The following is a 144,179-nucleotide window of genomic DNA, read 5'->3' as shown; positions in this document are numbered from 1 at the left end:
AATTCCAAAAGGATAAAATACATAAGAATAAACTTTACTAAAGAGGCAAAAGACATGTACTCTGAAAACTATAGGATGCTGATGAAGGAAATCGAAGATGACACAAACAGATGGAAAGATATACCATGTTCTTGGATTGGAACAATCAATATTGTCAAAATGATTGTACTACCCAAAGCAATTTACAGATTCAATGCAATTCTTATCATTTTACCAATGGCATTTTTCACAGAACTAGAATTAAAAATTTTTACAATTTGTATGGAAACACAAAAGACTCTGAATAGCCAAAGCAATCTTGAGAAAGAAAAATGGAGCTGGAGGAATCAGGCTCCCTGATTTCAGACAATACTCCAAAGCTACAGTAATCAAGACAGTATGGTAATGGCACAAAAACAGACATATAGATCAATGGAACCAGATAGAAAGCCCAGAAATATATCAGTGCATCTATAATCAATTAATCTATGACAAAGGAAGCAAGAATATACAATGGAGAAAAGACAGTGTCTTCAGTAAGTGGTGTTGGGAAAACTGGACAGTTACATGTAAAAGAATGAAATTAGAACATTCTCTAACACTACTCACAAAAATAAACAAACTGGATTAAAGACCTAAATATAATGCCAGATATTATAAAACTGCTAGAGGAAAATATGGGCTTTTTAACTTAGGTCACAGCAATATCCAATTTGGATTCATCTCCTAAAGTAATGGGAACAAATGTAAACAATTGGGACCTAATTTAACTTAAAAGCTTTTGCACAGCAAAAGAAACCATAAACAAAACAAAAAGACAAGCTACAGAATGGGAGAAAACAACAATGCTACTGACAAGGAATTAATCTCCAAAATATACAAACAGCTCATACAGCTCAATATCAAAAAAATAAACAACCCAATCAAAGAATTGGCAGAGATCAAAATAAACATTTCTTCAAAGAAAACACAGATGGCCAAAAGGCACATGAAAATGTGCTCAACATCAATAATGATTAGAGTAATGCAAATCAAAACTACAATGAGGTATCACCTCACACCAGTCAGAGTGGCCATCACAAAAAAGTCTACAAGTAACAAAGGCTGGAGAGGGTGTGGAGAAAAAGATCCCTCCCACACTGTTGATGGGAATGTAAAGTGGTACATCCTCTATGGAGAACAGTATGGGGATTCCTTAAAAAATTAAAAATAGAGCATCCATATGATTCTGCAATTCCACTCCTGGGCACATATCCAGAGAAAGCCATAATTCAAAAGAAACAGACTATCAATTTTGTTTATCCTCTTAAAAACAAGCTTTTAATTTGATTGATCTTTGGTATTGTTTCCTTCATTCCTTGTTCATCTGATGTTTATGATTTCTTTCCATCTGCTAAATTTGGTTTTTCTTTGTTTTCCTTTCTCCAATTGCTTTAGGTGTAAGGTTTGGTTGTTTATTTGAGATGTTTCTGGTTTCTTGAGGTAGGATTTTATTGCTATAAACTTCCCTCTTAGAACTGCTTTTGCTGCATCCCGTAGGTTTTGGGTCATTGTGTTTTCATTGTCATTTGTTTCTAGGGTATTTTTAAATTTTTATTTATTTATTATTATTATTTTTTGCAGTACATGGGCCTCTCACTGCTGTGGCCTCTCCCATTGTGGAGCACAGGCTCCAGACATGCAGGTTCAGCGGCCATGGCTCACAGGCCCAGCCTCTCTGTGGCATGTAGTATCCTCCCGAACTGGGGCACGAACCCGTGTCCCCTGCCTTGGCAGGCGGATTCTCAACCACTGCACCACCAGGGAAGCCCTCTAGATATTTTTTGATTTCCTCTCTGAGTTCTTCAGTGATCTCTTGGTTATTAAGTAGTCTATTGTTTAGCCTCCATGTGTTTGTATTTTTTACAGATTTTCTCCTGTAATTGACATGGTGACATGGACTTATATATACTATTAAATGTAAAATAGATAGCTAGTGGGAAGTAGCTGCATAGCACAGGGAGATCAGCTCGGTGCTTTGTGACCACCTAGAGGAGTGGGATAGAGAGGGTGGGAGGGAGACGCAAGAGGGAGGAGATATGGGGACATATGTATATGTATAGCTGATTCACGTTGTTATAAAGCAGAAACGAACACACCATTGTAAAGCAATTATACTCCAATAAAGATGTTAAAAAAACAAACAAAATGCACCTCAATGTTCATTGCTGCACTATTTGCAATAGCCAGGACATGGAAACAACACAATGTCCTTTGACAGATGAATGGATTAAGAAGATGCGGTATATTTATACAATGAAATATTAGCCATAAAAAGAATGAAGTAATGCCATTTGAGGTAACATGGATGGACTTAGAGATTACCGTACTATGTGAACTAAGCCAGACAGAGACAAATATCATATGATATCACTTATATACGAAGCTAAAAAAGTGATGTAAATGTAAAAACAGACATAGACCCACAGACATAGAAAACAAACTTATCGTTACCAAAGGTGAAAACCAGGGAGAGATAAATTAGGAGTTCGGGATTACCATATACACACTACAATATATAAAATGGATAACCAACCAGGACCTACTGCACAGCACAGGAAACTATACTCCATATTTTGTAATGACCCATAAAGGAAAAGAATCTGAACAAATAAAAGATATAGGTACGTATAACTCAATCACTTTTCTATACCCCGAAACTGACACAATATTGTAAATCAACTGTAATTCAATTTAATAAGAGAAATATATGTTATAATATTTTTTTCTCCCAATCTGGCCCTGTCTCTCTTTCTATTTAGCTAAACATATGCAAAATAATACTCAATACCTGAGTGGACAAACCAATGGAATTTTTGCAGGAAAATAGTAATATGTAACTGCCATTTGGAGCAGTTGAGCATTCTCCCTGTGTGAGAAGCATACACCTAATCCAAATAGGTAATCTCTGTTCCACAGCAAGTAATCAATATTGTTCAGGGCTATTGAACACCAGGTAATTATCATAGGACATTAAAGTTATTAAACACTCATTATCTTTTTACTGACTTTTTTACAGGGAGAAATTAACATTATTAGATCTCTGAATCTTCTGCCTGTGATGTAAATGACTTGTTCATTTTAAGGACAATGTCAAAGCTATGTTCTTGCTACTCTGGAAGATTCATCCTCCCTATCTCATGCACATGTATCTCTCTGTTGAAAAAGGTTTTAACGTTAACCATCCCATACTAGTTCACATTTTTCATTCCTTTTTCACTTTAACAAGAAAAAGAAGAATTTCTGGATTTAAATCCTAGCTCTGTCATTTAACAGTTCTGGCCTTGGGCAAATTACTTAATATTTTCACTTCTCTGTTTCCTTTTATTAAAATGAAGCTAAAAATAGTGTCTCTCTCATAGGGTTTTTATGTATACTGAAAGGGTTATTACTTCTAAAGTCTTTAAAACAAGGCTATTGGCACAGCTTAATTAAGCCTATTAGTTAGCATAACCTTATTTTGATCCCCTCTGAGCATCTCCCTAAGACCATGGTGGCTTACAGGAACTCAAACTTGGCAAGCATGAGATGATCCCTCAATGAGAGACCTGAGCCAATGGCTCGGTTTTCCCCAACAAACCTATCCTGTGATGAAGTTCGTGTAACAGTTGCCAACCATAATTTGAGGAGAGTCACAGAACCATGAAGTTTTTAGTAGCAAAAAGATTAAGTTGCATATTTTATTGAGGCCTTCTGCACTGCCTTTACATGTTCTTTCCCCCGATGAATTTTCCATTTTTGAATGTAGCTGTTCTGGACATTCATGGCTTTGCTCAAAACTTTCATTGCTGGATCACTCAATAAGAAAGCTGAGCACATGTTTAGCACACCAGCAGAGCTGCAGGACCAATAAAGAAAAGAGAAAATCAGAAAATCTGCAGAAAGGCCTACTTTAGTCTCATCAAACATTATAAGCTTTATATCATTTCAAGACAAATTTGTTTTATAAAATTGATTTCCACCCCCTCACACAATTAAATAGAGTGGGTAAGAGAGGTAAACCATAATTTTTTCAACACTAGTGCCTTTAAAGGCTTCATTCCTTTCCCTCTCAGCATATGACTCTACTCCATTTTACTGCAGAGAAGCAAAGAAGAATGTCAGGCACAAACTCACTATTTCCCAAAACCCTAATCCTCAAACAAATCTGTACTCAGATACCCACTTGTGTTCTTTATGCTAGTTTCAGAATTTCTGCCCAGAATTCAGACTTTCTGCCCTGCCCTGGGTTTTATCTAATGTTACCTCTACAACTATCCTCATTCTCTTTTATTCCTCCCTACCAGTGGATTCTCAGCTTATAATATAGACTCAGGTCTCTTCTATCTTTGAAAATAAGCCACATCCCCCCAACCAAGGTTTCACCCTGTCTCCTTCCTCCAATTTGCAGCAATTTGAAGCAATTGTTTATTAATATGTTGTACTTCTCTTGCTTACACTCCTTCCTTTGTTCATCAACTATGAGAAGCTGGCTGTGCTTTCAGCATTCCACTGAAACTGCTCTCTGAAAGTCAGCAGCAGCTACCTAGTCTGTAACTTGGAGCTTCTGCAGTTCTCACTGACCTCTCTGAGGCATCTGACACCCTCCACCACTGCTTTGTCTCTTGACATTCCATTGCTCCCTTGGCTTTTATAACAACACTCATGGTATTTATATTTTTTTATACCTAAACCTACTTGTATTTATCCTCTTCTTTGCACACTCTCCTCCTTGCTGCCTCTGATGTTTTCCAACATACGTTCTTGAGTCTTCTATTCTTCTCACCCTTACTTTCCCTGGGTATTATTGTCCACTCTTGTGTCCACTCTGCACCAATAATAAGGTGATCGTTTCTGAGTTTTATGCCCAGGCTGGATCTCTTCTCTGAGTTCAAGACCTAGATCCCTAATGCCTGCTGAAGGCTTCCTGAAAGGCTCTAAACAACTTTACCCTTTAAAGTCACTATGTCTGGAAGATACCTCATCTTCTGCAAATCTCATCTCTCTTTTACATTCCCTTTTTCTGGTAATGACAGATCTTGTTCCCCTTTTGTGTTCAATTTTACCCTTCTCTTTCAGCAATACCTCTAGTAGCTAATCTGTGCCATTGACATTTGGCCCTGGAATTAAAACAAAAAATAAAGTTAAGGATGTATTATTAAAAAATTTTTCCAAACTAACATAGTATAGAAGAGATATAAAACTGTCAAAAGATGTTTGTAAGTTTGTAGCGTTTATTAAAGCATAAATCCCCATTAAAACTTTTGGGATATATAATTATTTCTGCTCTCCATTCTGACATACAGCAGCTTCAACAAAGTATTACCTGGAGAATTATAATGACCTTCTATTTCAGTATGTGACTGTCAACCATTAACAGTAAAATTTCCTGAAAATGCTTATTCAAGGCCCTATCCTAGTTCTGTAAAATCAGAAATATTTGGGGATAGGGTTAGACAATTTATATTTTTACACAAGTTCTTCAAATAATTCTTATAGTCTGTAAAGTTTGACAACTACTTTTTCTACTGGTCATGTTGTCAGGCTTTCCTCCTCCTATACATTCTCAATATTGATGCCAGAATGATAGCTAATAAACCAGATCATAACCTTATGCTATTAAAATCCTTAGTCATTGTCCATCACTTAATAGAGTTCAAATCCTTTAACATCACATAAAAGGCCTATCAAAAACTAGTACTTGGGCTTCCTTGGTGGTGCAGTGATTGAGAGTCTGCCTGCCAATGCAGGGGACACTGGTCATGCCCCAGTCCGGGAAGATCCCACATGCTGCGGAGCGGCTGGGCCCGTGAGCCATGGCCGCTGAGCCTGCGTATCCAGAGCCTGTGCTCTGCAACGGGAGAGGTCACAACAGTGAGAGGCCCGTGTACCACAAAAAAAAAAAAAAAATCCTCTTTGTTACCTGTAGAAATAAATTTGTCATTCAGAGGACAGGCATGGAAGAAGGCAAGCAGAATGGTGCTGATGGCAACAGCCCAAGTAGTGCTGAGGGATTTGGGTGGGAGGAACCTCGGTCATGGACCATATCACGGTGCCCAAGCTGTGTGGCTGACAGGATCTTCATGCTAAGGTCAGGGGTCAGGCCAGTGCCTCTGAGGTGGGAGAGATAAGTTCAGGACATCATTGGTCCACCAGAGACCTCCTGACTGTATGTAATAACAAATAGCAAAAGCTCTCCAAGAGATCTCCAACTCAATGGGAAGACCCAGCTTAAATCAATGACTGATGAGCTACAGTGCTGGACACCCTATGCCAAACAACTAGCAAGACAGGAACACAACACAACCCATAAGGAGGGAGGCTGCCTAAAATCATAATGAGGTCACAGACGGCCCAAAACACACCACCAGAGGCAGTCCTACCCAACAGAAAGACAAGATCCAACTTGTCCATCAGAACATAGGCACCAGTCCCCTCCAACAGGAGACTTACACACCCCACAGAACCAACCTTACCCACTGGGGGCAGACACTAAAAAAAATGGGAACTACGAGCCTGCAACCTGAGAAAAGGAGACCCCAAACACAGCAAGTTAAGCAAAGTGAGAGGACAGATAAACAAACAGCAGATGAAAGAGCAAGGTAAAAACCCACCAGACCAAACAAATGAAGAGGAAATAGGCAGTCTACCTAAAAGGGAATTCAGAGTTAGTAAAGATGATCTAAAATCCTGGAAATAGAATGGAGAAAATAAAGAAACGTTTAACAAAGACCTAGACGAACTAAAGAGCAAACAAACAATAATGAACAACACAATAAATGAAATTAAAAATTCTCAAGAGAGAATTAATAGAATACCTGAGGCAGAACGGATAAGTGACCTGGAAGATAAAATAGTGGAAATAACCACTGCAGAGCAGAATAAAGAAAAAGAATGAAAAGAATGAAGACAGCCTCAGAGACCTCTGGGACAATATTAAACCCACCAACATTCAAATTATACGGGCACAGAGGAAGAAGAGAAAAAGAAAGAGACTGAGAATATATTTGAAGAGGTTATAGTTGAAAACTTCCCTAATATGGGAAAGGAAAGAGTCATCAAGTCCAGGAAGTGCAGAGAGTCCCAAACATGATAAATCCGAGGAGAAACAGGCCAAGACACATGCTAATCAAACTGCCAAAAATTAAATACAAAGAAAAATTATTAAAAGCAACAAGGGAAGAACAACAAATAATATAAAAGGGGATCCTCATAAGGTTAAGAACTGATCTTTCAGCAGAAACTCTGTAAGCCAGAAGGGAGTGAAGGACATATTTAAAGTGATGAAAAGGAAAAAAACTGCAACCAAAATTACTCTACTCAGCAAGGATCTCATTCAGATTAGACAGAGAAATTAAAAACTTTACAGATAAGCAAAAGAGAATACAGCAACACCAAACCAGCTTTACAACCACTGCTAAAAGAACTTCTCTAGACAGGAAACACAAGAGAAAGAAAAGAACTACATTAAGAAACCCAAAACAATTAAGAAAATGGTAATATGAACATACATATCAATAACTACCTTAAATGTAAATGGATTAAATTCTCCAACCAAAAGACATGGACACTGAAAAACAAGACCTGTATATATGCTGTCTACAAGAGACCCACTTCATACCTAGGGACACATACAGACTGAAAGTGAGGAGATGGAAAATGATATTCCATGCAAATGGAACTCAAAAGGAAGCTGGAGTAGTAATTCTCATATCAGAGAAAATAGACTTGAAAATAAAGATTATTATTAGAGAAAAAGAAGGACACTCCATAATGATCAAGGGATCAATCTCAGAAGAAGATATAACAATGGTAAGTATTTATGCACCCAACATAGGAGCAACTCAATACATAAGGCAAATGTTAACAGCCGTAAAAGGGGAAATCAACAGTAACACAGAGAAGGCGACTTTAAAACCTCACTTTCACCAAACGGCAGATCATCCAGAATGAAAATAAATAAGGAAACATACTTTAAATGACATAAAACAAGATGGGCTGAATAGATATTTATAGGACGTTCCATTCAAAAACAACAGAATACACTTCTCAAGTGCTCATGGAACATTTTCCAGGATAGATCATATCTTGGGTCACAAATCAAGCCTTGGTAAATTTAGAAAATTGAAATCATATCAAATATTTTTCCGACCACAACACTATGAGATGAGATATCAATTACAGGAAAAAATTTGTAAAAAATACAAACACATGGAGGCTCAACAAAACACTACTAAACAACAAAGAGATCACTGCAGAAATCAGAGGGTAAATAAAAAAATACCTAGAAACAAATGACAATGAAAACACGATGAACCAAACCTATGGGATGCAGCAAAAGCAGTTCTAGGTGGCAAGATTATAGCAATATAATGCTACTTCAAGAAATAAGAAACACACCTCAAATTAAAAACCTAAACTTACACCTAAAGCAATTAGAGAAAGAAGAACAAAAATACCCCAAAGTTAGCAGAAGGAAAGAAATCATAAAGATCAGATCAGAAATAAGTGAAAAAGAAATGAAGAAAACAATAGAAAGGTCAATAACACTAAAAGCTGGTTCTTTGAGAAGATAAAACAAAAACTGATAAAAGATTAGCCAGACTCATGAAGAAAAAAAGGGAGGATTTATTTTTTTATTTATTTATTTTTTTAACATCTTTATTGGGGTATAATTGCTTTACAATGGTGTGTTAGTTTCTGCTTTATAACAAAGTGAATCAGTTATACATATACATATGTTCCCATATCTCTTCCCTCTTGCGTCTCCCTCCCTCCCACCCTCCCTATCCCACCCCTCCAGGCTGTCACAAAGCACCGAGCCAATATCCCTGTGCCATGTGGCTGCTTCCCACTAGCTATCTACCTTACTACGTTTGTTAGTGTGTATATGTCCATGACTCTCCCTCGCCCCGTCACAGCTCACCCTTCCCCCTAAAAGGGAGGATTTAAATCAATAAAATTAGAACTGAAAAAGAAGTAACAACTGATACTGAAGAAATACAAATGATCATGGGAGATCATACATACAAGCAACTGTATGCCAATAAAATGGACAACCTGGAAGAAATGGACCAATTCTTAGAAAAGCACAACCTTCTGAGACTGAACCAGGGAGAAATAGAAAATATAAACAGCCCAATCACAAGCACGACAATTGAGAATGAGATTAAAAATATTCCAACAAACAAAAGCCCAGGACCAGAAGTCTTCACAGGTGAATTCTTTCAAACATTTAGGGATGAGATAACACCTACCATTCTCAAATTCTTCCAAAATATAGCAGAGGGAGGAACACTCCCAAACTCATTCTATGAGATCACCATTACCCTGATACCAAAAACAGACAAAGATGTCACAAAGAAAGAAAACTACAGGCCAATATCACTTATGAACATAGATGCAAAAATCCTCAACAAAATACTAGCAAACAGAATCCAACAGCATATTAAATAGACCATACACCATGATCAAGTGGGGTTTGTCCCAGGAATGCAAGGATTCTTCAATATACACAAATTAATCAATGTGATAAACCATATTAACAAATTGAAGGGGGAAAACCATATGATCATCTCAGTAGATGCAGAAAAATCTTTTGACAAAATTCAACACCAGTTATGATAAAAACACTCCACAAAGTAGGCATAGAGGGACTTACCTCAACATGATAAAGGCCATGTGACAAACCCACAGCCAACATCATTCTCCATAGTGAAGTACTGAAAGCATTTCTTCTAAGATCAAGAACAAGTCAACGTTGTCCACTCTCAGCAGTATTATTAAGCATAGTTTTGGAAGTTTTAGCCACAGCAATCAGAGAAGAAAAAGAAATAAAAGGAATCCAAATCAGAAAAGAAGAAGTAAAGCTGTCATTGCAGATGACATGATACTATAAATAAAGAATCCTAAAGATGGTACCAGAAATCTTCTAGAGTGGTGCTGGGAAAACTGGACAGTAACATGTAAAAGAATGAAATTAGAAAACTCCCTAACACCATACACAAAAATGAACTCCAAATGGATTAAAGACCCAAATGTAAGGCCAGACCTTATAAAACTCTTAGAGGAAAACATAGGCAGAACACTCTATGACATTAATCACAGCAAGATCCTTTTTGATCCACCTCCAAGAGAAATGGAAATAAAAACAAAAAAAAATGGGTCCTAATGAAACTTAAAAGCTTTTTCACAGTAAAGGAAACCATATCAAGATAAAAATACAACCGTCAGAATGAGAGAAAATATCTTCAAATGAAGCAACTGACAAAGGATTAATCTCTGAAATTTACAAGCAGCTAATGCAGCTCAATATCAAAAAAACAAACAACCCAATCCAAAAATGGGCAGAAGAACTAAATGGACATTTCTCCAAAGAATGTATACAGATTTCCAACGAACATATTAAAGGATGCTCAGCATCAATAATCATTAAAGAAATGCAAATCAAAACTACAATGAGGTTCACCTCACACAGGTCCGTATAGCCATTATCAAAAAATCTGCAAACAATAAAAGCTGAAGATTGTGTGGAGAAAAAGGAACCCTCTTGCACTTTTGGTCGGAATGTAAATTGATACAGCCACTATGGAGAACAGTGTGGAGGTTCCTTACAAAAACTAAAAATAGAATTACCATGTGACCCAGCAATACCCTGTGACCCAGGCATATACCCTGAGAAAACCATAATTCAAAAACTATCACGTACCACAGTGTTCATTGCAGCACTATTTACAATATCCAGGACATGGAAACAACCTAAGTGTCCTTCAACAGATGAATGGATAAAGAAGATGTGGCACATATATACAATGGGATATTATAAAAAGAAACAAAACTGAGTTATTTTTAGTGAGGTGCGTGGACCTAGAATCTGTCATACAGGGTGAAGTAAGTCAGAAAGTGAAAAACAAATACAATATGCTAACACATATATATGGAATCTAAAAAAAAAATAGGTTCTGAAGAAACTTGGGTCAGGACAGGAATAAAAGCACAGACATAGAGGATGGACTTGAGGACATGGGGAGGGGGAAGGTTAAGCTGGGATGAAGTGAGAGAGTGGCATGGGCATATGTACACTACCAAAAGTAAAATAGATAGCTAGTAGGGAGCAGCCGCATAGCACAGGGAGATTAGCTCAGTGCTTTGTGACCAACTATAAGGGTAGGATAAGGAGGATGGGAGGGAGATGCAAGAGGGAGGAAATATAGGGATATATGTATATGTATAGCTGATTCACTTTGTTATATAGTAGAAACTAACACACCATTTTAAAGCAATTATACTTCCAAAACGTTGTTAAAAAAAAAGAAAACAGGTCTGTAGGGAACAGTTATTTAAGTCTTGGAACTACTTGGCATATGGTTAGTGATGTTCATTTCAGTTAAAAAAGACATTGTACAAGGTTCCGAGTAGAGATCTCAAGATTAAGAAAATCTCTTACTAAAAAAGAACATGTAACCCAGAACAGGAGAAAATACAAGTGTATGAATATGACTGACTGTATATGATATATTGTCAATAAGTAAGTAAATAAATGCCAAATGCGCTTCAAAAGAGGTGTGACCACATTTGATTAGCAAATAGAAAAATATCGAAAGAACTTGAGCTGTATTTGAATCTCAGCTTTGCCACTATCTGTCTTCTCAAGTGTTGTAGTTGTCTTAATAAATGCAGTGTATCAGTGGTAAATTTGGATATATAAACTTTTCTGAATCTTAATTTCTTTTCTGCAGAACAATACCTAGTATATAGTGTGACCACGTGTCCAGGTTTGCTGGGACCTCGGGCTTTCCTGAGATGCTGTTGGTCACCCTATGAGCATATAACAGGCTTTCAAAAATACGTCATGGAAATGTTATTTTGTCTCTCCGAAACTTGTCAGAAAATTGTATGTCAGAAATGTGGGTCTTCTGTGGTTCTATAAAAGTTTTAGAATTATTTGTTCTAGTTCTGTGAACAAAGTCATGGATATTTTGATAGAGATTGCATTAAATCTGTAGATTGCTTTGGGTAGTATGGACATTTTAACAACATTGATCTTTCCAATCCAAGAAGGATCTTGGATCCTTCTGGGTATCTTTCCATTTCTTTGTATCATTTTCAAATTGACCAGTATGTTTTTTGGTTTCAACCATTTTTTTCTGACTGTGCCACGTGGCTTTTGAGATCTTAGCTCCCCAACCAGGGATCAGACCTGGGCCCTCTGCAGTGGAAATATGGAGTCCTAGCCACCGAATCACCAGAGACTCTCCCCAAAATTTTGAAGTTATATATCTTGCAGGATTATGGTAAGAATTAAGTACAATTTTTCATTGAAGCTTCACAGTAAATAAATTGTTATCATTAATAATATTAAATATTTTTTTATCTGTTGACTTGTCTGTTTAGTCACAGAATTGAAATGATGGAAGACAAAACCTTGTAAGTCCAGAATTTGCACAGTGTTTAACACATAACACTAGCACTCCAACTTATTTATTGAATTAACTATTATATTAGCTATAACTAAGGTTATGAAAGTGTGGTAGAATTTAAGAATGGAAAGTTCATTACAAGTTATAATGTAAATTTTATGCTAATGAGTTTGAAGTCTTCCTACAGTATAATGGTAAACTATTGAAAGTTTAAGAGTAAGGGATTGTATTGTGGCCAAGATCCTGATTACTAAATCTTTGGCTAGTCATGTATCTGATTTCACTTAGGTAACTGCCCTGCAGAATTTTAAGGGTATTAAAAACATATGATCATAATATGTATGCTGTAAACTATAAAATATGTATGCTGTAAACTATAAAAAGAAAAATTTTAAAAGAACCTAAATGAAGAGATATACTTTGTTCATGCATTGAAAGATTCAGTACAGTCAAGATGCCAGTTCTCACTAATTTGTATTGTATTGACTATAGGTAAAATTCTCAAGAAGGATTTGTAGATATAGAGAAGTTGACACTAAAATTTATGCAGCAAGGCAAAGAAGTATAATGAGCAAAAAATTCTGAAGAACAAAATTGGAGAAGTTACCCCAATTCTAAGATTTATTTTAAAGCTACTTTAATCAGTGTGATACTAATATATAGAAATATATATAAATGGTGTAAAACAGACAACCCAGAAATAGACCCACATAAAAATAGTCAACTGATTTTTGACAAAGGCACAAGACAACACAATGGAGAAAGAACAATCATTTCAACAAATGGTGTTGGAATAATTGGACATCCTCATACAAAGATAAATAAATAAGTCTTGACACATATTTCACATCTCATACAAAGAATTAACTCAAAATAAATTATAGACTTAAATGTAAAACCTAAATTTAAACATTTGTGGGAAAAAACAAAAGAAAATCTCTGTGGCCTTAAATTTGGCAGTTAAGTTGTTAGATATGTCACAAAAAGCAAGAATGATTCACAGAAGTAAAAAATCATTAATTGGGCCTCTTTACAATCAATTTTTAAATTTTTTTTTTTTACAAAATACACTGTTAAGAAAATGAAAAGACAAGCCACAGATTGGGAAAAACCTTTTGCAAATCAAATATCTAAATAAGGATTTGTATGCAGAATATATTAAGAACACTTATAGCTCAACAATAAGACAACAAAAATACAATTAAAATGCGGGCAAAAGACATAAACACATACTTCACTAAAGATCTTATGGAATTGAAAATACACCTATGAAGGAACGCTCATGATCAGTTATCATTAGGGAAATGCAAATTAAAATCAACATGAGACACTGCTATATACCTATTAAATTTGTTAAGTAATTTAAAAAACTGACAATACCAAATGCTGTCAAGGATGTGAAGCCAAAAAAAAAAGGCTTAGTAATTGCTGATGGGAATGCAAAATGGTACAAACACTTTGGAAGACACGTTAGAAGATTTTATAAAGTTAAATGTACACTTACTATATGACCCAGCAAACATGCAACTAGGCATTTATCCAAATGAATTGAAAACTCATGTTCACAGAAAATAAAATAACATAAATAACCTTACATTTAATGTTCATGGCGGTTTTTTTTCATAATCACACCAAACTGGAAACAATCTAGATATTCTTCTATAGGTGAATGGATAGACAAACCATAATGAATCATGGGATGGAGTATTACTCAGCAGTAAAAAGGAAAAAGCTATTGATTCACCCAGATGTTACTGAACTCAGGTTCAGCTGATCACAGCTCAAAAGCCAATACTGGAGAGACAAGTGTTAGTTGGAAAGGAAAAGTTGTTTTATTCAGGAGGCCAGCTACCTGGGAAGAAGATGGATTCATGTGCAAGAACCAACTCTGAAGATTCTGCTTGACCATGAGAATTTTTAAAGAGAGAAAGGGGAAACTAGTTGCAGCTAATCATTTGGGGAGGAAGTCAGAGTCTTTGTCATCTTTCACTGTGTGCTGACTCCTTGTAATCTTCCTTTAGGTGTTATCTTTTTCACTCAGTTGGAAGCTAAGGGATAGATCTAATCATCTGTTAACTACTTATTCTTCATTCCTACTTTTTTTTTTTTTTTTTTTTGTGGTACGCGGGCCTCTCACTGTTGTGGCCTCTCCCATTGCGGAGCACAGGCTCCAGACGCGCAGACTCAGTGGCCATGGCTCACGGGCCCAGCCTCTCCACAGCATGTGGGATTTTCCCGGACCGGGGCACGAACCCGTGTCCCCTGCATCAGCAGGCGGACTCTCAACCACTGCGCCACCAGGGAAGCCCCCATTCCTACTTCTTTAATCTCAGAAACTCATCAACATTTTAGGCAAGGCATTGTGTAATCAAAAGATTTGAAAGGTATTATTCTAGGGCTAGAGGTTAGTGAAGCATGGGTGCACCAGGCATAAATGTTAAGTTAAAATATAGCTCATTGAAGTCTATTATCTGTTAGCTTTATGGGCTGCTTACAAATCTCCACTGTCAGACATCATTCCATTTCTATAGAATCAGGGGCAAATGTCCATATTCTGTAACAGTTTCAGTTTGAGAAATACTGGTGAGGTCTTTGAGAGAAAAATGTCAACATGCATCTGTAGCATCCTTTGCTGACAACATCTGTTACTCCCTTACATATATAGGCAGAATAAACCACAACTATTTTGATGCCCACAAAGATACAGATTATTATGAGCAATAGTGTTAATCCCATTCTCTTGAGACCAGTTCTTGGAATTGTGCTAGCCATAGAGTCAGTACTGCTCAGGATGGAGCAGCTTATGTCATGGCTACAGTCTGTCACTATGCAGTTAGTTTTTTCACTCTGGTGACAGTTATAGTATCTGTAAAATAAGTCAGGAAAGTGCATTAGACTCTGTTATCTGTGTCCTTTAGGGAGGAATTAAAGATTCCATGACTCTATTGTCCTAATCATTAACTACTTGAGCCTGTTCTTTTGTGACTCAGGGAAGGCTTAGGAGACTTCAGCTTTTCTGCAAGCAAGAGGCAGGGTACATGGAGGAGCCTTTATACTTGGGAGGACCCCACAGGGTTCTGCTCAGTTTCAGATGGAAAAATCTTAATTGCACTTTGAAAAGAGAAAGATGCTAGACCCAAAGGCTATATTTTATATGATTCCATTTATACATTTTTGAAAGGCCAGCTATAGGAATGGAAAATTAATTAGTGGTTGTCAGGGGTTGGAAGAGAGAAGGTGTGATGGCCTACTATAGGGGAAATTTTACAGTGATGCAACAGCTCTGTATGGTACTGAGTCGATGGATATATAACTTCATGAATTTATTAAAACCCATAGATTTATGCATTAAAAAGAGTGAACATTTTAAATCTCATAGCATTGTGGTTGGAAAAAATGCTTGATATGATTTTAAAAGCTAAAAATAGAGCTACAAGTCTCCGAGCTTCCAATGCAGGGCGCACAGGTTCATTCTGGTCGGGGAAATAAGATCTTGCATGCCGTGTGGTATGGCCTAAAAATAAAAATAGAGCTACAATATGACATAGTAATCCCACCACTAGGCATATATCTAGAGTAAACGATAACTCGAAGAGATAGAGACACCCTGATGTTCATTGCAACACTATTTACAATAGCTAGTATGTGGAAGCAATCCAAATGTCCATCAACAGAGGAATGGATAAAGAAGATGTGGTACATATATACAGTGGAATATTAGCCATAAAAAGGAACAAAATAATGCCATTTGCAGAGATGTGGATGGACCTAAAGATGGTCATATAGAGTGAAGTAAGTCAGAAAGAGAAAAACAAATATCATATTACTTATATGTGGAATCTAGAAAAGTGGTACAGATGAACTTATTGGCAAAGTAGAAATAGAGTCACAGTTGTAGAGAACAAACTTATGGTTACCAAAGGGGAAAGGGAGACGAAATGGGAGATTGTGATTGACATATATACACTACTATAAATAGATAACTAATAGAACCTACTGTTTGGCACAGGCAACTCTACTCAATGATCTGAGGTGACCTAAATGGGAAGAAAATCTAAAAAAGAGTAGATATATATTGTATATGAATAACTGATTCACTTTACTGTGCAGCAGAAACTAACACAACATTGTAGATCAACTATACTCCAAAACAAATGAAAAAAAAAACACTAATGCATCACTCTTGTATAGGATAATGAAAGTGGGGGAGGCTGAGTATGTGGGGGGGGGTGGTATATGGGTACGCTATACTTTCTGTTCAATTTTGATGTGAACCTAAAATGGCTCTAAAATATAAAATCTATTTTTTAAAAAGTGAACATTGTTGTATGCAACTTTAAAAATAGCTGCAAAGTCAGGGTATCCCAGGGTAGGATGCAAACAGTAAGAAATGAATTTAACTCTATTACAAAAGCACGCATGATACAATCTCATGGAAAATGTTGAGGAAGAAATATCTGACCTAAGAAACTTTGGAAATGATATTTTGACTAGGAACTGTATGGCTAAAGACCAAAGAAGTGTACACTACTTTATCTAATAAATTTGTTTCCCATAGAGGTCTGGATTAGCAATTCTAAAACTACTTTATATGTATACTAGGACTAAAGAAATAAGTAAATAAATTGTAGATAATGGGAACCAGATTTATCACTGTCCAAGAAAGAAGTTACAAATAAGCAAAGAGAGAAGTCTAAAACAAGGCATGAAGTGCTGGATTAGAGTTGAAGAAATAAATATGAACGAATGCTTATTTTAATATGTGTACAGATAGCCAGCTTCAGAAATACTTATAGATGAGTGTGTATACATGGGGTACTATACATACATATATATACCAGATTTGCCCACTGAGGGCTTAGAAACAGTGATAGCCCATTAGCTATAAGCACACCCACTTTCCAGATCTTGGTTTCTAAATACTATTCTCCAATAAAGAAAATGAAGACGCCTTGGAGAAGTGGCTGATTCTAAGGCTGGAATAGGGAAAAAACAAGACACACACGTAGTACATCTTGTCATGGCAAAAGGAAAGGAATTACTTTTACAAAAAGAATTGGGATATGTGCAAAGAACACAGGAGCTAACCTAAGAAAGCCAAAGCTGGAGCAATTTAAGCAGCAAAATAAATCATGTAGTAGATAATAATCCTGAGAGATAAACCTGAGAGAATAAAATGTATATGTTACATTACATGGTAAATGGAATATATTATTTCAGACAGGTTTAAGGTTGCTAATCAGCTAACTTTGAGATGAGAAAGTTATTGTGGATTTTGTGGGTAGGACCAATGCAATCACAAAGGTCCTTATTAGTGGAAAAAGGAAGGAGTCTCAGTGTCTGAGTACTGCAGTATAAAACGGCTCACTGGATTTTGCTGCCTTAAAGATAGAAGGGGACTAGGAGCAAAGACATGCGGATGGCCTCTAGAAGCTACAAAAGGCAAGAAAATGGATTCTCTGCTAGAATTTCCAGAAAGAATTAGCCCTGCCAAGACTTTGATTTGAGCCCAATGAGACCAGTCTCAGATTTCTGACCTCCATAACTACAAGATAATCACTTTGTGCTCTTTTAAGCTACTGTTTGTGGTAACTTTTTACAGCACCAAACGGAAATAATATAAACGTAAAGAATAAAATAAATATAATGAGTGCATACTGCGATAAATTATTAAATAAATAAGTGAATGGGTGAAAAAGGGCAAATATTCCTTGTTGGTGAATTCTAAGTAATATGTGTACATAATCCCCCCGTCAAGGAGATGAAGCTTAATTCTTCTACCCTTGAGTTAGACTTAGTGACTTGATTTCAAACAATGAAGTATGGAAAAAGGAAAATAGTAACTTTTCAGTGGGAAATCTGGCAGGCACCAAGTGATTAAGATTAACAACTCCAATGATATGTTGATATAGTATGATTCCTGATGTGATACTGTAAGAAGAGCACTTTGCCTGTCTGGCATTTTCCACACAACTCAGAACCATAGTCTGATCATGAGAAAACATCAGGCAATGTCCCCTATTTGAGAGACCATACGTTAATTACCTGGCCAGTACTATTCAACACTGTCAAAATTATGAAAGGAAAGAAGACTGATAAATTGTCATAGATTGAAGGAGACTAGGAAGACATGATTACTAAATGCAATGTGGTACCCTGGATTGGATCCTAGAAAAGGAAAAGGATGTCAGTGGAAAACTGATGAAATTTGAATAAAGTCTATTGTCTAGTTAATAGTACTATACAATGTTACTTTCTTTGTTTTAATGAAGTACCATGTTTATGTAAATTGTTAGCCTTAGGGAAAGATGGGGTAAGTCTGCATAGGAACACTTGTACTAGCAAATCTTTTCTGCAAGCCTAAAACTATTCCAAAATGTTTAAAATTATTTTTAAAATATGTTTACATAGAGACTGTACATAATAGATTTAGCCATATTAGCCAAAACCTGGTAAAAATCCAAAGGTACATGAATGAACAAACAAAGTGTGGAATATTCAAAACAACTGAATACCATTCAGCAATTAAAATAAACCACTAATATATGCAACAGTGTGAATAAATCTCAAAAACCCATGTTGAGCAAAGGAAGCCAGCCACAAACGAATGCATACTATTTGTAGATTTGTATGAAATGTAAGCAAATATTTATAAAATACTAAGCAAATTTATGATGAGAGTAGAGCAGTGGTTTCCTGGGGCTGGGAGTGGGAGGAGATTGACTGCAGAGGGCCAAACTGGAACTTAAGTTTAGTCATACTCATAATATACTTTCCCGAATATTCATTTAGAGTCTTGTGATAAATATCTTTTGGAAACCCAACCACTAGAGTGGGCAGATTGTCTACACACAGCTCATTATAGAGAGACCTGGTAATGCCTATCCCAGTTTGGTAATTAAATAACATTTGATATAACCAACCTGCTTCCAGCAGTGTCCCTTCAAGTAAAGGGCTTGAAATGCTCGATTTGACGTCTATCTGACACTACTACCTTCAAAAATGCAGGTGTGAGGTAATCTGACCTAATACTCCAAATGACAGGGCATGAACTCCAAATGATGACATTCATTTGTATGAACATTTTCTGAGGCTGGTGGCTTCTCCATTCTTATGATTTTGTAATAATGAACCAATAGAATAATTTGGAATCTACCTTTGCTTCTGTGAAAAATAACAATCTGTAGTAAACTGTACTCAGACTGATTATCTGTATTGAAATGTATTTTTCCTCCAAAAAGGATATGGGATGTGAGAGTAGAGGTTGTGCCTCCACTCAGAAGGTCTAGTTTTACTCAGGGCTCAACAACTTGTTTGTACTTACATAACCAGGCAACCTTTACCCAGCGCCTCAGAGGAACTCCCTACATCTTCCTTTTCCCAGTAAAATACTTCCCTGATTTATAATCCCTAGGCCCAAGAAATAGAAGTGGTAGAGGGGCTAGTTCAAGAGCTAGCAGATCAAAATGCAACCAGGTCATTTTCCTTATGAAGCAGATTCTGAGACAGGGGTGAGTACTCAGTTGAGAAAAGCCCTAGAGGGACTTGGCTGTGAGATGTTAGCTCCCAACTCTCCCAACAACAGGAGGATTGAGTGTCAGTGGGCAAAGCATCACTACTCGTTAAATAATTGCCAGCCCAGCCCAGCTCCAGGCATGGGCTGGGGAATTTTTTTGGTTTTTGGTTTTTGGTTTTTATCATAGTGGCAGTGGGTACTATTCTGCCCAGGGCAATGCGGGAAAGGAAAAAGGTAAGAACAAAAAAACTTTCCCCAGACTATTGACATTCATGGGGCTCTGATTTCTTCCTATCTGGACTGGTGTTTTGACTCTTCTTAGAATCCTCACCATTTTCTTTTTACGGATTTATCAGAATTTTTACATTAAGTTCTGTGATCCATCAACTTCTCTCTTACTTCTATAGCCTTCCCTGAGCTGGCTGCAACAAGAAGTCAAGTGTTAAATTGCTACTTTTTCAGGAATCATAAGATTCTAACAAAACAAGAATAAAAATTTTCAAACCAAATGTGAATATAGGAAGGGAACCACCTTCTAGGGTTCGGGGGAGGAGCAAAGAGAATCTCAAGATAAACAGAGTGAAGGGTGGTGCTTGGCTTTTTGAAATAATTTCATGAAAATCCTGTGACCTTCAGAATTTGAAAAAAATAGAACAAAAAGAAAATACATACGGTAAGAAAATATTGAATAGAAGATTCAAAATCAGTAAAATGAATATATTATGACCCATATGAGATTATATATGTAAAATTATAAAATAACATTAAAATAAAAAACATTAAAATATAATATATCAGAAATTTCAATGAAATTTATTAAACTCATGTGGTATATTAATTTTTAAAATTTATTTAATTTTTAAAATTTATTTTTGGCTGTTGGGTCTTCGTTGCTACACGTGGGCTTTCTCTAGTTGCTGTGAGCAGGGTTACTCTTCATTGTAGTGTGCAGGCTTCTCATTGCAGTGGCTTCTCTTGTGGAGCACAGGCTCTAGGCACATAGGCTTCAGTAGTTGTGGCTCATGGGCTCAGTAGTTGTGGCTTGTGGGCTCCAGAGAGCAGGCTCAATAGTTGTGGTGCACGGACTTAGTTGCTCTGCGGCATGTGGGATCTTCCCAGACCAGGGCTCGAACCCATGTCCTCTACATTGGAAGGCAGATTCTTAACCACTGCACCACCAGGGAAGCACTTGAATATTGGTTTTAAGATAAATAAGTGTTGATTGTTTCATCTCTAAAGGAAAAAGTAATTTCTATAATCCAAAGGTTAAGCATGACTAATTTTTGGCAAGGAAGGATGGGCATATAACATAGACCAGGTAGGGTGGACTTCTTCACAGTGGTAGGATTGAAATAGCATTTCAGTGAATTTTTACCAAATTATTTTTAGTAATTTTTTCTATCTTGAAGCATTTATGATTCACATACTGCTGCGGAATGGAAATGTAGTTTATGCATCACAATTAACATAAAGGATTATATAATTTTGGTGGGGCATTGGGTTTGCTTTTAAACTTTCCCCAGTTAATTCCAGTGTGCAACCAGAGTTGAAAATCACTATGCACTAAATGCTTTATATATGTGTTTTATTTAAACTTTAGAAAAACCCACTGAGGCTAGCATTGTTTTCCTGACTTTATGATGAGGATACTGACTCAGAGAGGTTAAGTAACTTGACTAAGGCGCCAAGTTGGGAATTTGAACTGCATCTTAATGACTTGACAGCCTGTTGCCATAACCAGTGCACCATTCTATTCAGGAGTGATACCATTTGTGGAATTCAATTAAGGGCCCGCCCTGAATGGGACTATATTGCTAGTGTCCCACTGACACTCACCTACTGATAAACGCCTTACTGCAGCCTTTCCTCTCCAGTGGACTTGTTTAAAAACTTATACCGGTACAGATGATTTGGGCTTTACTGGCTCAAAAGTGAAACTAGGCCATCTTTCCATAGAGCAGCCAAGCTCCCGTCTTGAGCAAAGCAAAACTAGCCGCAGGGGAAGGCTGCGTTATATCTATTTAAGTATATCTTCTTGATGTGAATAGTGTTCCTCATGCTCAGAGTAAATTAGTTTAGTCAGGTCCAAGTCAGAGACTCAAGAAGAGACATTTGGATTCAGATAGCTGGCCAGAATGCAGATGCCCCAAAGTATTTCCATAAACCATCACACTGACAATAAAACCCAGAGGATTTTTTTGGAGCTCAACCTTTGGTTTTACAATTTCACTCTGAAGTAATTTACGCAGTGAAAAAAGAGCACTTTACGTTTAACTCTCCTTGGGTTACTGTGGACTTAACTCAAGACGCCTCTTCTCTGGGAGCTAGAGAGATGAGAAGACCCTCAGTCTTTGGACCTGGCTTTACACTCTTTACATTTGATTCATACTCACAAAAGTCATTTCGTACACATGGCCTCATGAGTTCATAGGTTACTATAAGAAGCTAAATTTCTATGCTATATATTTTAAATGAAACTTATAAGCCTCCCAAAAAAGAAAGAAAGGAAGGGAGGGAAATACTTTATCCACTAACCCTCAATGACAGTATAAAATAAACATAATAAAAAACTGGTTCCATTTCTTTCCATTCTTTTTTTTGTGTGTGTGTAGTACGCAGGCCTCTCACTGTTGTGGCCTCTCCCGTTGTGGAGCACTGGCTCCGGATGCACAGGCTCAGCAGCCATGGTTCACGGGCCCAGCCGCTCCACAGCATGTGGGATCTTCCCAGACCGGGGCACGAACCCATGTCTCGTGCATCGGCAGGCGGACTCTCAACCACTGCGCCACCAGGGAGGCCCTCTTTCCATTCTTGTTTCTTTAATTCTTCTCTTTTGATGTTTCTCTTTGTGTTCTCTACTGGTGGTCTTCTCTAGAGGGAGCACTATGCCTGCTATGCACTCCTCCTTTCAGAGCAGCTCCACAAGATGGAGCTTTGTGTGAATTTTATTATTTATTTATTTATTTTTTTTGCGGTACGCGGGCCTCTCACTGTTGTGGCCTCTCCCATTGCAGAGCACAGGCTCTGATGCGCAGGCTCAGCGGCCATGGCTCACGGGCCCAGCCGCTCCGCGGCATGTGGGATCTTCCCGGACCGGGACACAAACCCATGTCCCCTGCATCGGCAGGTGGACTCTCAACCACTGCGCCACCAGGGAAGCCCTATTAGTCTTTTCTTGCTGCAAGAAAATGCTCTCACCCTCTGCTTCATTGACTACTGAGTTTCTGCCTTAAGTAATCTTGTTGTTGTCACAGAATCTGTACTATTATTTTCTCAGATTTCAAATTCGTGGAGATCTTTCAGAGATCTTCAACAAATGAAGTTGGTTTGTTTTTTCCCTTTGCCTTTTCCTTCCCATTGCTCTCCTTGTCATTTTTCCTCTATAGACTCCTGGAAAGTTCCTCTGCTCTTCATACTGTCCTCAGGAGGAGTATTCAATGTCCTACACTTTTTGACATAAACATTTTTCTCATGTGACATGGTTTTCATTTCCTTCATTCTCTCCCCATGCCCTGAAATCTTCCTAGTCTGCCCCCACCTCGATTCCATTTTATTCTTCTTTTCTGAATTACTCATGTATACAGCAAATATTTATTGAGCAGTGACATGCTAGGCACTGAAGGAAAAGACAGAATTATAAATCTCTCCCTTCATGCAGCTCCAGTTTGGCTTTTCCAAATGAGCTCAAACAGTTGTTGCTATTTCCAAACCTTCATTTTTCTTCCTGAAACTTCTCAGTGGACTGTTTTTCTTACCTCCAGGCTATCCTGTTGACATCAATCAGTGCTTGAACCATGGCAGTTACAATAAAAAGAGGTACCTGAACCTCTTAACTGGTACTTTGGAGGAAGCCTCAGTACCGTCCCTGGAAGCAATAATAAGAGCAGCAGATGAATCTTCTTGCAAAAGGATAATACAACAAATGATTTCAAAGTTGAATTTAAGATTCAAAGATGTGGTATTAGACCAGGCCCCAGAATTCCCCTTTGTCAATGCCTGGGAAGACCCTGGGCAAGCCTAGCCACTTCCCACTCATTTGGTTGACACAAGTTGTTGTCCTTTCTCAGAAGACGCTAACCACTCCACTGAAGGAATCTGTGCCTCCATTCAGCTTTGTGTGGTCTCCGATCTCCCTTCAGAGGGAAATAAATACCAAACCCTATAGTCCACTTGACTCTGTAACTAACCCTAGAGTTACTCTTTTCCTCCTTCTTTCCTTAGAGTTAAATTTTGTCGAAAGTTGGCAGGCAATTCTTCCTCTCTTCCCTCTTTTGGTCAAAAGAGGATGCTACAGAAATATGACAAAAGAACATTTTAGGAGTACCATGTGCCAGAGCATTCTAAGTACATATTTCATTTAAACTTCTTAACAATCATATGTGGTACTATCATTACACCCATTTTGCAGACGAGGAAATTGAGGCACAGAGAGGCTACATAAATTATAGAAGTATGTTGTGGAACCAGAATTTGACACTCCCAGTAGCACTCTGGTACCCAAAGTTTAGCCACACACTCTATGTCCTCCCATAGTGACTCTAGTTCCTTCCAGCATCCTGGATTATGGTAGGGAACACCCGAAGCTTTTGTCTCCCAAATCCACAGTGGCTGCATCCTTAAAGGATCTCTCAGTGCCCTTCAAAATACTAGCACTCCAGTAGTTGGAGACATTGTGTCTACCTTCCCTTCAAAAGTATACTGTCACTAAATATTTATAACAATTTTTACTTATTAAAGTTAAGAATAAAATTCCTCTCATAGACATGACAAAATTTTATAAGGTGTTTAAACTTGTTGAAAAGAAAATAAATGCAGAGATGATTAGTTCACCATCATTTTTCTACCTCACCTTTGATTTCTAGACCCTGCTATGCCCCTTTGGACACGAAATTAGTGTGGGGAGAAGGATGGAGAGAGACTAGGGAAGGGAAAATAAAGGAAGGGGGGAAGGTAAGGACAAGAAACTTGTCTAAAGAAAATGCCATCTTACAGGGGAAGGTATTTTTCAGTGATTCCCAGTGTGTACTTAGATTTCATCTACAATCATGAAATTCTCAGAGTTTTTGTTTTGTTTTGATTTTTTTTTAAATCCATATCACTCTTCCCCAGAGGGCTGCTAACCAATAACAACTGGTTCTGGCTCTGCACTTAAGACCTTCCTGGGCCTTTTGCTCCTGAGAGCAGGCACTGCTTATTGAGTATGGTTTATACTCTGTGAGTGTTATAGGCCTTGGTTTATGCACATGTGACTCTGTCTTGCTCAGTGCAAGGTTTCAGAAAGGCTAGGAACCCATGTCTCTGCCCATTGAGACATTAACATGCAAGTCAAAGAGAATGCAAGTTTTTATAAAAAGAAAAAAAGATGTAGTGGATTCCTATGGTAAAACCATCAAAACACATTTATTTTACACCCTCCTTCCCACAGCCCCACTCTTCTTCTAAACGTTTATATGAATGATTATCCTTCCCCTGTATTTTAGATGGAAACGTGGGCTGTCCAAACACTTCTCCACACTTGAACTTAGCCAAAAGGCCAAGAGATTGTCCTATGATTTTCTGATCACTCATGTCAGTTAAGTGACTATCAACACTGTATCAGAGAATTCACTTTTAATTTAGAAATTAAGACTTGAATCTGACACAATCCACATTTCAACCTTCATTCAAAGGTAAGACCTCTAGGCCTCCCCACCATAACTTCTGGGAGGAACCTTCTGGGAGGAACAAGATAGCTTCATCTCTAGTTTCATTTCTGGCTCTGACTGTCACATGGACGCATCCCCAAATTCTTAGATTCTGGGCCCTCCTCTGATGTAGCAGGTGCTTCTCAGCTGGTCACTCCTCCACCCACTCAGCATTAAAAATGCCCCCTAGTTTCTGAAAACACCTAAACCCAGCAGCCACACTCATAAAATATGACCATTTAAGCAGAAGTCAGTCTGTTTTTTTTTTTAACATCTTTATTGGAGTATAATGGTTTTACAATGCTGTGTTAGTTTCTGATTTTAACAAACTGAATCAGCTATACATATACATATATCGCCATATCTCCTCCCTTTTGCGTCTCCCTTCCCATCCTCCCTATCCCACGCATCTAGGTGGTCACAAAGCACGGAGCTAATCTCCCTGTGCTATGTGGCTGCTTCCCACTAGCTATCGGTTTTACATTTGGTACTGTATATATGTCCATGCAACTCTCCCACTTCTTCCCAGCTTACCATTCCCCCGCCCTGTGTCCTCAAGTTCATTCTCTACTTCTGCATCATTATTCCTGTCCTGCCCCTAGGTTCTTCAGAACCCCCCCTTCTTTTTTTAGATTCCATATATATGTGTTAGCATAAGGTATTTCTTTTTCTCTTACTGACTTACTTTACTCTGTATGACAGGTTCTAGTCCATCCACCTCACTAAAAATAACTCAATTTCATATTTTTTCACGGCTGAGTAATATTCCATTGTATATATGTGCCACATGTTCTTTACCATTCATCTGTCGATGGACACTTAGGTTGCTTCCATGTCCTGGCTATTGTAAACACTGCTGCAATGAACACTGTGGTACATGACTCTTTTTGAATTATGGTTTTCTCAGGGTATATGCCCAGTAGTGGGATTGCTGGGTCATACGGTAGTTCTATTTTTAGTTTTCTAAGGAACCATCATACTATTCTCCATAGTAGCTGTATCCATTTATATACCCACCAACAGTACAAGAGGATTCCCTTTTATCCACACCCTCTCCAGCATTTTTGTTTGTAGAATTTTTGATGATGCTTTTTCTGACCGGTGTGAGGTGATAGCTGATTGTAGTTTCGAATTGCATTTACCTAATGATTAGTGATATTGAGCATTCTTTCATGTGTTTGCTGGCAATCTGTATAACTTCTTTGCAGAAAGGTCTATTTAGGTCTTCTGCTCATTTTAGGATTGGGTTGTCTGGTTTTTTTTATATTGAGCTGCATTAGCTGCTTGTAAATTTGGCGATTAATCCTTGTCAGTTGCTTCATCGGCAAATGTTTTCTCCGTTTCTGAGGGTTGCCTTTTGGTCTTGTTTATGGTTTCCTTGCCGTGCAAAGCTTTTAAGTTTCTTTAGGTCCCATTTGTTTATTTTTGTTTTTATTTCCATTCTCTAGGAAGTGGGTCAAAAAGGATCTTGCTGTGATTTATGTCATACAGTGTTCTGCCTATGTTTTCCTCTAAGAGTTTTATAGTGTCTGGCCTTATATTTAGGTCTTAAATCCATTCTGACTTTATTTTTGTGTATGGTGTTAGGGAATGTTCTAATTTCATTCGTTTACGTCTAGTTGTCCAGTTTTCCCAGAACCGCTTATTGAAAAGTCTGTCTTTTCTCCATTGTATGCTCTCTCCTCCTTTGTCAAAAATAAAGGACCCTATGTGCGTGGGCTTATCTTTCGGCTTTCTATCGTGTTCTATTGATCTATATTTCTGATTTTGTTCCACTACCATACTGTCTTGATTACTGTAGCTTTATAGTATACTCTGAAGTGCGGGAGCCTGATTCCTCCAGCTCCGTTTTTCTTATCAAGATTGCTTTGGCTATTCGGGGTCTTTTGTGTCTCTTGCAAATTTTGAAATTTTTGGTTCTATTTCTGTGAAAAATGCCATTAGTAGTTTGATACAGATTGCATTCAATCTGTAGATTGCATTGGGTAGTACAGTCATTTTCACAATGTTGATTCTTCCAATCAATTCTTCCAAGAACATGGTATATCTCTCCGTTTGTATCATCTTAAATTTCTTTCATCAGTGTCTTATAGTTTTCTCCTTACAGGTCTTAGCTCTTCTCTAAATGTCTGATAGAATTCGCCTGTGAAACAATCAGGTCCTGGGCTTTTGTTTGTTGGAATATTTTTAATCATAGTCTCAATTTCAGTGCTTGTGATTGGTGTGTTTATATTTTCTGTTTCTTCCTGGTTCAACCTTGGAAGGTTGTGCTTTTCTAAGAATTTGTCCACTTCATCCAGGCTGTCCACTTTACTGGCTTATAGTTGCTTGTAGTAATCTCTCATGATACTTTGTAGTTCTGCAGTGTCAGTTGTTACCTCTCCGTTTTCATTTCTAATTCTATTGATTTGAGTCTTCTCCCTTTTTTTCTTGATGAGTCTGGTTAATGGTTTATCAATTTTATCTTCTCAAAGAACCAGCTTTTAGTTTTATTGATCTTTGTTATTGTTTCCTTCATTTCTTTTTCATTTATTTCTGATTTGATCTTTATGATTTCTTTCCATCTGCTAACTTTAGGGTTTTTTGTTCTTCTTTGTCTAATTGCTTTAGGTGTAAGGTTATTAGGTTGTTTATTTGAGATGTTTCTTGTTTCTTGACATAGGATTGTATTGCTATCAACTTCACTCTTAAAACTGCCTTTGCTGAATCTCATAGGTTTGGGGTCGTTGTTTTTTCATTGTCATTTGTTTCTAGGTATTTTTTTTTTAATTCCCTCTTTGACTTCTTCAGTGATCTCTTGGCTATTGAGTAGTGTATTGTTTAGCCTCCAAGTGTTTATATTTTTTACATATTTTTTTCCTGTAATTGATATCTAGCCTCATAGCACTGTGGTCAGAAAAGGTACTGGATATGATTTCAATTTTCTTGAATTTACCAAGGCTTGATTTGTGACCTAAGGTATGATATACCCTGAAGAATGTTCCATGAGCACTTGAGAAGAAAGCGTATCCTGTTGTTTTTGAATGGAACGTCCTATAAATATCAATTACGTCCATCTTGTTTAACGTATCATTTAAAGCTTGTGTTTCCTTATTTATTTTCATTTTGGATGATCTGTCGTTTGGTGAAAGTGGAGTGTTAAAGTCCCTTACGATGAGTTTGTTATTGTTGATTTCCCCTTTTATGGCAGCTAGCATTTGCCTTATGTATTGAGGTGTTCCTATGTAGGGTGCATAAATATTTACAATTGTTATATCTTCTTCTTGGACTGATCCCTTGATCACTATGGATTGTTCTTCTTTGTCCCTTTTAATAGTCTTTATTTTACAGTCTATTTTGTCTGATATGAGAATTGCTACTCCAGCTTTCTTTGGATTTCCATTTGCATGGAATATCTTTTTCCATCCCCACTTTCAGTCTGTATGTGCCGCCAGGTCTGAAGTGGATCTCTGTAGAGAGCATATATATGGGTCTTGTTTCCATACCCATTGAGCCAGTCTATGTCTCTTGGTTGGAGCATTTAATACACTTAACATTTAATTATCGATATGTATGTTCCTATTACCATTTTCTTATTTGCTTTGGGTTTGTTATTGTAGGTCTTTTCCTTCTCTTGTGTTTCTTGCCTAGAGAAGTTCCTTTAACATTTGTTGTAAAGCTGGTATAGTGGTGCTGTAATTTCTTAGCTTTTGCTTGTCTGTAAAGTTTTTAATTTCTCCACCAAATCTGAATGAGATGCTTGCTGGGTAGAGTAATCTTGGTTGTAGGTTTTTCCCTTTCATCACATTAAATATGTCCTGCCACTCCCTTCTGGCTTGCAGAGTTTCTGCTAAAAGATCAGCTGTTATCCTTATGTGGATTCCCTTGTATATTATTTGTTGTTTTTCCCTTGTTGCCGTTAATATATTTTCTTTGTATACAATTTTTGATAGTTTGATTAATATGTGCCTTGTATGTCCTTGGATTTATCCTGTATGAGACTCTCTGTGCTTCCTGGAACTTGATTAGCTATTTCCTTTCCCTTATTAGGGATGTTTTCAATTATAATCTTTTCAAATATTTTCTCAGTCCCTTTCTTTTTCTCTTCTTCTTCTGGGCCCCCTATAATTTGAATGTTGGTGTGTTTAATTTCTCTCAGAGGTCTCTAAGACTGTCCTCAATTCTTTTCATTCCTTTTTCTTTACTCTGCTCTGCATAGTTATTTCTTCTATTTTATCTTCCAGCTCACTTATCCTTTCTTCTGTCTCAGTTGTTCTACTATTGATTCCTTCTGGAGAATTTTTATTTCATATATTTATTTTTATTTCATATATTTATTTCATATTTTTATTTCATCATTGTTTGTTTGCTTTTTAGTTCTTCAGGTCCTTGCTAATCTTTTCTTGTAGTTTCTCCATTCTATGTCCAAGATTTTGGATCATCTTTACTATAATTAGTCTAAATTCTGTTTCAAATAGACTGCTATTTCCTCTTCATTTGTTTGGTCTGGTGGGTTTTTACCTTGCTCCTTCATCTGCTGTGAGTTTCTCTGTCCTCTCATTTTGCTTAACTTGCTGTGTTTGGGGGGGGTCTCCTTTTTGCAGGCTGCAGGTTTGTACTTCCTGTTGTTTTTGGTGTCTGCTCACTGTGGCTAACATTTGTTTAGTGGATTGTGTAGGCTTCCTGGTGGAGGGGACTGGTGCCTGTGTTCTGGTGGATGAGGCTGGATCTTGTCTTTCTGGTGGGCAGGACCTCGTATGTTGGTGTGTTTTGGGTTGTCAGTGACCTTGTTATGATTTTAGGCAGCCTCTCTGCTAATGAGTGGGGTTGTGTTCCTGTCTTGCTAGTTGTTTGGCACAGAGTGTCCAGCACTGTAGCTTGCTGGTCCTTAAGTGGAGCTGGATTTTAGCATTGAGATGGAGCTTTCTGGGAGAGTTTTTGCTGTTTGATATTACAAGGAGCTGGGAGGTCTCTGGTCAACCAATGTCCTGAACTTGGCTCTTCCACCTCAGGGCACAGGCCTGACACCCGGGCTGAGCAGCAAGACCCTGTTAGCCACAGGGCTCAGAAGAAAAGGGAGAAAAACAGAAAGAAAGAAGAAAGAAAGAAAGAAAGAAGAAAGAAAGAAAGAAAAAGAAAGAAGAAAGAAAGAGTAAAATAAAGGTTTTAATGTAAAGAATAAAAAATAATTATTAAAAATAAAAAAATTTTAAAGTAATTAAAAAGAAAAAAAAGAGAACCAATCAAAAAACAAACCAACCAATGTTAACAAGCACTAAAAACTATACTAAGTACATAAATAAATAAATAAATATTGGACAGACTTAACCTTAAGACAAATAGTAAAATCAAAGATATACAGAGATCACACAAAGAAAAATACACATGCACAATCAGAAATAAAGGAAAATAATATATATCTATATTTTTTAAAAAAGAAGAGAGCAACAAAATCAATAAACAAATCTGCCAATTATAAGAAAATCTAAATACTAAACTAAGATACACATATAACTAGAAACAAATAAGATGCAGAAAGTAATGCCCAAGTCTACAGTTGCTCCCAAAATCCACTGTCCCAATTTTGGGATGATTCCTTGTCTATTCAGTTATTCCACAGATTCAGGTACATCAGTTGATTGTGGAGATTTAATCCACTGGTCCTGAGGCTTTGGGGAGAAATTTCCCTTTCTCTTCTTTGTTGGCACAACTCCTGGGGTTCAGCTTTGGATCTGGCCCTTCCTCCGCATGTAGGTCACCTGACCATGTCTATTTTTCACACAGACAGGACAGGGTTAAAGTAGCAACTGATTACGTGGCTCTGGCTCACTCAGGCTGGGGGAGAAAGGGGTATGGAATGCAGGGTGAGCCTGCAGCAGCAGAGGTCAACATGATGTTGCAGCAGCCTCTGGTGTGCCATGTGTTCTCCTGGGGAAGTTGTCCCTGGATCACAGGACCCTGGCAGTGGCAAGCTGCACAGGCTCCCAGGCAGGGAGGTGTGGTATCAGCCTGTGCTTGCACAGAGGTTTCAGGTTGGCTGCAACAGCAGCCTTAGCGTTTCATGCCTGTCTCTGGTGTCCGTGTTGGTAGCCGTGGCTCGCGCCCATCTCTGAAGCTCATTTAAGCAGTGCTACAAATCCCCTCTTCTCATACACCCCAAAACAATGGTCTCTTGCCTCTTAGCAGGTCCAGACATTTCACAGGACTCCCTTCTGGCTAGCTGTGGAGCACTAGCCCCCTTCAGGCTGTGTTCACCGAGGCAACCCCAGTCCTCTCACGGGGATCTGACCTCCGCAGCTGGAGCCTCAACTCCCAGCCCCCACTCGCCCCAGCAGGTAAGCAGACAAGCCTCTCAGGCTGGTGAGTGCTAGTCGGCTCCAATCCTCTGTGCAGGAATATCTCCTCTTTGCCCTCTGCACCCTTGTTGCTGCACTCTCCTCCATGGCTCTGAAGCTTTTCCCCTTCCCACTCCTAGTCTCCACCACTGAAGGGTCTTCCTAGTGTGTAGAAACTTTTCCTCCTTCACAGCTCTCTCCCAGAGAGGCAGATCCCATCCCTATTCTTTTATCTCTGTTTTTTCTTTTTCTTTTGCCCTACACAGGTACGTGTGCAGTTTCTTGCCTCTTGGGAAGTCTGAGGTCTTCTTCCAGTGTTCAGTAGGTGTTCTGTAGGAGTTGTTCCACATGTAGATGTATTTCTGATGTATTTGTGGGGAGGAAGGTGATGTCCACGTCTTACTCCTCTACCATTTTGAAGGTCTTCTCCCCAGACTTCAGTCTTAATCTTCCCATTGCTATCTCCATATCTGCTCTCTGGAACATACATGCTTTTGACCCACAGTCACAGGAGAATTCAGAACTTTGCAGTAAGACCTTCTCTAGCACATCCTTTCCTCAGCCACTGTAGGCAGGCATTAGACAAGCACCAATACCCTGCATTTTCCAACTGCAGGGAATACTTTTCAAGTGTTTCAATGAGCATTTTCAAATGACATGCTTATCACATCACCAGGCTTGAACTAAGTGGACTTGGTCCTTCTACTCTCCACAGGCTACCTCACCTAATAAATCACCTTCCAAGATACTCTTCTTTTTCATTTTTTTTTAAATTGAGGTATAATCAATTTGCAATATCATATGTTTCAGGTGTACAATATAGTGATTAACAATTTTTAAAGATTATACTCATTTTATACTCTTAACCCCATTAACCGTTTTTTGCCCCTCCCCTTCCCTCTCCCCAGTGATAAGCACAAGTTTGTTCTCTATATCTGTGAGTCTGTTTCTTTTTTTAATATTCACTAGTTTGTTGTTTTTTTAGATTCTACATATGTGATACCATATAGTATTTGTCTTTCTCTGTCTAACTTATTTCACTAAGCGTAATACCCTCCAAGTCCTTTCATGTTGTTGCATATGGCAAGATTTCATTCCTTTTTATGACTGAGTAGAATTCTGTAGTATATACATTACCACATCTGTTTTATCCATTGATCTGTTGATGGGCACTTAAGTTGTTTCCATATATTGGCAGTTGTAAATAATGCTGCTATGAACATTGGAGTGCATGTATCTTTTTGAACTAGTATTTTTATTTTCTTTGGATATATACCCAGGAGTGGAATTGCTGGATCATATGGTAGTTCGATTTTTAGTTTTTTTGAAGAACTGCCACACTGACACTACCCAAGGCAATCTACAGATACAATGCAATCCTTATCAAGATACAAATGGCATTTTTCACTAAACTAGAACAAATAATTTAAATATTTATATGAAAACACAAAAGACCCCAAATACCCAAAACAATCTTGAGAAAGAAAAACAGAACTAGAGGTATAACCCTCCCTGAGTTCAATGTGTACTACAAAGCTATAGTAATCAAAAACTGTATGGTACTGGCTCAAAAGCAGAGACATAGATCAATGGAACAGAATAGATAGGACAGAATAAACCAACACAATTATGGTCAATTATTCTATGACAAAGGAAGCAAGAATATGTGATGGAGAAAAGACAGTCTCTTCAATAATTGGTGCTGGGAAAACTGAACACAATATAAAAGGATGAAATTAGAAAAATTTCTGACATCATATACAAAAATAAGCTCAAGTGATTTAAAGACCTAAATATAAGATTTGAAACCATAAAATTCCTAGAAGAAAACATAGGCAGACCATTCTTTGACATAAACTGTAGCAATATTTATTGGATCTTGCTCCTAAGGCAAAGGAAACAAAGGCAAAAAAAAAAAAAAGGACCTAATTAAACCTAAAAGCTTTTGCACAGCAAAGGAAACCATCAACAAATGAAAAGACAACCTACTGAATGTGAGAAAATATGTGTAAAGGATAAAAGGGGTTAATATCCAAAATATACAAACAGCTCATATAACACAATATCAAAAAAAACCCTAACAACCCAGTCAAAAAATGGACAGGATACCTAAATAGATATTTTTCCAAAGAAGGTATACAGCTAGCCAATAGGCACATGAAAAGATGTTCAACGTCACTAACCATCAGAAAACACAAATCAAAACCATAATGAGATATCACCTGACATGTGTCAAAATGGCTATTATCAGAAAGACCAGAAAATGTTGGTGAGGATGTGGAGAAAAGAGAGCCCTCGTACACTATTGATGGGAATGTAAATTGGTGTAGCCAAGATGCTCTTTTTTTTTTTTTTTTTTTGCGGTTCGCAGGCCTCTCACTGTTGTGGCCTCTCCCGTTGCGGCGCACAGGCTCCGGACGCGCAGGCTCAGCGGCCATGGCTCACGGGCCCAGCCGCTCCGCGGCATGTAGGATCTTCCCGGACCGGGGCACGCACCCGTGTCCCCTGCATTGGCAGGCGAACTCTCAACCAACCACTGTGCCACCAAGGAAGCCCCAAGATGCTCTTTTAATCTCCACTTTCTACACCTTTTATCTGTCCCTTGTGAATGAGAAATTTCTACAGTTGTAAAACAAATTCTCATATATTTCTTTGAAAATCTGCATCCTGGTCTGGCACCACATGTTGGAATTTCATATCCTTATACCTGGATGCTTCAGTTGAAACTTCCTGTTTACTATTCTGTTACAGAATGAAGAATGAATGTGCCTCTCTCTCAAATCATGGAACTAGTCACACACACAGGAAATGATTGTCTTTATTCTAACCAGGTGCCAGGGATTCACCAGCAGGAATCTGAGGAATCCTTATCAGTGGCTGCCCAGGTAAGTCAAAGAGATCAGTTTCACAGCCAGGCAGGATGTATTTGCAATGTGCATATGTCTTCCTCTACAAAACAATAGTATCTTATTCACTCCACCTCTGGTACAGAGCAACTCAAAAGCAGCCTGCAATAAATACAGCAATAAATACTGCAGAGCCTCAGGAGCGAATTTGGAGCAACACACATGCTTGCAGCTTTTCATAGGCAAGAAGCAGACTCTATTTTAGAGGAAAGATACTCATTTAAGAGAATTAAAATGGCCAGGGCTTCCCTGTGGCGCAGTGGTTGGGAGTCTGCCTGCCGATGCACGGGACACGGGTTTGTGCCCCAGTCTGGGAAGATCCCACATGTCGCAGAGAGGCTGGGCCCGTGAGTCATGGCCGCTGAGCCTGCGCGTCCGGAGCCTGTGCTCCGCAACTGGAGAGACCACAACAGTGAGAAGCCCGCATTAAAAAAAAAAAAAAAAAAGGCAAGAAAATCCTATAAGTCTAGAACACACATGCAATAAGGACATCTCAGAAGGAGAGCATGGGAAGGCTGAAATGACAATGGGGGTAACAACAGTAGCTTTGAATTTTTTACCTTATAATGTGTGTCAAAACCTGAAATCTCTTTCAGGATATTTTACCATACTTCATGCAACACTCTTTAGAGAAAAAATCAATCAATTTTAAGGTGTGAAAATACATCTTGTTTATCTAATTTTAGCAAGTACAACTGTAAGGTGGAAAAAGTTGACTACGTGGCAGAGCCTTCAAAGCCTTCTGAACAAATATGGAAATACTTTTGGAAGCAGAATATTAAAAGTATATTGTAAAAGTTCTTCTAATATAGATATTGTAATAGACAATTTTATTGTGAAAATTGCTTGAAAATATGAGGTTAACATAGAAACATGACAACTATTAGTAAAACCTGATTAACTTTTAACCTTACGAGATTTTTTTTTCCTTTTCTAATTTTTGTTCATTTAAGCCTTTCATTCTTTTACATTTTTTTAAGACATTTACATTTACAGTTTTTTAAGACAACAGTGTTAGGTCCTCATTAAAAACATTAATAGTAATAATGTCTTTAATAATAATAAAAACACTGGCTAGAAAGTAAACTGCTGCATAGAAAACTGGAACCCTTGCATGCTGTCACTAAGGGCTTATATGTTCATGTGATCTTTTTCTCTGTGGACATGACTTTGTCTTGATCTTTTACTCTTTGTTCTCCCACTGTCCCTGTATATGAATCATGTAACAACACTGTAACTCCAGTGACTAGGTCACACCAGAATCTTGGCTTTCCTACCTTTGGCCACACATTTCACAGCCACAAAAAGTAAACACTCAGTACTTCATTACCCAGAGAGAATTGAGTTTATGTATATACTTCTTTTCAGCAGACCACATGTTTCCTGGAACACAGAAACATTTGTTGAGTTAAAAAAAAAAGTAAATGCTGTGAGTCAAGCTTATTCAGTGTTTTACTGAGGACTATAGCCTGGGAGACAGCCTTTGAGACAGCTCTGAGAAACTGTTCCAAAGACATAATGGGGGAGATCAGTATACAAGTGATTTTGGTAAAGGTGGTACCGGCAACTAAACACAAATCTTGTAGAAGGTTGCTACTAGTCATGAGAAACAGATATCTTAGTTAATTGTTTTAGTGCTTTCCTAAGTTTGGGAAGATGCAAGAATCTAGTTCATTAAAAAATTTCTCCTAAAAATATCTAACTATCTGAAAACCTGTTCTGCCAGTTTTCTGAGAGCAGAGAGAGCCTCATTCCTGTTCCCTGCCTTGAGCTCCTTACAGGGTTTGTTAAAGGTCAGTGACTGCAGTGCTTAATGATTCAATGCTTGTACAGTGGGATGGTGAGTGACATTTTTACTTGGCACAGTGAAAACTTGAATAATAATTGCAAAACCTAACACTCTCTAGCCCTAAATCTTTTTTTCTTTTTCTTTTTTTTGCAGTACACAGGCCTCTCATCATTGTGGCCTCTCCCGTGGCAGAGCAACAGGCTCCAGACACGCAGGCTCAGAGGCCATGGCTCACGGGCCCAGCTGCTCCGCGGCATGCAGGATCCTCCCGGACCGGGGCACGAACCCCTGTCCCCTGCATCGGCAGGCGGAATCTCAACCACTGCGCCACCAGGGAAGCCCCTAAAGTCTTTTTTTTAATGGTCTACAATGGTAAAGAGATTTCAAAGCATAAGAACTACAAAAGAATAATAAGCATAGGAAAAATAGTTCAACTTTAGTCATTGTATTTGTTGAAAGGAAATTGAAAAAAATGTAAAGGAGCCCTTTTTTTGTTTCTGCTTGTGTTTTTCAACACTGAAAATTTTTTTAAAGATAAAATCCTCCCTGGGTGTTTTGGGAGAAATATAGGCAGGCTCATAGAAAACAGATGTGTAAATTAGTATCAACTTTTTTAAAAGCAGTTTACTACCATTCAACAAGAGCTTTACATCCTTATAGAAAACACACTATTGGTTCAAAAATACAAGAATATTTCCTGTGTAAATGACTAGAAATTCAGAGAATTACTTGGAACCAAAGATTATCATTACAAAGAAAAATTTCAATTATTTTTACTCTAAGCATTTTAAATGTTTCTTTTCTACAATAAAGTAGTATAAGCAATAAAAAAAGAGAAAGGTAAAAATTAATGAATAAAAAAGCCTAAATCTAAATGGAGAACATCAAGGAACCAAAGTTGATATGTTGAAAACACTCAAATCTCAGGCAAGATTGATGAAAAGAAATGATAAAGGAAGAGAGAAATAACACATATAAAGGATGCTATTAATACGATGTAAAATATTTAAAAAATAAGTTTATACATACAAGATTTCATGACATAAATCAGAAGATAGACAAAATGGACACATTCTAAGAAAAATATAAACTTCTAAAATTGACTTAATATTAATAGCATAACTTAAATTTTTATATGCTATTAAAGAAAATCAGCCATTCAAAAACTGTCCACTAAGTTACACTAAATTTTCAAAATAAATGCAAGTTACACAAACACTTTCTAAGACAAGAAAAAGAAAATATTCTACCACACATTTATAAGATTGGTTTAACTTGATACCAAAATTCGTTATAAACAGTATGAGAAAGGAAAATTACAGAGCATTCTCACTCATGTACATAAATGCAACAGTCTAACTTTGAAACTGTATAAAAATATACAATACAAATCATGATTACTTAACTATAAGATTAACTTAACTATATTAAGTTTAAGATTAAGATAAGATTAACTTACCTATATTAACAGATTAAAGAGGTTAGTCATACATAATTAGACGGAGTGTCTCCTAAGTGGAAACTGCAATTTCTTTACCACTTTTTAAAATAAAATTGATTGCTCTGGACTTGCTCACTCTTCTGGTTTCCTGAATTGGAACGTAGGCATAAAGTTGACCCAGAGGAAGAGGAATCCACACAATGGAAGAAACCTGGATTTTAAAACAGTCGCCTAAAGCCAACCTGTGGACCAGCCTCTTGTAATGCTCAACCATAATTGTAATGTTTTATTTTGGTCTCTTTGGGCAACTTAATATCTGCACTAATTAACAACGAGAAACAAGGGAAAATTTAGAAAAATAGGTAAAGTCTGACTGACACACTCTGTTTCTCCATTGCATACGATGGTACAGAGGAAGAGTACTGGAAGGAAATAAGCTTTGGAGGCAGGGACACCCTGGTTTAGATCCAAGGTCTACCACAAACTGTCTGATTTTGGGCATGTTTACCTCTGTGATCCTCAGTCTCTCCAGCAATAATGTAGTAAATGTCTCTACCCCAAAATGTGTAGGTCCTTTTTAGAAGATGCATAAAAAAGAGGAAATTGATGCTGCTCTTGGGGGTAAAATTAAAATTTGTGAAAACAATTTTTTGCGGAAGGATTGCCAGATAATACAGGACATCCAGGTAATTTGAATTTCAGATGAACAATGAATAATTTTTTTAAATAAAAGTATGCTTCAAATATTGCATGGTACAAACTTATACTAAAAAGTATGTATTGTTTGTCTGAAACAATGGTCTAAATAGACCATCATAATTTTGTTGTTTATTTGTTTTTGCTAAATATGGCAACTTTATCTAAAGAAGAAAATAAAGACGATTCCTTTGGATTGTCTAGAGCCACAACTGAGGAGACAACTGGCACTTGCAGCAGTGAAAGAAGTCAGTCTAACCAAACTGAAAAGAATGGACTCAAAACAGTGTTGGGAACAAAAATTTTGGTATAAGTGATGCACAGATTTGCAACTAGAAAGCTAGCACAAAAGTTTATGGAAGAATGAAAAACAAAGAAACAAACAAATGTTTGTTCCAGAATTCCTCTACCTGCTTCTGAACCCCCTTCCCATTTGACAGTTGAACAGGATGTGTACGGAGGAACGAATGGATGTTTTATTATTTTTTATTTCTTTCAGTCAAGCATCTCACCTATGTATTTCCAGTTTAGCCTGGAGGGAGGAGGTGGGGAGAGAATATACGTGACAACAAATGGAGATGACACTTTTTTCTCAAGGTTCTGAAAATTAAGATAAGGTGAAATGTGTAGTCTTAATGTCAGACATACAGTAAGGATTCAGTAACTAATACTGGTTCTATTCATCTCCTTCTCTGTTCCCTGATCTCCTTCCCCTTCCACCGTGAGACTGAAATGTCCTCAAGTTTTCCTGGATACTGGACTTCAATATCCCCACAGTCCTATTGAAATCAGACTCACCAGGAAGTGTCTAAGATTCTCTACCCTCCACACCTAATAGTATTGCCTCATTCTTTCATTCAGCAGACATTTGTTTAAATCTCATTATATATCATACACTTTGCAGTATATTGTAACCATGTAGTGAACAAAACAACTAGGCCATACTATTAAAAAGTGTGTCCCTCCAGCTGCCTTTTTAAGAATAACCTGAAGACTGTAAAACTTCAGATTTCTGAGGCACACACTGCAAAATTGACCCTAAAGAATAAAGGATGAGAAATATCAATTTAACAAATGATCCACAGTATTCTTACATACTCTAAAATTTGGGAACCTAATAATGTCTTATTATGTGTGTGCAGATCATGGTATTATATTACTTAACCCAAATGGAATTACAAATGGCAGTAAATCCAGTATCAGTGATAGGCTGATAGGGAGATATTTCAAGAGGATCCTACCTCAAGCCAAAACTCTTGTGTGTTTCATAGAGGGTAATATGTAAAGAACGGGCACACAGGGATTATATTCCTTAAACAATGTGTACGGCGTTGATTGAAGGGTTCATTCGAACGCTATGCCAAACTCGGTGTTCTGAAAAGGAATAGGAGTCCGAGTCTGGAAGTCTGCAAGAAAAGACGACTTCACCGAGAAGAGAATGTGCTGATCCTTCCCAACAAGATGCGGAGCTATGTAGATTTTCCAGTTTTTCACTGAATGCACTTTATAGACTGTAGATGAACAGTGGGCTAGGGGCAGAAAAACCTGCAACGATAACTTTCTAAACTTTCAATCGGAATTGACTAGATCTTTGTGCTTAAAGGCATAGTAGAAAAGCTAACCTCTTCAAACCCAGAGAGAGGCAGGACTCCTCTGCGGTGATACATGATATGCTGTCTCACGAGTTCAAAGAAATGAAATCTTTGACAACTGTTGCTTCTGACCAAAGACCATAACCCAAGCAGATGATTAATGTTGTGCCTTAAGTCCCAGTAATGTAACTTTAGGGTTCTATTCGGAGACCTGGTGTATCACTGTCTAGAAGTGCCACACTGACAACCAAAGACGCTATAAGCATTTTCACTCCACGTACAGCTCAGAGTCTTCCACAGACTCCAGATTCCCTTTAATATATCCTAGCACACAGCAGAGATGTTCTGGGGATGTGACAGTGTGCTGTCTCTTGGAAAGTTACTTTTTGGAGGGGGTCAGAGGCATTTCATCCTAAATCTGTCAGTGTAGCACTAGAGTTTTTTGGCTAACGTCCCACAGAAAGTGGTTCCATGCACTTCTAAAGGCAGTCACTGTGACACAACCATCACGTGGCAATCTACGAGGTGTCAAGCGCATTGGAAGGAATAAAATTTCAGGAGGACTCATCCATACGAATCTCAAGAAGAAAAGTTGACTCGTGTCTTACCACCAGAAAGGAGTTCTATGCACCATATTTGTTCTTGGAGCGTAAGATACATTCGAAGTGTGGATGCAGTTAACTATACAGGGGCAGTCATATGTTCGTTACTCCTATAGGAAACTTCAAGCCTGCCCAGAGGGCATTGTGTTCCAAAACAGTAGGGATTAAGGCCGTCCACACCACAGCAATGGCCTCTTTAGCCTGACGGAACATGGAAGCATTTGCAACAACTATAAACACTCGGTTTTCTGCAGGATTTTCAGCCAGGCTGTGGATATTTTTCACGCAATTTGGACAGGCGCTGAAAAGTAGGCGAGACCTGCAAACCTGCTTTTACTACCTGGCCATGTAAGCAGCTGTTAGGACTGTGTCCCAGGGCAAAATAGCTGAGCTGTGGAGGATATCAGATTCTATGAAGAGGCACGCTGTTCGAGAAGTAAATGTACGTGTTTCGCAGGAGCATGTTCTGTATCTCTTCTCTTTTAGCAGTGTTTGGGGCCCGCCGGTATGATCTACAACCTTCGAAGCAAGAGTCTTTCACGGAGGCTTTGGCAACGGGATAGCCATAGTAGGAGAAGGAAGCCATTGTTTCCTCCCTTCAAGCTGCAGCTCCTTTGTGTTTCATAGGAAGTAAGACGGAATGAACGGGGACACACGGAGTGTATTCTTTAACACATGTGTATAGCATTGAAGGAAGGGGTCATTTGAACGCTATGCCAAAGTCGGTGTTCTGAAAAGGGGTAGGAGTCCGAGCCAGGCAGGCTGCAAGAAAAGATTTCTTTACGAAGAGGAAACGTGCTGTTCCTAAACAACATGGTGCGGCAGGCTGTAGATTTTATGGTACTTCACTGAATGCACCTGAGAGACGGCGGCAGAGCAGGGGGCTAATGGCAGAGAGATCTTCAATAATACGATTCTAAATGATCATTGGGAGCTTACTGGATCTTGGTGTTCAAAGGCTTAGCAGAAAAGCTAACCTCTGAAAGCACGGGGAAAAGCTGGTCTCCTTCTCTGCACTTCTGCATGATATATGCTGTGTCACGAGCTCCTGGAAAGGAACTCTTCGGCAGCTGTTACCTCTGGACAAAGACATTGACCTAAGCGGCTGAGGAAGCTTGTGCCTCAAGTCCCCGAAAGGTAACACTCTCTCATGTCGCACTGAACGTGGTTCCATGTACTTTACATGCTCTCATTGTGTCGCTAACATAACGTGGCAATCAATCTGCCTGGTTTCAACGAGGTTCGACGGTCCAAATCCTCATGCGGCCTCATCCCGCACGAGCCTCCTAGGAGAAACGTTGCGTCTTGTTTCTTACCGTCAAAAGGAGTTCTGTGCACCGTGTTGGTGCCTGGAGCGTAAGATGCACTCGAAGTGTGGATGCAGTTAAGTATACCAGGGCAGACGTCTGTTCAAATGCCTCTCCTATAGGAACTATCATGACTGCCCAGAGAACCTGGTACTCCAAAAGAGTGGCAGTGAAGGCCGTTCACACCACAGCAATGGCCTCTTTCCCCTCGGAGAACTTGGAAGCGTGTGCTACACTCCCGTAAAACTCGGCGTTTGGCAGGACGTTCGGGAAGGTTGTGGCTATTGTCCACTCAAGTCGAACAGGCGCTGAAAGGCAGGCGAGACTTGCAAACAAGGAAGGACTCCTTTCCTACTCCTTGAAGGCAGCGGTTAGCACTGGGTTCCAAGGCAAAAAAATCTCAGCTGGGGAGGCCTTCGGTCTCCACGAAGTGGCATGCTTTTCGTTCAGTATACGTACGGGTTTTGCAGGAGCAAGTTCTGTGTCTCTTATTTCTCCTCCTTTAGCTGTGTTCGGCAGCCCTTGGTATGCCCTAGACCACTGAAAACAAGAGATTTTCACGGGGCTTTTGGGACGCGATATTTATAGGAGGATCACTACGGCCATTGTGTCCTACCATCAAGCCACAGCTCTTTTGTGCTTCATAGGGGGCGAGATATAACGAATGGGTACACAGGGATGATGTTCTTTAAGAGTTGTGTACGGCGTTGAGGGAAGGGTTCATTTGAACGCTCTGCCAAACTCAGTTTTCTGAAAAGGAATAGGAATTCCTTAGATCCCACATGCAGGGGAGCGGCTAGGCCCATGAGCCATGGACGCTGAGCCTTCGCTCCGCAAAGGGAGAGGCCACAGCAGTGAGAGGCCCACATACCGCAAAAAAAAAATAAAGTTTTAAAAAAGGAAAGGAAGGAAAGTAGGAAAAATTAAGGAAAAATAGAAAAAAATTTGAAAGAAGGAAAGAAAAGTAGAAAGGATTGGTAAAGCTAGTAAGGCCTAGAACATAAGATATTGAAAATATAACTATTCATCAAGGTAGGCTACTCAGAAAAAGAAGGGAAGTGTAAGTGATTATATCTGTAATCCAGAACGAGCCAGTTGTGTAAAAGCTATCTAAAAAGTCAGACCCCTTTATCTTTTATTAAATATAACAGTATTGTTTATCTCCTAGCTGAAGAATGAGTTAGGTTTTTTCCCCCCTCTGTATTTGAGTTGAGGGCAATACTACTTGCTCTATTCCTATGTCATAATTGTGAAGCTTTTCGTTTCATTACAACTAAGAATGCTAGGAAATGCTAGCTACAGTAGTACAGAAAACATGATGAGTGCTGATAGAAGCTTTGATCCTACTATGGCATGAATATACCGGTCTGTTCACTATCACTTGGTCACAAACCATACATAAAGTTTACTGTTTTCACAGTAAAAAGATTATGCTTTATAAAATGAGTCTGAGAAATTCAATGTAACATATAATATGAGTTTTAAATTTTGAAAATTCTCATGTAAATGAGGAAGTTGTGGGTCTAATAAAACTAAAATGCTTTTTTAAATTTTGCAGTTATATTAAAATCTAAGTGATTGGACCTCTTCAATTATCCAGAATTCCTCCTTCCTAATACCTGGACACCAAGGCCCATTAGAGTACATACTGTAGAATTCTGGTTAACTACATTTCACCTGAGGCACACACTCAGAATATGGTTTGTGTCATTTTTCTATAAATAACGGCTCTTTTGATTTAATCTAAATTTTTAGAAGGGGATCTTCCAGGTGTCACTAGAACTTTGATCCTTTTGAATGGCCAAAAGAGAGTGTCAGATTTTCAGACTCTGGAGGGTTACTTGTCTGTTTCAGCAAACCTGACATTTGATTCTTCCTTTGCTGAGTTTCATCCGTTAAAATATCTGTGGTTTGGGTAATTGGGAGCTGCTGTGTGAGCAATGATAAACATACCACTTCTTTAATCTTCTTCTGGCTGTTTCACCAGTGAAGTCTTGGCCTTCATTTAATGATCTGCCAGGTTTTCCTTGGGTATTTCCTCAAGTGCGCCTTATGCGGTGGTTCAATATATCTTTTGGGGGGAGAGATGGCAGATGTCACACGTAGTACCTTATAATGCGCACATTTTTCTTAAAACATTTTGGATTATTAAAAAGCAATATAAGTCCACCGTATGTAATTTGGGAAATGTGGAAAAATATAAAGAGGAGAATAAAAAGTTCTCATAAAAAGCAGTCAGATAACCACTAAACTTCTGGCACATTTTTTTAGTCTTCTCTGAAGGCCTGAGCTTTTTTATTGGAATTTGTCTCAGAGTCTTTCCCTCCCCACATCTGGGAGTTTTCCTGGGCTACTCAGGAACCAGTATCTCATGTCCCTTTGCCCTCATCTGTTTGTGATGCCCATATCCTTGCCACAGCTTCAGTTGCCCTTGTAAGTTTTCTGTGTCCCAGCACAATGAACCCCCCGCCACCATCGCTTGACCCCAGCTACGGGCACCATTCCTTCCTGGAAGCTATGAAGCCTGCACTTCTTCCCAGACTTCTCCCTTCATCTCCCAGATTCTGACTCTAAACAAGATTTGTTTGAGCTTTATGGAGAGTAGAAGGAAAATACATCAGGAAGCGTAACTATTACCCCTTCGCAGTCCAGATCTGTCTTTGAGTCCTTTAGAAGCGGATTCCCTCCTGCCCTCCTCATGTCTAGTGACAGTGGCCAACATCCCCAACACTGACAATCTTCCAGGCATATTCAGGCCCAGCATTTGGGCTAAATTAACTCCTAGCCAATGAGAAAAGATGAAATTTGCCTTCATCCTACTCTTAGCCACAGTTTCTAAATTCTCATAGCTGACCCTAGGATTGGACTTTTCCGAGGACCTCTGAGGATTGACCTTTTCTAAGGATATGTTTTTGGATTGTCCTCTTCCAAGGGCTTGTTGACATAACACCACCCCTGTCGACAGGCCTGGATTGTCCTTCCGTTGTCACATGATGGTGTGATTTCAGGAAATTTTCCAAAGTCTGAGGGAGATATTCACTAGACTCTGAACTTTGTATGTGGAAGGACTTTGTTTTGTTCTTTGCTCCGTATCCAGCATCTTTACTATGTCTGGCATACCTATTGGGCATTTAAATATTGTTTAACTGAATATTTTTAACAAAGAAAATATTAACATAAAAATAGAATTTATCTTTCATATTTCACTTAACGTTATATTGAGGGCATTTTCATATTTATGGCTCAAGCTCTAGATACAGGTTTATCTCGAAGCGAAAACCCTAGGTTCCCTTTACCCTACATCACACAGAAAGGGTTTAGTTATCGAACAGAAAATGAAACATCCTAGGGTTATCAATCCAGAGGTTTCATATAATCTATTTTTCTCTAAGTAAAGGCAAGGATAAATGTTATCCAACTGCAGGAAAATTTTCTGAACCAGCCTACGGAAGTTGTTTTTATTGCATGGAAAATGAGTTTTATGAGCAAATAGTAGCTCCTGTTAGAAATAAAACATGATTTACGTGTTGAAATATTGCAGCACTCTGAAAACCCAAGCAAAGGCATAGCAATGACATAATGAGAGTCTCATAAAAAGACAACGTAGTTTGGAAGTTTATCTTTAGGCCTCAAATAATATCATATTAAGTGAAATAGCTGCTTTAGGTTATACTTTATTTTTCTGAGAATTTTTCAAAAAATATAAAGCGATTAGAAAGTATCCTGAAACCCAGTAAGAATTCTTTTTTAAACATAATTCAAGGTTTCTCCACTTGCTTCCAGCTTAGAAAAGTAGCAGTTGTAGACATTTCTTTTCATACAGTTTAGGAGAGTAAGTAGAGCAACGTTTCTGGAATGACACATTTATACCAACAAGTATCAGGAGATAAGATGATATTGTGGGTTGGATCACACGACTACTGAACTACTTACTCTTCTGGGACCTTTCTACTCGATCTGATGTGTAGTGAACAGCTATTAAGGAAGGAGAGCGTCTTGTTCCTGTACAATAAGCAAATTCCCATCACCTCACTTTTTTACAAACATGCACCCTTAGTTTTATTAATGCCTTCTAGCTCCCAACTGGCCTCCTAAATTTAATAAATATACCTAAATTACTAACAGAGGTTTAGATTATTCGGTATTTATTCTTTTTGGTGTTCTCTGAGCTTCCTGGGTTTAGATTTGGTGTCTGACATTAATTTTGCGAAGTTCCTCACCATTATTATTCTGCTGAATTATTTTCTCCTGGTATTCTATATACACATACTAAACACATATACACATACTAACATACATATACACATACTAAACATTTTTATATTGTCTCACAATTCTTGTATACGCTGTTTTGTTCTTTTTTGTTATTTTTTTTCTCTGAATTTCAGTTTAGTAGATTTCTATCTCCGAGCTCACTGATTCTTTTCTCAGTCTTATGAAGTTTACTAATGAGTCCGGTAAGACATTTTTCATTTCTGTTACAATGTTTTTGATTTCTAGCATTTCCTTTTTGACTCTTAGACTCTCTCTGCTTACATCTATTTTTGCATGTTTTCCACTTTTTCCATTAGAGCCCTTACCAGAATAATCACAGTTATTTTTCATTTCTCTGACAATTTCAACTTCTATGTCATATCTGATTTGGTTCTGATGATTGTTTTGTTTCTTTACACTGTATTTGTCTTGCATTTTGTACGCCTTGTAATTTCATTGAAAGCTGGGCATTGTCTTCCTTATAATAGGCACTAAGGCCTTTAATGTACTGATTTTTAGTAATCTGGCAAGTAGTTGGGCTGTTTTTAATGTTTGCTCTAGTGATCAATGACAGAGGCTTCAAATTCCTCTAATGCTTTCATTTTTGTTCCGGCGCTTGACTTAGGGCTTCTCTAAGCACTCCACCTCAGAGAACATCTGTTTATTACAGCTTTGAGGTGTAATGTTCTGATATTATACTGGATCCTTCAGGTGTTATGGATAGGTATTGAGGAGTGGGGGAATTCTATAATCTCCAACTAAATCCCAGTGTGTAAATATGCCTGTGTCTTGGAGCTGTGACCGTCACAAATATTCTCCAGTTGTATAGATCTTCCATCTCTTTACAACTACCTTTATTCCCTGGCTGTAGCTTTCCTAAACTATTTTCTTGAAATACTTTCCTATCAGCTGCTTTCTTTCCTCTTGGCTAGGTGAGATAGGAAGTCTAGGGAGGGCTGGCATGGAAGATATGCCCTTTCTTCAGTGGAAATAGGTCTGGAACAGTCTTTTCCCCTGCCGTATAGTCCTGTGCTGTGGAGAAAGCTCTGAGCACATTTCACAATGACTGTTCTTTCTCCCCTCCTTTGAGAGCCATGAGGGGTCTTTCTTGGGTCTTCATTATAGGGATCTAGTGGGATCCTAGAATTATAGCCCATGAAAGTGTGGTGCCTCCCCAGGACAAGCCCCGGGTGTTTCTCACTCTTCTGCTAGTCCACACTTAGCCCCAAGGTCTGTGTCAAAATTATTATTTTAGTGTTTTACAAGCTAATGGATCTAAAAACTCTCCTCAAAGTAAGTAAATCTTGGCTGTGTCCCTGGATGAGTCTGTCTCTGCAGACATTGAGGTGGAGGTTTGTCCTTCAACTTCAGTTCTTTGGTCCAAAAAGGTTAGTTGATTTTCAGCTTGTCCAGCTTTTCCTTGTAAAGATGAGAGTAACAACTTCTAAGCACTTCACTTGTCTCAGCTGAAACCAGAAGTCATTGTTTGAATTTTTAAGCACAGCATATTCCACTGCATTGTGAGTCTCTTGAGGATAGACCTCGAGATAACATCATATTCACTTTTGTATCCATGGGATGAAACTAAGCATTACAGTGAATAATTGTATGGGTAACAGGATGGATATATGGACGTATAGATGGGTGAAGAAGTGAAGACTCATAAATTGCTAAAACCTGGTATGAATCAATGATGGAGAAAAAGTTTAAAGGAAATAAGAAGGAGATATAATTTTATTAATTAATTATATAAGATAAACCTAGGAAACAAATCCAGAATGAAGTGACAAGAATTAGAAGGGAGAGCACATTTAGGCAAATTGGAGATAAATTAAAGGACCTTTCTCTTCACCATGAGTCTAATATCCTTCCATGCCTAGTCTACACCAGGCTTTCTCAAAGCTTTCAGTGGAAACTGGTGGATGTCTTTTTCTTTTCACTCATGCTCTATGTAATAAGACTATTCATTTTATCTAAAATTCAATATAATGCAGCACAACTCAAATTAATGCAAATTAAAGCAAGACACCATTTATTCCATCAAATGAAGAATGAGGAAATAAATAGTAATGCCAAGTGGTTCACAAGTTTGCAGGGACACCAACACATTTACAACCTCCTGGTGAGAATTTAAATTGTATGCATTTCTGGAAATTAATTTTGTAGTATACAGAAACACTTTTAAAATGTGTGTAACTGAAAAAAAAAAGGATAAAAGGGTTTCTCTGATGGTGCAGTGGTTGAGAGTCCGCCTGCCGATGCAGGGGACACAGGTTCGTGCCCTGGTCCAGGAGGATCTCACATGCCACGGAGCGGCTAGGCCCTTGAGCCATGGCCGCTGAGCCTGCGCTCCACAACGGGAGAAGCCACAACAGTGAGAGGCCTGCGTACCGCAAAGCAAAAAATGTGTGTGACTTTTGACTTCATTACTTATTTCTAAGAATTTGTTCTATGAAATAATGTAGGATTCATTTATCTGTTTTTGCTAGTATACCTTTTAGTTGTTTGTAATACTCTGGAAAGTTAAGGCACTAATAAGAGAGCAGGCCAAAAAAATAAACAAACCAAAAAAAAAAATGTTCCAACTCACATAGAACTTAAATGTTTATTGGAAAAGATTAATACTAAATAAGTAAACATGTAAAATTATAAGTGGCAATGAGTGATACGCGTATAATGAAAGCAAAGTAAAATGGTATGTAGTGAGTAAATCCTGTTATTCTGTGTAGTCATGTTATAGTACCCTGATGTGGTAGATTTCACCAGACATCAACTGGGGGAGGAAAGGAGGATGTTCAGCTCTCTGGAGGAAGAGTGCTGAGTGTCTTAGGCAGAGAGAGCAGAAATTGCAAAGCTTCAAGGCATGAATATGTGTGATAAGTTTGAGGAAGAGTGTGGAGCTCTGTGTGCTAAGCAGGATAGGTGAAGGGGAGGAAGACAGAAGTAACTAGTGTCTAGATCATGTAGGATTTTTTTTTAAGGTCAAAGCAAGCACTTTGAACTCTATCTTGAGAAATAAAAAATTATTGGAGGATTTTAGTAAGAGTGACATGACCTGATTTACATTTTTAAATAATCACTGTGGAAAAGAGTAGGGCATGAATGGAAACTCATTGAAATGTTGTTGCAGTGATTCAGCCAAAAGATGATACCAGATTGGACTGACATGGTGATGGCAGAAGTGGGTATTAAATAGGTAGATTCTGAGCTCATCAGGCAGAATCATCAGAATGTTCTCCCAGACTGGATGTGATGAATGGGAGAAAGACAGGTATCAAATACTGAAAATTACAGGCCAATATCATCGATGAACACAGATGGAAAAATCTCCCTCACCTATTTCCTTCTCTGCCCACCTCCCCTCTGGCAATCACCTGTTTGTACTCTGTATCTGTAACTCTGTTTCTGTTTTGTTAAGTTTGTTCTCTTAGTCCATTGTGATGTCTTTGTCTGGTTTTGGTATCAGGATGATGCTTGCCTTGTAGGATGAGTTTTGAAGCATTTCTGCCTCTGAAATGTTTGGAAATAGTTTTAAAAGGATAAGGGTTAACTCTTCTCTACATGTTTGGTAGAATTCACCTTAAAGCTGTCTGGTCCGGAACTTTTGTTTTGGGGGAATTTTCGTTTGTTCATTTTGTTTTGTTTTGTTTTCCTGATTTAATTTCATTACTGGTAATTTGTTCATATGTTCTGTTTCTTCCTGATAAATCTTGGGAAATTTTACATTTTGAGGATGTTTTGTATTTTTGTGGTGTTGAGTGTAACTTCTTTTTCACCATTTCTGATTTTATCGATTCGGGCCCTCTTTTTTTCTTGAGTCTGCTAAAGGTTTATCAATTTTGTTTATCTTTTCAAAGAATCATTTATCTTTTCTATTGTTGTGCTCTATTTCATTTATTTCTTCTCTGATCTTTATGATTTTCTTCTACTAATGTAGGGGCTTTTTCTTTGTTTTTTTCTAGTTCTTTAGGTGTAAGGTTAGATTGTTTGAGATTTTTCTTGTTTCATGATGTAGGGTTGTATTACTATACACTTCCCTCTTATAACTGCTTTTGCTGTGTTCCATAGATATTGGATCATTTATTTCATTTATCTCCAGGTATTTTTATTTCTTCTTTGATTTCTTCAGTGATCCATTGGTTGTTAAATAGCATATTTTTTAGCATCCATGTTTGTGTTTTTTGCAGTTTTTCTCTTATAGCTGACGTCTACTCTCATAGTGTTATGGTCGCAAAAGATGCTTGATATGATTTCAATTTTCTTAAATTTACTGAGACTTGTTTGATGGCCTAGCATGTTATCTACCTTGGAGAATGTTCACTTCAATGTGCACTTGAAAAGAGTGTGTGTTCTGCTGCTTTTGGATGGAATGTTCTATATAGATCCATTAAGTCCTTTTATTCTAATGTGTCATTTTAGGCCTTATTGATTTTCTGTCTGGATTATCTGTCCATTGATGTGCGTGGGGTGTTAAAGTCCCCTAATTTTATTGTGTTCCTGTTAATTTCTCCTTTTCTGTCTGTTATTTGTTTTATGTATTTAGGGTCTCCTATGTTGGGTACATATATATTTCCAATTGTTACATCTTCGTGGATCACTTCCTTGATCATTATGTAACATACTTCTTTGTCTCTTGTTACAGTCTTTGTTTTAAAGACTATTTTGTCTGAAATAACTATTGCTACCCTAGCTTTCTTTTGGTACACATTTGCATTGGGTAACTTTTTCCATCCCTTCACTTTCTGTGTGTGTCTGAAGTGAGTTTAGATCTGAAGTGAGTTTGCTTGTAGGTAGCATATATATGCACACGTATTCATTCAGCCACTTTATGTCTTTTGATTGCAGCATTTAGTCCACTTACATTTAAAGTAATTATTGATATGTATGTTTTTATTGCCATTATGTTCATTGTTTTGATGTTGGGGGTGCCATTCCCTTCTGGCCTGCAGAATTTCTGCTAAAAATTCAGCTGATAGCCTTGCAGGAGTTCCCCTTGTGGGAGTTCCCTTGTATGTAACTTGTTGCTTTTCCCTTGCTACTTTTAATTATTCTCTCTTTATCTTTAATCTTTGCTATTTTAATTACAATGTGCTTAATGTGGTCCTCTTTGGCTTGATCCTGTTTGGGAGTCTCTGTGCTTCTGGACATGGATGTCTGTTTCCTTTTACAGGTTAGGGAAGTTTTCAGCTATTATGACTTTAAATCTGTTCTCTGCTCCTTTCTCTCTCTCTTCTCTGCCTTGAGACCCCTATAATGAGAATGTCAATATGCTAGATGTTGTCTCAGAGGTCTTTTAAACTGACCTCATTTCTATTTTTTTCTTTGTTCAGCTTGAATATTTGTCTTCCAGCTTGCTGATCTGTTCCTCCTTATTATCTATCTACTGTTGATTCCTTCTAGCGTATTTTGCATTGCAGTTATTGTATTCTTCATCTCTGGTTCTTCTTCATATTTTCTAACTCTGTTAAAAAGTTTTGATTTCTCACTCTATTCATTTAATCTTTTCTCAAGTTCTTTGAAAGTCTTTACAATCACTACCTTGAACTTTTTATGTGGTAGATTGTCTATTTCCACTTCACTTAGTTCTTCTGTGGTTTTACCTTGTTCCTTCATTTGGAACATATTCCTCTGTCACCTCATTTTGCCTAATTTATTATTTTTGTGTATTTGGTAGGTTGGTTACATTTCCCAACCTCAGAGAAGTCACGTTTTGTAGGACACATCCTGTGCATCCCAGCAATACACTCCTCTCTTATCACCAGCTCTATATGCTCTAGGGGGTGCCCCCCATTTGGCCTGCATGGGTCCTTCTGTTGTAATGGGCTGACTACTGTGGATTGTCTGGTGAGCATGGCTGGCACTGGTCTGGTTGGTTGCCAGGGCCTGCCTTGGGCACAGGCTGCCAGCCACTGGTTGGAGGGGAGAAGTCACAAGGCTGCTGGCTCTGGGGTCTCAGTTGTGTACCAGGGTTAGTGTTGGCCAACTGGTAGATGGAACCAGGTTCTAGAGTTGACAGTTGCATGGCTGGGTGTCCTGGATCTAGTGCTGATCTGCTTGAGGGTGGGGCCAGTTCCTGATACAGTTGGCTGTGGTGTTCAGGGTGTCCCAAAGCTGGTGTTTGCCCATTGGTGAGAGGGTCTGGATCCCAATACGGCTGGGGTTCCAAGATGTCTTGGAACTGGTCTTGGCCTGCTATTGACCACAGCCAGGACCCAAGGAATCTCAAGGCTGATGCCCTCCCACTGGTAGGTGAAATCAGATCCTTGGGATAGTGCCAGCCCACTAGTGGGTGAAGCTGGGTCCTGGGGTCTTGGACTGTAGGATGCTGGGGTCCTGGAGTTTTTTGGCCCACTTGTTGGTGGGGCTGGGCCCCATGGGGTCCTGGGTCTGGTGCCTACCCACTGTGAGTGATGGTGGTCCTAGGAATAGTGTCGGCTCACTGGTGGACAGAGCCAGTTCCCAAGGTCCCTGGCTTCAGGGCCTTGGGGGTCCCAGGGCTAGTGCTAGTGCATTGGTGTGAGGGGCCTGGTCCTGGGACCTCTGGTCAACATTGCTGGGTCACAGGGCAGTTGTGGAATTAGGAGGTCTTTTAAGGAAGCAAACCAGCTTGTTTGGTGGGGCTGTGTCTCTGCCTAGCTAGTTGCTTCGACTGAGTTGTCCCAGTTCTGGTGCAGACAGGCTGATGGGAGGGGTTGGGGCTGGTACTGATTAGCTAGAGGGAAGATTCTAAAATGGGGCTTACCAGCACCAGTGTCCATGTGTTAGAACAAGTTCCCCACAAAAAATGCCACCATTGTCTGTGTCCCCAGCGTGAGCTCTAGTGGCCTCCTGCCTCTCTCGAAGGCTCTCCAAGATCAGTAGGTGGGTCTGTCCCAGGCTCCTGTGAAATTACTGCTTCTGCCCTGGGCCTAGAGCATGTGAGATTTTGTGTGCACCCTTTAAGAATGATTCCCTATTTCCCACAGTCCTCTGGCTCTCCCAAAAGTAAGCCCCACTAGCCTTCAAAGCCAAATGCTCTGCGGGCTTGTCCTCCCGGTGCAGAACCCCTGCACTGGGGAGCCCAGTGTGGGGCTCAGACCACTAGCTCCTTGGGGAGAACCTCTGCAACTGTAATTATCATGCCATTTGTGAGTAGCCCACCCAGGGGTGTGGGTCTTGACTATACTGGGTCTCTGCCCCTCCTACCCATCTGTTGTTGTTCCTTCTTTATAGCTTTAGTTGTAGAAGATGTTTTCTGCTAGCCTTCCAGTTTTTTCTCATCGTTTCTCTGTAAATAATTGTGATTTGGGTGTGCGTATAGGAGGACATGAGCTCAGGGTCCTCCTACTCCTACCATCTTGCTCACTCCTCTAGAATTTCTTGATTTGAATTCTGGCAATAGAATCTTCTACTCTATATATTTTATTAGAAGAATGTTATGAAACCGTATGCTTTTTAGAGGCTAATTGATTTTAATCCTTTAAAAATATCTGGTGTTTATATATTCTGGCTTATTGTGCAAAAATAGAAAATAATTTTGTGGAAGTGTGTTAATCCTTTTATTAGCTCATCCATATTTTTTCTTCATGTTTCTGAACTTGCCTTATTGTTAGTATTATGCAATAATCATAGTTTCAATATTGAAAATGAAAATTGTTGATGGAAATTTGTGCTGATTTCAAAACAGCACAAAGAAAAATTATTTTAATATATCTCATTTTAATAAACTTACTTCCTCTAGTCTCCAAACTTTTTCTTTGCAAAAGAGTATCTTTGTTGATTAGATCCATGGGATATATTGTGTATTAGAATTCTAGACGTCACTTGTTTGCAGGTTAACTTGTTTGCAGGTTAACTTGTTTCCAGCACACACATAAACCAGTATATAAACACAGAGAGAAGAAAAGAAAACTGATAAGTACATGTACTTACGCAAACTGGAATTTTTTTGCTTTGAATGTTGTAACGATTATTTAAACAGTTGCTGACATCAGTCCTGATATCCCACACTATACATCCAGTTGAAGCAATGATTTCTGCAAAATAGAGATGAAAGGAAATTTTATCCTGTTTTGCTTAGAAATTTCATAATAACTGACTATTTCCATGATTCAAGGGTATAGCTCTGAAATTAGCTTTATACTTCATTATGGTTTAAATATCATTAAGGAATAGTGATTTTAAAAAAGTAGTACCATAAGCAGGTAATATCAGAAAACTATGTGGCTTATTCTTTGTGTGTGTGTGTGCATGTGTTAGTTTCTGCTTGATAACAAAGTGAATTGGCTATACATATACCTATATTCCCATATGTCCTCCCTCTTGCATCTCCCTCCCACTCTCTCTATCCCACCCCTTTAGGTGGACACAAAGCACCAAGCTGATCTCCCTGTGCTATGCAGCTGCTTCCCACTAGCTATCTATTTTACATTTGGTAGTATATGTATGTTCATTCCACTCTCTCACTTTGTCCCATCTTACCCTTCTCCCTCCCCGTGTCCTCAAGTCCATTCTCTACGTCTGCGTCTTTATTCCTGTCCTGCCCTTAGGTTCTTCAGACCTTTTTTTCTTTTAAGATTCCATATAGATATGTTAGCATACAGTATTTGTTTTTCTCTTTCTGACTTAACTCGTATGACAGACTCTAGGTCCATCCACCGCACTACAAATAACTCAATTTCATTTCTTTTTATGTCTGAGTAATATCCCATTGTATATATGTGCCACATCTTCTTTATCCATTCATCCGTTTTTGGACACTTAGGTTGCTTCCATGTCCTGGCTATTGTAAATAGAGCTGCAATGAACATTGTGGTACATGACTCTTTTTGAAGTATGGTTTTCTCAGGGTTGGTGGGAATGTAAACTGATACAGCCACTATGGAGAACAGTATGGAAGTGCCTTAAAAAACTAAAAATAGAACTACCATACGACCCAGCAATCCCACTATGTGGCTTATACTTTAGGAGTGACATTTGATTTTCAAACCAAATGATTCAGGGCATTCTGTCACATGGCATGACAACTAGCTTTTGAAAATATATAGAAAGAACCTACATCAATCCAGTTTTTATCTATTTGGAATAAGTATTACATTTGCTCTGTGCACACATCACTCTTAATTTACCGTAGGATTGAGTTTTAAGCAACTGAAATTCAAATCTGCTAATGTATTTCATATTGTACATTTAAATTTATTGTTTGTGTTATTGGGGCAGGCACAATGGCAAGACTATCTGAGGAAGAAAGAAAAAAATATCTATTTCCATTTGATACAAAAAGGCAAACTAGCTGAGACATGACCTAAAATTAGTGGTGATGTCTTGAATTAGTATAATTTACAAGCTTTAACTCTGCTCTTTCATTCCCAGACTGAAGTTAGTAGACAGACAAGGTTTTATTGTCATGCTCATGGGTCAAAGATGAGCAAAGCTGGGAATGGATCACCCTGCATTCTGCAGAAAAGGAGAGACTGTTTTTAAAGAACTTTACAACAAAGCAAGGGAATGAGTGCAAATGATAAACTAATTACATCACTACTAGGTATAGGCAGAAGATTATCAAGTTCAATATGCCTAAATAGATGATAGATGATAGATAATCTTTTAAATTACATGAATTAATATTAAATGTTAAATATTTTAATGACACATCCACATTCAAAATAGGATAGAAACATGGCATAATTGTAAATCTTAGAACCATACAATCTAAAAACCAAGGTTTTTAAAAACAAACAAAAGAAACACCAGAAAAGTCAGGGATAATTTAATTCCTGCTACAGTGTCTACCAAGGCATTAATTAGTTTATATTTGAACACCTCTAATAACAGAAAATACATTATTGTTCAAAGTGTTTACTTCCATTTCTGTGTTGGTTCCAAGCAGCAGTAAGTTCTTTATTACGTTGAATTGAAATTCAACTCCATGGAAGGATTTTAAAAATCATGGGTTAAAATAGGAAACTTGCAATATTGTGTTTAGAATTGCTCCAGTGAATGATTGAGATTCTAACCATCATTAGGAATATGAAGAAGCTTTGGGGCATGAGTTTGAGGCAAACAGAACTCTTACTTTAATTTCACTGGTATGCCGCAGTAAATGTGTCTCAATTTTTCAATCGTGATTTTTGTATTTACTGTAAACTTGCAGTTGTCTAATTTATCCTCCTTTGCTAACTGAAATTGAGTTCTGACATGATGATCCAGGTCACTTTCATGACTTTCATCCCATTAGGATAGGTGCCAAAGATTACTGAGCAACGGTTAGACAGTTTTGGATCTGTTTTATCACGACTAAGGAGCAAACTCTGAAAAACGGAGAAACTCGTACATTAAAATGTCCTAAAGCCTAGTTTGACTGTGAAAGTAAATTTTAAAATTCCAACAAACTACGAGTTTATTTAAATTTTCTTTTACTATAAATCAAAATATTTTTCCTAGAAAAAAAATCTTGCAATATTAGTGAAGAGTGTTGGTTTTGAGCCTTTTCCACATAATATCACAGGATATAAAATAGCTTCATTCATTTATTTTTACAGTCAGGAAATTTTCACTTAAAGTAAATGATAGAAAAATAAAGAAAAATTATAAGAATGTTATTGAAAACACTCCTTGTGGTTTTGAGAAAAAAAGTATGTGTCTGACCAGTCTGACTAGAGTATATATTTTTGGAGTTAAATAGACATGCATACGCATGTGTGCACGTACACACACACACACACACACACACACACACACACACACACACCTCCCAAAATAAGAAACAACCCAAAGGGAATAATGCATTCTATGAGAAGTATCTCAAAAACTAGCAGCCCACATGAAAGGAAGATTTTTAACTACTTTGTTTCTCTATGGTTCTCCTAGAGTAGTGACCCAGTTTTACTCTCAGACTAGGTTAAGTGGATTCATTTGCCAAGGAGTGGGTGCTGTATAAAGCCTTGATAGCCCCCTTTACCTACTGCTTCAACTTTTTTACCCTCTAAATGTATTCTGTCACTTTGTTCATAGATATACAAAATTAGTATTAGTAGCCTTCTTGATGATACTGGAGCAATTCCCAAGAAAGCATAGAGGGTAAATCAAATCCCTGGGAGTTCTAAACAGTTTGGAAGGACTGTCTCCCAGAGATTCAAACAGTTCTCCCAATTACCCTTTTCCTCACTTGAGTGTCCCTCTTCTAGAAGACAGAATTATCAAACAGTTAATCAGAGATTACCCTAAATATGCTTGTTACACACAGATTGTTAATATAATTGACAAATATAATTAAGCGCACAAGGCTGACGTCTGTAGTCACTGTTCCATTGAATCCCAGAGCCATCATAATCCAAGGAAACATTTTGATAGAGTAGACTGGTGGTAATGGAGTATCCTTGGGGTCTGGAGCCAAGCATGTCCAGCCATCAGGGCTAGAAAGGCCCTATCAGAAAATATGCTGATGATAATTGGGTTTTTTCGATCATTTTCTTTGTAGTTTCATCAATTAGTTTCCAGATTTTCACAGAATCATGTATCTGTCTCTTAAGCAATCAACTAAGATATTAGTTTAAAAAAAATCATCTCTGACTTGTGCAGTTTAATAATTTAGAGTAATAAGTGTCTTAATCCAGAAATATTTTTTAAAGCGAGGGGGAAAAGTTGTTTTAATCTAGCTGTATAACGTTGAGAGCTGCATTATATAATTAATAGAAACAAGCAAATGATTGCCAGATCTTAAGGAAAGATTCTGACGGTTATTTTGGATCTACTGAGGGCAATGATGAAATACATAAATCATAAAAAACAATTTGCTAAATTTAAACATAGCTCATCATGAGTCTTCCTGCATATAATACTTTGCTTTCAGTCTTTGTATTAACACTTTTTATTTGAATAATGCAATCAGTCCTTTTACCTTTTTGTCAGATGACATACAATTGTAACAAATGTACACTGTCTTAAATATCTGCTGGTGCTGCACCTATTTGGAAGCTGAACAATTGCTTAGCAAAGTCAATGTAAAAGAAAAACCTTACAATGCCTCTCTGAGTACTTTTTCTGGGTAATAAAACATACATTGTTAGCAAAATTCTAGGTAATTGCTGAAGATAAACACAGCTCATAAACCAGGAACACCACTAATTCTTTATGTGCCTAACTAAAGTGCCACTTTTCATTCCACAGACACCCTATTTTTGGCCATCAAATTGTTGGGAGCCAGAAAACACAGACTATGGTCAGTGCAATATCTCCTCATTTTATTATTGACAACTAGTGTGTATGGATGAACCCATGCTTGCATTTTATTATTTGTCACTGAGAAAAGAAAACCACAGTGTTCAGTATGGGACTAATATTTCTAACATTGAATTTATGAACGACCTTCTTTGGAAAGTCACCAAACCTGGTGGCAGCTTATTCCATATTATAGTGCCCCCTGTGACTATTAAAAAAATACTTTCTTCTGACTAGATGAAAGAGCTATAAAAAAGCTTAAAGGGGTTTTTTTTTTTTTCTGTACCACCTTGGTCTACTAGAAAGAGTAACAAAGGGGCTCAGAGAGCCAGAGTTTTAGTTCACCTCTCCTATTTAGCTATGATTTGTGGTAAATCCCTTGCCTTTCCCAGACTCCATTTTTCTCACTATTATTTGAGGCATCCTATGAGTCTATAAGCAGAAGGTTTTGTTAAACATGAAAGGCCAAATGCAAGCAAAAGAAAAGATACAATAGGAAATTTAATGAGTGAATCAACTTCAGTCAACTTAGAATGAACTCAGTTCAACAACCATGATTTTAGTTAAGCTCTTCAAGGAAATAGACTCCTAATAAGTGCTCATTTTCTTACATCTTCCTGAAGCTACAGTTTTCAAAAATAATATTGTATGTATGGTTTTTAAATGTCATTTCTACAAGTATTCATTGAGGATTTGTTCCAATGCAAAGTGTTATAGTAGGTGCTAGGATAACAAGGAGACTCTGACTTTATCTACACTGTTGAGTAACTCATAGGCTAGACGAGAAAAGGGAATTATACAGAAGGAATTGCTGAAGTGCTGAGGGAATATAATAGTGGTATGTGTAAAATATATGAAAGTTTAAAAGAATAAGAGAGTGACTTTGAGGGTTTCCAGAGTGATTTCACAAAAGAACTGAGGGCATCTGGGTTGGATTTTAAAGGAGGGGAGATTTTTCAGGAAACAAGGCAGAGAAGGCATTTGAGGCAGAGTGCCAGCATGTTCAAAGACAGATACTTCACAGCAATCTGGCTTTTGTTGGCTCCTGGAGAGATGTTTTGTAAGAAAACCATAGGAAAGCCCATGGAGTCATCCCTCATTTTTGTCATTTCAGAAAGTTGAATGTCATAGTTCATCCAAGGGTGGTCAGGTGCCAACCAAAGATTCAAACTAACATAATTTATGGAAGGCAATCTGAAAACCAGAATACTGAACCATTAATAGAGAAAATAGATGATTCCTTTCCAGTAGTGGAAATGTTGATTTTTTTTTTTCATCCAGGGTACACATTATTCAAAACTGACGCACTTGGAGAAAGAAGTTAATTAAAAAACAGAAACAAAACAACAAAAAAAACTGCCGATTTGTGGATCTGAGTTGGAGAACTTTGTGATGTATTTTGTCCAACCTGGGATGATACCTGGGAATTATTTCACCAAAGACTATGAAGTTCTAGTGGAGAAAATACCTGCACACTTGAGAAGGAGCTCATGGAGAAAAACTCAGGTGTTGGAGGCAGACAGACCTGACCACAGATACTGCCACAACGATGTACCACATACTAACTGTGTGACTTGGGCAAGCATGGAACATCTCTAGCCTCAGTCTGCTCACTTTTCAAGCACAAATAATAATATTGACTTTCTAAAGTTGTTGAAATAACCCAAATTAATATGCCTAAAAAAACTGGTATTGCTCCTGTCATAATAAATCAAAATTGTTTTCAGTCATCATCATTATTGCCTGACAGATAAACTGTCTCTGTTCCTTACAGAAAAGCAAATTCTTATTCTTAATGTTTTCTCAGTCTATATTTTGTGTTTTTCGTAAATATGTTAGTGTTCCCAATTGCAGTTCATGTTTCAGCACTTCACAGTAGATTAATGTTTCTGTGGTAAGGCCAAGGAACTGGCATGGCTTACACAGAAAATCATTTACAGAACATCCCTCAAAGTCAGTCATCTCAAAATTTAATGTCATTCAGTTTAACATTAGCTCTTATTTGTGTCCATTTCAAAGGGAATCGTCTTCTAAACTTTCTCTCGAAACCTGGAGAGCCTGCAATTTTTAACTAAAAATAAGCATAGTCTTTATTATTCTGTTTGTTTCCCCCCCCAAATAAACATATACCTGTTTATGTCTCATTTGCTTGGATTATATACAAGTGAAGAATAAAATAATTATTCAATAAAAAGTTATAGAAAAAATGAGAGGAAGTGAAATGATAATGATCTCAGACACTGTTCCACTCCTACAGGCAATGATGCTTTGTCTTCTATGATTTTTCTTTTTAGGTACAAGTATAGAAGCAATTCAAATTATCCAACTTCGTATTTTCTACCACCATTTACTTAAAGACCATTTATAAAGTATGAACACTTGCTTATAAAGTGTTGATACTGTGATATAGGTGGGTGTGAGGCCCAATAGAAATAATAGTGATTACTTAGGCTGTTTATTCTGAGACAGCTTGGGGCAGACAGGAGTTTATTGCTTAAAGCAGGTTTAAAGAATGGTTTCTTATATTCTATTAGTATCTAATGTCTATTTCCATCACCAATTCAAACTTACTAGGAAGCTTCTGCAGAACATAAACTTCTTAGGTCAGTTTATGTGGAGAAACACTTTTCCATGGTTACCTTGGTTTTGTAGAAAAATAGAATATGTTGATCATGTTTAATGACTAAGACAAGGCAATATGGACTAAAGAGCTATAAAAAAACACAGTAGTTTGAAAATCAAGTTGTGTGAGATTTCTGATATTTTTTCACCCAAGTACAAGGAAATATTCCAATCCAAGCCAATTAAAATGGAGTCCGGAATGGACTTCCCAGGTGTGTTTGCATAAGAATCATCTAGTATAAAAGGATTGCAATGAGGGCTGGAGGCCAAGACACGAGAAAGTTTAAAAGGACTGTGATAAGAAGTAGAGACAGTAGTGGTGGTAGCAAACTAAAACAGAAGCGAGAGACAGGAAGTTCACTGGTATCTCTACGCACACACATTGCATACTGAATTTCCTACAGATGATCACACATTGACCAATATCTTTCGTCTGGCTCCTTTTGAGGGTTAAATCTCCAATGTTCATATAGGACTTGAACCCCAAGAAATCAAAATTTCCAATAAAGACAGGAGCTGACTCTATGCTTGTATGACTCACGTCACTCACTTCACCCAAATCCTAGCTCTGTTGGAGCATATTTTTATACTTTATATTTTGTTAATTGTAGATTTTTTTGCAGTTTTATTTTTTCATATATTACATTAAAGTATTATTTGTCTTGATTAGTGTTTTTTGGCACACCCTTTACTTTCTCCTCCTAGGCAAGTGCCACACTCATCTCATCCTAGGGCCAACTGAGACCAACATATAACAATTGCAGAAAGGCAGAGGTGTTCTCAACATAAGGACCTTTTAACAATGAAAATTGTCCGGAACTTCCATTATCTTGTTGGATGATGGTTGTGCCTCAGAAAACATTCAACCAAAGGCCTGTATTTTCTCCACGATGTTGTGAGGTCTTTCAGGCCTAGGGAGAGAGACTCCACTTACTGACCCTAAGAACTAGACATCACTATGTTCCTGCTGTGAAAACCGTGCTGAAATAATGTTAGAGTTCTGGTTGGCCAATCATAGCAATTGTGTGCTGACATAAAATAATCACAGCAGCTTTGAGATAAATAGTAATTTTTTCCTTCAGGAACAGATTTTAAGTTGGTTAGTTAACATTGGTATAAAGATTGCCCTAACCAAATACTGCATTTTGGGGTTGGATGACAAGGAATTTATGATTAATTTGAGAGATTGAATACACAATAAATCAGTGAACTTTCAAATAAATGCATGAGGAAAATCAAATTAATAGCATATATAACTTCATGTCTGTGTCTTAAATCTTAGTTGACAAAATACCAATGCCTTAAATCTTTGTATATTAATAATTCCATGATATATAATATTGAAAAACTTAGAATACAAGATTCGGTGGAAAATAGAACCTCACTTTTCTAAAAATTGTTTGTTTCTTGACCTAAGACACTGAAATGCTTTCCAAAATATTCATCCCGTTAATAAAATTGTGAGGTGTAGTGCGGTTCCTACTTCATTCTCTTTGGCATTTAGTTTTAAGTTGTTTGTTTCATAAGACCTTTAATAGAGCCTCTACAGTTCTATGTAATAGTCCTACATAGAACACCTAAAACCTTTGCCGTTCGCTTCTGATGACTCTGTCCCTGCTATGTCTATTTCTGAAGTACGTGTTAGTAGTTCCTAAAACCATGTTTTAGAGAAGAATTTTTAAAATTTCTATTTTTGGTACAGTTTTAAGTATACAAAAAATTGAACAGAAAGTAGAATTCCTCTAAACCACCTCAATACCACCCACACTTTCCTCTTATTAATATGTCACATTAGTGTAGTAAATTTGCTACAATTGATGATCCAATATTGAAACATTATTAACTAAAGTTCATAGTTTACATGAGAGTTCACTCTTGTGGGCTGGGCTTCCCTTGCATACACCCTCAGTGGCAGTTGCACCAGACTCCAGCCCCTTCAGTCTGTTTCCATTAATCCCATACCAGTCTTCTCCCTGGGTTTGAGCGCCAAAGCCCAGATTCAGCACCCAGCCCATGCCCACACCAGCAGACACTCATCTCAGCCTGTGGAGTGCAGAGCAGTGGCACTGACCATCTGTGCAGGTCTCTCTATGTTCTACCTGCTGCAAACCGGTTACTGCAATCTCCTCCAAGGCTATGAAGCTCCCCCTTCTGTCCTGATTTCCCTGCCAGTGAGGGGAATTCCCAGGTTGCTTCCTCCCAGGGGCACAGGTCCTGTCCAATTTCCTTTCTCATTTTCTTTTTTTTTCTTTTTTCTTTTGTCCTACCCAGTTACATGGAGATTTCCTTGCCCTTTCAGAAGTCTGAGTTCTTCTGACAGAGTTCACATACTCTGTGAGAATCGTTCCACCTGTGGATGTATTTTTGATGTATTTGTGGGAGGAAGTGAGCTTCACTCCTCCACCAAGTGAGCCTACTCCTCCACCATCTTGATTGCTTCTCCCCCACAATTAGGTTTTTTTGTTTTGTTTTTTGCGGTACGCAGGCCTCTCACTGTTGTGGCCTCTCCCGCTGCGGAGCACAGGCTCCGGACGCGCAGGCTCAGCGGCCATGGCTCACGGGCCCAGCCGCTCCCCTGCATGTGGGATCTTCCTGACCGGGTCACGAACCCGTGTCCCCTGAATCAGCAGGCAGAGTCTCAACCACTGCGCCACCAGGGAAGCCCCTCACAATTAGTTTTTGATAGCATATTTTATATCTAATTGTTTTGTGTACCCTTTAACTGCTTATTGCTGAGGTGGATGATTTCATTACTTTTGTCTTTTAACCTCCCTACTAGCTTTGTTTGTGGATGATTTCATACCTTTAATCTATGTTTGCTTTTTCATGTGAGCTTTTTCATGTGAGCTTTTTCACGCCATATTTTGTTTGTTTCTAGTTCTGGCCTTTTCTTTTTTGCCTAGAGAAGTTCCTTTGAGATTGCTGTAAAGCTGGTTTTGTGGTGCTGAATTATTTAGCCTCTGCTTGTTTGTAAAGCTTTTGATTTTTCCATCAAATCTGAATGAGAACTATGTTGAGTAGAGTATTTTGGTTGTAAATTTTTCCTTTCATCACTTTATCATGCCACTCCCTTCTGGCCTGCAGAGTTTCTGCTGAAAATCACCTGACAGCCTTATGGGCGTTCCTTTTTATGTTATTTGCTGCTTTCCCCTTGCTGCTTTTAATATTCTCTATCTTTAAATTTTGTCATTTTGATTACAATGTGTTTTGGTGTGCTCCTCTTTGGGTCAATCCTGTATGGGACTCTCTGGGCTTCCTGGGACTTGGGTGACTGTCTCGTTTCCCAAGTTAGGGAGGTTTTCAGCTATTATTCTTCAAATATTTTCTAGGTCCCTTTCTCTCTCTCATCTCCTTCTGGGACCCCTATAATGTGAGTATTAGTGCAACTGATGTTGTCCCAGAGGTCTCTTAAACGGTCCTCATTTCTTTTAATCCTTTTTTCTTTTTTCTGTAGCAGCTGTGATTTCCACTACCCTGTCTTCCAGCTCACTGATCCCTTCTTCTGAATCATTTAGTCTACTATTGATTCTTTCTAGTGTATTCTTCATCTCTGGTTGTTCTTTAAATTTTCTCTTTGTTAAAAACTTGTAACTTCTCATTCTGTGCATCCATTATTTTCCTGAGTTTTGTGCATCCATTATTTTCCTGAGTTTTTGGATCATCTTTAAGATCATTATTCTGAGCCCTTTCTCGAGTAGACTGCATATCTTCACTCCGCTTAGATTTCTTCTGGGTTTTTATCTTGATAAATCTTCTCTAATAAAGGCATTTGATCCCATACAGTAACGAATTCATACTCTTATTTTATAACATAGTCTTCATTATTAACATAGTCAGAAAATTAATTTAAAAATAATTTGTATAATATATTCTCCTAGTTAGTTTTCTTTTGAGATTTAATTTATCTTGCTTTTAATGTTTGAGTTGCTGTAGAGTCATAAATTTAAAAAAATAAAATTACCTTAATTACTGTTATTTCTTACCTTTTCATTCTCTAAGTGCATTCCTAATGACTAAATAGTTAAATGATTCTTAGATTTTATAGTACTGTATTAATATAAAATTTAAAGTACTTCCAAGGAATTATTTTGGAAATTATGTTTTTAAAAAAGATTATCTCTTTTTTCAGAGTGAAATTAAGATAATTTCAGTTTGTTTTTAAAAGGTCCAAAAATTATTGAGGTTTTAAATATATGTCCATTCAGCATAAATATAATTACAAAATATAGTTGCATCTTTGGGTAGGTGTAAGAAGAACTGACTGACACAGCATACTTCCCAGAAATTTTCCCATATTGCTCCCCCTCCCCCTGAATGGAATGAAAAACAAACATAGCAAATCTAGACTAGAATGTATCATTAGAACAGTGAAAATTAGAGAGTGATGCCACACATCACTCACTTGAAAGATGTATCTCTTTTCTGGAATCAATGGAATTTAGTCAAGACAGGAAGATGCTGATATCATTTCTTTTCTCAAGAAATTAGGGCTGCTTTACAGAATGAAATTGAGTGAAATTCTGACCAACCCATTAATGATTTCCAATACCTATACATGAGAGCTAGAGATGTAAGTCTTGGATGGCAGAGAAAGACTTGCTCCATCTTGGATCAAGGTTTCTTAGGCATAAACACAGCATTGGAAAAGACAGCATTGCCTGATGTTTTGTCCCTTACCTAGATTTCATAAAGCATCTCAGGTTCTCTCAGACATTTGGGAAGTAAGCTTAAGAGTAGATGGGAGAGACTGAGAGAAGAGCAATGAAGTACCTTGAAGGGTAGCTGCTGCTGGCCAACAGCTACCACAGGAACCCAGGATTATCAACATCTTTTCCAGCTCACCTTCATCAGTGTAGTGGCCTCACTCCAAAATGAGTGAGCAAATACCAAAAGAAACCAGAAATAAGAAGGGTCACCATAACGGGTGATATATCGCCTTTTCTGGGTAAACATACATCCCATCAAATCTAGATTTTTTTTAAAGTTGTGCAAAAACAAAACTTCCTTTCTTTAATTATCCAAGACAATAGCTTTCTCTTCCTGGCCTCCAGGATTCAATAACTGTGATTAAAAATAGTTTACAAATGGAATGTGAATACTGTAAGTAATTTTTAAAAACTATAACAGAGTGTACGATAAATTCTGTCACTAAAAGAATTAGAAAGATAGGAGGAAGTGAAGATACATTAATTTATTCATCATTTATGAAGGTAAGGATCAGACAGTGTTTAATTTCTGAGGTTAACTTTCAAGAAATATGTATTTAAGCATTTATTTAAATATATGAGTGCCACTAAAGGAACAGTAACAAGTTTACTTGTTACTAATTATACTAATTATACTAATTAACTAATTATACTAATAATTACTTCTAAATTATTAAAGTAGGAGTTAGAGAACACTCTATGTAACAAAAGGCAGAGAATTTCAATCAGAGAGAGAGAGAGGGAGATGATGACATAAGAAAAGGAATAACAAACATTAACTTACACAAATGAATATATTTGTCTATTAAAAGAACAAGTAGGGGCTTCCCTGGTGGCACAGTGGTTGAGAGTCTGCCTGCGGATGCAGGGGACATGGGTTCGTGCCCTGGTCCGGGAAGATCCCACATGCCGCGGAGCGGCTGGGCCCGTGAGCCATGGCCGCTGAGCCTGCACGTCCAGAGCCTGTGCTCTGCAACAGGAGAGGCCATAACAGTGAGAGGCCCGCCTACCGCAAAATAAATAAACAAATAAATTAAAAAAAAAAAAGAACAAGTATCTTTATGTTAGGTAATGAATAAAATCCAACAATATCTTTCTACAAGGAAGACAAGTGAAACAAACTGACTCTTTCAGTTAGCATAAATCGTGAAAATAACAGTGGAAAATGAAATTAGCGGTTGCATATACACCAGATGAAAAATAGTTCAAGGTACAAAGTATTAAATGGAGACAAATCAGTGAAGAAAACAATCCATAAAAATTTTTATATTAAAATCTATGATATGAAAACTGTTGGAAGTATAAGAAAACACATAGAGAAACATGATGAAAGTGTTGTCCTTAACATAACTCTTTCAAGCCAGAATGGCAAAAATTCAAGTCTGGCATTTAGGAGAAGATATTAGCATATTGCTGAAAAAGTACAATGAGTAGAAATTTGGCCGTGTCTTATAAAATTCAAAATGTGCCTGTCCCTCAAACCCCTGATACCAATTCCAGGAGTATATGCTATAAAAATTCACTGGATAATTATTTATAATAGCTTTATTTTTTTAAGATTTTTTTTTATGATGTGGAACAATTTTCAAGTCTTTATTGAATTTGTTACTATATTGCTTCTGTTTTATGTTTTGTTTATTTGGCCGCGAGGCATGTAGGATCTTAGATCCCCAATCAGGGATTGAAACCTCACCTGCTGCATTGGAAGGTAAAGTCTTAACCACTAGACCACCAGGGAAGTTCCCTGTAATAGCTTTAGAAAAAAGAAAGAAAAAAACTCGAAAACATCTAAGTATTTAAATATACGGATATGGCTAAATAATATGTGATACAGTCATAGGATAGACTACAGCAGTCAAGAGAAATAAGCTATATCTATAGAAAACAGCCTGAGTTAATCTCAATGATGTTATGCTGAGTTAAAAAAAAGCAGGTTTCTGAACGTGTACTGCAGATGCCATATGTCTGTATCACTATTAAATTTCTCTCCAAAAGCCTGGGGTGGGAGAGAAATATATATATATATAATATATATATACATATATATGTATAAATATAATTATTAGTTTTTGTCTATATATCTATATATATCTATATATCTATATCTATCTATCTATCTATCTATCTATATATATATATGGGTCATAGGTCTAATAAATAAAAATTCAAATCCCCCAATAGAAAAACTAGCAAAGTCATGAATAGCTAACTCACAAAAGGAAAAAGTACTCAAATAGTCAGTAAACATTCATTGATGTTTTCACTCAACAAATCTGTTTTGAACATCTACTATGTGCCAAGTACTATTGTAGGCAGGGGGATACTTGGGAAAACAAAAAGCAAAAATCTCTGTCCTCTTGGAGCTGACATTCTAGTGAGGGCAGTAGGGGGTAAAATTAAGCTAATAAGCAAACTACATAAATGAATACATAAATTGTATATTAGGAGGTAAAATGTTGAGCGGAGGAAGGCAATTGGAAAGAGGCTAGTAAGGGGTGGGGAGGGGAGATGTTGCTGAGAGAATACCAGTTCAGCCCTGAGGGCAGAGCCCAAGCTTTCCAGAAATAGGTAAAGGAGCAAAGGCCAGAAGCAGAACGTCTGTTATGCAGCTCAAGCACAGCTAGAGAGCAGCAGAGGACAACTTAATGGAGAAGAAAGGACTTTGGCTTTTAGAGTGAGATGAGATGAGAAGCAGTTGGAAAAATGGAGAGTTTCAACACAGTGGCAATCTGATTAATTTTAACAGAATAATTCTGATTGCTTTGCTGAAAATAGACTATCCAGAGTTGGAGAGGGTGTGAGTCACACTCATGTCTAAACTTTACAGAATTTGTTATTAAGGATCAAAATGCTTGAAAGGTGCTTAGTTCCTAATCAGCAATAACATTTTCAGAAATAAATGATTTCTAAAAAGTAAAACACATGCATGTATACATACATGCAGAAATATTAGTATATAATAGCAAAAGTATGGATATAACCGAAGTGCCCAGCCATAAGAGATCATTTAAATAAATTATAGTACATCTTGGGACTTCCCTGGTGGTGCAGTGGTTAAGACTTCGCCTTTCAGTGCAGAGAGTGTGGGTTCGATCCCTGGTTGGGGAGCTAAGATCCCACATGCCTCAAGGCCAACTAACCAAAACATAAAACAGAAGCATTATTGTAACAAATTCAATAAAGACTTTAAAAATGGTCCACATCAAAACAATCTTTAAAAAATTATAGTACCTCTCAACACAGGACTGTCATGAAATAATTTTTTAAATATAAAGAGCAATACTTATGAAAATTTAGCCACAATATATTAAAGAAAAAAGTTTCTAAGAGAGCATTTGTAGTACAGTTTGAATACATTGTAAATAAATATATGCAGATAGATTTTTATATAAATATATATATTCATGTGTATATTAGTGGATGTATATAGAAGGAGAAAACCCAGACTATATACCAAAATAGTGGCAGTGAGATTATACTTGACAATGATTTTTTACTTTTTTATATTTTTTCTACGTTGTCTGAACTTTTACAATGAGGGATTATGGATTTTAAATTTTAAACTACCTCAACTTTGAGATAAAACAATTTTCACACACTTTGAATGGCAATATAATATCTCATTGAACAAATATGCGTGCTTTCTTTGCCTATTCACCATTGTCATTCCTGTATCCACATCGTGGATGCTTAAGTCTCTGTGCCTCTTGTGTTATTTTCTTGGGTTATAGTCTCAGAAGAGCAAGTACTAGAACAATGGCCATGAATGTTTTAAGGCTTTATAACTCATTGTCAAAACCCTTTCCAAGGGCTTCCCTGGTGGCGCAGTGGTTGAGAGTCCGCCTGCCGATGCAGGGGACACGGGTTCGTGCCCCGGTCCGGGAGGATCCCACACGCTGCGGAGCGGCTGGGCAGGACCGCTGAGCCTGCGCGTCTGGAGCCTGTGCTCCTCAACGGGAGAGGCCACAACAGTGAGAGGCCCGCGTACCGCAAAAAAAAAAAGAAAGAAAAAAGAGTAGACATGAATGCACCATGGAACACTGACACACAGAGTACCATAGTAGTTGCCATCAACTCACACTGAGGTTATTTAAGGCTAAGACATTGACTTGAGGCTCACTTCGTGGCTTTAGGTGCTGGGAGTCATTGCTCCCACCAGCCCAAGTGGGAGGAGTGGGTGAGGAGTGCCTCCACTTCAGGCCCAGAGACAGAGAGTTCAATGGGCTTCTGAGAGTACTTGACAGCAGTCACTTACCCCGGGGGATACACTGGACCATGAACTTCCAGGCCTCAGAATTACAAAGGGCAAGAGACAGACCATCTAGCTATGGATGGGGCATTGAAAGGGAGGTGGCTATGTTCTATGGCTTACTTTCAGGGCAAAGAGTGCATGAATGTTTCTAAGCCATGTGTGAGATGTAGTCCTGTCTTAGAAGGCACCCTGGAGGGACAAACAGCATTGCAAAGAGAAGCTAAAGGTACAAATCAAGGGCTATGGCATTTGCCAGCCCCAGCAAAAGGGTGCTGCAGGTGAGAGATCCCCAAAGGAGATCTCGCAGAGGAGAGATTCTCCAAAGCATCCACAAATGTACCTGAGAAATACAGTAAACTTTAAATCTCTGCCAAGTCCAGAGAATGGCAACACTAGATCATCACGGTGGTACCAGTAGGGTAAGAATGTCAGCACTCACCTTTCCACTCTTTCCTTGCTGTACTCCAATCCCAGAAGACGAGAAGCCTTGGTTACAATACTTTGAGGCGGACACAGAAAAACAAGGTGGAGAAAGAAGGCACTCACACTTATTTCACAGAAGCTGGGGGAAAGGGGAAGCCTTCAAGACCTTAAACCAAGCTTGGAGTTTCGACTGTTACTTGGATGCACATTCTTATTAATAAACTGGGACTTTTTGAATTACCCAAGTGTGACAAACAAGACTGTGAAACTTGCCTGAATTTTTATTATTATACCACAAAGTAAACTTTAAAAGATAAAAAAGAGTTGAATTATGACACTATGTGTTACATTTGTATTACTTTGGTTGAAAGTTGGATATTTTTCCAATATTTACTTGGCAATTATATTTCTAGTCTTTATGAATTATATTTATGTCCTGTCCATATTTAGATATTAGGATCTCAGTGATTTTCTCACTGACCTCTATGATACAATTCTGTACCCTTTTGTCATGAGTATCAGTGTTTGCTCAACAGGCTACTCTACATTTAGAGCTTTATGAAATTAAATGGAAAGACTAATGCCAGATTTTACTTTCTATTCAATTAGACATGTGATCCAAAAATTTCGACTTTTCCATCTAAATTCTGAGTTGTATTTAAGCCAAATTCTATGCCTTTACTACACAACTATTTTAGCCAGAGTAACACTTCAAGGTTTCTCAAACTTTCTTCCACTTAGTGGCAGAGCTTCCTATTAAACTACTTGTTTGTTGACCCTTTAAGTCCTCAAAATTATCTCATTATAGTCGCCCAGAAAACTACTGCAAAGAGCTATATTTACATTTTAAATTGAAGTTAAACACTTGATAATGGGAAACATCTTAAATAGAACTGCCAAAATGGGTTTTTTCATTGTATTTTCAATAATTTGGAAGTACAGAAAAAAATACAAGCATTATACTAAAAACTATTCATACTTTGTACCAGGGCCTAGGTCCATACACAACATCATAGGGCAGTTTTAGTGCCTAAATAATTAGAGATCAGTACAAAAAGAATTGAACTGAGCCATAGATTTGACTATGCCCAAGTACTCCCATTTTTTCAATCTTTGATAAATTGAATTAATTTGAAACTCTTTTTCATCTGCTTGATCCTCCTTCCTCATCCATATCAGCCCAATGCTGATACTCTCTGCTGATAAAGAATAAAATATCATCTGTTCCTGTCATCATGCTGTACTGTGTCTAGACTAGATTGGTGAGGTTTGGGCCATTCCAGTCATGACCATATTTGGGGTATTTTCAACAGAATTTCAGAGTGTTCCCTACTCTGCTAATACAACCTTCATCTTTTCTCTTCTTTCCCTTTACCAAAGAGTCTAGTAGAAATTACTTGAATTAATTCAACTTCTCAATAGCTTCTTCTGAAAATATCTTGTACATTCATTTATTAATTCATTCATTCATTCAACAAATACATATGAAACATCTACTCTATAACTGGCACTGCCTGTCCATACCTTCATTTGGTTTCCTAGACAATTAAAGAAAATTGCATTTACCTATAATAAAGGATGCATAAATTCTTAGTGAACATTCATCTTAAAAATATCACTCTGCTCCTGCTTTATTAGTTTACCTAATGAGGTTAGAAATATGTTTCCCAAAAGGGGTCTCATTTTGAAAAGAACAAAGTGTTATCTTTTCAAAGAACCATGTTTTACTTTCATAGATGTTTTTTATTGTTTTCTTAGTCTGTATTTAATTTGTTACTGCTCTCATCTTTATGTTTTCTTTCTTCTACTAACTGGTTTTTTTAGTTCTTCTTTCTCTAGTTGATTTAGGTGTAGGTTGTTTATTTAAGATTTCCCTTGTTTCCTGAGGTAAGATTGTATTGCTATAAACTTCCCTTTTAGAACTGCTTTTGCTGCAACCCATAGGTTTTGGATCGTCATGTTTTCCTTGTCATTTGTCTCTAGGTATTTTTTAATTTTTCTCTTTGATTTCTTCAGTGATCCATTGTTTAGTGACATAATATTTCACCCCTACGTGTTTGTGTTTTTTACTTTGTGGTTGATTTCTAATGTCATAGCAATGTGGTCAGAAAAGATATTTGATATGATTTCAACTTTCTTAAATTTATAGAGGCTTGCTTTGTGATCCAGCATGTGTTCTATCTTAGAGAATGTTCCATGTGTACTTGAGAAGAATGTGTATGCTGCTTTTGGATGGAATGTTTTATAACTATCAATTAAAGCCATCTAGTCTAATGTGTCATTTAAGGCCTTATTGTGTTTCCTTATTGATTTTCTGTCTGGGTGTTCTCTCCATTGATGTAAGTGAGGTGTTAAAGTCCCCCACTGTTATTCTGTTACTCTGGATTTTTCCTTTAATACTGTTAGCATTTGCCTTATATACTGAGATCCTCCTATGTTGGGTGAACATAATATTGCAATTGTTTTGTCACCTTCTTGGATTCATCCCTTGATCAGTATGTAGTGTCTTTCTTTGCCTCTTGTAACAGTCTTTATTTTTAAGGCTATTTTGTCTGATATGAGTATTGCTACTCCAGCTTTTTTTTTTAAATTCCATTTGCATGGAATATCTTTTTCCATCCCCTCACTTTCAGTCTGTATGTGTCCCTAGATCTGAAGTGGGTCTCTTTGACACAGCATATATACAGGTCTTGTTTTTGTATCCATTCAGCCAGTATATGCCTTTCTTTGTAGTATTTAATCCATTTACATTTAAGGTAATTATCGATATGTATGTTCTCATTGGCATTTTGTTAATTGCTTTTGATTTCTTTTTTCTTCCCTTCTTATTTTGCTCTCTTGTGAGTTGATAAGTATCCTTAGTGTTGTGTTATTATGTTTTTTTCTTTTGTGTATCTATTGTAGATTTTGTGTGAGTTTCCCATGTGGGTTTTTTTTTTTTTGCTTTACGCGGGCCTCTCACTACTGTGGCCTCTCCCGCTGCAGAGCACAGACTCTGGACGTGCAGGCTCAACGGCCATGGCTCACGGGCCTAGCCGCTCTGCGGCATGTGAGATCTTCCCGGACTGGAGCACAAACCCATGTCCCCTGCATTGGCAGACGGACTCTCAACCACTGCATCACCAGGGAAGCCCCCATGTGGTTTTTATTTAGCTATATATATATATATTCATATATATATTTACACATATACATATATATGTATATATGTGTGTATATATACATATATATATATATATATATATATATATATATGATTTTTTCAAGTTGGTCGCCTCTTCAAATGCATTTCAACATCCTGGATTTGTGCTCTCCTCATGATTGCTGGTTTCAATATCATATTTGCATGTGGATGACTTCCAACTTTTACTGTATATTTGCCTTTACCGGTGAACTTTCCCATTCATAATTTTGTTTGTTTGTTTCTTTCTAGTTGTTGCCTCTTCTTTTCTGCCTAGAGAAATTCCTTTAGCATTTGTTGTAAAGCTGGTTTGGTGGTGCTGAATTCTCTTAGCTTTTACTTGTCGGTAAAGTTTTCATTTCTCCTCAAGTCTGAACGAGAGCCTTGCTAAGTAGAGTATTCTTAGTTACAGTTTTTTTCCTTTCATAATTTAAATATATCATGTCATTCCCTTCTGGCCTGCAGAGTTTCTGCTGAAAAATCAGCTGATAGCCTTATTGGGATTCCATTGCATGTTATTTGTTGCTTTTCCCTTGTTGCTTTTAGTATTTTCTCTTTGTCTTTAATTTTTGTTAGTTTGGTTAATATGTGTCTCTGCATATTCCTCCTCGGTTTTATCCTGGACTCTCTGTGCTTCCTGGACTTGAGTGTTTCCTTTTCCATGTTAAGGAAGTTTTCTCCTATTATCTGTTCAAATATTTTCCCAGGTCCTTTCCTCGCTCTCTTCTCCTGCTGAGACCCCTATAATGAAAATATTGGTACATTTAATGTCCCAGAGCTCTCTGTAACTTCATTCATTTTCATTCTTTTTTCTTTATTCTGTTCCACGGCAGTGATTTCCACCAATCTGTCTTCCAGCTCATTTGTCTGTTCTTATGCCTCATTTATTCTGCTAATTATTCCTTCTAGTATATTTTTCATTTCGGTTATTTTATTGTTCATCTCTGTTTTTTGTTCTTTAAATTAGCTACCTCTTTGTTAAACATTTTTTTTATCTTCTTGGTCTGTGCCTTCATTCTTTTTCTGAGATCTTGGATCGTCTTTATGATCATTACTCCAAATTCTTTTTCAAGTAGATTGCCTATCTACACTTCACCTAGTTGTTGTTCTGGGGTTTTATCTTGTTCCTTCATCTGGAACATATTTCTCTGCCATCTCATTTTGTCTAACTTTCTGTTTGTGGTCTCTGTTCTGCAGGCTGCAGGATCGTACTTCCTCTTGCTCCTGGTGTTTGCTCCCTGGTGGTTAGGTTCTTCCAGGGACTTGTGCAGGCTTCCTGGTAGGAGAGACTTGTGCCTGCCCACTGGTGGGGGGAGCTAGGTGTTGTCCCTCTGGTGGGCAGGGCCATGTCAACCGGTGTGTTCAGAGGAGGCTGTGAGCTCAGGATGACTTTTGGTAGCCTGTCTGCTGATGCGTGGGGCTGTGTTCTCACCTTATTGGTTGTTTGGTCTGAGGCATCCCAGTACTGGAGTCTGCAGGCTGTTGGGTAGGGTTGGGTCTCAGTGCCAAAATGGCAGCCTCCTGGAGAGCTCACACTGATGGATATTCCCTGGCCCTCCACAACCAGTGTCTTTGCCCTCACCATGTGCCACAGCCCACCCGTGCCTCCCCAGGAGACCCTCTAAGACTCGCAGGTAGATCTGGCCCAGGCTCCTGTGTAGTCACTGCTTTGTCCTGGATGCCAGGGCATATAAAACCTTGTTTGTGTGCAGCCTTCAAGAGTGGAGTGTCTGTTTCCCCCAGTCCTGTGGAGCTCCTGGACTCAAGTCCCCTGGCCTTCAAAGTCCAATTCTCTGGTGGTTCCTCCTCCCGATGCCAGACCCTCAGATTGGGTAACCTGATGTCTGGCTCAGAAGTCTCACTACTGTGGGAGAACTTCTGACATATAATTGTTTTCCAGTTTGTGGGTTGCCCACCTGGTGGGTATGAGATTGATTATATTGTGAAAACCCCCCTTCTCATTGTGGTTTCCTGTTTGTCTTTGGATGTAGAATATCTTCTTTCGTAGGTTACAGTCTTTTTTGTCAGTGGTTGTTCTGCAGATAGTTGTGATTTTAGTATTTTGTGAGAGAGCTCCAGTCCTTCTACTTCAACATCCTGTCTCCTCCCTTCTGAATGTCTTGATATTAACATGAGAGTCATTAATATTCCTGAAATCACTGAAGAAATTTGACTATTCAATGGCAATGCTGCTGACAACGTCCTCTTTATAGCTGCCATTTATCCTGTAAATTTTCTGCCCAGATGGACTTTGCCTGGTAATGGAGAAGACAGAGTCCTCAAGGAAAATGGAATTAAAATGTTATTGGATTATAGTTAGGTCAGATGTTATACCCTCCTCTCTCCTAGTGACAAAATGATTGATGATTGATCCTTGTGGAATGCAGCAAAGAAGATGCTAAGAGGCCTTCAGTTTACATTAATAAATTATTTCATTTGACAGTAGAATACGGAAATAATTGAATGTGCAAATAGTGATTCCCTCTTTATGCAATTCTTTTTTTAAAAATCGTTTTATTTGTATATCCAGATTTTAACATTCATTTGATCTTTTATTGAAAAGGCTTTATTTTTTCCCCTTATATTTTGAGGAAGCTAAAATTGTGACAAATATTTAATGAAATAAAGGAAATGGTTACCAAGTTTCTAAACATATCTATTTTCTTATAACACCTTTTAATATTACCGCTATGTTTGAATTTCAGTAATGATGTTACAGATTACATATTTTGTCCAAAAAGAGATAAAAAGAGAAAATTACAACTTGGGGGAAAAAAATGACAAAGACCAACGTGTCTTGGTTTATAAAGCTCTATTTTTATTTTTAGTGTCTCAATGTAAATAAGCAGGGTGAGAGAGGATTTTTTTTCCTTTACAGCGGTTTACCTCTGCAAAAGAACAATGCAAAACAAAGCAAGGCTGGAGCTAGCTGACTAAGAAGCTGTAAGTACCAAGGACTGCCTGAAAAAGAAATGTATAAAAGGAGCAAGAATAAGGCCTACAGTCATTTCAGGGCACTCAACTTTCTACATTCATGGATCTTAGGGATCAGATTTCCAGGGAAGGGCAGCATAATGATTTAACGTATCTGTTACTTGCTTACTTCCTCTCATCATTCACACTGAAGAGGGTGAAATTCTAAATACACAAACTCAGAGACGAAGGAGAAAGCATATCTTATTTGCTAAAATTGACTTAAATGTAAAAACTTATATATATATATATATACTATATATAATGAAGATATCCAAACTTAGAGAATCATAGAGCATTTACACTGGGAAAATGGTTTTTGCAAAACCTTTATGTTGGTCACCATCAGCAGATTAAATTAATCTCACGTAGTTTGTTCAGATGGTTGCTATGTTCTGATTTACTAAACTTGAAGCACTGTGTACAAGTGGGTAGAAGGGGGCTGAGGGTTTACATTTTTCTCAGGAACTGGATAAACTGAATCAGTAGTAGAGAGTATTGCTTTCCTGTTCCTCAGTAAAATGAGCACAGGAAAATCCAATGAATTAGTCTTGAACACTTTTTTTATATAAGGTAAGTTTAGTATTTTTGATTTTTAATTATATTCTCCAATATTAATATTCATAATAGGTTTTCCTGTGTCCTCTATGACTGTTAATATGAGTATTAGCTGCATTCAGTGAGCATGACTTATCATTCCAAGTACACTTACTCCTTTAAAAATTCTGATTTGTGTTTTTGGTAAGTACATATTCATGGGTACTTGGCTTATTTCCATATCTTAGCTATTTTAAATAATGCTGCAATAAGCACTGGGGGGCAAATTTCTTTTCGAATTACTGTTTTCATATTCTTTGGATAAATACACAGAGGTAGAATAACTAGACCATATGGCAGTTCTATTCTGAATTTTTTTGAGGAATCTCCATGATGGTTTCCATAGTGGCTGCACCAATTTATATTCCCACCAATAATGTATGAGGGTTCTATTTTCTCCACATGCTCTTCAACACTTATTTTTTGCCTTCTGTATAATAAATATTCTAATGAGTGTGAGGTGATATACTATTGTGGTTTTGGTTTCATTTCCCTAATAATGAGTGATGTTGAATATCCTTTCATGAACCTGTTGGCCATCTGTATGTCTTCTTTGGAAAAAATGTCTATTCAAATCCTCTGTCCATTTTTTAATCAAGTTGTTAGGTTTTGTGTGTTTTTTGTTGATGTTGAATTGTATGAGCTCTTTGTATATTTTGAATATTAACTTCTTATTGGACATATAATTTGCAAATATCTCCTATTTGGTAGGTTGTCTTCTTGTTTGGTTGATGGTTTACTTTGCTGTACAGAAACTTTTTAATTTGACGTAGTTTCATTTTTTATTTTTGCTACTGTTTACCTTGCCTGAGGGGACATATGTAGAAAGTTTCTAAGTCAAATGTTTTCTTCCAGGAGTTTTATACTTTAATGTCTTACTTTCAAGTATTTCATCAATTTTCAGTTGATTTTTGTGTATAGTGTAAGAAAATAGTCTACTTTCATTCTCTTGCTTGTAGCTGTCCAGTTTTCCCAGCACCATTATTAAAGAGACTGGCCTTTCTCCATTGTATGTTCTTTGCTCCTTCATATATGAATTAACTGTTCATATATGTGTGGGTTTATTTCTGGGTTCTTGATTCTGTCTCATTGATTTGTGTGTCTATTTTTCTGCCAATACCATACTCTTTTCATTACTATGGCTTTGTAGTATAATTTGAAATCAAGGTGTGTGATACTTGTAGGTTTACTCAGGATTGCTCTGGCTATTGGGAAGCTTTTGTAATTCCATTAAAATTTAAATAATTTTTTGGTCCTTTTTCTGTGAAAATTTGTCATTGGGATTTTGATAGCATTTACTTTGAATCTGTAGATTGCTTTAGGTAATATGGACATTTTAACAATGCTAATTATTCTAACCCATAAGCATGGAATATTTTTCCATTTCTTTGTGTCTTAAATTTCTTTCATCAATGGTTTTATAGTTTTCAGTGTAGAGATCTCCTTGATTAAATGTATTCCTAGGTATTTTGTTCTTTTTTTTGCTATTGTGAATAAGATTGTTTTCTTAATTTCTTTTTCTGCTTGTTAGTTGTTAGTGTATAGAAGTGCAGCAGACTTTGTATATTGATTTTGTACCCAGAAATACTTGTTTATTGTTTCTAATAGGCTTGTGGTAGAGTCTCTAGGGTTTTCTGTATCTAAAATCATGTCATCCACAAATAGTGACAGTTTACTTCTTCCTTTCCAATTTGTATGCTATCTATCTATCTATCTAGCATCTATTGATTTATTTATTTTTGTGCCTAAGTGCTCTGGCTAGGACTTATATTACTGTGTTGAATAAGAGTGGTAAGAGTGGGCATCCTTGTCTTGTTCCTGATCTTAGAGGGATAGTTTTCAGTTTTTCACCACTGAGTATAAAGTTAGCTGTGGGTTCCTCATATATAGTCTTTATTATGTTTAGGAAAGTTCCTTCTATCCCCATTTTTTTGAGAGTTTTTATCATAAATGGTTGTCAAATGATTTTTCTACATCTATTGAGATGATCAAATTATTTTTATCTTTCATTTTGTTAATGTGGTGTTTAACATTGATTGATTTGCAGATATTGATTCATTCTTTCATTGCTGGGATAAATCCCACTTGATCATGTTATGTGATCCTTTTAATTTAACTGTTGTATTTCTTTGCTAATATATTGAGGACTTTTGCATCTGTTTTCATCAGACATCCTGGCCTGTAATTTTCTTTCTTTGTGTAGTCCTTTGCCTGGGTTTGGTATCAGGGTAATGTTGGCCTTGTAAAATTTTAGAAGTATTCCATCCTCTTCGGTTTTTTTGGAAGAATTTTAGAAGGATAATCTTTGAATATTTGCTAGAATTCCCCTGTGAAGTCATCTGGTCCTGGGCTTTTGTTTTTTTTTGGTAGATCTTCACTGATTCAATCTCCTTACTAGTGATCGTTTACTCAGATTTTCGTTTTCTTCATGATTCAGTCTTGGAGGTTTGTATGAGGCTAAAATTTCTTCTAGGTTGTCTAATTTCTTGGCATATAGCTGTCCATAGTATTGTGTTGGCCAAAAAGTTCATTTGGGATTTTCCGTAACAGCTTACCTGAACGAACTTTTGGGCCAATCTAATATTTTCTATAATCCTGTGTGTTTCTTTGGTATCTGTTAATTCTCCTCTTTCATTTCTTTTTTCTTTTTTTTTTTTTTGGCTGTGTTGGGTCTTCAGTGCTGTGTGTGGGCTTTCTCTAGTTGTGGCAAGTGGGAGCTACTCTTCATTGCAATACGTGGGCTTCTTGTTGCAGAGCACAGGCTCCAGGTACGTGGTCTTCAGTAGTTGTGGTATGTAGGCTCAGTAGTTATGGTGCATGGCTCTAGAATGCAGGCTCAGCAGCTGTGGCATGCAGGCTTATTAGTAGATCCATGGTATCTTCTTGGACCAGGGATCAAACCCATGTCCCCTGTATTGGCAGGTGGATTCTTAACCACTGTGCACCAGGGAAGTCCATCCTCTTTCATTTCTGATTTTATTCATCTGAACTTTCTCTCTCTTTTTTTTTAGTGAGTCTAACTAAAAGTTGGTCAGTTTATCTTTTCAAAGAACCAGCTTAGCTTCACTGATCTTTTTCTGTTGTCTTTTTAGTCTCTTTTTATTTCCACTCCGATTCTTTCCTTCATCCTACTGAGGCTTCATTTGGGCTTCATTTATTCTTCTTTTTAATAGCTTCTTTAGATATAAAATTAGATTGTTTATTTGAGTTTTTTCTTGAGGTTGGCATGTATTGCTATACACGTCCCTCTTAGTATTGCTTTTGCTGCATCACATACATATTGGTATGTTGTATTTACATTTGTTTTCACATATTTTTTAAATTTTTTTGATTTTTTCATTGACCCAACAGTTATTCAGTAGTATGTTGTTTTGTCTCCACATATTTGTGACTTTCCCAACTTTCATCTTTTGGTTGATTTCTAGTTTCATACCATTGTGGTCAGAAAAGAGGCTTGATAGGATTTCAGTCTTCTTAAATTTATTGAGATTTGTTTTATGTCCCAACATATGGTCTATCCTTGAGAATATCCATGTGCACTTGAGAAGAATGTGTATTCTGCTGCACTTGGATGGAATCCTCCGTATAAATCTATAAAAGTTCTTTTGATTTAATGTTCCATTTAAAGCTGCTGTTTCTTTTTTTTTTTTTTTGCTGTACGCAGGCCTCTCACTGTTGTGGCCTCTCCCGTTGTGGAGCACAGGCTCCGGACGCGCAGGCCATGGCTCACGGGCCCAGCCGCTCTGCGGCATGTGGGATACTCCCGGACTGGGGCACGAACCCACATCCACTGCATCGGCAGGCAGGCCCTCAACCACTGCGCCACCAGGGAAGCCCCTAAAGCTGCTATTTCTTTATTTTCTGTCTGGATGACATATCCACTGGTATAAGTGAGGTTTTAAAGTCCCCTAATATTACTGTGTTGCTGTCAGTTTCTCCCTGAGGTCTGTTAATAATTGCTTTATATATTTTGGTGCTCTTTTGATAGGTTCATATATATTAATAACTATTATGTCTTCTTGATGAACTGTCTCTATTATTAGATACCGTTCAGTTTTGTCTCTTGTTACCTTTTCTGACTTGAAACCTATTTTGTCTGATATGAGTATGGCTACACCCAGTTTCTTTTGGCTGCCATTTGCTTGTCTTATTATCCATCCTTCACTTTCAGCCTATATTTGCCTTTAGAGCTGAGCTGAGTCTCCTGGAGGCAGCATATAGTTGAGTCTTATTTTTTAATCCATCCAGCCACTCTATTTTTTGATTGGTGAATTCAATCTGTTTACATTTTGTGTGATTATTGATATATGAGGAGTTAGTACTGCTATTTTAGCTTTTGTTTTCTGGTTGCTCTATATCGCTATTATTTCTTTTTCCTTGTATTTCTATCTATCATTTTGGTTTGGTAGTTTTCTATGATATTTTTCTCAGTTTCCTCTGTTTTTTAATGTCATGTTTCTGCTCCGGATTTAAATTTTGTGATTGTCATGATGTTTGTATAAAACATCTCATAAACAAAATAACCCTTTCTCTGCTGATAACATCTTATCTTCATTTGCCTATATGGATTCCATTCTTTTCTTCTTCCTCTTTTATGTTTTTTTGTCTCAAATTATCCCTTTTTATGTTGTAAGTTCATTACCAAATTGAAGTAGCTATAGTTTTTACTGCTTTTTTCCCCCTTTAACATTTATGATTTAATTAAGCATAAATGTTATGCTTAATTAAGCATAAACTCTATTCCTGTATAGAGTTGCAATTTTCTGATTTTATTTTTCACCTTACTCAATGTTTTGTGTACTTTTACCTTTCATTTCAGGTAGACTGCAGCTGTTTTCAGCATTTCTTGTAAGCCAGGTCTAGTGGTAGTTAACTCCCTCAGCTTTTGTTTATCTGGGAAAGCTCTTAGTTTTGCTTCACACCTGAAGGGTAAATTTGCCAGATTTTTGGCTGACAGCTTTTAATCTTTCTATATATATATATATATACACATATATTTTTTTGCGGTACATGGGCCTCTCACTGTTGTGGCCTCTCCCGTTGCAGAGCACAGGCTCTGGACGCGCAGGCTCAGTGGCCATGGCTCACAGGACCAGCCGCTCCGTGGCATGTGGGATCTTCCCGGACCGGGACATGAACCCGTGTCCCCTGCATCGGCAGACTCTCAACCACTGCGCCACCAGAAAAGCCCTAATCTTTCAATATTTTGAGTATGTTATTTCACTGTCTCCCGACCTGTAGAGTTTCTGCTGAGAAATCTGCTAATAATCTATTAATGGTTCCTTTGTAGGTTACTGTCCTTTTTCCCTGGTTGCCTTTAAAATTCTTTTTTGTCATTGACTTGGCAATTTAGTATTGGAGAAATTCTTTTTGTTGTGAGGTAGTTAGCTATTCTCTTAGGTATTCTCTTAGCTTTATGGACTTGTATATCCAGTTCCTTTCCCACATTTGGGAAGTTCTCAGCTATTATTTCTTTAAATAAACTCCCCATTCCCTACTCCTCCCTTCTCCTTCTCCATTATCCTTATGTTGCCCTTCTTAATGGAATCGGATAGCTCTCGTAGAATTTCTTCATTTTTTTTTAGATCGTAGTTCTCTCTTCTACCTGTATCTTTTGTAGATTTCTTTCTTAGAGCTTACTAATTCTCTCTTACATATGTTTTGTTCTGTTTCCAATGCTTTCTAATGCATTTTTATCTCATTTATTGAGTTTTTCAGCTACAGAATTTCTGTTTGGTTCTTTTTTAGAGTTTCAATCTCTTTGGTAGAGTGTTGCTTCAGTTCATTAATTTTATTCATGAGCCCATTGCCCTGCCTTTCTGAGTATTCTTGTAGCTCACTGAGTTTCTTCATGAGAGCTATTTTTTTTTTTTGGCCACACTGTGCAGCTTGTAGGATCTTAATTCTCGATCAGGGACTGAACCTGGGCTCACGGCAGTGAGAGCATGGAGCATGACAGCTAGTTGAATTCTCTATCAGTTACTTTAAGTTTGGTTTCTGGAGAATTGTCATTTTCTTTTTACGATATTGTGTTACATTGGTTCTTCATGGTGCTCAATGAGTAGTTCCTCTGTTAGCATATTTGAACTAGTGAAACCTTTCTTTAGGTAAAGCTTTTTTTTTTTTTTAAACTTGATTTTAACTTAACAGGTCAGTAATTGGAGGCCTTTCTTTGGTTTTTCAGTAGGTGGCACTATAGAACAAGGTTTAAGTTTCTGTTGCCTGAACTGCCTCTGGTTATGGAGTAGGCACTTTCCACCTTGTACAGTCTCTGCCAGAAGTGTTCTCTGGTGGCCTTATTGTCACTGCTTGTGCCTCCAGGGTCACTGGCACCTTGCTGCTGCTGTTGTTGCTACTGTCACTGGCGTTGCTGCCTGGGGCTCTCGAATGGCAGGCACCTCCACCATGTCCAGTGTCACCTGGGTTGTCAGCTCTGCTGCTGCTGGGAGTGTGGTGGTCAGAGTCACAGGCATCTCCATTGCTAGAGGGATGGGGTCTCAGGCCCTCCTGCTGCTGCTTCTTGATTACCTGTGTAGCTGTGGCTAGGTTGTGCAGGAAGCTGTGCACCATCTCCCCTGCTACTATTATTAGGTTCTCTGGAGTTGCAGATCAGCCTCTGTGGTCAGGGGGCCTGGATTAGCACCTCTTCTGATGTTCCTCATGTTCTGCCTCTATGTGTTCCAGTCTACCCACCTTTTGATGTACAGATGTATGAATTCTCTGGTGTCTTGATATGTTGGGCAGAGGAACATTTGTTGTGTTATGCATGTTTTGCTGGTTGTAGATTGAAGGGGAGCGACAAAGGGAACATTTCATGCCACCATGATGCTGATATCACCAAAATGTGCTTTTTATTTTTTTAATTTTTTTGTTGTTACAAATGGGGTTTTCTTTTCTACTGTTTTTTTTTTAAAAAAAACTATGTATATAATTAAGAAATTGTGCATTAACTGGTATCTTATATAGGTGAGATTTTCAAATATTTTTGTCGTATTACTCCTTTTCACTCCTAAAAACTATTGTGTATCCCACAGAGTTTTTGTTTATATGATTTTTATCTATTTGTATTTACTACATTAAAAATTAAAACTGAGGAATTTTTAAAATATGTATTTGTTGACTTAGTTAAAAAACAAGAAGCCAATTTCATAATAATCTATTAGCACAATTTTAATGAAAAAATTGGCATATTTTAAATACCAAAGAGAAAATTAGTGAGGAGTGGCACTTAAACTTTTGCAAATCATTTTCATCTTTAGCTAAATAGAAGACAGCTGTATTCTCATGTCTGCTTCTTCAGTCAATCCATTGTTATGTCACATATCATATAATCTCTGGGACACTCTACTGTACACTATTGAGAGAATGACAGTGAGAAAAGCACATAATGTCATAGTATTTTTATGATAATTTTGACCTTGCAACACCCTTGAAAGAAGACTGCTGGTGTAGAGTGTTGTTTTTGTTTTCTTACAAATTTATTTATTTTTTAAAAATTTTTGGCTGTGTTGGGTCTTCATTGCTGAGCGTCAGCTTTTCTCTATTTGTGGTGAATGGGGTCTACTCTTCATTGCGGTGCATGGGCTTCTCATTTCAGTGGCTTCTGCTGCAGAGCACAGGCTCTAGGCATGTGGGCTTCAGCAGTTGTGGCACATTGGCTCAGTAGCTGTGGCTGGTGGGCTCTAGGGTGCCGGCTCAGTAATTGTGGCGCATGGGCTTAGGTGCTCTGCGGCATGTGGGATCTTCCCGGGCCAGGGCTCAAACCTGTGTCCCCTGCATTGGCAGGCGGATTCTTTTTTCTCCTTATATCTATTAATAATATGTGAATTTTCTTAATGTGTTGTTTTCTTAATGTGATATTGAATTTCTTTGTTTTTATCTATTTAGGACTTTTTCATGGATATTGAAAAGTAAAATTGGCTAGTATTAGATTTATTTTTTATTTCTGTAATGAAATATTTACTGTAAAGTATCACAATGGTATTAATTTTGGCATTAATATTTCCATGTTTCAGAAAAGCCTAATACATAATTATGTAATTTCTCTAATGTAGATATCTATGATGCGAGGTAGAATAAAGCAACATTTTATCATGAGCCCAAATGATCGATTACACAAAGCTTGACAGAGAGAAACATTTTGCTTACTTCTATTCCCAATCCTCCAACCATGCATAAGCTTTACACACTGTGGCTTCTCTTCATTTATATTTTCCCCCTCTCAAATGCTAAGGACTAGGGAAAAGCTAATGCAGCCACAAAGTTCGATATTGTGCATCAAAAGAGTAACAGCAGCTAAAAAATACGTAGCTCAAATACCAGCTTACTGCCTAAGTGTGTGATTTTACTAAATGTCTTCAAGTCTCAGGGTCCTCATTTGTTAAATGTGGATAATAATACCTACCTCATCGGTCCAGTGAGAACACTTTGAAATAATATGTGTAAATTGCTTTTATGTACCCGGCACATAGTCATTGCTTAATGATTGGTGGTTGAAGTTTTTTTAGTAACCATGCTTTTAAAGGGAGACAAAAAATGCAGGAGTAAATGAGTGTAGAATAGTTGGCATTATACCTTTGACCTGGTTTAATCAGGGAAGACTTTTGGGGATCAGAAAAGCTTGAATGAAGGTTTGAAGCTTGAGTAAATGTATTAGTATCTATTGTCGCATAACAAATTGCCCCCAAACTTCACAGGATAAAATAACAAATTTTTTTTTGTTTGTTCTGAGGGTCAGGAATCTGGGAGTTGTTTTCCTGGGTAGTTCTGGCTTAAGGTCTCTCATGAGATTGCAGTCAAGTTGTTGGCCTGGCTGCAGTCATCTGAAGGGACTGGAGAATCTGCTTCACTCAAATGCTGGGTGGGAGGAGGTGCTTCAGTTCCTTACAACATAGATCTCTACATAAGGATACTCAAGACATGGCTTCCCCATGACAACCCAAGATAGAAAGAGCCCAAAGTCAGAAACTTCATCTGAACTAATCTCAGAAGTATCATACCGTCACTTGCACAATGGTCTATTTGTTCACACAGACTAACTCTGGTACAACATGGGGACTATACAGGGTGTAGATACGATGAGGAGGAGGTCATTAGGAACCATTTTGGAGGGTGAGTATCACAGAAGAATTTGGGCAATGGAAAAAACAAAACTGGGAGGAAAAAAAACTAGGTCAGACCCTAGCATGAACATCCCTGTCCTTGACATGGGTGACCCATGCAGATACTGATGGAGCTATCTTATGGTAACCTCTAAGCAAGAGGTGGAGAAAAAAGAGCCCTGGATCAATGGAGAAGGGCTAACGCTACACACTTCTCCCAGTTGAACAAGATAATTTCCTTGCCAAACCACCAGAAGAATAACATGAAAGAATAATTCCTAAAGAATGCCTCTTGCTACCCATATTAACCTTTAGGCAAATTATGTATATGTTCTCAACTTTAATTTCCACATTCTCTAAGCAGAGCTATAATCTCTCTCACAATATTGAGCAAAGCAAGCTTTGAAAGTCGAGTGACAGGCATGAGGTGGTAATCATCCCCTTATAAGAAGATAGAGTCCTAACACATATAGTCTGCTTGCCCCTAACTATATTCAGCCAGTGCCAGGCATATAGCAACCTAATGTTGTATCATAGATGTATTTTGGATTCACCAGTGAATTAATAGTACCTGCTCTCCCTTGCACACACCTTTTGAATGACACTCATTGGCGTAGTTTAAAAGGCACACAGGTTTTTTCTGTCACTGGGCTCTATTTGAGCCAATCAAGGGATCGATGGTCAGGTTCAAATCAATAGAACTTTGTCAGCTATCACAAACCTCCATGATTTCTGGTATTGGCCATACACTAAAGGTACTTAGCTGTTCAAGCTGTGCCTCTGTTGAGATGTACGTTTTTCAACTGAAACGCATGTTTAATGTGTACAACATGGACATGAGTATAATAATACACGTGGATTTCTGTTGATGATAAGAATATTGATTAGTACCTTTATGGAAGTATCTGATTACAAAAGCTTTTTGCATTCATTATGTCACTCATACTTTACAGGGACCTTGTAAGGTGGGTAACTATTGTCTTTAATTTACAAACAAGAGAAGCAAAACTGAGGCGTTTTGTTGACGATCATACAGCTAAGTCTCAATCTTTACTTATGACTAAAAGATGGGCATTTGCTCCAAAACTCAATGTAATCGCTATTAAATAGTATGTAATCTTTCTTTGTCAATTCATAGTGTATATCAGGATATTTCATTGCATGAGGGTCAGCTTTGTGCACATTAACTAGTTTTTATTTCATATTACTGAAACTCTGCAACTGGAGAGGCCACAACAGTGAAAGGCCCGCATACCGCAAAAAAACAAAAAACACTTTTTCCTAAAGGTGAAAATAAAATAAAGTTTTGGTATTTAGTGATAAGTATGTAATCTGGAAAATAACTTTATTTGAAACCATCTTTTCTGACAAAACCGAATAAAGTACTTATCTTTTTCTACTTTTGGAAATCAAGATTAATGCAATAAAGTGTGTTTCTGAAATCTTCCTTTCTACAGAGGTCTTGCTAACTGAGATTTCTGTTACATGCAGCCTTTCTCTGTGTGCCTGGCCTGTAAAGGGAGGTACACCTCTCCATGTGGAACATATGACTTAGGAGTCTCTCATATCCGTTGGAATTCAAGGCTATTGAATTCAAGGTCACTTTTGTAATTCAAGGCACTATTACATTCAATATATGTAATTCATCATATATTCCAGTATATGATGATTTCTATGAGCTTGTCATTTTCTAGTTGTCTCATTGTTATCTATTGTAACAATTATTGTAAGTCTTTGAACTTACTGTGTGTTATTTATACTGGCAAAATTTTATTTGGTTCTTCTTCACCACTTACATTACACCATTAAATCACCAGTACTAGCAATAGTAATATTTACAAAATTAAAAATTGTTTTCACCAATTCAGTAACTGATTCATATCCCTCCTTTTGGGCTCTTCATTTTTATGGTGTAGAAATTTGTTGTTGTCATCAGAAAACTGGCTTAGGTTTCATTCCTTCATTCTTACATTCAATAAGCACCTTAAGAATTAAAGTCAAACTTTTTAACTCATTTAATGATATAATGATATGGCCTGAGGACCAGGGATTCCAAAATTTTGTGTTGCTCCTTGAATGAGATCCCAGAGAAACAACACAATGTGAAACAAAATGCCACTTCACTGATGGTTACAGAAGTGCCCTTGAAGTCAATCCAGAACTCCTCAGTTTATGGCAAGTTGGAGCTTGTGTGTTAAATCCAAGAGGGGCTTTTTCGTCTACCATTTGAAAATCTTTGCATATCCCCAAATTGCAAGTAGAGTTTTGTAAGGAAAAAAATCATAGAAAGTGCTGGGTATCTGTCACTTGTGTACATGGCAGGCTAAGTGCAACAGAACAGAAGGATCCATGCACGTCTGCCTCAGGCCTTTGTCTCTTCAAGGAGCTCATATTTTATTCAAGGTAAGTAAAACAAATCAGCCTCTACTCAGTAATATTTTTTTTATTCCTAAATGATTCTTGCTGGGAATATTTTCAGTATTTTAAAGCTGAACCTGAAACATGAGTCATGCCAGTGATCACAAAAGCAAACTTACTTGTTAGACTCCTATTGGTAACTTACTGAGAACTGTGACAGTCGTCTGTGCCTACACCACCACAAGTAGTTTATAAAAAAAGGAATATCACTGAAGGATGAACAGAAAGGTCACAGATGTTAAATGGAAGTGGTCTGATTTCAACCAAAGCAGATTAGGAGAATGTGAAGAATAATTTAGGGAAGTACAGCAGAGGCTCTGAGTAATAGGAGGCTGCTCTACCACCCTCTTGGTAATTGACCAGTAGATAATAATCTTGCACAGTCAATGATGTGCTCATATTGCCAATGATGATGCAGAAAGGCAAAGACCCAAAAGGGTGGGCCAAAGACAGATTATTGTACATTTATGCTGGAAATGATCTAAGTCATGAATCTTGATTGGGACTGCACAAAGAGCTGCATTCCAATTGGAGAATTCAGTAAATATTAAAATTGTCTGTAAATACAATCCCGGAGTCATCCTTGATTCCTGTTTTCACTTACATTTATTTCTCTCCCAGGATTCTTCACCTCTCCCAGGCTTTCTCTTCCCAGTTGCCAAAACCTAGGAGTCATCACTGACTATTCTCTTCCCCTTAGATTCCTGACCCAACCCATCAGCAAGTTTTAACACAGATGTGCAGATGCCATCACCATGAGCTCTTGCCTAAATTATTGCAATAACCCTGTAACTGTTGTCCTTGCTTCCACTTTTGCCCTGACCTCATCCCAATAAACCATCCCCAAAGTAATCACAACTCCTGAGTTTTTTTTTAAAAATAAGCTTTATTTCTTAGAGCAGTTCTAGGTCCCCAACAAAACTGAGCAGAAAGTATAGATAGTTCCCATATCCCCCCTGCTCCCCCCACACACAACCACCCCCATTATCAACATCACCAGAGTGGTACATTTGTTATAATTGATGAACCTACATTGAAATATCATTGTCACCCAGAATCCATAGATCACACTAGGGTTCACTCTTGGTATTGTACATTGTATGTGTTTGAATAAATGTATAATGACATGTATCCACCATTATAGTATGATACAGAGTAGTTTCACTGCTCTCCCAAATCCTCTGTGCTCCACCAATTCTTTACTCCCTCTCCCCAACCCCTGGCAACCACTGATTTTTTTACTCTCTCCTTAGTTATGCTTTTTCCAGAATGTCATATAGTTGAAATCGTACAATATGTAGACTTTTCAGATTGGCTTCATTCACTAAGATGCATATCAGTTTCTTCATGGCTTTTTATGTTCAACAGCTCATTTCTTTTAAGTGCTAAAAAATATTCCATTGCGTACCTGTACAACATTCAGCTACTGAAGAACATCCTGCTTTTAAAATTTTTATTGGAATATAGTTGCTTTAGAATATTGTGTTAGTTTCTACTGTACAGCAAAGTGAATCAGATATACATATACATATATCCCCTCTTTTTTTGGATTTCCTTCCCACTTAGGTCACCACAGAGTACTGAGTAGAGTTCCCTGTGCTATAGAGTAGGTTCTCATTAGTTATCTAGTTTATACATAGTATCAATAGTGTATATATATCACTCCCAATCTCCAAATTCATGCCACCCCCCTCCTTGGTATCCAAATATTTGTTCTCTACGTCTGTCTCTATTTGTGCTTTGTAACTAAGATCGTCTATACCAATTTTTTTCAGATTCCACATATATACATTAATATACGATATTGTTTTTCTCTTTCTGACTTACTTCATTCTGTATGACAGTCTCTAGGTCCATCCACGTCTCTATAAATTACCCAATTTCATTCTCTTTTAGGGCTGACTAATATTCCATTGTATATATGGGTCACATCTTCTTTATCCATTCCTCTGTTGATGGACATTTAGGTTGTTTCCGTGTCCTGGCTATTATAAATATTGCTGCAATGAACACTGGGGTGCATGTGTATTTTTGAATTATGGTTTTCTCTAGGTAGTGGGATTGTTGGGTCATATGGTAGTTCTACTTTTAGTTTTTTAAGGAACCTCCATACTGTTCTCCATAGTGGCTGTATCAATCTAAATTCCCACCAACAGTGCAACAGGGTTCCCTTTTCTCCACACCCCCTCCAGCATTTATTATTTGTAGATTTTGTGATGATGGCCATTCTGACCTAAGGTGATACCTCACTGTAGTTTTGATTTGTATTTCTCTAATAATTAGTGATGTTGAGCAGCTTTTCATGTGCTTTTGGGCCATCTGTATGTCTTCTTTGGAGAAATGTCCATTTAAGTCTTCTGTCCACTTTTTTGATTGAGTTGGTTTTTTTTTTTGATATGAGCTGCATGAGCTGTTTGTATATTTTGGAGATTAATCCTTTCTTCGTTGATTCATTTGCATATATTTTCTCCCATTCGGAGGGCTGTCTTTTCATCTTGTTTATGGTTTCCTTTGCTGTGCAAAAGCTTTTAAGTTTAATTAGGTCCCATTTGTATATTTTTGGTTTTATTCTCATTACTCTATGAAGTGGGTCAAGAAAGATCTTATGCTGTAGTTTACGGCAAAGATCATTCTGCCTGTTTTCCCCTAAGATTTTTATAAAGTCTGGTCTTACATTTAGGTCTTTAATCCATTTTGAGTTTATTCTTGTGTATGGTGTTAGGAAGTGTTCTAATTTCATTCTTTTACATGTAGCTGTCAAGATCTTCCAGCACCACTTATTGAAGAAGCTGTCTTTTCTCCATTAGGTAGGTTTATTCCTACGTCTTTTTGTTATTACTGTTGCAATAGGAAATGGGACTGTTTCCTTAATTTCTTTTTCTGATCTTTTGTTGTTAGTGAATGGGAATGCAAGAGATTTCGCTGCATTAATTTTGTATCCTGCAACTTTCCAAATTCATTGATTAGCTCTAGTATTTTTCTGGTGACATCTTTAGGATTTTCTATGTATAGCATCATGTCATTTGCAAATAGTGACAGTTTTACTTCTTTTCCAATTTGGATTCATTTTATTTCTGTTTCTTCTCTGATTGCCATGACTAGGACTTCCAAAACTGTGTTGCATAACAGTGGTGAGAGTGGACATCCTTGTCTTGTTCCTGATCTTAGAGGAAATGCTTTCAGTTTTTCACCATTGAGAATGATGTTTGCTGTGGGTTTGTCATTTGCAGACTTTATTATGTAGATGTAGGTTCCCTCTATGCCCACTTTCTGGAGAGTTATTATCATAAATGGGTGTTGAATTTTGTCAATAGCTTTTTCTGCATCTATTTAGATGATCATATGGTTCTTATTCTTTAATTTGTTAATATGGTGTATCACACTGATTGTTTTGCATATGTTGAAGAATCCTTGTATTCCTGGGACAAATCCCACTTGATGATGTTGTATGATCCTTTTAATGTGTTGTTGGATTCAGTTTGCTAGTATTTTGTTGAGGATATTTGCTTCTATGTTCATCAGGGATATTGGTCTGTAATTTTTTTGTGTGATATATTTGCTTTTCGTAACAGGGTGATGGTGGCCTTGTAGAGAACGAGTTTGGGAGTATTCATTCCTCCATCTGCAAGTTTTTGGAAGAATTTGAGAAGGATAGGTATTAGCTCTTCTCTAAATGTTTGCTAGAATTCACCTGTGAAACCTTCTGGTCCTGGACTTTTGTTTGTTGGAAGATTTTTAATTACAGTTTCAATTTCATTACTTATGATTGGTCTGTTTATATTTCTAAATCTTCTTTGTTCAGTCTTGGAATGTTGTACCTTTCCAAGAATTTGTCCATTTCTACCAGGTTGTGCATTTTATTGGCATATAGTTGCTTGTAGTAGTTTCTTTTGATCCTTTGTATTTCTGTGAAGTCAGTTGTAATTTCTCCTTTTTCATTTCTAATTTTATCGATTTGAGTCCTCTCCGTTTTCTTTCTTGATGAGTCTGGCTAAAGGTTTATCAATTTTGTTTTTCTTCTCAAAGAACCAACTTTCAGTTTTATTGATCTTTGCTATTGTTTTCTTCGCTTCTATCTCATTTATTTCTGCTCTGATCTTTATTGTTTCTTTCCCTTTACTAAATTTGTGTTTTCTTTCTTCTTTCTCTAGTTGCTTTACGTGTATTGTTAGACATGGTGTATGGTTTTTGAGATTTTTCTTGAGGTGCTATTGTATTGCTGTATTGCTTCCCTCTTAGAACGGCTCTTGCTGCATCCCATAGGTTTTGGGTCACAATATTTTTATTATTATTTGTTTCTATGTATTTTTAAATTTCCTCTTTGATTTCTTCAGTGATCTCTTGGTTATTTAGCAGTGCACTGTTTAACCTCCATTTGTTTGTGTTTTTTATAGTTTTTTTCCTGTAATTGATTTCTAATTCCATAGCATGTGGTCCGCAAAGATGCTTGATATGATTTCAAATTTCTTATATTTTCTGAGGCTTGATTTGTGACCCAAGATGTGATCTGTCCTGGAGAATGTTTTGTATGCATTTGAGAGGAAAGTGTATTCTTCCGCTTTCCGGTGCTATGTCCTATGACTATCAATTAAATCTGTCTGGTTTATTTCATCATTTATTTGTTTTAATAAATTTATTTATTTATTTATTTTTTGGCTGCATTGCTGCGTGTGGGCTTTCTCTAGTTGTGGCAAGTTGGGGCTACTCTTCATTGCGGTACACAGGCTCTAGGTGGCTTCTCTTGTTGCAGAGCACAGGCTCTAGGCACACATACTTCAGTAGTTGTGGCACATAGTCTCAGTAGTTGTGTCTCGTGGGCTCTAGAGTGGAGGCTCAGTAGTTGTGGCGCACAAGCTTAGTTGCTCCGTGGCATGTGGGATCTTCCCAGACCAGGGCTCAAACCTGTGGATTCTTAACCACTGTGCCACGAGGGAAGTCTCTATTGTGTCATTTAAAGCTTGTGTTTCCTTATTTATTTACCATCTAGATGATCTGTCCATTGGTGTAATGAGGTATTAAAGTCCCCCACTATTATTGCGTTAGTGTTGATTTCCCCTTTTATGGTTGTTAGCATTTGCCTTATGTATTGAGGTGTTCCTATTTTCGGTGCATATACATTTATAACTGTTATATCTTCTTCTGAGATTGATGCCTTGATCATTACATAGTGTCCTTCCTTATCTCTTGTAACAGATTTTATTTTAAAGTGTACTTTATCTGATATGAGTATTGTTACTCCAGCTTTCTTTTGATTTCCATTTTCATGAAATATCTTTTTACATCCCTTTACTTTCAGTCTTATGTGCCCCTAGGTCTGAAGTGGGTCTCTTGTAGACAGCATATATATGGGCCTTGTTCTTGTATCCATTCAGCTAGTCTGTGTCTTTTGGTTGGAGCATTTAATCTATTTACATTCAGGGTAATTATCAATATGTATGTTCCTATTACCATTTTCTTAATTGTTTTGGGTTTGTTTTTGTAGGTCTTTTCCTTCTGCTGTGTTTCCCACTTAGAGAAGTTCCTTTAGCATTTTTTGTAAAGCTGGTTTGTTGGTGCTGAATTCTCTTAGCTTTTGCTTCTCTGTGAAGCTTTTGATCTTTCTGTTGTATATGAATGAGATCCTTGCTGGGTAATCTTTGTTGTAGGTTTTTCCCTTTCAACACTTTAAATATACCCTGCCACTCCTTCTGGCTTGCAGAGTTTCTGCTGAAAGATCGGCTGATAACCTTATGGGGATATCCCTTATTTGTTATTTTTTTGCTTTTCCCTTGCTGCTTTTAATATTTTTTCTTTGAATTTAATTTTTGTTAGTTTGATTACTATATGTCTTGGTGTGGTTCTCCTTGGGTTTATCCTGTATGGGACTCTCTGCTCTTCTTGGACTTGGGTGGCTATTTCCTTTCCCAGGTTAGGGAATTTTTCAACTATGACTTCTTCAAATATTTTTTCATGCCCTTTCTCTTTCTCTTCTTCTGGGACCCCTATAATTTGAATGTTGATGTTTTATGTTGTCCCACATGTCTCTGAGGCTGTCCTCAATTCTTTTCATTTTTTTCTCTTTATTCTGTTCTTCAGCAGTTATTTCGCCAATGTATCTTCTGGCTCACTTATTCGTTCTGCCTCTGTTTTTCTACTATTGATTCCTTCTAGTGTACTTTTCATTTCAGTTATTGTGTTGTTCATCTCTGTTTTTTTGTTATTTAGTTCTTCTAGATCTTTGTCAACATTTCTTATATTTTGTCAATCCGTGCCTGCATTCTATTTCCAAGATTTTGGATCATCTTTACTATCATTACTCTGAATTCTTTTTCAGGTAGCTTGTTTATTTCCTCTTCATTTATTTGGTCTTTTGGGTTTTTACCTTGCTCCTTCATCTGTAACATATGTTTTTGTCATCTCATTTTCTTTGATGGGTGGGGCTGTGTTCCTGTCTTACTGGTTGTTTGGCCTGAGGCTTCCAGCACTGGAGTTTACCGGCAGTTGGGTAGAACCAGGTCTTGGTGCTGAGATGGTGACTTCCAAGAGACCTCACTTGATTAATATTCCCTGGGGTCTGAGGTTCTTTGTTAGTCCAGTGGTTTGGACTTGGTGCTCCCACCACAGGATCTCAGGCTTGACCCCCAGCTTCTGAACCACGATCTCACAAGCCACAGGGCACAGGCAAAAAAAAAAAAGAAGCATAACATAACAAAGAATAAAAAATAATAAGTAAAAAATATATTAGAAAAATATATATAAATGAAACAACAGCAAGGTAAAACAGAACCACAATAGAAAAAAAGAAGCCAGAAAACGTCTTGGCTGTGGGGGTGGGGCTTAGGCAGGGGAGGGGCCTAGACTCAGGACACTCACAGTTGGAAAATGCCCTGGGGGTGGCACTGGGGCAGGGAGGGGTTTAGTCTGGGGGGGCGGCAGGCCTAGGCTCAGGACCCCAAAAATGCCCTGGGGGTGTTGGGTGGTAGATTTTAGGCTCTGTTTGCCAGAGGGGCCTCAGAGTGTGAGGATCAGGACCAGTACCCAAGCAGGCTCCATAGGGCCCAATTGGGCAGGGGAAACAGTGGCCACATTCCCTTCCAATCCTCTGACCTCCCAAGGTTTTCTCCCCATCCTTGTTGATTCCCTCATGGTGAGTGGGCCCCTCCGAGTGTAGAGACCCCTCCCCTTCCCGAGCCACCCCTCAGGGTAGTGGTCCCATTCCTCCTCCACTTCTCCTTCCCCCTTGCTCTCCCCTATGTCCTACCTGGTCACTTGGGGGTTCCTCGTGTTCTCTTAGGTGTCTGAGGTCCCCAACCAGTGCCTGGTATGTGCCCTAGTGGTGAGGAGATGCAAACTCCTCATACTCCTACTCTGCCATCTTAACTGCACCCCCAGAAAATTTTAGTTTTATTGAAGTTCAATTGATCAATTATTTCTTTCATGGATTGTGCCTTTGCTGTTGTATTTATAAAGTCATCACCAAATCCAACGTCACCTACATTTTCTTCTATGTTATCTTCTAGGAGTTTTATAGTTCAGCATTTTACATTTAGATCCATTTTTGTGAAAGAAAAAAAGCTTGAGTGAGCTTTCAAAAATTTAAAGCATACCTAGTCACTTTCATGTTTAAAACCCTCCAATGACTTCCACTTGTGTTTAGAACTGAACCAAAGATTTTACCATGGTCTATAATTTCTACCTAACTTAACCACTTTCCATGACTCCAAAGTGTCATGGGACTTCCTCGTGCCTCTTGACATGTGGAATTCATTCATAAAATACATTAAAGTAGGATTACTTAATTAAGAATCTACAGCCAACAAATAAGATTGAGCAGCAATCAAATGAGTATTATAGAGGAATGTGAATGGAAGGAATTCCAGGGTAATTGCCACAAACAACTTCTTTCAGTCTGTGTTTAACGTTTAATAAATGGGTGGGTCAGCAAGGCTGAAAGAATCAGAAGCTAAATCAATTGGCAAGTGCCCAAAACAGAAAGAAAAGCTTGAATTGGCTCTTTAAAAAAAATATCCTGAGGTTGAACACTTCAAAAATCTAGAATTAGTTTGTATGAGTAAGGGATCATTTTAATTGAGGTACAATATACTGCAAATTGAGTTTTTAAAACTGGTACAGTGTTACAGAAGGACAAATCATTTTCAATAATTTAAATGTGTTTGAACCAATAAATATATTCAAAATTTTAATTTTCCCAGAGTCATGTCTGATTTTTAAATTTCCAGGAATATGTGTATTCCTTACTGTAAGCTCTATATGTCACCTCATTCTTAAATCTCCACTTATTTGTCATTTAAGACATTGTTTTGCCGAGTTACACATCAGCTACAGTTGATTGAATTTAAAGAGTTGTTTTCCATTACTATTAATAGTGCTGCTCCTCACCAAGGATCCTTAAGATATCCTAAGTTGTTATCCTGAAAACAGGTGTGCTTTCCACTACAACTAATAAAAATGCATTATGTCATGAGAGGAAATAAATGATTTTTAGATGCTTTTAAATAAAATATCAATAATGAAAGCAAGGGAGGGTGGGAGGGAGGGAGACGCAAGAGGGAAGAGATATGGGGACATAAGTATATGTATAACTGATTCACTTTGTTATGAAGCAGAAACTAACACACCATTGTAAAGCAATTATACTCCAATAAAGATGTAAAAAATAAATAATAAATAATGAAAGCAAGAATCCCAGCTTCTGTTTTGCAACTCATTAAGACACTTAAATGAATGCTATGGCAGTAATATTTCTCAATATTATGATCATTTTGCCCCTTCAGGAATGGATTCCAAGACATTAAACTCTACTTTTAATAAATAGTATTATAGTAATGTTACAGCACAGCTTATGTCTGTTTAAAATAAATTCATCCTTGAATTACTAGAAATAATGTATGCTTCTTTTCTAGGCTAACGTAAGTACAACTTTATTATTCCTTAAATCCAATAATACTGTGTACTTAATATTATATATGTAAAACAGTACCTATTTGAACATTTTTACTGAGTGCCTACTTGATAATGGTAACGTTATTTATATCTTATTGGGAAGATATGTTTTGTAGTTCAGAAAAACAATTTATGCATTACATTTCAAGCAGATCTGCTGGCAGCTAGTGGTATATATTATATATGCTTCAAAAAGATAACTGCCTTTTTAAAATACCAAGGCCAACAAGGTCTTACTGGGATTAAAATTGCTTATAAGCAAAATTTTAAAAAATATTTATCTGCCATATTGGTGAGGTCAAACAGAATGTACATAAGAATGGATGTCTGAAATGTTCTGTTGTTGTGTAATGCCCTCTGACAACTTCTGTCCAGTCCTTATGCTCCTACATTGCAATGATTCATCTGTCTGGTATCCTTATTATATTAACAGAATATTGAGGTATGGTCATACCTTCCTTTTTTTTTATTTTTAATTTTTTTTTTTGCTGTACGCGGGCCTCTTACTGTTGTGGCCCCTCGCATTGTGGAGCACAGGTTCCGTACGCGCAGGCTCAGTGGCCATGGCTCACGGGCCCAGCCGCTCCATGGCATGTGGGATCTTCCCGGACCGGGGCACGAACCCGTGTCCCCTGCATCGGCAGGCGGACTCCCAACCACTGCAACACCAGGGAAGCCTCATACCTTCATTTTTATATCTTACCATTTATCACTAGATCTGACAATTAGATACAGAAATAAATTTTCTTAAAATTATTTTAAAATTCCCCCTCAAAATATATTGTTGTATTTCATTCGCCACAGTGCCTGATGTCTGAAACCAGTTATTTTGCAAGTATCAACACTAGGTCATGACCTTAATTATTCAGAAATATACCAGATGACTTTGGGCATCTAAGCTTTTTTAATATTCAAGAATCCCCTATTTAACTTAGGTACCAGAGATCTAAGCATTAGCTGTCCTAAGAGGCTCTTTAGAAATGAAAGGAAGCTGGAAGGTCGCTGAGACATACACCCCAGGTCCAGTTAATTATTTTAACCATTTTGCCATTAGCAAAAAATTTTGAACTGGCATATTTCATTAGCCTGGAATGGGAGCAGAGTTATGGGACATTACCTCAGGGTTCAGTCTTCTAATACTGTTTACTTCTAGGATCAATGCCTTCTTATTAATTTGCTGATTAATGGTGTTAAGAATTGGTTCAAATAGAATTTTAGATGTCTTCTAATGGCTCATTAACTAAATTTGAAAAGCCATACTCTTTTAACTCTGAAAATGAAAATTCTAATTCTTTTTGAGACTTCAGTCAGATACACTCTTATGCAGGGGAAAAAATCTTTCCTCTTCATGCCTTCAGTGGTTGACACAATTTCTGGGGCCATTTGTCAATATCCACGTGGTATGACTTGGTATGAAGTATGATTGATTTAGAATTCTAGCTTATAACAGAAGTTTTCAAGTTCTATTAGTTCAGACTTCTCATGTGCATAAAGAAAATATATTTTCTTTTTTTTTTATAATTGCCCAATTTTTCTCAGAAACCCATTTGAAAGATAGTTTTCAACGTCATGCGCTGCATGATACAATCATTTAAATCATCTGCTAGGAATCTTTTGGATAAGTGATCACACTTTCAATTTATTTTCCACCTCTCCCTGCTGCTATGCAAGGTTGTTTTTGATAGCAGTTTGGGGTACAAATGTTTTATTTTTATATGATCTTCTGGCTTCTTTCTGATTTCTGCTTTAGCTAGGCCAGTGGAGTCTATTCCTAGGACTGCTATCATGAGGGTACCATCTCATGTCTGGGCACTCAATGTTGGAGTTTGTGCTCCAGATATTTGCTCCCAGTGTAAAACCCCCGCACACCTCGGCCTTGGTCTCAACCTTAGGCTCCCAGCCATCTGTTAATCTTGTCAGAACTTCTGCTTCCTTTACTACTGAGGCATGCAACAAACTCTGGGTCTCTTGCTTGCTGTATACAAGCCTCGGGAAACACTATTTCAGGTTCATCTCTCTTGCCAACTCCAATTGTAAAGATTCATGTTGGCTGTGATGGCATGTGGCGATTCTTCTAGGTATATAAATGGGACTAGCTAAACCACCCATACATTTCAGACTCCCTCATAATTGTCTGACCATTTCTATCACTCTTTTCTTTCCCCCTGGGTTTCTTCTTTAGAGGAGGAAAACGAGGACATCTGTTGAAAGCTGCCTCTTACCTTTATTTTACTTTTTCCCCTGGTCACAGAGGGACATGCCTTCCTTTTCCTGTATAGCAGATCCTCATTTATCCCACTCCTTAATGTATAGAAGAAAATCTCCTATGATCTATCTTGCCATGCTTGGCTCTTGATATATCGATGAGAGCTTAAAGAATTTCACTGCCTACACTTCCCTAATGAGCTTAGGGGTGGAAGGCTGCAAGGAAATGGAAATTGAATAGGAAATGAACACACATTGTTCATGTTTTAAAACATTATCATTGTTACTTCTAGATCAATGGTTATGACTCCTGGTGAAATCACCAGGTGGGGAGCAGTTGGTGGGGAGGCTAAAACATACTTATGCTTAGACCAGCCACAGAAAATTAAATCAGAATATCATATATTGATCAGCCTCATGCTGATAAAGTTTAAGTGAATTGCTCAGTGTCAGTAATAAGTCTCACCCAGGAGGATGCTCTTCCTTCCTCCTACACTTCCAAGCAGACCACGGTGCTAAACCAGGTATTTCTATTCTTAGATATGCAAACCAAATTTATAGTTTACTTAATGTTTATAGGACAGTGTATTACAGTATATGTATATTTCACATAAAACCTACAAAGAAAAAAATGATTTACTTCTTTATCACTTACAACATTATGGTGGAGTTTTGTCACAATAGTTGTACTATCCGGGGAGGGTTCTTTAAGGAAAATGTCCTATGTCCTCATTATACAAAGAGCTAATCCCTATTGCTTACCAGCGCTTGTGGAGAACTTCTTTCCCTAATCACATCAGTGCTGCCTTTTGCCTTTCCCGCCACCCCATCCCAACTCCTCAAAAGGATTGTTTCCACGTTCATATTTTCTCTGGAGTCACTTTCAAGGATAACTGATGTTCTAATGATCTTTCAATCTGTGGGGGGGAAATAGAGCAATTGAGCAGAGATGTGCAATGTAATGTTTTACTAGTAACGGAGATCCCTACATCCTGTATCAAAACTTGAAAGTAAAGGAAACACAACCATGTAACTGACAACTTTCAATCACTTCTAAAGGATAAGTGATGTCTGAGGACCTTTCTAGATTTAAGATCCCAAGTATTTTTAAGTCTCCTTTCTTCTGTTTCCTGATTCATATTTTCTCTCCCCTACCTCCTCTCTCTTTATATTCCTCTTCCCTTTCTTCTCCTCCCTCTTCCTTTTTCTCTCTCTTTCTCTTTTCTTCCTTTCTCCCTCTTCCTCTCTTCTTTTCCAAATAAAAAAGCTTTACAGCTCTTTGTTTCTTTGCAACAGAATGATAAATCTGGCAAAATGACACTTCTGTTGTTGTCAAAAAACAAGGAGCAGGCTGTCCACCCTTTTCCTCCAATCCACCCTGTTTTAAAGGGGTTCACCTGCCTGTGGGAAACAAAAAAGAAAGTCAGGAATTCCTGAGAAGAAGCATGGTATATTCATTCCCAGTTGCTTTCTTCATCTTCCTCATTTTAACCATTACTCCATTGCACATTCTGTCTATAGAAAACAAATATTCCAAGTCACTGGATTTCATGAATCATTGTAGAAAAATTACTCTGGGATATGAGATGGTTCAACTGAATGTCATTGGATTTCTAACTTAGGAGAAGAAAGCAACTATCAGTGTCTTTGTCATCAGAGAGGGTACACTCTGAGTGAAGTGGAATGCAGGTATCAGCTGGGGGTATCACCCCATTTAGTCTCTGGACACCCTTGCTCTAAATCTGTTGGGTTAGCAGCTACTAATAATACTAACACCCACTTTCACATGCAAATCTCTTGTATTTCTTTTTCCTGTTTCTCTGGGAGTTATTCTAGAATGGTATCTGAAGGCTTTTAAAGTTGAGGAGTAAAAGAGTGCAAAGCATTTCATCACTGGCTACTGCTGAGAGAAGTGTCTGTGGCCATTTGAAAAGGGCGGCCAGGGACTTGTGTCATCAAAGCATTTGCTCAGGTTCTGGAGAGTGAGTGCACTGATCAAAAACTTTACACCCAAAGGTTCCTTTGTCTTTCTGTTTTCCATTTCTAGCCTGGATGCGTAAATACCACTGAAGTGGACATTAAGAAGTCATCCAGAATGAGAAATCCACACAAAACACGAAAGGTAAAATTGACGTTTGTTAGGCTGATCTTGGTAATGTGTTGGACTGTTTAGAGGATGTCAAACACACAAAAAAACCTTTTATTCCATTTCATGAGTACCTTGTAGTATCTTCCCTGCTTTTCCTTGTTGCTTGGCTGGAAGACAATCTGGAAGTTCAAGCCCTGGACTTCTGTCAGTTCCTCTGTCCCCAGGAAATAGCCCCCATCCTGATTCTCAAGTGTGACAAGGTCCCAAAGTGTGTGTGTGTGGGGGGGGGGGGGATGGCTGTGAAAGGAAAAGGATGCTGAGAGAAGAGCCATTAACAAAAAAATGTATCTCTTTCAGTGCCCAGGAAATGAGGAAAAGTAGGTAGAGATTATCTGAGAAAAAGTGGTACTCATGAGAGAAGAGCCTTGTTAGAGAAAACTATGAAGAAAAAAAAAGACACCATCATAAAGATGTTTAATTATAGATATCGTATGAGGACCATGTCTTAACATCAGAATTTAATTTATAGTAACACAACTATAGAATAGTGGTTATAGGTTCAAGATCTCTTATGTGAGGAAGTATGTAACAAAAACAAAGTGCTCTTCTGAATTCAATGACATTTAATATAATTGTTTGAAAACACATAGCAGAAGTATCTACATTTTTTAAAGTAACACATACATGTAGAAGACATTTTTATTTATTCCATAAAAAATGGTTGATGCACGTAAGAATGTCTGGCCTATAGCAATCACTCTGAGGACACAGCCGAAGGTCAGTGCCACTAGATCAAAGCATCCCACAAACTTCAAGACCTTCGCTTCCGTAGCTTTTTTCTTATGCAGCATTTTCCAGGATATGTGCCCCAGCAAGTACTAAACATTTTTTTGTAGTCTTATTTCTTGTCTTCTTCTTCCATCCCTAGAAACATAGCATTATGTTCAAAGGCCCCAAAACAGTCCAAGTACTTTTTCTTTCTTGTAAGACAGTTTATCTTGATGTTAGGATAAAGAAGCTACAGGAAAAGTGCCATAAAATCCATTCAGATGAGGTGCTCAAAAGCTTTTGCCCCTAGCATATCACTGAGAAAAGAGACAAAGCCAGACCAAAGCAAGCCTATTGGCCCCTCTCTCTTATGATCAGCCCTACTCCGTTCCTCTCATCCTCTGCTCACAGCATGGCCTGAGTGTACCGGGACGAGCTTTGTGAAACGAAATTCAAAAATCTATCAGCTCTCCCAAAGTACATTAAGCCACTTCTCTCCACTTTCTGACTTTTGAATTCAGAATACATTACTTTGTGTCGTTTCCCCCAACAGACACCAAGTAAGCTATGCCCTGATTCATAAGGAAAAGTATATGGATTGATGAGATAGAACTTAAAGAATAATAAAGTAATTGTTTACACTCTCCCTTTAGCACTTAGTGAAGATGTCTTACCAGTGCATCATATTGCATCATTTTTTTGAAAATTTGGGAAGAATTAGTTTGCAGTGTTAATCGCTGTTTATACATGAAAATATTGGTATTTATTTCCATATGCAAAATGTGGAAATTTAAATTTTAATGTGTTATAAAATGGGATAAATTAGTCATATCTTAGAGCAGCACAAAAGTGTTTTAAATAAGACGTACAATAAACTTGCAAGCAAAGAGAAACTCTGCTCAAAATAGATAAAAGAGTGGAATAGTCTAAAACCTTGGGAGTAGGCCAGGGCAGAGTTAGCCCCGGATATTACTGGACACAGGGACTCAGACACAGGCAGAGCTCTCTCTCTCATTCTTCTCTAGTCTCCTTTCTCTGCCCTCCGTCTGCACTGGCTTCCTCCACATGGCATCAGATATCGTCACAATCATTCTCCAGTTGAGCTGAGAATCCAAAGGAAAGAGAAATATTCCCTCCCTCGTCACCAGTTAGAAAAATCCCAGAAATTCCATTCCACATAGAAAGTCATAAAAGCTTCCTGCACTCTTTAGTTCTTATTTTAAAGTCCCCTCCCCTTGACCAAAAAAAAAAAAAAAAAAGTAGGAGAGAATTTTCTTAGATCTCTTCTGAAATGTAAAGTGAAATCACATATGAACAGATTTAAGTAGAAGTCAAATCTGTTTCATTTAATGAATAACCTATTCAATATTCATTTAGACGATACTACATATGAAAAGTGCTCATCCAGGCACCCTGGGGAATAAAAGCTGTGTTAATAAAGTAAAAGCATCTTGGTTTAGTAATTATCTTTGCTATTAAAATGCAAAATGGATCCCAATTAGTTAATTTGATTTTCCTCTATCTGCAAATATTAAGACACTGAGAAAATTTTATCTTTCTCTCTAGCCTTACCCACCCTGTGCCAAGATTTCTAATACATTTAATTTTTCTAAAATATGCAAATCCTTTTACATTGCAAATGATCCTCATAACTTGTCAGTTAAAATAGGATCAATTTTCTTACCTCCTTTACACGTAAATTAAGCCCTGAAAATAAAATTACATTATTCATGACTATTTTCACTCTAGCCAAGAATCAAAGTTAAAAGCTATCACTGGTCCCCAGAAAATGAAGCTATCTGGGTCCAGCTATCACTGGTCCCTGAATCATGAAATGGAGAATTCATGATGTTTACTTACATGTAACGTTAAAAAGGAAACTTCTCAGAGCCAGTGGCCAGGCTGCTGGAAGACTACTTGAAACAACACTGCCCAACGGCCTGGGTCTTATATAGAACTTCATGAAGACGATATGAAATGCATGCATATTGAAATAATAATAGAAATGTAGAGCTAGAAGATAATTTATGGACCATTTTACTTCTATGACACCATAAATTGTGTTTTTTTCTAGAAATTTTCTAGAATTTTTCTATAAAGCTTGACCTCTCCTGTTGCGGAGCGCAGGCTCCGGACGCGCAGGCTCAGCGGCCATGGCTCACGGGCCTAGCCGCTCCGCGACATGTGGGATCTTCCCGGACTGGGGCACGAACCCATGTCGCCTGCATCGGCAGGAGGACTCTCAACCACTGCACCACCAGAGAAGCCCTAGAAATCTTTTAAATTATTTTAAATCTTAACCAAAAAACTTACTGTTAGGACTGTCAGCTATCTTGTCTTAAAAGCATTGTTTTACATGAACTAGAGATTCTTATTAAAGAACTTTAATTAAACCAATGTAAGCAAGAATGGAAAGACCACACCTTAGAATCGTTTTTATTTTCTTTACCAAAAATTAGCGTGAGACAACTGAAAAAATACATTGGATAGTACGATTGTTTCATTATTAGTGATCTTTCACTTGCCTAATTTTTTTGGGTTTTTTTGCGGTACGCGGGCCTCTCACTGCTGTGGCCTCTCCTGTCGCGGAGCATAGGCTCTGGACGCGCAGGCTCAGCGGCCATGGCTCACAGGCCCAGCCGCTCTACGGGCATGTGGGATCCTCCGGACCGGGACACAAACCCGTGTCCCCTGCCTTGACAGGCAGACTCTCAACCACTGCGCCACCAGGGAAGCCCCACTTGCCTAATTTTTAAATAGCCACCTCAGCTGTTATTTCAGAGTTCAGATGGTTATGGTATTTAATCGGCCTCAAAAGCAAGTAGTAGTAGTTCATGTAGGGCTTTTCTGTTTCTTCAGTGGAAATTAACTCTCCTTTTGTTCTAGGCACTATGCTTTTGTCATTCTTTTCTTTCATGATACTTATCACAGTTTTAATCATGTTTATTTGTGTGATTCTTGTGTAACCTTTAGGTTGTGAGTTCCAATGAAAGAAGAAGCATACCTATTTTTGTTTATTTCTATATCCCTAATGCTTAGCATTATATCCAGCATATAGCAGGTGTTCAATAAAAGTTGAATAAATGCCAAAAGGAAAGAAAAAGAAACAGTCCAATCCATTTAGTTCAGTCCTGTTACTAATTAATTCACAGCATATATGCTACTCCTTGGGTTGCAATGTATGCCCAGTAACAAGAATTGAGTTTTAAGATACTGGGGCTATGGCAAAGGAGGGAAGATTGAAGGACCTACCAAAGATAGTCTGAAAACCAAGTCAAATATGTTAAAGATGGGCTAAGATCAAAATAACAGGGAGTCATAAGGAAAAAGGGCCCAGGTATAGAACCAAAAGCTTAACATTAAGAAGAGGTGGAGTCCAAGTGAAAACAGGTCAGTTAACAACACATTTGAATTTAGAGTTACTGGTAAGGTTGGTGATGGGCCTGAAAATTGGCTTGGTTAAGCATCTATCCTCTGCTGATTTTAATAGTTTCTTTCCACTATTTGGTAACTTTAATTCTTCTGCAGGGCTCATGAAACTTTATCATGTCTTCATCCTTCATTCTCATGTCCAAAGAAAAAGTGCTCAGTAGCTACACTAAGTTCTTTATTTTAAAGTCATAATACTTTGAATTTAAACAAAAATTAATTTGGCCGCTTCCTTGAGTTGACATATGAGATATCTCACCTTCAGTTGGGAATGAATTTTTGTCCCTTTAAGTCCCCAGATCTTTATTTAAATATACTATGGGTCTTTCTCAAAATAGAGCGTTCCTAAATAGCGGGTTTGACCTTTTGACAAAATAGTAAAGAAGCACTGGAACATTAAGAATTTCAAAGATGTGCAAACCTTAGGGGTCACTGATGTTTGCAAGTGGCACCCAATGGAACCAAATGACAAGGCCAGTATTGTAAGGTAAATAACCCAATTTTGAGATGGGAAAGTAGGAGCACCCTGGAGTGTCTTTATCATACCACCAGAGACCAAATCAGCAATGGAATTCTTAACTTAGTTTCTCTCCTTAGTACTCCATTCCTTTCCTATGTAAAACAACTCAGATTATTTTTAGGCTGGCTTATTACATTTCTATTCTATTCTATATCCACCTCTATTTTATTCCGAAATCAATATGTATTAGATGTTGTGTTGTGTTGTCATTCCCCAACTTAGTACTCTCAGCCCACTCCCACACTTTATCACACTAAGCTAGTTTTTTTTTCATATAATCAATTATTCTGTCAGTTAATCTAACCACGTATTTTTTCCAAAAAGCTGTGCTTCTATTTTACATCCATATTTGTGATAGCATTTATGATAGCAGTGCCTTTTGAACTTTGATCCAGTATGCAGCAAAGCTTTGAGTTACCTTACTGGATATATAACACGAAACTACCTTTTAGAAAGTCTGTGACTATAAATGGTATTTTGTCCTAACATATTTTGTTTTTATTTTGGTATAGTCTGTCTATGGTCTTCAAAATGATATTAGAAGTCACAGTCCTACCCACACACCCACACCAGAAACTAAACCTCCAAAGAAGATGAGTTGCAACAACAGGTGAGTCAACCTATAATAACGGTTTACAGGGTACATGGGTTACATACAGAGTAGCAGGTATGAAGACCAGATGTTGATGTTAATAGTAGGTATTTTAAAAACTGATTTTTAGGATTGACTGTTTCATATAGATTTGTAGTGAAAAGGTGATTTTAAGATATGTAGTCACTTGAAAATGTATCAGTATATGGAGATAGCTTTCAAAATTCTTCACTCTTTAATTCCCCAAATCCTTTTTCCTCTAACCAATTTTTTAAAATTACACACACTGATTTATCGGTGCCTCCATTATTAAGGGTTACTTTATACTCCAGAACTCTGTCTTAAAGAATGAGAAGACAAGAGGTTGGTGACATTAGGTCATGTGTTTTCCACCTCCAGTCATGTGGCATGATCTTCACAAAAGAGTGCTTAATCTTGTTTCTGCAGTACTGATATCTATAAGCCTCTTGAAGTTTTCCCTCATTAGCACTGAAGAACAGTCATGGTATGTATTGTTTCTTGTTTCATACATTGATCAATAGCGTTGGCTTCAAGTAATATTTCAAAGCAAACACCAAGGGTCTTATATCAAATCATAGTTAAATCTCTTGGTTAGTTAAGTCATGGGATTTTTCTCCTTTTGCTTATTTTCCCCTAATATTTTATTGTAACATGGTTTATCAATTGTGTAATACATACTTTTTCTACTATATTTATAGCCACCATGAAGGAAAAGTAATTCAGAGAGTTTTAAATTTTCCACGTATTATTATGTCCAAGAATTTGTCCTGAAATGATACAATTATTCTTAAAACAAATATCACTGATGCTTTTGTTGGGTTAGTATTAGGAAGTAGGGTTTATTTTGAAATTATAGTAATGAATAACGAACATTTATTTTCCGAATTTAATGTTTGAGGGAGAACTGATTCTGATTTGGATAAATGCTAAAATTTCTACAACACTTTTAAAATAAAGTTACATTTTGTTAAAGCAGGCAGAATGTTCAAATTCACTGCTGTTCTGCAATACGGGTTATGTTTACATTCAAACAGTTTAATTTTTTGTTAACTCTTTTAAAGCCCCCATGTCTGATTTTTTTTCTACAGACTTTGAAATTTTACTGGTTGAGAACATATTCTTGTTTAGAATTGCTCAGTCTATCAGAATTTAGAGTTGAAAATTATGAGACTGTAACTACTTATCTCTTTTTTCAGATAAAGTATTGGCAAATACAGTTAGATAGACACCGGTTAAAAATGTCAAAAGTTGCTGATAGGTAAGTATTGCAAGACACCCATATAAATTAAAAAATTTTCATATGACAATTAAATGTGCTCAATATGGTAAGAGAACTAGTGGGAGGAAAATTGTTATAAATAATTGGAGTCCTGTAAGAAATATTATTTTCCTTTTCCTTTTTGAACATGGAAAACTTTCAAAGAGCTCTTTTGTTGTACTTCGAATGACAGAATAATCATTATTATCTTAGGTCTCTAGAGGTCCAATCTTTGTGCAACCAGAATCAAATACAGAAGATAATTCCAAGGAGTTGAATCTTTTCACTCCTGCTAGGAGAAATGAAACTTTCAATTTATTAAGTTACCTTTTGGCAACTTAGAAGCTCTTTGTAAATTCATCTTAACATTCACACTACTCAGTTATTTTATGACTTCAGAATTTGAATTAAACTCAGATTTTATATATTTTCCTATTTTTCATTTAACTCTGTTTTTAATGCATTCATGTTCTTCACTTTGGGGCATTGCCAGAGCCTACCTCTCCAACTTTTTTCCTCTCCTTTTTCCCTTTAGGTTTTTTTTAGATATTTTTTTTTCAAATACTTGCCACTGATTCCCCTTTACCTAATTCCTGTAAATACTTTTGACAAAAAATTTCCATTTAACCCCTTCTTCAAGTTGAGCTAAACTTCTCTGTTGTGCTGTGGTTGGGCTAGTTGACCAAGGATTGGAACTGACCTTTAGCACTTCCTTTTACACAGTGACCTTTTCCATTTTGCCTCATTTTAATGGAGGGATATTAATTCATATTGCTTAGGCATGGGGAGAGAGAGAGTCCTTAGCCATATTTGTCTTCCAGGAAGCACAATAAGTTGATGCATTAAAGTTATTGAAACATGAAAACTGCTATTGGATTTCATTCTATAAGCAAGCAAGGATTCCTTGGCCAGATGTTTTGTTTGTTTGTTTGTTTGTGGTATGCGGGCCTCTCACTGTTGTGGCCTCCCCCACTGTGGAGCACGGGCTCCGAACACGCACAGGCTCAGAGGCCATGACTCATGTGGGATCTTCCCGGACTGGGGCACGAACCCGCGTCCCCCGCATCGGCAGGCGGACTCTCAACCACTGCGCCACCAGGGAAGCCCGGCCAGATGTTTTTATAGTGTCCCTTACAAAGATCAGATAAAACCTCAGACAGAAAACTAAGGAAAATGAAAATGTTTCTCTCGAGTCTGCTAAGTTACACGGAACAGTATGTAGAATATGACCCTTTTCTTGTGCCACCTGACCCTTCTAACCATGGTTGTCTGCTTCTGGGAACTTGAAGCAAGGTAAATGACATTTTCTCTTCCTTTCAAATATTTCATTTATTTCAGAGTTTGATTGAAATAGGAAGAATCTTATGGCTAATTGTAAAAGTAATTTTACTCTGTGTCTACATTAGCCATGATATAAAGATCTTGTTCAAAGTAATGGTTTTTGAACGTTAGATATTTGCATTTATATTAGATTTGCATTTCCAGAAAGAATGGCACAAAAAATTAGAGGTGCAAGCGTTTCAAGGAAGACTAGTCAGAATTGGGTTTTTGGTTCTTAAAATTTAGCTCATTGTTTTTAGCTTCCTTGAAAATCTGCATAGCCACAAAAGCCCATCTACTCAAGTAAAATGAATGCTACATCCATAGTTACTTACGCCCAATACAAGTATGCCTTTATAAATTCAATTTTAAAACAAAATGAATTTACCATAAACACTCTAAGAGAAACTGACTTCTTAAGAAAACCAAAGCACAGTTTAAGACTCCCTGGTTTCTTTCATCAGCTATATAAGGGAAGAATTATATCAATCTTGATGGAGTCATAAAACGATCATTGCATACCCCTTTACAGAGTGAGGATTTAGTATTCTGCAGCACTCCTCTAGAATGCATTTATGGACCTTCTCTTCCATCCAGTGGTTCTTAAATGCTTGACAAGTACAGATCTCTTCATCCGTTAAATTCTAGATTTTATAGAAAGATGGAACTCTTTCTATAAAATAAAACTCTTTCCATAAAGATGGAAAGTTGGAACTCCAAAATGTTGTGACTCAACCAGGACTAGGTCACACATTTAATCAACAGCAGAGTCATAAACCAGGATTTAAGTCTTTTGAGTCTCAATGCATTTTCCTCCAATACAACCTGCCACCATGAGACTTCATTGTGTAGTGGTTAAGAAATTGAGCTCTGGGGTAGGAATGTCTGGAATATTATCTGTTCAACATTGGCAAGTTATAACCCTCTTTCTGCCTCGATTTCTTCATTTCTAAAATAAGAATTATAATAGGATCTGTCTCATAAAGTTGCTGAAAAAATCTAAAAGAGAGAATCAATTAGATATATAAAGATATATCTAATGCTTATTAAACAAATTTTTATTATTAATGCCTAACTTTCATCTCATGATTTCATGCAGATCCATCAATCAGATTTTTTTTCTGAAAAATATGCTAAAGATGGGAAATTAAAATCATATATGATTGTGAGGGGAAATATAATAGCAGAAGATAGAATTTGTAATGAAAGGAATATATTTGGCTTTGTTTTATCTTCTATCGCAAAGAACCAAGCCAGCAGAGGGTTTTGGCATGGATGAAGCATTGAAAGATCCAGTTGGGAAAGAACAGTTCCTTAAATTTCTAGAGTCAGAATTCAGCTCAGAAAACTTAAGGTAAACCATGTTGTTTGAATCTTATACTATATGAAAGAGAGACCTACCTGTGATGAGTCTGGTTATTTTCGCACTTGATAGACCAGTTACTATCCCACCAACATCATGAATTTCTGCCTCCTGTTGGAAGAAGAGAAGGTAATGAAAGCAAAGCACTTTGTCCAACATTATCACTTCCTTCATAAAGGTTTATTTTACACTGTCTCCTGATCTTTTAACTATGTAAATCTGATGCATTTGAAATGGCCTGCATAAAGAAGTGTAACAGACTAGTATTTGGCAAAGTGTGGAATCATTGATAATATTTATGCAGTTTAATTAAAATATCACCTATTTATCAATATTGGTCTTCTTTGTATATTGCATCTCAAGTAAGATGTAGAAAAAGAGATTGAGTGCTTCTTAAAACTTGAAACAAGACTATGGAGTACATTTACTTTGTACACTTAAATACAGCCTCAGTGCAGTTGAGAGCAGCACCTCACTGAGCCCTGCTGGAGGGGTGCGCCTCCTTCCCATCTGTTGTAAACAGCATCCTTACATATTTTTGAAACTTTTCTGACTTGAGGCACCTGGAAATTGAATTTTTAAATGTGAGACATTGGAATAGATTTGAATGTCTCTAAGATCACTGAAATGAGTGATAACTTTCCACTACATAAAATGGTTTTTTTTACAAGCTCTTTCATTCATTATTCTTTTGAAACTTAACACCTTAATTTATTTTCCCATTACTTATGCAGTCCTATGAAATTCATTTACAGAAAGGCATCAGCATTCGTTTGTTTTCACTGGAAATAAGCAGCTCCATAAAGTCACATTCTTTTCAGGAGCGTTAACAGACCAACACCAAACCATTCAGAAATACATAAAATTTTGACAGATGTCCCATGGATTAAGCAAGTTGTCCACAGACAGAGTCTGGAGGAATTTAATTATATGTGCATGCCTGTCATGGATTGTTGGGATGCAGCTTCCTATTCTCTTTCAAGTTTATGAGAACACTTGTTTGACAAGACTTTCACAAGGTCTGCAGTTGCTAAGGATTTTTATTGGACCTACTAAATAATATTTTCTATCCTGAGGGCACTTATCAATTATTGAGTACAAGAATGAATAAAAATAAAACAGAGATAAAGTCTATTTTTAGGCTTTTAGTGGATGGGGAGGTGGAGTTTCCTCTAATTCTCTAAGTATTTGAAAAAATGCTGACATCATGGGTTTCATGATGAAGAAATAAATAAGCAGTGCCCCACCAGTATCACTTCATCGAATAAACATCTTCCTGCTCTTAAGTACAGCCTAGTGGTGAATACAGAGAAGAAAACATCACAACACAAAATCATGGGTATTAGATCAGAGAAATACAGAGGAATGGCAAACCCAGAGGTGGAGATCAGTAAAGGCATCCTAAGGGAAACAGCTTCTAGGCTTGGATGACACGGAGATAACCAGGCTAAAAAGGAAGAGGGAAGAAGTTTGGGGCAAAAGGAATAGCATGTGCAAACTTTGTTTCATGAATGAAATTGAATCACTGCTGTTTTCTTAATCCGTGCCTTAACTATTTCTTATCTCAGTAATTCTATGCCACACTAGATTGCCTGATTAAGTAATTACATACAAGAAATAGTACATATTTCATTATGAGAAAAATGTATAAATATCATCCAAAAGGCTTTCTGTCCTAAATTTAAAAAATACATAATAATTTGAAGTAGTCCCGGCCCTAGTTTTACAGGGCTTAGATATTTAATATTTTTATGGAAGAAGCATTTAGTTCTGGAAAAGGTAAATGCTTGCATATATTTTTGCAGTCTAGGATCTCCCTTACTCCATTTCTTCCTTTAATTTAAATGGCCACATGTATATGTCTTTTCCTGCTGTGTTAGGAAAACAGGGGCTGGATATCCCAAGAATCAGAGGTTATATAAAAATATTGCACATAGCAGACATAAATATCTACCAAATGCTATCGTAAATTTTGGGCTAAACTGATCATTTGGAAAGACTTATTATAAGTGTTTAATTAGAGCAATTTCTTAAATCTGAACTAAATTGCTTTTAGAGTCCTTTTTCTTTGTAAGCATTGTAAATGCTAATAAATCCTGTTAATTTTTTTTACTGCATGTTATGTTGAAATAAAAACAAAGTAAAATTAAAATATTATATATTTCATATATAGTTACATATATATTTCTTGAGTATATACCATAAGCGTTATATGTTTCCATACTGATTGATAAATATAGATATAATTCTTGAATACCTTCTATATGCTATAATATGCTTCATATTTACTACTTTTATAAGTATGCCATGCTGTATTTTGTATTTATTATTTCTGATTATCATTCATCTAATCATAACTTCAGAAATGAAATGTAAATATTCTTGCCCCATTTTACAGGCAAGCAAAATATGACTGGAAGAAGTTAAGCATCTTTCAGATTCAGGTTACTAATAATTGGCATCCTAGGCTTTCTATAATCCAATACCAAGCTGCTGTCCACTGCTCCCCCAACCTAAACCCCCTGCTTCTGCCTAGGTATCTGTTGTCACAGACCGAGGGAGACAAAACAGTCAAGTTAGCCAGCAGGGCTAATTACACCTAAATAAGTCTCAATGCATCTTATTTAGCATCTGTTATTTAGGGAAGTGTGACACTTATATGAGCATTTTCTTCTAGTATTGAGACAGAAACAATAGTCAAGAAAAACTGCTTATTGATAAGTACTTATTCCTCAAATATAACTTCTGCTCTCCCTTGGTGTATTTTTGCTCATTCCTTTTTCAGGTAAAGCAGAGTAAGTACTATGTAAATGTAATAATATGAATGTTATATGAGTGCCTAAAAATATGTCAAGCACTTCAAAAGTGCCCTTTACATAATTTATCTCATTTAATCTAATGGAAACCCAGTGAGATAGGCATTAGCATTCCATTTTACTGATGACAAAATCAAGGCTCAAAGACATTAAGATAATTCCTCATAGTCCAGCTACCATATAATAAAGGGCTATAATAAATAGCCAGTGCCCTTTACATTCTACTAAATTATTACAATGACTATGCTGAGGATAAGAGAGGCAGTGATACTTTTAAAGAGGCATTCAAGAGAGTGGTTTTGAGCATGCCATCTGCTGTAGATCTGGGGGCAAACCATAGCTGTGGCACTCACAGAGGGTAACTTAAATAAGTGACTTATCCTTCATATCTTCAGTTTTCTCTAAAGTGGGGGAAATATTAACACATACTCTATGAAGTTGTAGGGATTGCATGAATTAATATAGCTAAATCACTTAGAATAGTGCCTGCACTTACTTGTCAGTGTAGATGCTGTTAGTATTACCTCTTCAACCCTTTGATATTTCACCCGTAATTTCAAGTCTATTTAAGATGTCACTGCATCTGTACAGCCTTCCTAGAACTCCCTTTTCCAACCCAGTACTTGCCCCAGCAGAGGGGCTCCTTCCTGCTCTGCATTCCCAGACTATCCGGTTTGTGCTATTCCTTGAGAATCTCTCATGTGCTTCCTTGTATTATGGCCATGTGAATTGTGTATCTTTGCTAGTTCAAGGACAAAGACATTATTTTTATCTATGTGTTCAAAGAGTGCTGAAATGAACCTGAATGAGCATGAATTATAACACATGTTCCCTCAGTTTGCACCTAGCATTCCTATTAGATTGCACAGTGTCAGAATCTGTAGTTTAAAAGGAAATGGTCTTGACCTTTCCCTTCTGAAAGCAACCCATGGTAGTTTTATGTTTAAAGCATTCATGTTGGATTATCTACTGTCATCTATCTACAGGAAAATGGTATCTAGAAACTGGAAACTTACTAGGTTGACTAATATTTGATATTCTAATTGTAGCTCAACTACTTTATTACTTATTTTTGAACTTTCATTAATCCGCAAGTTAAAACGTAATAGTTATGAAGGTACTGCTTATCCCCTTCTACCTTAAGACTCTAGCCTGTAGTGACCTTCACCTCTGTCGTCATCTTTTCCATTTCATGATCACATCTGGCCTCTGTTGAGGATAATATAGACCTAGTACTTCCTTTTTCAAGTATCTTTTTAAATTTTAAAACACTATATGATGTGTTATATACATATTCATTTTGTCATCATTTCTAGGTTTAACCAAAAAGACATAATATAGAGCAAAATTTTAAAAAATGAAACCCATTAATAGAATGTGACTTCTTATTAGACTTTGCTATTTGCTTTTATCAAGCAAAACATGTTCTGGTGTTCTTTCCTTTCAGAATATACTATATTCTATACAGAAGCATATCAAATATATTTTTATATTTAGCAGTGAGTCAGTATTATTTTTTCCAAACCTTCTGAATTATTATAATGCCTCTGCAAATTTAAGCCTTTTGAACAATTAAAGCTTGTTGCTTCTGTCATTTCATAACTCTCTGAATTAAATCGCCTAAAATTAGTTACTTGCCCTGATTTCTCCACTTAGGGCATTTTCTAATCTGTGTCCAGGCCTCTTTTAATTCCAGTAAAGCTTCACTGTAATTCCCTTACCTGGTAAAGCAGAAAATCCTCTCCATACTAACCCTCATTGCTCAAATGGACAAAAGATCCAAAAGATAACTATGTGGCATACTTTATCCCCCCCAATCAGATGATCCACGTCACTCACCTTAATGCTCTTCAAACTCCTCTTCCTTTCTAATAAATGGTTCTTTAGCAGTGTTCCTTTGTTTCAGTAAAACTTAAGTTTGTACAGAATCAGGACCCTGGCAGATCTGTTTTTAACAGAGAACATCTAAAAGAGATAGTTTTCAAGATTTCCTTTCCCCAAATGTTATATCTTTGAATGCAACTAATTTTAAAAATCGGTAAAGGCATGTTTCTGGACGCCCTCAGAGAAAATGAATACATTATTATGCTTCATTGTGAATTGAATGATAGGTCAATAATTTAAGAATTTTCGGATTATGAGTAAATGCTTGGTGTCACATTTTGCATAGATTCTGGCTAGCAGTGGAGGACTTGAAGAAAAGGCCTATTAGCGAAGTCCCCTCTCGAGTTCAGGAAATAGGGCAAGAATTTCTGGCTCCAGGAGCCCGCAGTGCTATTAACTTGGATTCTAAGAGCTATGACAAAACCACACAGAATGTTAAGGAGCCTGGGCGATACACATTCGAAGATGCTCAGGTTGGTACATGGATGGGCCTCACATTGCGTCACAAGTGTTCTCCTGAGAAGTTGAAAATTGGAATACTTTTGTTTTTTTTCATTGTAATTGGGGGCTATATCTAGTATTTTCAATTTAGATAACTATGTAAAATAACTAATTGATATATAAGAGAACAGAGATGCTTTAAAATAAGTTTTTAAAGCCTGGGAATTTTTGTAAATTTGAATGTTTTTACATGAAAATTTCTTGAAGGGAATTATGTTAAATATTTGAAAACCTTTTACTTTATTTTCTACGTTTTCACCTCAGTAACATGTATTTGAACTCTTGTCTTCCAATGAGGAGATTCTAAGATTCTGACATTCTTAAAAATTTATTATTATAGTCAGAACTAAACTAAATTAGCTTGAAGTTAAGTAAAATTCAAACCACTTTTGTCTCTGATGATAAAATGAAATAGTAAATTTAGGCATTTGTTATTTTTCCAAGTTAATTTTTTAGTCAGCAAAAAGAAGAGAAAAGGAAATTGATATTAACATCCTAAGATAAATTTTTATGTTTTTTCTTTTTTTCTCAAACTGAGTGTAATTGCCTCCTTAGCAGCAATTTGAATTTCTACTTTTTCTAAAAAAATGTTGTGCTCAATAGGAAAAATAAACATGAAATGAGAGGATATTATTTCCTAATGAAGTGTTGAAATTGGCTTTTAAACCAGAACATGCATGCTTCAAAATTTCTTAAAACCTCTTTTAGAGAAGAATGTTAGCTCTAGAAAGTATCTTGTTTTTTAAATAACTACATTACTAAAACAAAATATAGAAGTTGAAGAATAAGGTACACAAATTTCCTTTCTTACTTTTACTCTCGGTAGAAAATATATCTACCCTTTGCTTTGGTTTAAAAAGAAATGAAACACTGTGCAGAAAACTAACACAAGTTGAAACAGCCAACAAAAAACCCATTCATTCGCCCTGGATCTGCTATGTGGAAATAATTACGTCATATGGAGACACATGAGAGAGAGAGCAGGATGAAAATTCTGGCTCTGTTGCTTATTTCTCTGCTGGTTTTTCTTTCTTGCAGTTCAAGATAAACTTTCAAGCATTTTTCTGGAGCCAACAGCATGTAAAATATTTGAAATTACTCTCCCTAAATTTTAATATTAAAAAGAACATTTCTTTGTTATCTTTGTCATTGAAGAATATTCTTGCTTATTGGGTCTTCTATAAAAGGAAAAGGCATGATTTTCTATAGAAAACACTACTACCTGACTGTAGACTTCTTTTTTCAATCAACCTCAGACATTTAATTCCAGCTTTTTGTAAGCTTTTAAACCATATATTCAAAAATATAATAGAATTTTCTGTTGCTGTTTAAGAAGAGATGCAATGTAATAAGAAAGCAGATTCTGGAGCCAAATTGCCTGGGTTTTAAGTCTGAGCTTTGCTCTGTGACCTATTGCAAGTACTTCACTTCTTCATGCTTCAGTTTCTTCATATTTAAAATAGATATAAAAATGGTTACCAACCTTGTTGAGGTTTTGTGAGGATATAATTAACTAATATAAGCAAGCACTTAGACTACCTGGCATATACTCAAGCATATTTGAGCACTTACTATGCATACCCTTATACTTTGCTAAACATGTCATTCCTTTAATCTTGACAATAACTTTATTTTATAGATTAGAAAATTTAGACTCAGAGAAATGAATAAAGTGGTCAAAATTTACATTTTGTAAGTGGTAGCTCTCGAGCAACATAACATCTGAATCCCAAAATGATTGACTTCTAAATAAGACATTGCCTCACTTTTCCAACAAAAAATTCTGTTGCAGTTCCAAATGTACCATATTTTTGGAGATGAACCTTAGACTAGATATTGAGACTTAATCCAGAACGTCTTTAAGTGGATTCACAGTAACTACAAATTATCACTGGTGTGTTTAAGACCAGGGATACTGAGTCATTTCTGAAAATATATATTTTCTCCAAACAAGAAGAGAATGGGACATTCCGTATACTCTAAAGTGGTTCAAAACTCCATGTCTAACAGACTGGAATGAACAAGGAGCATTTATGCTCCCCTAGAGTGCAATAAGCCACTAAATTGGGCCAACACTGAATTGGATGGATACATTTTTTCTTCTTTGTTTACCAATATTAATCATCAAAACAGACATTGCAGACTGATTAGGATTATCAAATATTTACCTAATCTATCTATGAATAAGTCAAAACATGCACACAAATTGGGAGTTTTAGCAATTAAATATCACAAAATTTATTTTTGGACTTGTGCTCTGGCCTAAAGTGGATGTAGATGACAGTTTTCACCAAACAAATGATTCATTTGGGAAGTCTGCACCCTCCAACTACATATAAATGCCAAAGGCTTCTAGAATGATTATTGAATCTTGACTTCACATCATTGTCTTTTGGCCTGGAGTAATCTCAAGAGACAGCAGATTTATTTATATTCTTAAATGATCTATGTAAATCAACAACTTGATTTGAAATTACTTCATGGGTTTTAATCTTTTAACTAAATTAAAAGATTTAGGCTAACTAAATTCCATTTTTTTTTGTAGTTTTTTTTTTTTTTTTTACATCTTTATTGGAGCATAATTGCTTTACAATGGTATGTTAGTTTCAGCTTCACAACAAAATGAATCAGTTATATATATACATATGTTCCCATATCTCTTCCCGCTTGCGTCACCCTCCCTCCCACCCTCCCTATCCCACCCCTCCAGGCGGTCACACAGCACCGAGCTGATCTCCCTGTGCTATGCGGCTGCTTCCCACTAGCTATCTACCTTACGTTTGGTAGTGTATACATGTCCATGCCTCTGTATTGCTTTGTCACCGTTTACCCTTCCCCCTCCCCATAGCCTCAAGTCCATTCTCTAGTAAGTCTGTGTCTTTATTCCTGTTTCACCCCTAGGTTTTTCATGACATTTTTTTTTTTCTTAAATTCCATATATATGTGTTAGCATACGGGTCTCTTGTAGACAGCAAATATATGGGTCTTGTTTTTGTATCCATTCAGCCAATCTGTGTCTTTTGGTGGGAGCATTTAGTCCATTTACATTTAAGGTAATTATCGATATGTGTGTTCCCATTCCCATTTTCTTAATTGTTTTGGGTTTGTTATTGTAGGTCTTTTCCTTCTTTTGTGTTTCTTGCCTAGAGAAGTTCCTTTAGCAGTTGTTGTAGAGCTGGTTTGGTGGTGCTGAACTCTCTCAGCTTTTGCTTGTCTCTAAAGGTTTTAATTTCTCCATCAAATCTGAATGAGATCCTTGCTGGGTAGAGTAATCTTGGTTGCAGATTTTTCTCCTTCAACACTTTCAATATGTCCTGCCACTCCCTTATGGCTTGCAGAGTTTCTGCTGAAAGATCAGCTGTTAACCTTATGGGGATTCCCTTGTGTGTTATTTGTTGTTTTTCCCTTGCTGCTTTTAATATGTTTTCTTTGTATTTAATTTTTGACAGTTTGATTAATATGTGTCTTGGCGTATTTCTCCTTGGATTTATCCTGTATGGGACTCTCTGTGCTTCCTGGACTTGATTAACTATTTCCTTTCCCATATTAGGGAAGTTTTCAACTATAATCTCTTCAAATATTTTCTCAGTCCCTTTCTTTTTCTCTTCTTCTTCTGGAACCCCTATAATTCGAATGTTGGTACGTTTAATGTTGTCCCAGAGGTCTCTGAGACTGTCCTCAGTTCTTTTCATTCTTTTTTCTTTATTCTGCTCTGCAGTAGTTATTTCCACTATTTTATCTTCCAGGTCACTTATCCGTTCTTCTGCCTCAGTTATTCTGCTATTGATCCCATCTAGAGTACTTTTAATTTCATTTATTGTGTTGTTCATCATTGCTTGTTTCATCTTTAGTTCTTCTAGGTCCTTGTTAACTGATTCTTGCATTTTGTCCATTCTATTGTCCATTCTATCTCCAAGATTTCGGATCAACCTTACTATCATTATTTTGAATTCTTTTTCAGGTAGACTGCCTATTTCCTCTTCATTTGTTAGGTCTGATGGGTTTTTATCTTGCTCCTTCATCTGCGGTGTGTTTTTCTGTCTTTTCATTTTGCTTATCTTACTGTGTTTGGGGTCTCCTTTTTTGCAGGCTGAAGGTTCGTAGTTCCTGTTGTTTTTTGTGTCTGTCCCCAGTGGCTAAGGTTGGTTCAGTGGGTTGTGTAGGCTTCCTGGTGGAGGGTACTAGTGCCTGTGTTCTGGTGGATGAGGCTAGATCTTGTCTTTCTGGTGGGCAGGTCCACGTCTGGTGGTGTGTTTTGGGGTGTCTGTAGACTTATTATGATTTTGGGCCGCCTCTCTGCTAATGGGTGGGGTTGTGTTCCTGTCTTGCTAGTTGTTTGGCATAGGATGTCCAGCACTGTAGCTTGCTGGTCGTTGAGTGAAGCTGGGTGCTGGCGTTGAGATGGAGATCTCTCGGAAATTTTTGCTGTTTGATATTATGTGCAGCTGGGAGGTCTCTTGTGGATCAGTGTCCTGAAGTTGGCTCTCCCACCTCAGAGGCACAGCACTGACTCCTGGCTGCAGCACCAAGAGCCTTTCATCCACAGGGCTCCTTAATTTGGGATGATTGGTTGTCTATTCAGGTATTCCACAGATGCAGGGTACATCAAGTTGATTGTGGAGCTTTAATCCGCTGCTTCTGATGCTGCTGGGAGAGATTTCCCTTTCTCTTCTTTGTTCTCACAGCTCCCAGGGGCTCAGCTTTGGATTTAGCCCCGCCTGTGCGTGTAGGTCGCCGGAGGGCGTCTGTTCTTTGCTCAGACAGGACGGGGTTAAAGGAGCCGCTGATTCGGAGGCTCTGGGTCACTCAGGCCCGGGGGTAGGGAGGGGCACGGAGTGTGGGGCGGGCCTGCGGCGGCAGAGGCCGGCGAGAAGTTGCAGCCTGAGGCGCGCCTGTGCGTTCTCCCGGGGGAGTTGTCCCTGGATCCCGGGACCCTGGCAGTGGCGGGCTGCACAGGCTCCCCGGAAGGGCGTGTGGCTAGTGACCTGTGTTCGCACACAGGCCTCCCGGTGGCGGCAGCAGCGGCCCTAGCGTCTCATGTCTGTCTCTGGGCTCCGCACTTTTAGCCGCGGCTCGCGCCCGTCCCTGGAGCTCTCTCAAGCAGCGTTCTTAATCCCCTCTCCTCGTGCACCAGGAAACAAAGAGGGACGTAAAAGTCTCTTGCCTCTTCGGCAGTTCCAGACTTCTCCCCGGACTCTCTCCCGGCCAGCCGCGGTGCACTAACGCCCTGCAGGCTGTGTTCACGCCGCCAACCTCAGTCCTCTCCCGGCGCTCCGACAAAAGCCGGAGCCTCAGCTCCCAGTCCCGCCCGCCCCGGCGGGCGAGCAGACAAGCCTCTCGGCTGGCGAGTTCCGGTCGGCCCGATCCTCTGCGCTGGAATCTGTCCGCTTTGTCCTCCGCACCCCTGTTGCTGTGCTCTCCTCCGCGGCTCCCAAGCTCCCCCACTCCGCCTCCCGAAGCCTCCACCCGCGAAGGGGCCTCCCAGTGTGTGGACACTTTTCCTCCTTCACAGCTCTCCCCCGCCGGTGCAGGACCCGTCCCTATCCTTTTGTCTCTGTTTAGTTTTTTCCTTTGCCCTACCCAGGTACGTGGGGGGCCTCTTGCCCTTTGGGAGGTCTGAGGTCTTCTGCCAGCGCTCAGCAGATGCCCTGCAGGAGCTGTTCCACGCGCAGACGTATCTCTGGTGTATCTGCGGGGAGGAACGTGATCTCCGCGTCTTACTCTTCCGCCATCTTCCCGGAAGTCCTCCATTTTTTTTTTAAAGGACTTGTTGTGGTTTACCTCCTCCATAGCTCCCAAACCAGTTTAAACATTTATCCTTGAATAAAATAATAAATTTGAAAGTCTAAATGTTCTAGAAGCATTTAAGGTATTCTCATCAGCATTATCATTATTATTTTTAGCTGCTTCCAGATTTGTTTTTGAACCAAATGTATTCTTATCACAGTACTTGATTTTTCCTGAAAATAATAAGGAAGCACCTCAACCATTATTTCTTTTTAGGAGCACATTTACAAACTGATGAAAAGTGATTCATACCCACGTTTTATAAGATCCAGTGCCTATCAAGAGCTTCTACAGGCAAAGAAAAATGTATTGGTTCTTTGTGAATTTTTTTGACCTCGTTCTCAGTTGTAGTTATTTGGAGTAGTTACCTCTGCTGGGCCCACAGTATTGGACAAATGGTAAATGAATATACTCCAAGACCCGCCTCCAAACCTTTGCATTTTATAAGGGCCACTTAAGTTGTATGGGTTTCTGTTTGTTGAATGCTTATTTTCTTCTTTGTTTGTTTGTTTCTGCAGATGTTCATGCTTTACAAAGTTGTTTAGACACCGTTTTCATGTTTCATGTTAGTCTTCTGTATGCCAGTTTAAGGAAATAAAAAATTACAATAAAGAGAGGAAAAGAACAATGTCATCAGATCAAAAACTTAAAGAGCGTTTTCCTTGTCCAGTAAGCTAGAATGTATGTTTTAGGCCATACACTCCATAACTCATTGTTTTCAATGATAGTTGTAATGATAGCAGTAATGTTTGCTTCCACATATTTTCATTTGGCATTTATTCTGAGTCACTTAGTATCCCTACGATGAGGTTTCATACCTAAGATGATAGCCAAGCAGATTTTCAAAGAGCTGCAATAGGCTACATTGTTCAATAAACGTTTATAATCAAAGTCTCACTGTAAATAACACCTTATATAACCCGTATAACAGGGAATGGAAAATCTGGATGTAAACATCAACATCATTCATTATTTTGTAATGTTAAAATAGTCCATAGCTTCTTGAAATCCTGAGATGAAATTATAATTTTGTGTAATTCATGATCATCATTTAAGCTAAAGGTATTTTTCAAAGTCCATTGACTTTGCAATGGGAAATAGATACTCTGTAGTTGCACTGTCCAGTACAGCAACCACGAGCCACATGGAGTTGTTTAAATTTAAATTAGTTAAGGTTACATAAAATTCTACTCAAATTTCTAGTACTCAATGACCACAGCTAAAGACTTCTGAAATATCATTTAGTATAGAATGAAATTTCCATGCTTTCAGAAAGTTCTACTGGATAGCAATGCTCTATAGAATTGATGTTATCAACAGAAATTTAGTACCAGTAGAAAATTATGAGGAAATTCTGAAGTTAAGCCAATAGATTTTCAAACATTTAGGCTTTGAAAATGTTGGCATAAAACCTTAACATATCTACTTCATTTTAGTGTCATTTGATTTTGCTTGAAATCACACTACTTTGTTTGCACAAGAAGTTTTGGTGTTACAAGTAAAAGCACTAATGCAAACAGAGCCCATGTCCTGTTACAAGAGGCCTTCTGTGGCAACTCTCCTGTCTTCCTGATCCCTATGATTTAGAACATGAATTTGGTGTTGCATCATTTCACCATCCTGTCTTTTTCTGCTGTTTTTCTTTCTGACTTTTCCTTTCTTTCTTTTTTTCTTTCTTTCTTCCTTCCTTCCTCTCTTTATTTCTTTCATTCTTTCTTTTTCTTCCTTCCTTCCTTTCTTTCTTTCTCTCTCTCTTCCTTCCTTCCTTCCTTCCTTTCTTTCTTTCTTTCGTCTTTCTTTCTTCTCTCTCTTTGTTCCTTTGCCCCACCCAACCCCACACATGTAAGTCGTAATACTCAATGGATCGCAGAACATCTTTTGAAAACTTTGCACAGAATGTGGTAAGTTTTAATTTTTAAGGAATTACAAATCAATAAGTCCAATTGGGAAACATTCCCAGTTTCAAGTCCCATCTTCCACCTTGCATCCTTTGATGTAACAGCAAAGGTATTTATTGCCTTTATTCAAACTCAGAATTTCCTGCTTCCTACTTATCTTTCTGTCCCAGCACTTTCTGGAGTAGATAGGTATCACACGTGAAAAATCTATATGTATCAAACTAAGGCTTGGAAAGAAATGTGTATTATGATACATAAAATGAAGAAACTGTTCTTTATATTTTAATTTTTATTCTAGTATCTCTTTCTTTATTAAAGATAGTGCATGCATTTCTATACGCTTTCCCTTAGCTCTTCCTAAGGCTTAAAAGATTAAGAACAATGAGGGTTCTGTTCTTTCTACTTTTTCAGGGAGAAAATGACTTATTGAATAGTTTAAAGCCAGACTCAGTATGAATGGGTGTCGGCGACAATATATGCCCCACCAAAGACCCACTAGCATGCTTTTCTTATTCTTTATTTTGCAGGAAGTTATTGAAAACTATTGCATAAATCATCCAGGAAACCAGTAGTTTCCTTACCAGTGTTTTCTTAGCATCTTTCCATGTGCATAAGTGATATATTTGTTTGTGGGATTCTTTTTTTTTTCTTTTTTTGATATTGTGCCAGTGCCTTTGGAACTTTCTAACATTGTGTAAGCTCAAACTAAAGCCTTCAACACATTTATTTTTATAGGGCAGAAACATCCCTATTTTCCCATGCCATAAAAACTGTACACCAACACTGAGGGCCAGCACTAACCAGTTATGAAAAGAGGTAGAAAAATCTTGGTTTATACTCAAGTTTGTCTGCATTGTCTGTTGAGTTGTGTGGTCAGCTCCATGCTGCTGCTGCTGTGGGTGTGTGTTGTGGCTTTTGCTGTGATGGCCAGTTAAGTGGAGTTATGTGTGTTGAAATGTAAGCAAATTGGATTCAGCAAAAATATGTTTTTTGTTTTTAGTTTCCTTCAAGGATCCTTTCGGTGGGGAATGTTAATCAGTTCCTTTTATGAATTCCTAGTTGTGGCTGTGCCCAGAGTATTTGAAAGATTTTGAAAAGCAGTGTATACTTTGAACACTCAATGTGATTGCACAAATTAAAGGGCTGGAAAATGAAAGACTCCAGGAATTAATCACACTATAAACTTCCCAAAATTTTGGCTGGATCTTTTGTAGTCTCTGACCTTTCATATAAAATTTTCTTAAGCATGCCTCATGAGTCACCATGGGAAGATAAAGACAATGCTAAAGAAATGCCTCAAGATTTTGCTGGAGGTAGTTGCCACAGGATGTTGCACAGTGTTCTGTGTATTGTTTAAGAATTGTTTCAAATTCATTTTTTTCTAACATAACGCTGACAGAATATTGTCCTTGAGATTGGATGTAATATAATTAAAAACATATAATGCAAATTATGGAATATGGAAAGGGGAAGCAAAATGGTTGTCTTTCCTCCAACACCTTCCCCAAATCTCACCAACTTCCCCAATTCTTAAAGTAGTACCACATTGTAACACATTGCAAACTTAAGAAAGGATCAGTAGGAAATAAGGAAAGAGAGAATTAATCATCTACACCTTCAACCAAAATTTATACGCCAAGTGCCAACTATACTGCAGACATTGCTATGTCTTAGGAAAAAGAATTGCTAAGGTACACATAATGATATAGACAAAATGTTATGTTGTGCAGGAGAAAGATAAACTATTTCAACTTGTATTAGGGTGGATAGGGAGGGTCCATGGGTAATGTGAGAATTCCCAGAAGAAGTTACATTTAACTGGATAAATAGGATTTCATTAGGCCAAGAAAGGCAACCATCCTTTTAAGAAGAAGGGGGAATAAAGGCTGGGATTACTAAAGAAGGAGAAGTTGAGTAACATTCATACCATAACACATATATACACACAACATACTGATAAATTTCAGATAACCTTCAGACACAATTGTTTAGGGTTAATCCTTTTCCATCCAGGAAAATAAAAAGTAATGTTTTTATTGAATATTTTGTTTCGGTAGTACTCTAAAGAAATGGAGTAAGAAAATTAGAAAAACTCTCTGATTTCCTCAATAGATTATGAATGATAACATTTATTTAATTAGTTATGAGAAATGAATTTCTATCCTGAAAATTATTTATATACAAAAATTTTAAATATTATACTGTATATCATTGTCTTATGATGGTTAATTTCTAAAGTTCCCTTTAACTTTCTATTTTCATTTTTTTTTTTTAATTTCCCCTTGGTTCAGTGTTCCTCCATAATATGATTACTTTTAGGGTCAGAAGTTGTGTTAGTCATCCTAAGTACTTAACATAATACATTTTATGGAATACCTTTATAGGATAAATAAAATGATTTTAACACAAGATAAAGAATGAGTGATTTTATTATCAGATAGTCATAATGGAGGAAAGACACAGTATAAATAAACATTTTAAAAGAGTTCTATGTGCAGGTTGCTCTGGTAAATACAGGAAGGCTACAACATAGAGTATCCAAGAAAGAAATAGACTTGGGGAATTACAGGTAAATAAGGGTGTAGACTGTTAAAGGAACTAGGTAAAGTGAGATAATGATAATAACTCACATTCACTGAGTGCCTGCCATGTGCCAGGCTCTGTACTAGGCACTTTATATTATCTAATTTAATTTAATCTGAACCTACAAGTTAGGTAATATAATACTCATTATTTTACCCATTTTACAGGTGAGAACACTGAAAGGTCAGAGGAGTTACTAATTTTCCCAGAATCATACAATTAGTTAAGGAGCTAGCACTAACCCCTAATTTATTTTGTTCCCAAATTCTTTCTTTCCACACTGATCACCTTGCTCTTCCAACGGTAGAAGACAGATAAATCTTTCCACTTGATGATAACCTCCTCTGGAGTCTGAGTCCATTTCCGTTAGTGTTTATTTGTAGAAGTTTACATTTCAGCATAGTTATTTTTATAACCTAGTTTATAAAAATGGCATCACTGTTTTGTTTCACACAAGAGTCAAAAACGTTTTGCTTGACAGCTCTTCCTAATACCATTGGAAATCCCACTGGTTATTGAGGTTAATAAATTCTTGCAGGCAGTTTAGAGAATAATTATAGTAAACAGCTAACAGCTGCATAGCATTTTACAATGTTCCAAGGACACTCATTACTTTTTGTTTGTGTTTTTGTTGTTCTTTACAAACACAACTATCGTGGGAGGGGGTCAGGTAGGTGTTACCATCATTTCACAGATAAGCAAACTGAGGACTAATGAGGTGAAGTCATTTCACCAATATTAATCAACTGTTGAGTGTTAGGGCCAGGCTTAGAAGCAATGTTTTCTGACTTTAAATTCATTACTTTATAGACTACTTACTCATTTTCTTCTCATTATACCCAACACTGGAGGGATAAAAATAACTGACATTTGTGTAATACCTTCACCTTGGCTTTTTGTCCAAGAAATCTCATTTCTTATCATTTACTTTATTTTCCTTGCCATCAGAGAATTTTCTTCGGGTCTTTCAAGGGTTGCTGTGTCCTTTCATGCCTTTAAATGTTATTCTTATTAAGTTGATTTCATTCTCTTTTGACAAAGTTCATGTAACGGTTGTTTTCTTTCCAACCATTAAATTATCAAGTATCTGTCTGCTATATAAACCTTAAGGGATAACAGGAAATAAGGGGAGAAACAAAGTAGGAGGATTGATCATCTACACCTTCAATCAAAATTCATAAATCAAGTGCCAAATGCCAACTGTATTACTTATTACCTCTTCTCCTTAATTTGCCTTTGGGCTACAGAAGTAAAAATTAGAGAATGTTAACGTTGAACTTCCAGGAACTCACCTAATCTAACCTCTTTTGGAGAAAAATTTTACCCTATCTCAATGAAGACAATTTACTGCAGAGCCTTAAAAGAATCAACATACAAGATATAATGACCACTTTGCTCTCCCACCCTGTCTCCTCCAGTTGTACTGATGCTAGTGCATTAGGCTTGTAAGGTCTCAAGCCTGAAATTACCAGAAATTTTGGAAACTGTGTGAGAGAATTTCAACAAAAGGCCTGAGTTGGCGCTGAAATCAGTTGATTTTTCGCAATCAAATCTGTATTTAACTCTATAAATCATTAGATACGTATTGATAAGAACAAAAGTAAATATAAATCCTATAACTTGTTTGGAGTGCTAAAAGTGAGAAAGATACAATATGCTTAGTTCTTTTAGAATGTTCTTTTTGTTTAAATCTAGGTAAACTATTTTTCTAAGCCCATTATGGAGTTCCTAGTTAATACACCTTATGCAGATTTTATACAAGCAGCAAAATGTGGTTTAAAAAAAGCCCAGACCTGGAAGCCTGACATGTTAATATTAGGTTTGAAACCCAGTCTTACACTTTTCTTGCTGTATGAATTTTTAGAAATCAAACTGCTGAATCTTAATTTCTTCATCTACAATTTCTCTAGCCAGAAATAGTTCTAATCAGTACTTGTGCAAAATAAATAAATAAATAAATAAATAAATAAACTTAAGAAATACTTTAATTATGCTTTTGAAACATGCTTTATTTACTTAAATTACATCAGAAATATCTTCCAGGTCATTTCATATTCTACATGGTTATATTTATTGACTGCATGAAATTCTTCTGAATGGATATACCTATAATGCATTTTTCCATTCCTCTATTGGTGGACATTTATGTTGGTCCTTATTTATTTATTTCATTATTCATTGTCATTGTAGCTCAAAGTTCGGTAAACATTCTTCACGTTAAATATTGATTTTTTTCTCATACTCATAAAAAATTGAGTTGCTTGGTTAAATGGAATGCAAAATTATGAAAGAAGAGATGTCTATTATTTTTCTCTTTTTTATCTTTACTTTTGCCCTAATGCAAGAGATACACTAGAGAAAAAAATAACATCACAGAAGACAGAAATCAGAGTTCATATTCTTGATTTCCAAAACCACTTGTGTTACACATTAATAACGGGCCTCCTTATCAATTAGTCCTCAATCTCTTAAGAATTATAGTGTTTTCTGGGCGCCTTACACTTTTTTTCAAGACGCTGTCAAAAACACTATGGATTATTTCTAGTCCCTAGTCAAATGATTTTTAACTTGGCTTTATTAAATGTGAAATCTAGCATGAAACTTCCTCTGCATACCCTAACAATCGCTGTGATTGTACACTGAGACTGCCCTCTCCACCCAGTATAACCCTATGAATAATACAGATTCCAGGTTTTGGAAATACAGCCTCACACCAGCTATGGAGCAATACTGCAAGACTGCAATGCCGTGTCAAATCTACTCATGCAGACTCCTCAACTGTGCAGTTGAGCTGGACATTGGTTCTCCTTAGGATTGAAACATGACATTCCTGGTTGAGTGCTCTAGACTTTGCTGTATGGGCACATTAGTGTAGATAAGCAGTTGGAAAAGGATCCTAGAGCCCCTAAAAATAAAATTTATAAACTTGTCACTGGGTTTGTTCACCATGAATAATACCAATATAGAAAATTGACTGACCTGGTGATCTATGTTCCACTCATATGCTACATTTTTATCATTGTTTTTATACATTATGTTACTAGTGCCTAGATTATTCATTCATTCAACATATATTGAGTTTTGACTATATAACAGGTGTCAGGGAAGAAGAAATTTTCTTCTACCCTTCTAGGTTCTTCTGGCTGGTCTAAGAATTAAATTGACATAAGACAGATTAATAAGAGAAAAATCAAAAGTTTAATAATATGTATACATGGGAGAGTCCCAGGAAAACTAACTCGTCAAAATGTCTGAAACTTTTAACTTAAATATCTTCAGTTAAAGACAAAAGAGGATGTTCGGGGTAGTGGTTTGGGACCTCAAAGGAGAAGAAGGCAACTGACATGGAGATGGGAAAGCAAATGGTTGGTAGGACATGCAGAAACAATGGGACACAAAGAGGAATTATAACAGATTTTCCTAGGTTTCTCCCTATCTCCTTGCCTAGTTCATATTATAGTTATCTATGGTGATTACTCCCTTCCTGGAACAAGTTCTCTATCTACATTCTTTAGGCAATCGGGGGAAGGTCAAAATTTCTTCCTGAGTGTTTTGGGCCTTAATTATTTTCAGTTTGAAATAATCCACATGCCAAAGAGACACTTTGGGGTGGTAAATCTTGCTCCCCTACACAGGTTATGTGCTACTTCTTTGTGGTTAAAAAGGCATCCTGGACTTCCCTGGTGGTGCAGTAGTTGAGAGTCCGCCTGCTAATGCAGGGGATGCGGTTTCGTACTCCAGTCCGGAAAGATCCCACATGCCGCGGAGCAGCTGGGCCCGTGAGCCATGGCCGCTGAGCCCGCGCGTCTGGAGCCTGTGCTCCCCAGCGGGAGAGGCCACAACAGTGAGAGGCCCGCGTACCGCAAAAAAAAAAAAAAAAGACATCCTGTTCTTACTTTCGCTTCCCTTGATATCAATTTCTACCACAATGAAGTCAGAAAGGGCATCCTCTAGATTGTATTTATACTAATGAAGTTACACTATAGTTAGACCTCCATGGAGTTAATGAAATCCTCGATTCACATAAACATCCCTCATAATGAAGCAGATCATCTGCTTCACATAAACATCCATCATGATATAAAAGCCGTTTAGAAACTGTGAGAGGGAAGGTTTTGATTTTATATTTGTGCACCTGTGAATTTACCCTGAGAACTTCGTGCATATTCTTTTCTGAGTGCTATAGTTATTGCTTGAGGTTATAGGTATATTCATATAGAAAACTATGTTAGAAAACTTCTAGAGCACCCTAAGTAAATATAATTTATAAACTTGGCATTGGCTTTCCCTACCATAGATATTAAACACATAAAGTGAGTCTGGTCAAGAATGAAGTACATTTTCCTCTTTCTTCTCTAGTGGACCTGAAACTCATCTCATTTATCATTTTGTAGTTGACATATATGGTTATCCATCTTCTTTTATTGAAACTGCTTTGTGGTGATAACTTGCCTGAGAAAGCAGTTTTAGGTTCCCTGCAGCATGATGTAAATTGATTGGTGTGAAATGTATCAAACTATATAGGCTGTTTAGTTTGGCCAATATATCTTTATTTTCCCCTAGTGGCATCATTAGTTCTTAAGTTGCCACTCAAGTTCTATAAACTATAAATCGTACAGTCGTTTTTGGCCAAAGAGCATCCAGTACAACTCTGGAGGCTCCTAAGGAATGTTTTGAGGCTGCTGAGTTGACAACCCCCAGTGGTAAACTTCCCCCTTCGCTGCTATATATGCCAGAGGAAGCAGTTTCAATAGTATTTCCCAAAGCACTGCTCTGATGTACCCAAGTTAAGAATACATAAATAATAAAAAATAATAGGAAGCTAGTAGGTAATAATAAGTTAATAATAGTAGTAATGACAAATATAAATAATAATAATAAATAATAAGAAGAAATAATAGTCACTAACATGTATACCTTAGTCGGTTAACTGTTCAATGAACAGAACTAGTTTCCTACCAGCTTCCCATTAGCTTACTTCATGTAAATCATGAAAGTTTTCCTTAAAGCAACACAGTAGGCAGGAAGAAGAGCTTAAGCAAGAGATCTGCTTATTAAATAGTTGGGGTAAGCAGCCCTGAAGGAGGGAGAGAACAAAGGTAGAACCAGAAAGAGGGTCTAAGGACTTGACAAATTGTGTTCCAGGCAAGACTGCCATGGAGATTTCCAGTTAGAGGAATATAGTACAGAATAAGGTAATCAAAAAGATAGCTCATAATCTGGATCCAAACAATGGGTCATTTTATATTTGCAGAAGATGAAGGTGGAAGGCAAGTTAAGAGAACCTAAAGAGGACATGATAGAATCAGTAGCTACTATATTAATTCATATTTGATGATAATGCCAAGAACTTGGACAATGAGAGAGAGGAAGTAAAGGAGGAAGAGTACAACTTTTAGCACCAGTATATTTACATACAGGCTACAGTATATTTGAGCTAAGTTTACTGGAAGAGTTGATAGTAGAACAATAAACTTCAGACTGTCTCAATTAGGAATTGAAAGTTATATAATAGTTAATAAATTATTTTACATTATCACTTCTATTTTATTTGACAGTATATGGAATGGAAGTTTTACTTAACTATGACAAAAAATTGTAGCTGAGTAAAGCAAGAAGATGGGGAATATTTGTGTATGCTTATGTACATTACCATATTTGTCAAGTACTTGAAGACAGTCAACTATCAATCTCAGTCTTGATCTCAATTACCTCCCTGAGTTAAATAGAATTTAATAGTATTATATACAGTTAAATAGAATTTCATCAATAGCCTGAGGACAATACGTTTGCATATTCTTTTTATAAATGTGTTTTACATAGCTAGGAAAAATATAAATGGAACTTAAATTGATAAAGATTGGGATTATGTCTAAATTTAATTGCCACTAAAAATACATTCATATGTTTAATTATATCTAGATATGAAATCACTTACTAAGCAGCCCCATATCATCATCTAGCCATCTCATTTGCTGTTATCCATTCTAAAGCCACGTGTCCCATTGTATGTGTTCATTAGCATTCCTTTATGAAACACTTTTCAGAAAAGAAAGCCATTTTTATATTTATGACCAGCCATGGGTGTGAATTTTACTTTTCCATAATTTATGCTAGTACTTGGAGGCAATAACTCTAAAATGAGTGATTTAAAATAGCTAGACAATAGACATCTTTATCTAAATTGCATACATGTTTATAGACTTATATTTTGTTTATAAACAAACACCCTGCTGTGTTTTCTTGTTTGGCAGGTACCATAAGCCAAGCCCAGACCGGGCAAAATCCCATATCCTCTGCATTGTGCATCACATTTTGATTACTGTTTTTGTCACTGTTGTTTTCCGACGTCCAGAAGTTAGCATTATTAAAATAAGCTTGTGGTCATTATTGGAAGTTTAAAACACCATTTCTAAATTGCACTATTATTTCTGGAGAATAAAAAATCAGCCGTCATTTTTTTGGTTCATCAATTCATTCCAATTTGCTTATTTTGGTGTTAAAGATTTTTCTTTCTCTTTCATCAGCAATAGAAAAATTACTCGATGGACATGGCTGATGTAAACAGGGATAGCAAGCACCCATTATCAAAACTGTTCACTTGAAATATACATATTAATATCTAGGAGGAACATACTTCCAACACCAGAAAGAAAAGACTATTGGGAAGTCTTTCTCTTCTAATTCTAAAAGTCTTCAAAGGACTTTTGGGAGACATTGAAAATGAATTTTTGGAGTCTCAAAATTGAAAAGGGATTTAGAGGCATCAATTTCCCCAGGTCCAATCCCCAGCCATTGCATGAATCTCCTCTGTAGACTCAATGACAAGTATGCATCCAGTATTTGCTGGCTTATAAGTTCCAGAGACGTGGTACTTTTAGAACGCAGGGGTAGTCCATTCCATTTTAAAAAATTTCATTCCTTGTTATTAGAATAATCTACTTTTTGGTAACTTCGAAGTATTTATCCTAGTTCTGTCTCCTGGAGCTAGGCAGAATAATACAAACATTCCAGTAGATCTAGACATCTGTTGAATTACCTGAAGGTGTAATTATATTTCCTCTCAAGTTTTGTTTTTATTTCCATTAGTTAAAATCTAGTTCACCGTTTTTCTGTATGGTTCAACTATCCATATCCTATATCTCAAAATAACCAGGGGCTTGGAAAATGCAGATTCCTTGACCTTATCCCAGGTAAACTGTTAGAATCTCTCTCTCTCTCTCTCTCTCACTGTTTACAAGCGCTTCAGAATTAAGTTTAAGAACCATGATCTAGGTAGCAGCCGGACTTCTCCTTACCAAAGATCAGTGGTTCTCACTTCCCTTAAGCTGCATCAGTCATTTGGAGAACTTCTCATAACACAGATAGCTAGACCTCACCTCTCAGAAAGGCTAATTAAGTAGTTTTCTGGTAAGATCCAAGAATTTTAATTTTTTAAATAATTCTTAAGTGATACGGATACTACCCGTTTGGAGACCACATTTTGAAAACCACTGCCCTAGCCTAACAGATTCCCTCCACTCTCCCCACTGATAGGTGCCAAGGGCACACCTAGTGTCACATCTGAGAGGCTACTCTCCAGTTGTGCTCACACATTTTTGCAAGCAGCATTTGAATTACATGGATGAGTCAAGTGTGTTTGTTCCCATAGCTGTTTACCATAATTGAACTTATAGTAATTACATAATTTATGTAAATGTCATAAGCTGCTGAAATTTGAGTATGAAAAGAAAAAGATATTTCTATGAAAACTAAGCTGAACACTTAACAAGACTTAATAAACTTGCTTTAAAATTGCCATCAATTTTAATCTGAGTGAGCCTTGCGTTGGGAAAGTGGGCTTCTAATGTTTTCTCATTCAATAATCTCATGTTCTTTCACCACCTTAATTGCTCACCTCCTATATCCACTCGAGTTAATCAGTAGTCCTCCAAAACTGATAACTGAACACAACACTTGAGAAGTAACCGAACCAGCATAGATTGGAAATATCATCTGCCCAACAGGAAAGAAAGAACATATATAACTTTTACAATCCAGTCCGAGCATTGTATCAGCTTCCCCACCCCAGCTCCCAGTCACAGCAACCGTATCAAATTGTAGGGTCATTTGGGGCTTAAAATTTTTTTTTAATCGAGAATTTTTTTCTTGTGAGCTCAGATTACGTCTCCCCAATCTTCTCTTTTACTGCTAGATTGGTTTATTGTTTGTTTATTAATTTTCATGTAAGTTTGGTTCTTTATCCTTCTTTCCATTAAGTTTTATCTTGTAAGTTATAGCCTTACATAATTTTTTGGAGTATCTCTTTGTTACCCTGTCTTTTAACTAAGATTAGCAAATTGGCATCATGCATTCATTTTAGCAGAATTCCATCCGTTTAATCACGCAAATTATTGATTAAAATGCCATAAAGTACAGAGAGGAAGACAGAGTTCCACTACTCCAAAAATTAGCACACCTTGAAGGTAGTTGTTTATTTAGTTATGAACCTCACTTTTTTCTGTGTCATCCACAGAGATACCATGAAAAACTGCTAAATGCCTTACTTAGTCCAAGAACCTTTGTTTAAAGCAACTTCCTGTCCTCAAGTCTGGTAAACTCTTTTTAAAAATGAGTAAACGAGCGTGTACATGACAAAGATCTAATATGGTTTATATGGGGAGTTCTTATCAAAAAAATAATCAGAAGAGCAGTACGTCATTAGAAAAATGAGCAAAGGTCTTCAACAGTTTTATTTTTTTTCGGTATTCGGTCCTCTCACTGTTGTGGCCTCTCCCGCTGCGGAGCACAGGCTCCGGACGCGCAGGCTCAGCGGCCATGGCTCATGGGCCCAGCCGCTCCACAGCATGTGGGATCTTCCCGGACCGGGGCACGTACCCGCGTCCCCTGTATCGGCAGGTGGACTCTCAACCACTGTGCCACCAGGGAAACCCTATATAAACTGTACTTGTGTACATTTATAGGTGTGTAGGACTAAAATAACATTTCAGAAACAATACATTCCCTTATTATGTGCAACGCACCCTGATGTATTTTGATCTATTCTATGCTATGTAATTATTTCCTTAATGTTGGTAGCATCTTTCTAAATTGATTTGCTTTCCCACTAATGTCATGAATTTCAACAAAACATTGTTTTAGAAGAAATATATTTTACATGGGTAATTGATCAAAATAGGATCATTTAAATAAGCATATTACTCATAAAAAGCCATAATACTATGCACAGTATAATATCAGTTTTGTAAAAAAAAATAAAAAACATTTTTGTATAAAACGTAAAATGATATATTAGCATGTAAGAACTGTATTTTGGGTAAAGTTATTTCTCTTTATATTTTTTCTATGTTTTCCTCATTTTCTCTAATGGATATACACTTTTTATTTCAGGAAACTATTCTTAACTAAGGAAATGAAAGTATTTGGCTTTACTTTTTCTATCTCAAACCGCACAGGGAGCTAGTAATAAGTTCTTACATATAAATGTATTCATAAACCATCTCTTTTAAGTACATAATAACAGAATTTTTTCCAGCGTTCAACATTAAATATACCAGCCTCCAAACTAGCTACAGAATCCCTGTCCTTTCTTAAATCTCAATAATTGAGCTTTCTTTGTCTTGAAACTCACACTTTTCAGTTTTGCTAAAATTATTCAGTGATTCAGTAAACCCACCTGCAAATTAACCTAGGAGGCTTGGTTTCATTTAAAGCAAGGAAGGTCTTTCCAAACCCTAGCCTAGTTCATTTCCTTCTTAACGCATTCCTGGTTAGTTTCATTGATATGAACAACCAGGGCAAAATAAGAGTTGAAAAGACCCAAATTCCTTCACTTAATTATTTAATAAGGTGTGACCAAGTGCTCCCATTTCTCATCCTACCTTGCCTCACCTCCCCCAAGATAAAAGTTACTTGTCCCAATACATTTGAATCTCATTACCCTGGTTTCTAGAAGCTTATTCTTAAAATGTGATTTCCAGCCAAGGAACTCAGCTCATGCAAAGCAAGCACATATTTGGGGACTTCTATAATATTAATATTGTTTAACAGGTATCAATTGCTTCACCAAGCCAGGTAACTTAGAGAATTGTACAAAATAGCATGTATAAAAAATGTACAAGTACTGGCAAAGAGTCCAGAGAGGGAAACTGCAGAAGAACTTAAGGGGCAATTAGAAGACTTCAGCCAAAGCCTAAGAGTTTAACTGAAGAGTGAGTAGAACCCGAGCTGAGAGAGTAACAGGTGCAAAAGCCGGCCAAAGAACCATTCTGTGAAGTGAGAGTGGGTAGTTTGAAAGGCCAGGGAAACCAGGTTATGAAAGATTTTGAAACCCAGGCAAAGACATTTATATTTTTTAAGTGAAACCAGGGCAATTTTCAGTATGAGAGTAAAAGACTAAACAGATAACATCCTTTAGTTCAACCTGTTTTAAGAGCATACATGTCCTGTCTCTAGTCCAACAGCATCTCATTACCACCAAACTGGCAACTCTTTTTATAACACAGCTGTGGGGCTGAGCACAGGTTAGACAACTGACTTTCTACACCAGTAGAAAGTCAATAAGATTTGCCCTCTCTTGGTCTCAGCCTCTCACTTTGGCCTCTGGAGCCTACATGGCATTCTAGAATACACTTCTAAGTCTACAGCAACATATGGGAAAGACAAGTAGGAATTATAAGAGTTAAGATGTTAACATCTTTTTTAATCCAAAATATGCTGATAATTTCCTATTCTTCTCTTTAAACTCTTTCATGCCTATCTTCTAAAAATCCATCCCTTCATTTATCGTTGTTTAGTGCCCTGTAGACTCAGAAAGACTGCTGTATGTTTTTATGACAGTAATAAAACAGTTGATCACTCAAGCAAATATAGCTTCTCTCTACTTCCTTTATGGATTAGTGTCTGCAGGAAAGGAGTGTGGAAATTTGCTTCCATCTCAAGGCTATCAGACTGGAGCTAGGAGCCTGACCTTTATGTCCATTTCTACTGGCTCACAGCTCTTTGCCAACTTTATGTTATCACTTTAAGACCAAGAAAGATGTTAAAAATCAGGTGAAATTCATAACTTTTTTTTTTTTTTTGAAATTCATAACTTTTGATAGTTAACTTGAGAAGGTGAAGAACCAGCAATAGGTAGTTTTGTTTGGGGGAGTTTTTTTTCCTAATTATAACAAAATCTCTATGCAACATTTAAGATAGGAAGGAATTGGTTTGGTGGAGATGAAATTTTATTGAGACACTAGAAAACTTCTTTGTTTATGTGGTAGCTGTATTGTAGATTAGCCAGAGGCTCTGTCTTAAGTGCCAGTTAAAGTAGGTTAATTTTGTCCTGAAATTGATCATGTGCTTCTTTTTCTAGCATACTGTCCATTAACTAGATATTACAAAATCTCATAGGATCTTGAGTTTTTTTTTTTTTTTTTGTGGTACGCGGGCCTCTCACTTTTGTGGCCTCTCGCGTTGCGGAGCACAGGCTCCGGACGCGCAGGCCCAGCAGCCATGGCTCACGGGCCCAGCCGCTCCGCGGCATGTGGGATCTTCCCGGACCGGGGCACGAACCCACGTCCCCTGCATCGGCAGGCAGACTCTCAACCACTGCGCCACCAGGGAAGCCCAGATCTTGAGTTTTCATTTTGTTTTGTTTTGAGTTTCTGTCTTTGTCTTTCTCCATGGATTTCCATTTACAATATAATCTATTTCCTTTATTTTTTAAAAATTTTTATTTTATATTGGAGTATAGATGATTAACAATGTTCTGTTAGTCTCAGGTGTACGGCAAAGTGATTCAGTTATACCTTATATGTATCTATTCTTTTTCAAATTCTTTTCCTTTAAAAAAAAGAAAGGGTATGAATCATATAACACAATTGTAGTCATTTGGTTAAAAATAATTATTATTCTATGGAATTCAGTTGTAAGCAATTTGGTAAAAGTTGCTATTGGTAAGGGATTTTTAGCCCTTTTAGTTTCTAGAATAAGATTTTAGAACTTAACTATGAAAATTTCCAAAAAAAACCCAGAAAATTTCCCAGAATCTTCAACTTAGAAAAATTATGAAAAGATAATTAGCATAATTATCTTTTAAGGTGATTTCATACAGCCTCCAAGGAACCTCACTGAAAAGGATTGTTACAAAATATCTGATGTGCAATTATATTCTTTCCTACCCTCAAGAAAGGATTAGTGTTCTTTTTAAGATTTTCCAGTAGAGTGAGCAACTGGTATTTCTTTGTGCACTAGAGAGCACCTATGTATTTTTCTTTCTAGTATGTGAAAAAGGCAAGATTTGCACGGGGCTTACAGATAGATCCAAGTAATCTAGGTCTTCAAATCTAGATGACTCACTTCGGTGTCCATGCTATTTACTTTGACCACTGAGTGGGACACTTAAGTTATTTTTACTATTAGTTACACCCAAATTTGCCTTTTAATTGTCTCAATACACAGAACAAATACCCTTATTACGTATTTGGTGAGTATATATCTCACAAGTGTTTCATTGTGTGGCTATGTTAACATGTATACATGTGTTCTCCCATTTTTTTTTTCATTTTAACATCTTTATTGGATTATAATTGCATCTCCCATTTCTGTTCATCAGTTTTCCTATTATCACAAACCCGAGGTTTACTGTAGACCTCATTCCATGAATGAGTGTTTTAAAATTATCTCCTGGGACAACAGCTTATCAAGCTAAACTTTGACCTCCCCCCCTTTTAATGAAGCCCATACCAGGACAAATACTAATAGCTTCAAGGATATTTGGGGGGAAAAAGTAGAAAGAGAACAATGTTACTATTTGTTACATTTACAAAGATGACACAGTTTCCACCCATCCAAATGAAAAATGACTCTGAGTTGCAAATGGCTTCCTATTTCAATGTAACTATGCTATTCATCTTCTCAATAGTTTGAGCCATATTACATTAATCTGTAGTTTTAAAATAATTAGTTTTATATTAACATCTTTATCCTCCTCCTCAACTGTATAAGAATTCACTCTTATGCTTCAACCAGTATATGGTTCTCTCCATCTCACAAATGGCATTAGAAACAGTAAGCACTTTTTAAAAATACGTTAGCCTCAGAATGAATATATATGCACACATGTTAATAACATAAAACAGTAGTAAATATATGAAATAATATAGTTTTCAAGTATAGAAAAGTAGTTTTTCTATTCCAACATTATTTGATTAACCTATTGCTCAGGATTGGAGTGTTAAAAATTAGTATAATTTCAGCTTCCAATGCATGAGAAATTTTCTGCTCTTCTCAGAGTCAGAATTGTGATTTTGGGTCAGTGTCCTAATAAGAAATAATAATAATAATAATATAATAAGGTAATAGGTAACATAAACTGAGTAGACAGAATGTTCTGAGAACAGTTTTAAGTAATTTAGTTGTATTATTCTTCACAACAAGCTTTAAAAACAGGTACTACTATTATCCCCATTGTATGAATGAGGAAACAGGCACAGAAGTTGTGGCAAGAAGAAACAAAGCATATTTTGTTTATAAGGCCAATGTAAAGTAGGATGTCCTGTTAAATATCTGCGTTTTCTTTCATATTTTTCTTCCCATAGAGTGATTAGAGCATAGCTAAGTGGGAAAGATCTTTGCTAAACTTTGGATCTTTTACTATCAGTTGTTAAAAACTAAGTTTTGAACCCTTTCTCCGATTAAAAGAGAATGATGCTTCGTTTTCATCAATGCTGTTCAAGTATACAAAAAGGCCTTGTCAGTTACTGTACAGTATGTAAAAAAAGCTTGATTTTGGAATTATTAACAATTTCTTAAATATATCATTCTTTTCCCAAAATATGGTCATGAATGCTGATTCCGCTCCCCAAACCACACCACCCATTTATCAAACTCTGAGCCACATTAGGTGGTCAATCAAGACTATTGCTATGACTAAGTTATTACTATTATATTTCTTAAAAAATATTTTGATTTTTTCCATTATTATTTTATCCTCTGAGAAGTACAAATTCCATATATTTTTATACTAGAACATACAATGAGGGATAAAACAGAAATAACCAATTAATGATCTGCTATTCTGATCAGAAATTTAAAATTTCTTACCTCTCTAGAGTATTTGTAATTTACAGTTTTGATTATCAAGGTTTTCAGAAAATGAATATGTATAGTAGGTATTAACATAAAATGTAGAATCAGAATATATGGAATTTTTCTGGGATTGGGGTTGGAAGAAATCAAGTGGAAAAGGAAGGTGTCTACAGTTTGAAGTACAGAACAGACTATATTGGCACTGGTTGTTTGTTTTTCCATTACCATATAGGTTAGGGGATAGACTCAATCTTGAGTTTCCAGCAATCTCACCCTCAAAAATCGTTTTATTTAATTAAATCGTACCCTCTGCATACCTAGATATTTATAAATGCAACACTAATTTCAGCAGTGGAACAGGAATGCATTCACATTGCAGAGCAGCTTCCTAAGGTTTGTTGTAACATGTTTATAACCAGTTGCAAACCTAGGTGTTGCATCATCGCTAAGCCTCAGTGGAACATTTTGGACATGTTTTATGATTTGCTGATTTGTGCTGTGAACCCATCAGTCTGTTTGCAGTGGGGAGGAAGTAGGTGGGAGGGGTGGGAGGATGGAAGAAGGGAGGATCATTTTGTTTGATGTGTTGGTGGAGGGAAGGAGGGAACTTGGTCATGAAGTTTGAAATAAGATGCACCTAAAGAGTTCCATTTTGACCCTTGCACAAAATCAGCTGCAATAAATAGATGCTACTCATAAGCAGGTTTTCAGTGATCATATTTTTCTTTTTATATTTTTTTCTCAGGGGAAATCTCTCACGTCAAAGAGGTTAACAAGCCTTGTTCAGTCTTATTAAAAGGATCATCTTGTAGCATGAAAGTGAACTGGAGTCATTGCATATACGTTGTAGTTCTTTGTTGTTACCTGCAGCAGAGGACATTAGACCAAGATGTTGCATGAGCAAAGGACCTGAATTGTTCTTTTTTTGTGTACATTAAGGCACTGCCATCTCCAAGGGACTCTACCATCTCGATGCCTCCATTTCAAAATGTCTGCTGACTTCCTCCTTGTATTAAGCTGGATCTGTGTCTTTTCCTTTTTTAATGATTCAAGTGAAGTAAATCTTTTTCTCCCCTTTCTCTCTGTCTTAAAGCTTCTTCTAGACACACAGTTCACTAAAAATTCAGTCACAAACTGGAAGAATTGTAAAAGGAAAAAAAGCATATATCAATAAGTATACATACAGCTTCACATTTATTAAATAAATTAGCACAGAAAGTTTCATTTCACCAATATATCACAGTCAGAAACAAGCTTGTGTCTTTGTCTGTTGTCTGTATATTCTTGGTTAATGTTTCTCGCATTTATTTTTATACCATATTTAAATGAAACACCTTTTACTCCAAATGTATTCAAGTTGATCCCTTCTCTGTAAATTTGTGAATGTTTATATTGTTTTATCTTTCATTAAAAGATGCATAATCTCGTTGCTTTTGTAACTTTTGACTTCTGTGCTAATTGAAAATAAAAATGCTGAGAAAGCATCAACAAATGTAGTCACAAGGTAAGCTCTCACCCTGGAAGTTTATTTCAGGGCTTCAAGACAAGCTTGGATGGTGCAGCAGCCAGGAGCAGACTGAAAGTGATTCATCTGGGAGTTCACCCATGATCAGGTAGATGCTTTTGCTCCCCTGGAAAACAATACAGATTGGCCTTCCACATTTTCAGAGCTATTTATGAGGTCTTTCTAATTATGAATATGCATCTCTATGTTTTACAAATGCATATTTTATTAGAATTATGTTTTAGTGTGACTTTTCAATTCAGGAACAGATTCTTTTCTTTAAGTATAATTCTAAAATGCCTAAATCAGTGGCTCTTAACTCTGGTGGTTACAAATTCCTTTGAGAACATGATGGTAATTACTAACATTTAGTGAGTGCTTACTGAGTACCTACCACTGTATTATGGGCTTCATATGCCCATAAAATCCTCACATTTAATCCACACAGCAAGCCTGTAAGATTATTTCTGCAATTTTGAGAATATTGAAGCAGAGAAAGGTTAAGTAACTTGTTCAGAGTCACACAGCCTAGTGGTGGGTTGGAATACAAATCCAGATGATGGACTCTAGAGCCCACTGTACTACGCTGATCCACTATACCACACAAATTCTTTTGGTAAAAGTTAAGTGAAAATCCATACACACTCTCACATAGGAAATATTTGCCCTGAATTTTAAGACATTCATAGAATACCCTCTGAAATTCATCCAAGGACCCCAGATAAGAAACCTGACTGCCTTTAAGGGTTGGATCAGTGACACAGAAGGTCACCCAGCCAAGAGACAGGCCTAATCTGTTTGCTTTTGCATCCACCAAAGGATTGCAGAATCTGGTTATTTAAAAAAGAAAAAGAGATCGAATTATTAATGGCTATTAATTACTGAGTTAATTTTTAATTCCAAAAAAGTTTACCAATATTGATGCAAAATCAATAGTGGAGTTTGTTGGCTACTTTATAAACTGCCGCAAGTTGGAGGAGACTTATATATAAGCTATAATCTGAACACTGTGAATAAGTTAAGAAAAATTTAATTATATGCCCATATGGCTTTTTAAGAACAATACATAAAATGCAAATAAACCTAAGTTTATAGATGTTCTCCCTTAACACTTAGGACAGCTTTGAGCACTGAAACTAAATTAAAACCCTATCTAAAGGAAACACTGTTTGATAGAAAACAGTAACCCTTTTAGAAGAACATGATGCATAAACAATAAGCCTTGCACAAATATGATTGGTCATTTTGGAGACTATTTTTCAAAAACCATTCTTACTAATTCCAAATCATAGAATTGGATTTATACAGAAATGAAAGGCATATGAATGACAATAGAGGGCAAAGAAGTGAAACCCTCAGGCAAGTATCCTTAAGTCAGGAGCTCCCAGTAAAATTGTGAGTCAATTTCTAGGTTCAAGAACATAAAAGTTTTAAGTGGCCTAATGACTCATTTTAATGTCGTTTAGACAAGACTCAGGATACAAAACAGTGGTATTTCAGGAAAAGCACTTGGAAAAGTTATGGAATTCCTTGCACCTAACTCAAATAAGCATGGGGCAACTGTCTCCCACCCCACCTAGGGACAATTTTATCTATAAGCCATAGAATAAAAATCTCTCTAGTTTCTAATGAAT

The 144,179-nt window shown here is 37.2% G+C and overlaps 1 pseudogene across 1 annotated transcript; it reads left to right on the top strand.

Annotated features, from left to right (window-relative positions):
- Positions 1-41,167: 41,167 nt before the first annotated feature.
- On the top strand, positions 41,168-141,837 carry LOC309825667 (regulator of G-protein signaling 7-like; annotated as a pseudogene). The gene is made up of 11 exons: positions 41,168-41,304; positions 42,282-42,503; positions 58,665-58,716; positions 102,184-102,258; positions 107,455-107,552; positions 108,752-108,813; positions 110,007-110,106; positions 111,380-111,487; positions 116,483-116,669; positions 122,701-122,790; positions 141,787-141,837. The product of its transcript is annotated as a regulator of G-protein signaling 7-like (transcript).
- Positions 141,838-144,179: the final 2,342 nt, after the last annotated feature.

The sequence above is a fragment of the Grampus griseus genome (genome assembly GCF_964374135.1).
Source record: "Grampus griseus genome assembly, chromosome: 8".
Taxonomy (NCBI): domain Eukaryota; kingdom Metazoa; phylum Chordata; class Mammalia; order Artiodactyla; family Delphinidae; genus Grampus; species Grampus griseus.
This window is presented reverse-complemented; position numbering and strand designations above follow the sequence as displayed.